At 40.2% G+C, this 144,179-nt stretch overlaps 1 long non-coding RNA gene across 1 annotated transcript; it reads left to right on the top strand.

Moving 5' to 3' along the window:
- The first annotated feature begins 24,791 nt into the window (after positions 1–24,791).
- LOC110296840 (uncharacterized) lies at positions 24,792–142,432 on the top strand. The gene is made up of 5 exons (XR_002378218.1): positions 24,792–24,837; positions 27,725–28,013; positions 79,382–79,574; positions 131,936–132,109; positions 141,530–142,432. It is a non-coding gene; the product is annotated as an uncharacterized LOC110296840 (long non-coding RNA).
- Positions 142,433–144,179: the final 1,747 nt, after the last annotated feature.

Below are 144,179 nucleotides of genomic sequence, written 5' to 3'. Positions count from 1 at the left end.
AAGGCATGTGTGACCACCACCTGGTCTCATATGTTAATCTTGATTCCCATTGTCCCAACTCTGCTGCTTTGCTACAAAAAAAAAAAAAATCTGTAAACACAAGGAGTGTTAGGGATTGCTAATGTAGGACAAAAGACTATTTTACAATAAAATTCTTTTCTTAAGTAGAGTACAATTACAAAGTAAACAGTATGGAAAACACATAAACCACTAACAGAGTCATTTATCACCATTATCCAGAACTATGTATTGTACATAATTACACTGCTGTACTTCATAAGACTGTGAGTGCAGTACAGTTGTTTACACTAGCATCACCATGAACACGAGAATTATGTGTTTTGCCAGGATGTTACAAGGCTATAGAGACATAGGCAATAGGAAATTCCAGTTCCATTGTAGTTGTAAGAGACCACCACTGTGTACTTGGTCCATCATTACACAAAATGTCATTGTAAGACTGCAGAAGAGAACCTTGAAAGGCAAATCCATCTAACAAGCTAAATATTTTAAATAAAGATGCATGAAATTAATGTGTTATAGAACAGAACCCCATGATCCCAGGAATGTCCTGTTCTGTGTAGTATTCAGTGGTTCTTTCCCTAGGACCGGGTTGCATAAACTTTTGTTTTCCTACTACTACCTGGGTTGCCCAACTCTTTTCCTTGTATTAGAAGAGTAAATATGTTCTTAAAATTTGTATCCAGTTAACTTGTCTAAGGCCAGTGAGAAGGGAAGACAGATATGGGGACAAGCGACTCAGTGGTAGCTCGGGCTTTATCTAGGAACAGACTCAAAGAGGAGGCATCCCTAGTCCAAGAACCAGAGAGCCTGCGATCCACTTGCAGGTGGGCCTTCTTACTGGGCATGGAAGGAGAAGGCAAATGGGAACTGACAAGTGTCTTGTTTGAGCCTCAGTTGGCTGTTGTTAGGGTTTGCTGGTGGGTGAAGAATGTTAGGCAATGGACAATGTCTCCCACCTCTCCGGGCCAGTGTCACTGCGAGTTAATAAGGCAGGGCGTGGTGGTGCACGCCTTTAATCTCAGCACTTGGGAGGCAGAGGCAGGCGGATTTCTGAGTTTGAGGCCAGCCTGGTCTACAAAGTGAGCTCCAGGACAGCCAGGGCTATACAGAGAAACCCTCGAAAAACTAAAAAAAAAAAAAAAAAAAAAAAAAAAAAAAAAAAAAAAAGGCAGGGTTATACATAGCTAAGCAGTCCTGGGGAAGGTGCAGTCCAGGCCATCATCAATCCACCAATGTCTGAGCTCCAAAGTTTCCTGCAAAGTAGTCTTTTTGGGCGACTCGTGCCTCCTCTCCCAGCCAGCCCTAGGCTTCAGGCTTTTTCTATCCAGCACGAGATTGTTAGGGAAATTCCAATTTTAGGAGATGTAATGACTCAGTAGTCTGATAGCTAAAGGGAGGAACACTAAATGACTCTTTAAAAAGTCCAGATTCCTAGCCTACAGGAAGATATACTGTCCATAACATGGTAGACTCAAGAGCAGATGGCTCCTGAGAAGGTTCCAGACCCCAATTAGCCTTCTCCCTTCAGTATATTTTAGTATCCCTACCCAGAAGATCACATGGGAGGGATAGTGTTTGGAATTTCAGGGGAGAGTCTGGTGGCATCCCACATACTTTTTTTTTTGTAAGATTTATTTATTATTATATCTAAGAACACTGTAGCTGTCTTCAGATGTGCCAGAAGAGGGCACCAGATCTCATTATGGATGGTTGTGAACCACCATGTGGTTGCTGGGATTTGAACTCAGGACCTGTGGAAGAGCAGTCAGTGCTCTTAACCTCTGAGCCATCTCTCCAGCCCCCTCCCCCACATACTTCTAAGAGGGAATGGTTCACATCCTCATTACCATCACCTTAGACCTAGCTATCAGGTGATTTTTCTGTTTATGTTAGAACCAGCCCTTCTGTAGCTCCCCCTAGCCTGGAGAAGAGAACCATACTTTAGATGGTTAGATTTCTGTAAGTCATGCTAGAAACACAGATAGACATGTTTGTGTGTTTCCACAATGTCAGGATTTATTACATAACAATAAGCTCACAAGCTATGTTGGCTTTGTTGGTTGCAGTTTGCCAGTATTCATTCAGACTACCCTTGACAGGGGGCTGTTGCTCAACACAAGGGTGTTTTTTTTTTTTTTTTTATTTTTATTTCTGTTTGTTTGCTTTTGTTTTGTTTTATTCTGATATTTTGATTACTTACTCTCAAATCATACAGGACATATCGCACAGTAATTATATATGCATATTTGTATATACGTCGGTTATAGAGTGGTTATAGAAGGGCTGTAGCAGTTTGAGGAGGCCCGATGAAGAGGCAGAGCAACAGTGCCTTTGACCACGTGGCTCAGCCTGAGTAAAGGCTGTCTGCACGAGCTGGATGGTGACGACCAGAGTTCCATGCGGGAACCAATGTGAAGGCAGAGAGAGAGAACAAGTGACTCCAAAAAGTTGTCCTCTGGCCGTCACACAATCACTAAGACATGTAACACCCTCCCATCCACATGTTCATGTGCACAAACACAAAACAACAACAATAGTAATAACAATAGTGATAAAGTATTTTCTTGAAGATTTGTGAGTCAGCTAAGTATATGCAGTAAGACTTTGTTTCAAAAATCAAAAACAAAGGTAAAAAAACAACAAAAAGCCAAGGGATAAAAACATTTCATCTGACAGTGTAATGCCTACTAGTTAGTGTTAGGAAACAGGAAGGGCATTTGGTTATGATTTTATCCATACCTTCACTGACTTATTCATGTACCAAAATTACTCTTCTAATGCCCAGTGTAATAGCTTGCATTCAAAGAATACATGTTGGCTTGAATTATTCATGTGTGTATTCTTTCATTGATTCATCAATATTTATGGGGCAGCCTGTTCAGGTTCCATACCATGTTAAGTCCTCTTGGCAATGGTGATCAGTGTGGATCCAGCCTACATCCACTTGGTCCTTAAAAGAGCTGATATATTTTAGAGTTTTGCCTCTGATTGGTAGCAGTCCCAATTGTTAAACCATCTAGTGAATGAGCCATTTAATGAGTCTCAATCCTGGCTTTACTTTAGAATCACCTCAGCTGCTACTTAAAAATACTGCTTCTGGGCCCAAACTCCAAGCCAATTAAATGGAAACCTGCAGAGGTGAAACTCAGGCAAAGGTACCTTTAAAAACCCTCTGAGATCCATGAGACAAAATCCTAGACTGAGAATTACTAAACAACTCCTTACACTCCAGGCATGTCATGATTTGGGTGGAACTGTTTTCTGTTGACATCCATCCCTTGAAGTCTAATCCTACGGTGTCACTGAATGTTATTTGAGTCAGAAATGAAGTCCTTGTGGACACAATTAAGAATTATGTAGAATGGGGAACAAAATACCCATGGAAGAAGTTACAGAGACAAAGTTTGGAGCTGAGACAGAAGGAAGGACCATACAGACACTGCCCCACCCGGGGATCCATCCCATTTACAACCAGAAAACCAAGACACTATTGCATATGCCAGAAAGATTTTGCTGACAGGACCCTGATATAGCTGTCTCTTGTGAGGCTATGCCAGTGCCTGGCAAATATAGAAGTGGATGCTCACATTCATCTATTGGATGGAACACAGGGCCCCCAATGGAGAAGCTAGAGAAAGAACTTAAGGAGCTAAAGGGGTTGGCAACCCTATAGGAGGATCAACAATATGATCTAACCAGTACCCCACAGAACTGTGTCTCCAGTTGCATCGTTGGCCATCAATGGGAGGAGAGGCCCTTGGTCATGCGAAGATCATATGCCCCAGTATAGGGGAATGCCAGGGCCAGGAAGTGGGAGTGGGTGGGTTGGGGAGCAGGGTGGGGGGGAGGGTATAGGGGACTTTCGGGAGAGCATTTGAAATGTAAATGAAGAAAATATCTAACTTAAAAAAAAAGAAAAGAAAAAACCAGAGGGAGGTGAATAATGGAAGCTGGGAACACACACACACACACACACACACACACACACACACACACACACACACAAAGAATTAGGCCATTAGAGGGCTAGTTCAACAGTTGAGTCAGCAAAGTGCCTGCCTTGCTATTCCCCCAGGTCCCATGTTTAAATTAAACAACAACAACAACAACAAACAAACAAACAGCCCCAGCCAGGTGTGGTAGCCTGTGCTTCTGATCCCAGAGTTGGGGAGCTAGAGATAGAGAGACCTTTGGGGCTCACTGACCAGGCAGTATAGCTTACTTGGTAAGAGAGGGAGGGAGGAAGGGAGATCAAGAGAGAGATCAAGAGAGAGAGAGAGAGAGATCAAGAGAGAGAGAGAGAGAAAATGCTTGAGGAACAGCAGCTAAAGTTATCCTTTTGCCTCCACATGCATATATTTCCCCTACTCCTCACAAATTAGATCATTACAATGCACCCCCATGGGGTTCTTACTATGTAGACCAAGTATCAGTAAAGGACTATTGAGAAAATCTCCTGATCCAGAGAACAGACTCTGTGCCCTAGGTAGGGACCTAACATTCTACTTGGGCAGGGTCAATAACTTGGCCCAGAGATCATGTCTAGAAGGCAGGCTGACCTTGAGCCATGCTAGAGAGACAGGCAGATGACCTGTCTAATGAGGTTCTGCCCTTCTCTGAATCCCTACCCCAGCAGAGTAGCTTACAGGGCCCCGGATGGCCTGTTTAGTGAATCTGTCTGCTTTTCTAAACTATGCAGAAAGTTTAACTTTCTCTTTTCTTCTTTCTACCTCTTTTCTAAGCACGTTTTCCCTAACACTTTGGGTCATCCCAAATTTTGGGTTTCCTGTGCTCTAAAGTTCCCCTCCCTATGTGTCTGACCTCATGCCCCTGTAAAAGGATGGCTTTCCCGGCTTCTCCTTGTCTTCCTCCCAGACAGCTTCTCAGAATCACAAATGGCCTGTTTTGGGAGATTTTCTCTTTAAACTCAAATACAATTGCCCTTGTATTCAGTCCATCTTTTCCCTCTATGATTCCCACTAAGAACTCCAGGAGAGGACCCTGATTTCCCTTGCATCATCAACTGGCCTTCAACTTGGGCCAATTCTCCTGCCTGAGCGCCATTCAATCTTATACAATGTATATAAAGGAACCCTCCACATAGACTTGAGTTTCAGTATGAAGGCAGACACCAGGGTGAAGCTTCCCCAGGCCACGAGCAGCAAATAAGCAGGTGAACCACTGTGGTGGCAGTGGTGGTGGTGGTAGTGGAGGTGGTGGTGGTGGTGGTGGTGGTGGTGGTAGTGATGGTAGTGGTCCTTGGACCCTTAGAGGGCACATACTCTATCTATACCTTCTCCTCAGGATTGCTGTCTCCAGAAGAGTGAGACAATTCTCATATTTTTAAAATGTCCAGTAGGTAGCACAACTTCGTAGTCATTGCCCTAGTACACAATGCCATCAGCATCTTGGAGAGTTCATTAAACATTTTTGGATGCCTTCTCCTTTTCCCTCATGAAGACAGGCCAGCCCCAGCTGGAAACCCCAGTGGAAAGCACGGCACCCATAGGGTTGCTATCTTTAGTGAGAGTCAGAGCATTGACGTGGGAATGATCAACCCACCTGAAGGTAGGCCTTACAGTCTGGCTCTCTGAGAATAATCAATGCGCTGTAAGTCTGTAATTTCACTCACTGGGCCAAGCTGGGGCCCGCAGCAGCTGCTTCAAGCAGATCGATAAAAGTGCTGGAAGACACTTGTCTCTGTGGCTCTTTCAATTCTGTTTCCACATTTGATTTGTGCCAACAACACTCAACTGCGCCTCTTTAAGGCACTGTTTTAATAAATTCAATTTACAATTACTTTCAATAGGAGAAGTTTAAGAGTTTAGTTTTAATGCCCCAGGAGCTGTAAAATCAACCGGGGGTTCAGCTGCCCAGCCCAAGGAAATCATTATGCAAAGGCTTCTACAGTGAGGCTAAGCTTGGTTTCTTTTGGCCAGGGACTTCTACCATGGGCTGACTTCCCCTACAGTATCTGCTTTCTAATTTCCCAAACAACACAAATTCAAGCTCTATCCCCCAATTACCAGGGATTGCTGGGTAAACTGGAGCAGCTTTGAAGGCAGTAATCCCGTCAGTGACCCTGCTCATCAGATGTGGGTCCAGGCGGCAGACTCCTTCCACGGCTTGCTCTGATCCATCCTTCACATCCACTAATTTTTATTTTTAAAGTTTAACTTCAACTTTTTTGTTATTTATTGGTGGGGTGGGGGATTTTCTCTGTTACACTAAGGCATGTGCATCACACGCTTGGATCCTATTTCCTTTTTTTCCCCAGTAATATCACTCCTGATCACTCCTGGTGGTCTTTCTTCTCAAATACCCTCTCTGACTTCAAACTCTTTTTTTTTTTTTTTTCCTTTTTTTGAGATGAGGCCTCTTTTAGCCCAGGCTGGTCTTGAACTTGAGATTCTCCTGCCACCATAACTCCTGTGATGGACTGTAAGAAAGCACTACCATATATGGTTCATCCACTAGTGTAGAACAAACTTAGGTCTTCATGCACTCGAGGCAAGCATTGAGCTATGTCCCTAGATGCCCCTGAATTGAAAGCACTTTTTAAATTCTTGTTTAAACTAGATAGCACCAGAACTGGAAGTGGCTGAGTCCTAGAACAGGAAGAGACATTTCTCAAAAGAACAAGCAGAGGGACACCTGAAGGAATGACACCTAAAGTTGTTTCTGGACACACACACACACACACACCCCACACACCATATACACACACTAACACTATATCAATTTGGCCTCATGATGAAAATTGTGACAGTGGGTGACAGGCTAAAGGGACAGAATTACTTTGTGTTAGTACTATACAGATCTGATTCAGGACCTCAAACAATAGAGCCCCCCCTCCCCCCAAACAATCCAACAGACTTTTGGGTGTGTCATATTTGGGGAATACCGATTTCATATCTTATACAGTCGTATCACCTATGTGTATTTCTTCTGCCTCCTAACATTCTCTGCATACTACAGACACTCAGTAAATGGTACATGGTTTATGTCCTGACATATAGGTACTTTCTTTGCTGCACTTGGGGGAAACTGTTTTCAGACACATCACTGGGCATGCAGGGATTCTCCAAAGACTTTCTGTACACCATTTCAAGGAAATGGAAGTAGATTCTGGAATAAATAATATTGATTTTAATTCAGACATTTAAATCTGTTTTGTTTATTGCCTTTGCAATTGAAGAATTGATCTGAACAAGGCAGTCATAGCAAGAATAGATTGCTTTTATTGAATTCACAGTGACCTGATTAAAAAACATAGTTGTTATGAGAAAAATAATCTTACTTCCTATTTTATTACAGATTTCCCCCCCACACAAATTTATTGTTTTAATATAGTAAATAAGGGAGACGATGAATTTTGTTTATTGTTCTGTGAACTGGTTTGAGGGCAGCTGGAAAACACTTTCTTAGAATATTTCTTTTTTATTCAAATGATCACAAAGGCTCGGTGTGAGGTGTGTGTTTGTGTGTGTGTGTGTTTGCTACAGGCCACTGTCTAGTGTTTTTCTCAGTCACTTTTCTGTAAGATAGGGTCACTCACTCAGTGTATAACTGAGATTTTAGTCAGACTGGGTGGTAGTGAGGTCTAGGCGTCCTTTGTCTCCATCTTCCCTGAGCACTAAGGTTACAGACATGAACTACCATGGCTGGCTTTTTATGTGGATGCTGGGGACTTGAACTCAGGTCCTCCTGCTTGGGTGGCAAACTCTTTATTGAGTAAGCCATCTCCCTAGTTTCTGCAAAGCTTATTCTGGGTAAGAGTGTGTTTCTCTTCCTCTGGTACTTTTCTGTTGACTTAGCAACGGCCTGATGGTCAGGTAAGTCATGCTGATCTTGATTCAGATTTTTATTTCCTGAAAATATGTCAAAGAGAGAACCACAGTGCTAGTCATTTCTTTTGTTAAAATGTAACAGAACGACAAAATTTGATTTAGAAAATTTTCTAGAACGCAGAGGGAATAAAGAAGAAAAATTACTTGCTGTTCTAAACTTTTATCTCAAATGTTAAGATGTAACATCCACTGTTTAATTAGATTTTGAATTTTCCTATTTGAAGTCAGGAGATGAATAGAGTCATATCAGTTTTCTGGCAATCCCTTTGCTCTCCGAACTGCTATTGTTTGATCTGAAATCAAATGCAGGTTGTGTGTGGATAGCATACAGCTTTTTTTTGACATTGCTGTTTGAAATCCCAGGGACAGATTGCATAGCAAGAGGACTGCCCCCAAGTGAGAACTTAATTTACACTCTGTTTCTTTGTTACCTGATTCTTTCTTTTAACAATCCTTTAAAAAATATTTTATTTTAAATTATGTAGATGTGTGTCTGTATGGAGATATGTGCATGTAAGTGCAGGGGCCAGAAGAGGGCACTGTATTCCCTAGAGCTGCAGTTACAGGTGACTATGAGCTGCTCAGTTTGTGTGCTGGTAATCTACCGCTGGTTCTTTGTAGTAGCTAGCACTAGACCGTCTTAACCGTTGAGCTGTCTCTCCAGCCCCTTCTCTTATTAATTCTAAGTAGCAATGCCTCATTTTGAATGGTTCCTTGTGTTTTATTACACAAACACACCTTAGCAAGTAATTATCCAGTCACTTTTCTCTAGTGGCTATTGCTAGATAGTGCAATTGTCTTCAGTGTTTTACTTTCATAAAATACTACAGAGAAAATGGCATTTTTTTACGTCAGGAAATTTGATCAATTGCTTTATAAAGGCTAATTTGCAGGCACCAACTTCACAGAAGGAAAGTGTATACCAGTTCGTATTTTCAACCAGATGGATAAGCTACCCTGTGCCTGCCAGTACCCAGTCAAGAGTGATGAGCCCTGAGGCCACGGCATCCCCCTGTCTCATCCTCCTGAGCCCTGGAGTCATAGGCATACATTCCTCAGCCCTTTGCAGCTATCAGAACGCTTGTAGACAGACACATACACACTCACGACTGTATTCTAAGACACTGGAAACTTTAACTGTAAGTAGGGATGACCTCTCTGGAACTGGAGTAAGGAAAGGGTTAGCAGCAGGGAGGATGCTCTTGTATATTTCACTTACTGTTTAATTTTTAATCTTTTTCCTTAAGATTTGCTACTTTGAATTTTAAAAAGAATGAATTAAACATCATAAATTAGTATAGGCATTTCGGAAAACAGTATGGAGTTTGCTTTGTGAAAAGAAAAATGATGTACTAGCTGGCTGGCTGGCTTATGCCTATCATCCCATAACTCCTGAGGTAGAGGTGAGGTCGCTGTGTGGTCATGTCAGCCTGGGGTGTAGAGTGAGGTCAGGCCCAGCCAGGGATACATCCAAAGACTGTCTCAAAACAATAACAACAACAATAAATAAAAGACACTGGCCTCTCTACTGCTAGGAGAGACATCTGCAGTCCTGCGTTGATTACAGGTCTGTTCACAATAACCTAGATATGAGATCAACCCCAAAGCTTTCGTCAGTAGGTGATGGATAAAAAAATGTGGTGTGTGCACGTGATGGTTTTCAGAAAACTTCTATCTCAGGGAGGAGAAAATAAAGGAGAACTTTCATGCTTACACCTCCTGATATGGAAAGAAACAAGACTGGGACTTGGTCCTATTCTTATCTGTCAAGGTCCTTAGCTGGAAGCTGTAACTACTGATGGTTGGTAGGTAGGGTTCCCATAGAGGAGGGAGCTATACACCAGTAGATAGTTAATTTCTATGCCACAGGCTATCCAGTGATTAACAAAGTAACAAGTGATTATTTTTTTCCTGTGAAAATCAAGATTAATGTGTCTTAAACACTTCACTTTGTTATATGCCAGCATCAGATTTTCACTGGATCGTACACGACCATGCTTGACCACACTGAGATTCAACATTACGCAGAGTATGAACACTTATGAAAAATGGCATGATTTATTTTGAGAAACCAATCCCAAATATTTGAAAACATGAGCTGAATTAATTCATCAAGAATACCAATACGCTGATAAAGCAGGGGCAATTTCACTTCAATTATAATCTTTAAGCTATAGCCACAGAAAAGTGACTTATTAAAGCAGCCATATGTGTGATTAATGGGTTGGCAGTGGTACTAATTACTCATCAGAATTCAAGGTCTAAAATGCCTTAAGACGTGAGAATAGAATAGAGTGATTTTTATTAAAAGGGTTGGCTGGGTCCCAAGGTCTAGAATGGGTTTATATTCAGAGCCATAGGATGTGATTTTTAACTAAAAAGACGGGGAATTTGTGTTAAGAATGTTGAACATGGTTCTAACAGGGAGATCCTTATTCAATCAAGGGTTGTCACTTTGAGATTAAATGGCCATGTTCCCACTTGCCTTATACATATTTTAAAATTTAAATTTATTTATTTAGGGATATCCAGTCATCTACAGGTAAAGGTTCCCTCTCCCTTCCCCTGCCCCCCTCTCCCCTTTTCTCCTCTCCCATCCCCTCCCTTCCCCTCGATAGACCACCATATTAACTGCATGGAAACCGTTTTACACTGGTGGTCCATGTGTCTGTTTAAGGACAAAAACCCAAAGTTGAGAATTCACATATCTAATTGAACCCCAGACTAGTGGTATTAATCATCATTAGAAGACAAACAGTGCATGTAAGGATAGCTTTCTTATGTATTAGAGATATTTTCTCCATCATTACCACTGAACACTATAACTTGGCTTGAGGATAGAGATATGGTTAGGGGAAAACATGGCACAGGGAGAGGGTAGGAGGGTTGTTGGTAAAGTGGAGTTCAGAAACCAATCATCATCTGTCTGAAAATAGCATGGTTATCTTTAATGTGGGATACCCCAACCAAAGTGTCAACTAAAAGTTCCACATAAGTAACGCAAACACCAATAGTTCTATCTTCTTTCTTCCCTCTCTCCCTTCTTTCCCTCTCCCTCACTCCATCTCTGTCTCTGTCTGTCTGTCTCTATTACACACACACACACACACACACACACACACACACACATACACACATGCCAGGGAGCTTGTTGTATGAGGTCATAATGAATAGGAGTAGGGGGCAGCGATCTTCAAGCCAGGAGGAAAAGCTTTGTCAGAAGCCCACCCTGTTTGCACCTTGATCTTGAACTTCTGGTGTCTAGAATTCTGAGAAAATAAATGGTCTCTGTTTTAGTTCTTTTGGTAATAAAAACATCCCCCAAAGACTAATATTCTTAATGTGAAAGCTTGGGGTTTACCCTGTGTAGGGTACACTTGATTGTTGAATTCACAGGCTTACGTCATTTGCCAAATGATTGGCTCTTCTTTGTTTGTTTTTTTCAAGTCAGGGTTTCGCTGTATAGAGTTGGCTATCCTGTAACTCACTGTGTCGATCAGGCTGGGTTCAAACTCACAGAGATCCGCCTGTCTCTGCCTTCCCAATGCTGGGATTAAAGGGGTATACCAGTGCTATGCAGCCACCTCTACCACCACCTCCATCACCTCCACCACCTCCACCACCACCTCCATCACCTCCACCACCTCCACCTCAACCATCACCTCTACTACCACCACCTCCAGGCTATGACTACCTTTTCAGCCATTATTTTTGAGGCTGGCTTTGTTTCTCTTCTCCTTCTGAGGTTCCCATGACATGAATGTCAGTGCCTGTGCTCTAGTCTCATGGGTTCCTGAAGCTTCATTTATTTACTTTCTTTTAAATCTGGGCTTCTTTCTGTCCAGATCAAGAACTTGCTATTTTCGCACCTCCCAGGTTTTTTGTTTGTTTGTTTGTTTGTTTTTGCTTATTTAGTTTCAGTTGTTTCCCCATTCCGATTTTGAGCCCCAACACTCAGGCTTCCTCTTGTGGTTACTGTATTTTTAATTTTTAAAATTGTATTTTACTATTCTATTCCTTTCCCCCCCTTTTAATTAGGTATTTACTTCATTTACATTTCCAATGCTATCCCAAAAGTCCCCCACACGCTCCCTCACCCACTCCCCCACCCACTCACTCCCACTTCTTGGCCCTGGCGTTCTCCTGTACTGAGGCATATAAAGTTTGCACGACCAATGGGCCTCTCTTTCCACTGATGGCCGACTAGGCCATCTTCTGATACATATGCAGCTAGAGACACGAGCTCCTGGGGGTACTGGTTAGTTCATATTGTTGTTCCTTTTAAAAATACTTCAATCTGTCTGCCTGTCTGTCTGTCTGTGCAGGTGTCACGGTGTTTAAGTGAGGTCAGATCCACTGTGTGGACTGGGATGGAATTCCCGTGGTCATGTTTGGTGGCAAGAGCCTTTCCTTTCTGAGCCATTTTCCTGGCCCCACTGTTATACTTGTTTGGAAAGCGATTCTTGGTTGAAGTGATATTTTTCTTTTACTTTAAAAATATTCTTAGTTAACAGGCATGATGGCACACATATTTACGCCCAGTACTCAGTCAGTAGGGAGAATATTCTTAATTGAAAATTGAAGCATTTTGTCATGGCTTCTTATAAACTTTTTTGTAGGATACTTCTGACACCCATGCCAAACTCCGTCAAATACAGTGCTGACATTTAAAAATTTCTTAGAATATTCAAATTGCAATATCCTCAGATCTTAGTGTGAAGATTTGTGATAGAAAGCCAAACCTTTGAGTTCAGAGAAGACTCTCAACTTTGCTTAACCTTTATTTTAGTCATCATCCCTCCATACCACTGAGCAAGGTAGGAGTTCCCACTTTCCCTTAGTCTTTTATGGGGCAGGGCAGGGGACTGGCTGACTGGCCTGTTACTGTTCAAAGCCCCAGGCACTCCTGTGCCTTCTGACACCATCAGTGTCTGCTTTGTTAAAGCTTTGTGACTGACCATGAGCTAAGCACATTGCTGCAGACCAGGGAGGGCTGCCACCACCGCTTCCACCATCACCACCAACAACAGCATCCCCCCCACTACTACCACCACCCACCACTACCACCACCACCATCACTACAACCACCACCATTAACGCCCCCACCATCTCCCCCACTACTACCACCACCACCATCACCCACCACCACTACCACCATTTATGCCCCCACCACTATCACCACCATCACCATAACACCCCCTCCACTATTCCCCACCAGCCCCCCACTACCACCACCACCACCACCATTACCATCACTACCATGACCACCCCTTTGTCTGCTTTGTGGTTGTAGCAGAATACATCTTCTCTACAAGTCTTGTGTTGTGCTAGGCTCTTCATTTGTTGCCATTTGGCAAGAGCAAAATTTGGAGGAGACTTTTATCGATACCTAGTAGTATTTTGCTGGCCTCCTTAGTAAAAAGTCTACACAGCAGAGGTAAATGCCAACAAGTCCAAATCAAACATCCCCCTGTGGCGTCTGGGATCTCAAGGCCCCTAAGTTGTAATGTTGTTGTCCTCCTGTTCAGTCTCCTTAGGTTTGTTCTGAGTCTAGTGCCTATATGGGTGTCCAACCTTGGCTCAGGATAGCTATGAATGTGGCCCAAAACAAATTTGTAAACTTACCTAAAACATCATGAGATTGTGCGTGTGTGTGTGTGTGTGTGTGTGTGTGTTTCAGTGTACTGCTGCAATGTCAAAGGTCAACCTGACTGAGTCTGTGATTGTACTTTGCAGGCCAACTTGGAGTAAAGCAAACAAAGAAACAAACAAAAGCCCTCAATTTCATTTTCCTGAAAATGGAAGCACCTATAATTGTAATGATTTTTAATTTATTTCCACGTAGATTCTGGCTTTTATCTGTTAGACACAAAACCCACACAGCTTTTCATTTCATATACATCACCCAAGTGAAGAGAGCCCCAGAGACCTGGGTTAAGCTGCCTGTGGCAGTGGATTGGCATTCTCAGTCTCCTCAAGGGACTTGCTGACAAACAAGCCAGGGCTGCCTTTATACTGCTGCATTTAAACCTTTGCCTTTTGCATAGTTTTATATGTTAAGCACCTTGTTAACATACTGCTAGAAACTCATTTCTTTGGGAATTAAAATCTTTCTATGGACATTAACTCGAGAAAAAGCAGAAACGAGCACTATAAAATCTGTAGACTTTATAACCAAGCACCAACTAATTACTCCAGTGGCTGGAAATGCTTGCTCTTCCTAACCAGTGTTATGCTCTTCTTCAGAGGGAACAAAACCTTCTGCTAAGAAATGTTCCTTGTCTTGCCTCATTAGAGAAAATTAAATGTTTCTTTATCCGAGTTTTTCTAGAGGAATCACAACAATTATTAAGCAAAAAAATTTACTCATGAAATTGAATATCATAGCTTAAGTCAATGAATAGTTTTTGAGATGTATAGGTACCTGATGTACAGGTACCCGATGGATAGGTACCTGATGTATAGGTACCCGATGGATAGGTACCTGATGTATAGGTACCCGATGGATAGGTACCTATCTGGGGCTGATCATACCAGCAGGGAATCCCACAGGGGATCATTTGACTCAATAATTCCTTTGTTCCTTCCCCTCCCTCCCTCCCTCCCTCCCTCCCTCCCTCCCTCCCTCCCTCCCTCCCTCCCTCCCTCCCTCCTCTCCCCATTTTCTTTTCAGGCAGTGTCTCATACAGCCTAGCTGACCCTCTGTATCCACCTCCCCTTTCTGAGATTACAGGAACATACCACCACACTCAGCTCAATGTCTCTCTCTAACCCCTAATCTTTTTCAGTGTGGAACCGTCCAGGCCATGCTCAGTTTTCTTACTCCTTACAGTTCTTGTCCTAGGAGATCCTATTCCATTAACCACACCTTTATTTTAGTCCTGGCCTAGCCTATCATTCCTTTCCCTTTCAAGCTTGTTTCAGAAGTCTGACATGACTGCTTCTTATACAAACATGAGTGCAAAGACATACAGCCAATAATGAGATTGTGGTAAGATATTTGTATTAACAATGGAAAAACAGACAGGATCACTGGTCTTCCAACAGAGAATGTCTTTTTCCCTAATGCCATAGCATTGTTATTTATTTATTTATTTTAACTTAGAATGTTAGAAGTATGAGTGGTATGCCTGAGTGCATGCCTGCGCAGCACTTGTGTGCCTGTTGCCTGAGGACGAGAAGAGGGTGTCAGACCCCCTGGAACAGAGTTACAGGTGGTTGTGCGCTCCCATGTAGGACTTGAACCTGGGTCCTCTGGGAAAGTAGCCAGTGCTTCTACAGAGCTTACCACTGAGCCGTGATGGAGCACTGGGTTTTAAGAAAGGTTTTGTCAGTATGTCAGCATATTAATGTATGCCAATTACCTTTAAACAGTTTTAAAATGTATCTATAATCTCATTTGTTTAGAATTATTTTTTTATTAGGTATTTTCCTCATTTACATTTCCAATGCTATCCAAAAAGTCCCCAATACACTCCTACCCCACTCCCCTACCCACCCACTCCCACTTTTTGGCCCTGGCGTTCCCCTGTACTGGGGCATATAAAGTTTGCAAGTCCAATGGGCCTCTCTTTCCAGTGATGGCTGACTAGGCCATCTTTTGATACATATGCAGCTAGAGTCAAGAGCTCTGGGGTACTGGTTAGTTCATAATGTTGTTCCACCTATAGGGTTACAGATCCCTTTAGCTCCTTGGGTACTTTCTCTAGCTCCTCCATTAGGGGCCCTGTGATCCATCCAATAGCTGACTGTAAGCATCCACTTCTGAGTTTGCTAGGCCCTGGCATTGTCTCACAAGAGACAGCTATATCTGGGTCCTTTCAGCAAAATCTTGCTAGTGAATGCAGTGGTGTCAGCGTTTGGAAGCTGATTATGGGATGGATCCCTGGATATGGCAGTCTTTAGATGGTCCATCCTTTCGTTACAGCTCCAAACTTTATCTCTGTAACTCTTTCCATGGGTGTTTTGTTCCCAATTCTAAGAAGGGGCACAGTGTCCACACTTTGGTCTTCGTTCTTCCTGAGTTTCATGCGTTTAACAAATTGTATCTTATATCTTGGGTATCCTAAGTGTCTGGGCTAATATCCACTTATCAGTGAGTACATATTGTGTGAGTTCCTTTGTGATTGTGTTATCTCACTCAGGATGATGCCCTCCAGGTCCAAACATTTGCCTAGGAATTTCATAAATTCATTCTTTTTAATAGCTGAGTAGTACTCCATTGTGTAATTGTACCACATTTTCTGTATCCATTCCTCTGTTGAGGGGCATCTGGGTTCTTTCCAGCTTCTGGCTATTATAAATAAGGCTGCTATGAACATAGTGGGGCATGTGTCCTTACCGGTTGGAATATCTTCTGGATATATGCCCAGGAGAAGTATTGCTGGATCCTCTGGTAGTATTATGTCCAATTTTCTGAGAAACCGCCAAACTGATTTTCAGAGTGGTTGTACAAGCTTGCAATCCCACGAACAATGAAGGAATGTTCCTCTTTCTCCACATCCTGGCCAGCATCTGCTGTCACCTGAATTTTTGATCTTAGCCATTCTGACTGGTGTGAGGTGGAATCTCAGGGTTGTTTTGATTTGCATTTCCCTGATGATTAAGGATGTTGAACATTTTTTCAGGTGCTTCTCTGCCATTCGGTATTCCTCAGGTGAGAATTCTTTGTTCAGTTCTGAGCCCCATTTTTAATGGGGTTATTTGATTTTCTGGAGTCCACCTTCTTGAGTTCTTTATATATATTGGATATTAGTCCCCTATCTGATTTAGGATAGGTAAAGATCCTTTCCCAATCTGTTGGTGGTCTTTTTGTCTTATTGACAGTGTCTTTTGCCTTGCCAAAGCTTTGCAACTTTATGAGGTCCCATTTATCGATTCTCTTATCTTACAGCACAAGCCATTGCTGTTTCTATTCAGGAATTTTTCCTCTGTACCCATATCTTCGAGGCTTTTCCCTACTTTCTCCTCTATAAGTTTCAGTGTCTCTGGTTTTATGTGGAGTTCCTTAATCCACTTATATTTGACCTTAGTACAAGGAGATAGGAATGGATCAATTCGCATTCTTCTACATGATAACCACCAGTTGTGCCAGCACTATTTGTTGAAAATGCTGTCTTTTTTCCACTGGATGGTTTTTGCTCCCTTGTCAAAGATCAAGTGACCATAGGTGTGTGGGTTCGTCTCAGGGACTTCAATTCTGTTCCATTGGTCTACTTGTCTGTCGTTATACCAGTACCATGCAGTTTTTATCACAATTGCTCTGTAGTAGAGCTTTAGGTCAGGCATGGTGATTCCACCAGAGGTACTTTTATCCTTGAGAAGAGTTTTTGCTATCCTAGGTTTTTTGTTATTCCAGATGAATTTGCAGATTGCACTTTCTAATTCGTTGAAGAATGGAGTTGGAATTTTGATGGAAGTTGCATTGAAACTGTAGATTGCTTTTGGCAAGATAGCCATTTTTACAATGTTGATCCTGCCAATTCAAGAGCATGGGAGATCTTTCCATCTTCTGAGATCTTCTTTAATTTCTTTGCTCAGAGACTTGAAGTTTTTATCATACAGATCTTTCACTTTCTTATTTAGAGTCATGCCAAATATTTTATATTATTTGTGACTATTGAGAAGGGTGTTGTTTCCCTAATTTCTTTCTCAGCCTGTTTATTCTTTGTGTAGAGAAAGGCCATTGATTTGTTTGAGTTAATTTTATATCCAGCTACTTCACCAAAGCTGTTTATCAGGTTTAGGAGTTCTCTGCTGGAATTCTAAGGGTCACTTATATATACTCTCATATCATCTGCAAAAAGTGATATTTTGACTTCATCTTTTCCAATTTGTATCCCCTTGATCTCCTTTTGTTGTCGAATTGCTCTGGCTAGGACTTCAAGTACAATGTTGAATAGGTAGGGAGAGAATGGACAGCTTTGTCTAGTCCCTGATTTTAGTGGGATTTCTTCCAGCTTCTCACCATTTACTTTGATGTTGGCTACTGGTTTGCTGTAGATTGCTTTTACCATGTTTAGGTAGGGTCCTTGAATTCCTGATCTTTCCAAGACTTTTATCATGAATGGGTGTTGGATTTTGTCAAATGCTTTCTCAGCCTCTAACGAGATGATCATGTGGTTTTTGTCTTTGAGTTCGTTTATATAATGGATTACATTGATGGATTTCCGTATATTGAACCATCCTTGCATCTCTGGGATGAAATCCACTTGGTCAGGATGGATGATTCTTTTGATGTGTTCTTGGATTCGGTTAGTGAGAACTTTATTGAGGATTTTTGCATCAATATTCATAAGGGAATTTGGTCTGAAGTTCTCTATCTTTGTTGGGTCTTTTTGTGGTTTAGGTATCAGAGTAATTGTGGCTTCATAGAATGAGTTGGGTAGAGTACCTTCTGCTTCTATTTTGTGGAATAGTTTGTGAAGAACGTGGATTGGATCTTCTTTGAAGGTCTGATAGAACTCTGAAATAAACCCATCTGGTCCTGGGCTTTTTTTTTTGGTTGGGAGACTATTAATGACTGCTTCTATTTCCTTAGGGGATATGGGACTGTTTAGATCATTAACCTGATCTTGATTTAACTTTGGTACCTGGTATCTGTCTAGAAACTTGTCCATTTCATCCAGGTTCTCCAGTTTTTTTGAGTATAGCCTTTTGTAGAAGGATCTGATGGTGTTTTGGATTTCTTCAGGATCTGTTGTTATGTCTCCCTTTTCATTTCTAATTTTGTTAATTAGAATGCTTTCCCTGTGCCCTCTAGTGAGTCTGGCTAAGGGTTTGTCTATCTTGTTGATTTTCTCAAAGAACCAGCTCCTCAATTGGTTGATTCTTTGAATAATTCTTCTTGTTTCCACTTGGTTGATTTCACCCCTGAGTTTGATTATTTCCTGCCTTCTACTCCTCGTGGGTGAATTTGCTTCCTTTTGTTCTAGAGGTTTTAGGTGTGTTGTCAAGCTGCTAGTGTGTGCTCTCTCTAGTTTCTTTTTGAAGGCACTCAGAGCTATGAGTTTTCCTCTTAGAAATGCTTTCAGTGTGTCCCATAAGTTTGGGTATGTTGTGGCTTCATTTTCATTAAACTCCAAAAAGTCCTTAATTTCTTTTTTTATTCCTTCCTTGACCAAGGTATCTTTGAGAAGAGTGTTGTTTAGTTTCCACGTCTGTGTTGGCTTTCTATTATTTATTTTGTTATTGAAGATCAGCCTTAGTCCATGGTGATCTGATAGAATGCATGGGACAATTTCAATATTTTTGTATATGTTGAGGCTTGTTTTGTGACCAATTATGTGGTCAGTTTTGGAGAAGGTACCGTGAGGTGCTGATAAGAATGTATATTCTTTTGTTTTAGGATAAAATGTTCTGTAGATATCTGCCAGATCCATTTGATTCATAATTTCTGTTAGTTTCACTCTGTCACTGTTTAGTTTTTGTTTCCATGATCTGTCCATTCGTGAAAGTGTTGTGTTGAAGTCTCCCACTATCATTGTGTGAGGTGCAATGTGTGCTTTGAGCTTTACTAAAGTATCTTTAATGAATGTGGATGCCCTTTTATTTGGAGCATAGATATTCAGAAATGATAGTTCTTCTTGGAGGATTTTACCTTTGATGAGTATGAAGTGCCCTTCCTTGTCTTTTTTGATGACTTTGGGTTGGAAGTCGATTTTATTAGATATTAGGATGGCTACTCCAGCTTGTTTCTTCCTACCATTTGCTTGGAAAATTGTTTTCCAGCCTTTCATTCTGAGGTAGTGTCTATCTTTTTCTCTGAGATGAATTTCCTGTAAGCAGCAAAATATTGGGTCCTGTTTATGTAGCCAGTCTGTTAGTCTATGTCTTTTTATTGAGGAGTTGAGATCATTGATATTAAGAGATATTAAGGAAAAGTAATTGTTGCTTCCTTTTATTTTTGTTGTTAGATTTGGCATTGTGTTCTTGTGGCTCTCTTCTTTTAGGTTTGTTGAGGGATTACCTTCTTGTTTTTAATAGGACGTGGTTTCCTTCCTTGTATTGGTTTTTTTCTGTTATTATCCTTTGAAGGGATGGATTCATGGAAAGATAATGTGTTAATTTGGCTTTGTCGTGGAATACTTTGGTTTCTCCATCTATGGTATTTGAGAGTTTGGCTGGGCATAGTAGTCTGGGTTGGAATTTGTGTTCTCTTGGTTTCTGTATAACATCTGTCCAGGCCCTTCTGGCTTTCATATTCTCTAGTGAAAAATCTGGTGTAATTCTGATAGGCTTGCCTTTATATGTTACTTGACCTTTATCCCTTACTGCTTTTAGTATTCTATCTTTATTTAGTGCATTTGTTGTTCTGATTATTATGTGTTGGGAAGAATTTCTTTTCTGGTCCAGTCTATTTGGAGTTCTGTAGGCTTCTTGTAATTTCATGGGCATCTCTTTCTTTAGGTTTTGGAAGTTTTCTTCTATAATTTTGTTGAAGATATGTGCCGGTCCTTTGAGTTGAAAATCTTCATTCTCATCTACTCCTATTATCCGTAGATTTTGTCTTCTCATTGTGTCCTGTATTTCTTGGATGTTTTGAGTTAGGATCTTTTTGGATTTTGTATTTTCTTTGATTGTTGTGCCGATGTTCTCTCTGGAGTCTTCTGCACCTGAGATTCTCTCTTCCATCTCTTGTATTCTGTTGCTGATGCTTGCATCTATGGTTCCAAATTTCTTTCCTAGGGTTTCTATCTCCAGCGTTGCCTCAATTTGGGTTTTCTTTTTTGTGTCTACTTCCCTTTTTAGGTCTTGGATGGTTTTATTCAATTCCATCACCTGTTTGGTCTGGTTTTCCTGCAATTCTTTAAGGGATTTTTGTGCTTCCTCTTTAATCTCTTCTACCTATTTAGCAGTGTTCTTCTGCAATTCTTTATGGGATTTTTGTGCTTCCTCTTTAATGTCTTCTATCTGTTTAGCAGTGTTCTCCTGTATTTCTTTAAGTGTGTTATTAAAGTCCTTCTTGATGTCCTCTACTGTCATCATGAGATATGCTTTTAGATCCGGGTCTAGCTTTTCGGGTGTGTTGGGGTGCCCTGGACTGGGCAAAGTGGGAGTGCTGGGTTCTAATGATGGTGAGTGGTCTTGGTTTCTGTTAGTAAGATTCTTATGTTTACCTTTCGCCATCAGGTAATCTCTAGAGTTAGTTGTTATAGTTGTCTCTGTTTAGAGATTGTTCTTCTGGTGATTCTGTTACCCTCTATCAGCAGACCTGGGAGACAGGATCTCTCCTCTGAGTTTCAGTGGTCAGAGCACTCTCTACAGGCAAGCTCTCCTCTTACAGGGAAGGTGCACAGATATCTGGTGTTTGGACCTCCTCCTGGCCGAAGATGAAGGCCCAAAACAGGACCTTTCCCAGAAGCTGTGTTGCTTTGGCGGGTCACAGAAGCTGTCAGCTTGTGTGCTGCACACTCTCACCTGTGCAGACTATGTTCAGTGGAGTCCCGGAACCAAGATGGCTACTGCCATTCTAGAGGCAAAAGCCTCCCAGGCCGGGTGGACACCTTTCCTCTAGCCTGGAGGGTGGCTGGATGTCTGGGGTCCAAAAAGGGTGCTGCCTCAGTAGCTCTGTGGCTTCCGCCTGTCCCAGAAGCTGTCAGCTTTTGTGGTGCACACTCTCACTTGTGCAGACTAAGTTCAGAGGAGTCCCAGAACCAAGATGGCTCCTGCCGATCCTGAGGCAAAGGGCTCTCGGGCCGGGTGGATACCTGTCCTCTAGCCTGGAGGGTGGCCGGATGTCTAGGGCCCGAAAGGGGAGCTGCCTCAAAGGCTCTGTGGCTCCTGCCTGTCCCACAAGCTGTCAGGTTCTTTGGTGCACATTCTCACCTGTGTAGACTAAGTTCCTAAGTTCGATGGAGTCCCGGAACCAAGATGGCTCCCACAGATCCTGAGGCCAAGGGCTCCAGGGCCGGGCGGAGACCTGTCCTATAATCTCCTTTTAAATTTCTTTTTCAATTTCCTTTTATATTTTTATAATGTCTTTGGGGTAGGGGTGGGAAGACAAATTGAAGAAATAGACTGAAATCAAGAAAAGAGGAATTGAAGTTTGTTTGAAATGGAATACAATTAAATGAACAAACAAACAGCAAAGAAAACCCAATCTAACAGGTGAAAACACACAGTAGTGTTCTTAAATCCAAATCTTCAGAGAATTCTGGAATTCCATTCACCTGGTATAGCATCCAAAGAGCAGCTTGGTGAATCCTGGGTACTGTAATAAAATTAGCTAACGCTATACAGCATGAATTGATATTTGTTGTTGTAAAGTAAGTGGACTCTTCAGTTTGATAGTGAGAGAGAGTTAATTACAAAGCCCCAAACCACAAAGGAAAACAAGACTTGGGCACTTTGTGATTGAAATCAGGACTCTGTCTTGCTGGCCCTTGACTTTTTTGTAAGCAGCACTTGCATCTCCTAAGAATAGAAACTCTCGGGGATGAGCAGCCTTTCCCGGTAATCCTAGGCCTGGGTATTGCCTCTGCTCCAGACTGTCAAGCAGAGTCCTCAGCTCTGGGCCAATCAGCTCAGGACCAAGTTCCCACTTGATGTCTGACTTCTGATGTGGATTTCATTTAAATCGAGACTGCTGCAGGTCTTTTTTTTTTTTTTTTTCCCTCAAAGGACATTACAGAGGAACCGTTAAAGCCTTCAGAATGGTGTGGTCATTACTAACAAGAATGCAGAATGAAGTCAGAAAGAATCAGTCCAGTGGATGCTGGTGCTTCCCTGGCTTACTGTGGCTTCCACTTTTTATAACTATGTTCCCTATGGAAAAATGGGTTTCCTGTTCCTTGCAGCTGACTTACAAGTGACCTGTGGAAATGCAGTCCATGCGCCGCACATACTTACTTCTAATACTTAGCAGACACCTTGTTGGATTTTAATTATGTAGAATCACTCTGCCTTGTTTGGTCAAGTAACCCGATGTTTTCTTAGAGCAAGTCACACAGCAGGTATGACCAGGGGCTGAGTCAACCGTGGTAAGTATAGATGATCTAGAGATGGTCAGGTCTCATTCAAGTCTCTTCTGTGCAGAGGTGGGGAGGTCCAGAAACCTGCTCTGAGAGTAGCTTAACTATGAAGTGCCGTGATGTAAAGTGGAAGATTCTGAAAGGTAAGCAGCATTCACCCAATGGATTCGGATGAGCCTTTTATCTACTTAACTGGTTTTGCTTTGGGGGAGGGCAAGGTTTCAGTTTCAGTTAGCCTAGGATAACCCTGAGCTCATTGTAGCTGAAACTGATCTTCCTGCCTCCACAGCCAGAGTTCTGGGGTTACAAGCATGAACCACCATGCCTTGTTCAGGAAATTCTCCTTAGAAAAGACAACTCTCACAGGAGAGTATCCCATGGCGGTCAACGTAGCAGGGTCCGTATCTACCACCTTTGTTGTCTGTACTTTTGTGATGTGCAGAATTTATGTCAATGTTACTAAAAACATTTCAATCTTTTGAAGATCACTAGTTCATTAATTTAGAATATAACTGCACAGGATTCCAAAAGGTGAAATCAGCTAGCCCATAGGCTCTGCTAGGGTGTGTGTATCCTGTGAAACTTACATTGAAATAGAATTCCCATTTCGGGTCAAATGAGGGGGGACTGTGAAGGAATGCTGGTGATGACTCCATTTAGAGATTGATGACCGCTGGACTCAGGGGCAGTAACAGTAGAGGCTTTGTTATATGAGTGAGTACCATGGCTTGCTCACTCTGCCTCCCAAGGTGCTCCATGGAATGTTCTGATCGATTGAGCTGGGAAGCCCTGGACACACCAGGCAGATGTGGCACTGCTGTGCTCTTGGACCTCCAGAATCATGCCCTAAAACAGTAACCATAAAAACAAAACAAAACAAAAAACAAAACAAAAAACCTGTCTGTGTTAATTAATCACAGAAAGAGAACATGGTATATGAGAAGCCCTAAAATCCAAGCTTAAGGATGCTCTTTCACCTCGTTTAGTTACAAAGGTATTTATATATGGCAGTAGCTTGAGGTCTCATTACAGCTGCTGAGTCTGCCTTCAGAGGCTGAAAAGAGAGTTAGTATTTTGTTCTGGCAAAATACACGAGGTAAACTACTCAAAAATAAAATACCCCTTTATTTATTTGTTTGTTTGTTTATTTTTGTGGGCATGTATCAAGTATCTCCCTCTCCCCATCTCCCTTTCCTCCCTCTCCTCTCCTTCTTCTCCCTTTCCCTCTCCCCTCCCTCACCCGTCTTTTTGTGTGCAGGCCAGAGGGTAATGTGAGGTGTCTCTCTTAGTCATTCTTCACCTATCTTTCGAGACAGTTTCTCCCCCTGAACTTGGTACTTACTAATTATGGTGGGTGGCTAGAATGTAAATTTTGAGAAATTGTCTCTCTTCTCTCCCCAACACTATCTATAGTCACATATGAAAATAACCCCTTTGGGCTTTTTATGTGGATACTGGGGATCTGAACTAAAATCCCTATATTTCTGCAGCAGGGGCTTTACTGATTGGGCCATTTCCCCAGCTAATGAAGTGTTGATTTTGACATGTGTCTATCCATGACCACTTGATTTGTGGTGAGGCACAAAGGTAAGGTGACTCCCAATTGTCTTCCAAGTCATCCTTAGCCATTGTATATTTAAGACGCCTCTCCTCTATGGTGTCCTGATAGGCCTAAATAATGAGAGCTAGGAGAAAATGTCCCCTTGCCATGATATCACTGTTAAAACCTAGGAGTTACTACTGAGTATTTGTTGAATGGTTGGACAAGGAATGTGAGCCCATCACTGAACACATGCTTAGGGACCAGAGACTTTTGTTCTTTTCGAAAATGATGTGAGAAGTCAGTTTAAAAAAAATCCCTCAACAAATGATTATCGAATAACTATGTAACAGATTTAGAGAACTCAGTGACATCACAATGGGTTGAGTCTTCTCTGAGTCATAACTGGGGGAAGGGAGGGTTTTTCAGGCTCCTGACTTTACGGCATCAGGTTAGTAGCCTACAGACGAGGGCCAGGTTGTGGCTCACAGGGTTTGTTGCTAGGGTGGGATTATTGATCAGTTCATAGGCAATGTTCCTTTTGTCTATCTCGCACTGTTGTCCAGCTGATTCCTGAAAGGACAGAGAGAGACAAGGACTGGCTGAGTCGCCTGAAGAGGGGGTCAGTCTGAACACATGAAGATAGGGGTGGGGGCATCCCTAAGTGGAATGCTCCTATTAGGAGGTCTGAGAATAGATGGGAATAGAGAGGGGAGAAGGAACCACAGACAGCTGGAAAACTGAGTAGTTCTTGGAGATAGGAATGAAGCTTGCGTGGAGAGAAGCCAGATTTCCTCTGGGATGTAGTGAATTTGAGGCGCTGCAATGGACATCTGGAAATTAGAGTAATGGCTTATAAAGGAAGCATGCCCATGGCATACAGATTTCTTATCCTAAAAATTTCAAACATTTTTGATATCTATATTTTTCTAACAAAGTTTAAGACACATCAGTCCTGTCTGTTTTCTTTTATTTCTTGTTCTTCCTCTTCCTCCTTTTCTTCTTCCTTCCACAAGCAGGAGAAGTCCTACTTGTGAACCAATGGATTTAATTAACATCATATATTTAATTAATATATGAAGGGTTATTTTTCAAGCACTCACAACTTAGTGGTGGCTACACCACTGAGGACAATCCCCTGACCCTCTAGAACATCCATCACACATTATTTCAGTGCCCCCCCCCCACTTACCCACACATGTCTCCTTATCTACAAAATACTGATCCCACTTCACCGCTCAAGGTAAGGATACACGTGACATTTCAGATTCTGGAGCTGTGACATCACCGGTGACCTCATTGCTATGTAATTTGCCTTTCACAGAGCCTGAAATTGTCTCTCTGTTTGTGAACATAAGGCTTTTCGAGGGATTTTCAATCATTTCAGGTTCTTTTTGTTTCTCACCAAGGACACAAGCTTTGTTCTTCTGCACTGGGCCCAAACCGTAACGGTATTCATTCCCATTTGGATATGATAGATACCCTCTCAGGAATTAAACTCGTTTCTGCGCTGTGTACTTGAGATCTGGAGAGGCAAACTCCCATCTATCTCTTCCAATTCACACTTCGTGCCTCGAAGCAGGCGGCAGATAACCTCCTTGTGAACTCTGCCTCTGGATGTTTATCCACAGCCTCTAAGTAATACAGATTTATTCTGTTAATACGCAGACCATTTTTTGCAGATAATATCGAGAGCAAACATTTTATTACTGATTTCTTGTAAATTACACATGGCTATGTTTTTTTAATGGATATTTCTTTTCAACCTCAGACCCACAACACGCATAGTTAGATTTTTATGATGTTCTTGAACATTGGCTTTTAATTATATACTGGTTAACAAAACAAATAAGACTGTCACTTCCACCAAGGGAGAGTTAAAGATGGAGGGTGTCTTTTGACATCTCGCCAACATTCACGTCCCAGTACCACTTGGATGTTAACATCACCCAAGCCAGACATAAAAATGGAAAAATCTCACATTACTTTAAGAAGACCCTGGAGCAGTTTTTAATTATGTTCATCACAGAGGATGTAAGACTTCCAGGAACAGTTGTTGAAGGGCACCTTAACAAGAAGAGTCGGGGGGTAAAAAGAGGGCCTACAAGACCATATGTTAAATCTCATTAGAAGAGAGACTAGTGAGAATCGAGGCTGAAAACAGTAGGCAATTAAGTGGACTTCCTAACTACCAGGAGATCAGAGCAGTCATTTAAGAATCCATGAAGTAACCCCTCTCTTTTTGATACATTCCCAATTTGAACATGGCCTTAGAAATGATTGTGTACCTGACACTGGTGGCCTGAGGGTCCTGTAGTTCCAAGGTTGGCATGCAGACATGGCGACCCTTCAAACACTGCTCCCATTCTAAGATTGAGTGATCTCCTCCTTGGGGAGAAGAAAAGTGAAGAGAAACTTCCATCCAGTCTGTATATTTTTAGATTCTCTTTCTAAGCATGAAGAGGGTTAAAGGCTTTTGAATCTTTCTTGGCCATTCAGGCAAGAAAATAGGTCAAGAGCTCCCTAAGACCAAGGAAGGTGAGTGGTTTATTTTTGTAGGGAGTTAGTTAACCCTTTCAAGAGTATCCTAACACTGGTTTTGTGAGAATCTGTCAGGGACGAAGACAATTCAAAGTTCTGGGGATTTAATGCATATTAGTAGTTCAATAGATCTTGCAAGAAGATGTGACTGAGAGAATTTATCAGTATTACTTTGAAAGTGGAGTTGGCATCAGGTCAGCTTTGTCGTTTATTTGAAACTACCTATGTAGAAGGCATGAACGGGAAAACACTTCAGACATTGAATTGAATGTTTGCTCTTTCCTGGTAAAGCAGCTGCACCACATCACATCTGGATGGCAGTGTAGATCTGGCACCGTTCCAGCATGCCTGTGTCTCCCCAACCACTCGCTGATGTTCCCAGATGTTAGTCCTTTCTGCAGCTCATCTTATAAAGACATCTAGAATTGTTTTGTTTGCCTGGTTTCTATCATTATGTAAAAAGGTGGCTATCTAGTTACTTCCTGTATCTTGTACAAACAATACTAAACATATTCCCCAAACATCCTTATAAAGCAGGAATGAATAGAAAGTGGTGCTAATTTTTTTTTTTAAGAATCATGATCAGAGAAAAGTCCTGTCATAAAATACTGTCCTTGTAGTATATCCTTTCTAGTGCAATCTGTGCCCAATAAGAAAATAAAGGAAATCATATGGAAATGAGCCAAGTGCAAGTTGCATTTCAGAGAACTGTGTGTTGTTAAACAAAACAGAAAATATGCAATAAACTTTAGGTATAAAAAAGACTTCGTCGGCTATAAAATTTTATTTTACTGCAGGCCTCCTATGTCTTAACATATTCAAGATCAGCAAAGTATTAAAATATTCAAGATGACAGAACATGAAGCCTAATCCCAGAAATGTAGCAGGGTGGATGTGTGACAGGGGCAGATGCAGAGAGACTCCCCATCACCTGCACGGAGTCCATCTTCACCTCCAGAGACACTTAATTAAAAAGGACGCAGAAGGGAGCAAACATCCTTAATGGCCCTTTCCATGTATCCCCACATGAAGATACCAGTGAAAACCGAGTGACAGCTTCGTGTGTCCTTGTCCCCTCGTTACATGGTGAGTCAACCTCAGATTCTCTAACATGCAGCGGGAATGAAGTATTTTTGTAAATCTATGGGAGTTCAGAAAAAAATAGACATGGTTTAAAATTTTCTCGAGTGTGCAAACAGGAAAGGGCCTTTATTCTACAGTAGAAAACATCTTCTGCATTGTCTAAGTAAAGCCTGTGTTACAGAAATACATCTCTGTGAAAAGCCATGGTTACTGGAGCGACTGTCCCTACTGTCACGCTCAGGGCTGGCCATCAACAACCTGTGTTCTAGAAGTTAGTAAAGGGAGTTAGCACAACCCTAAAATGGAGACGACAATGACTCTCATTTTATTTTTTTAAATATATAAATATATATTTTAGTTGTTGACAGCTTCATACATGTATATAAGGCATTCGATCATATCCACCACCATTAGCCTCTGTCATTTTCCTCCCTTCCCTCCGGAACCTGGCTATTTCCCAACAACTTCCCTGTCTACTTTTTTTTTCTTTTATGATTTCTGGAGTTTGATTGGAATTGCTTATGTGTGCATGGATGTGTGTAAGTAACTTACTGGAGCAAGGACCACTTACCAGTGATTTTTTCACTGGCGGAAGATGATTCCCTCTCTTAAGCAGCCATTAACTACCATCAACTCCTCATCTAGGAGTAGAACCTCATATACCTGTCACCCCATGCTGGAATGTTCGCTGGTTTCCTGGGTGCATGCAACCACAGCTGCTGTGAGTTCCTAAGTGCGAAGGCATGGTATGGCCTGGTTATTTGGTTTGGTTTGGTTTGGTTTGGTTTGGTTTTGTGAGAAAGGGTCTCACTTTGTAGCTCAGGCTGGCCTTGAGCTTGTGGTCTTCCTGAGTGCTGGGACTACAGGTGCATACTACTATGCCTGGCTTAGAGTGGCATGATTCACTGAGCCACCAACAAAGGGGAGTTGAAAAATTCTTTGGATATGTTGCCAGACTTAAATGCATGATTAGAATATAAAAAAGAAAACCAATCAGATCAATTGTGTTTGGATGTAATCATTTGATTTGAAACTTACTTTTGTATGTACACTTGACTATTGTGGTTCTTGTAGCTTTAGTTGTATGTTTTGTGCATATGAATGTGTATTTATCTGTGTGTACACATATGCATGTGCATGGACATGTGTATATGGAGGTGGTCTCATTGTATTTGGAGTTTATAGTCAGGTGACTTAGCTTACTATAGAGTCTCAGTCAATGAATCTTAAAGGGAGATATTTATTCACTTTTGTCTAGTAGTTGCTCATTAGAGACATTCAGTTAAGGATGAGTGAAAATAAGTCTTACTATTCATTCATAACAACTATTAATATTTTGGTGTTATCCAACAATATAATTTACATATGTATACGTTCATATGCATTAAGCAGATAGACATCTATGTGTATGTTAATTAACTTAACATTAGCTTAACCATTAATAAGCTGAATATTCAGTTGTATACCATTCTCCCATTTTGAGTTTAATGATGGTGAATATACTATCAATTGATCAGCTGACTGTAGAGTACACAATGACTATTGATTTAAAACTTCAGTTTAGTTACTGAGGGCTGCCCTGTCTGAACTGTCATTGAAACCATTCTATGTGATCCATGTAAAATGGTCTATGCTTGTCGGACATCATCACAATCAGCTCCGAAGCAAAGGGATCGCCACAACATCTGCCTAATAAGGGTTTTGTGACGATTCTAATGCTTCATGGCCAATACAAATTAAGTTCTCAGTAAATGCTATTGATCATTTGAAAATAAATGTTTGCAACTTTGTACTATCCGAGGAAGGAACAGCAAACTTCCTTGCATGAAGTTCCAACCTTTCAACGCCCAGTCCTGCCCAGCAGTCTCCCCAGCTGTTGCCCTGTGTGTCCTGTGTCCAGTCCTTCAGAGCTACTCACCACCCCTAGATTCATGCATGCTCTGTTATACCGAATCTTTGATCATGCTTCTCTGTCAGCTCTGGGACTCCATCACTAACTTCTCTACCTAGAAATACACAGAGTTTTCCAGAACTAAGGCAAGATGTCATCTCTTCTATTTGGCTGTGTCTGACAGGTAGTTGCATTTACGCATCCCCTCCCTATATTATCACAGATTTGTCATACTATCTTCTCTGTGTACATCCATTTATCTCTCTTTCTCTCCCCTGTTCATCTCTCTTCCTCCCCAAACCCTCCTTTCACTGACTGTAATAGATAAGAATTAAGAACGAAAGCTGTGGAATCAGATTTTTCTTAATTCACAATAAGGTTTCCAGATGACAGCACCAAGAAGTTCTCAGTGAAACCGTAATATCTTTGCCTCTGACCTAAGTAGAACACTAACTAGTTACAGAGAGACTGTGAAGGGTGAATTCATGAAGCGCTTGCTACCTGCCTGCTCAGTAGAAAGCCCTAAATAAATGTTACCTCCCAATCCGTATTTGCTTAGCACTTGCTTTGTTGGTTGGGCCTCTTTGCTTGGTACCCTGTATCATCATGGGTTGTGCATGGCCCGATGCTCTTCATACAGATCGGGCTTGTTGAGGAGAGAGACTTAAAAGGATTTTCTCCATACCATACATGAAATACAGAGGAAAGATGGTTGGTTAAATTATTTCTGTCAATATCTGGTATGCATGGCACACAGTCTCTGCTGGGCAGTACTTCTAGCCTAAGAGTGTGCACACCTGCTGGTGTGAGAAGTGTGGCCAGTAAAACAAGACTCTGCCCTTCTGCATTAGAGCCACCTGCCTCCCCTCCCAGCTCACCTTTTATGTTGTCTCCCTGGGTATCATATGGTCAAAAGAAATCTCTGCATGACTTCCGCAATGGCCCTCAGCCTTCTTTTCTACCCTGAAGCTGAAGAGTGGATGCCAGCTACATATTCCTTCAGGAGAGGATCTAGTGGCTACTTAATTTTCTATGCAGGCATGCAATGCTTTGTATTTTGTTAAAACTCACATTGCATTCTTCTCAGTAAGCAAGTAGTCCAATCTGAATAACACAATACATTTTCTTTTGTTGCCAAACACTGCCAGAGGCAAAGGTATCACTCAGGGAACCGCCCCCAAACACACACACACACACACATGAAAAATAAAGAGATCTGTGCAATCATTATTGGATGAAAATAGCACTTAGGAATGTATTTGTATTGTGAAAAATTGCCAAATAAGAGTTGCTGACTGTTTGTAGTCCTGTAATGGAAGGGAGATAAATTGGTGCCCACAAGTCTGACATTTCAAAAGCCAGAGAACATGCTGCATTTTCCCCTGCTATGCCATTTTTGTAATTCTCCCTCCATTTTCTTTGAGCAAAGAGCAATTCTTCTGGGCTGAAGCAGTTCAATTAGAGCATTGTAAGTGTTAACAGAATGGCTTTGTTGTCAGTGCCCCTAAGCAACTGGTATCATTCTGGAAGGGAGCACGGTCTTGCCTTTACCACCCTGGTGTGGACCTCGTGTTAATTAATTTGGAAAAGGATTGGACCATCTATCTGTATATTTCCAGCATAGTCACCCAGGCAGGAGGATTAAAAGCATGCTATCTCACCTTCCAGAGGTTTTTCTCATTTGGTTGGCAGCTCAGTACCCTTGTCCTTTTCCTTTGAGCATATATTTGCTTATATTGTTCCTGGACTGGTTTAGAAAACATCACATATTCTTTGGGAACCAATTGATGTCAGTGACCTAATGTTCTTACCTTTCCCTTCCTCCTTCTGCCTGGCCAGCTAGACCAAATTGGCCTCAATCTGTTCCAGCCTCACCTATGCTGGAAAATGTAGTCACAGGCTACCCTATTCAGCAACCTCTTGTTTCTAAGGAATAGATCATGGTGGAAATGACACTACACAGCATTTCTGACTAGATCTCAAGACAAATTTTGTGGAAAGGAACCTGGTTCTGCACACCTTTAAGCCCAGCACCAGGGAAGCAGAGGCAGATGGATCTCTGAGTTTGAAGCTAATCTGGTCTACATAGTAAGACCTGGGCCAGTCAGCGCTACATAGTAAGACCTTAAAACACTTAAGTTTATTGGAAAGGGCTGCACAAATAGCACAGTGCTTTTGCATTTCTAGACCATACCCACAAGGGCTCTGTCACAGCGACTCAATTAAGCAGCTATAGCCTGTAGCTGTCAAAGTTAAGACATAATCTGGCTTGGCTTTGCTATAGTGATACCCTACCTAGAGAAGTTTGGGAAGTCAGCTTTGACCTGTAGATCATGGGTTTTCAACCAATAGTCTAGTGCTTTAGAAATCATCTGATTTCTACTTGACTAGTGCACTTTCTGGGAGTCACTGTGGCTAGCCACCCTAGGCCACTAATATGAAACAAAGGGAGAAGAGTGTAAGAAGCCCCAGAGAGCATTCTAAACTTTTCCTCCCAGGTTCCTTAAGGTGTGCACAGGTTGTGCCACCATCTGAATGCAATGATTACTGTAATCACTATAATGGAATGGCTCTTGGTATGGTCACATAACCTAACTCTGGCCCATCATTGTATCTTATTTTATATTTTTACATTTATTCTTTGAAAATTTTATGCACATAGGTAATGCATTTTTATCATATCTGCCCTCTACTCTCCCAATTTAACTACTTCTGGATCCTTCCTCACCATGTCCCCCTCCCAATTTCATATCTTCTTTTGTAGATTTTTCTTTTTAAAACTTTTAAAACTTTATAATAGAATTTCATTATTTCCCCTTCCTTTCATCAAACCTTTCTATATATCCCTCTTTGTTCTTTTTAAAATTCATGGTCTATTTCATTAATTGTTGTTAGATGCATATTAGTATATAATCCATTTTCTGAATTACAATCTGCTCTTTTTGTATGTTTCTTGCATGTATGATTTCAGGGCTGAGCAGTTGTTACTGGATAATCAGTTGGTATGCTCTGGGTAAGACTATTGCTCTCACTCTCAGCATCCCTTAGTTGCTTACAGTTCTTTGTGCTCTCTCAGCATCCCTTAGTTGCTTATAGTTCTTTGTGTAGTGTTGAAGCCTCTTGGGCTTTCCCCCATTTCCTTTGGCATGTCTATTGTTGTCCTTGTTCAGCTCATGTTTAGGTGATCACGTTCAAACTTTCTGAATGCAGCCTCTGGCATTCCTAGGAGACAAAATCTCACAGCAAACTCTGTTGATCCTCCTGTTCTTACAGTCTTCTTCACTCTCTTCTACAATGTCTTCTGAGTCTTAGGTGTAGGAATTATCTTGTAAGTATTTCAGTTGGGACTAGGCTCCACAACTTTGTATTTTGATGAGAGAGAGAGAGAGAGAGAGAGAGAGAGAGAGAGAGAGAGAGAGAGAGAGAGAGAGAGAGAGAGAGAGAAGAGAAGAGAAGAGAAGAGAAGAGAAGAGAAGAGATATTGGTTACCACCAAGATATGTGTTATGTGTGTCACTACTGCACCTTTGGGGTTTACATGCCATCCTGGTCATTGTTGTGGTTCATAGTCATTATAGCTTGGTAGGAAGGACTGTTGATTGGTTCTTTCTTTGGAAACTTGCATGGCAACTTCTTTTTTTTTTTAGATTTATTTATGTATCTATTTAATGTATGTGAATACATCATTGCTCTCTTCAGACACACCAGCAGAGGGCATCAGATCCCATTACAGATCCCATGTGGTTGCTGGGATTTGAACTCAGGACCTCTAGAAGAGCAGGCAGTGCTCTTAACTGCTGAGCCATCTCTCCAGACCCCGCATGGCAACTTCTAATGCCACTAGAGAAGGCTTTCATTTCAGTTCTAACTCTGTGAAGCTGGGCCCTATGTCTGAACTTCATGGTGTCTTCAGCAATAGGAAATTAACTTCTATCTACCTTTGGGGAGAAAACAAGGGTAATCGCAACAGCTTATAATGTTTTGTGAGTAATTTGGATAACTCCCATTTTTCTTTTTAGCCCACTGATTCGAAAATTAGTGCAATCCAAATGGGCATGGTATGAGGCCATCTATTGGAGTACAGTTAACTTACCTGGGGCTACAACCCTAAAGAATACTGATTCTCCCTTTACTAGTATCCATCAGTTGCCAGTAGTTCCTCATCTAAGGGTGAGGCCTTATGTCTATCAGTTCTGAACTACTGACAGGCTTGGTCTTGTCCTAATCTTGTACAGGCAGACACAGATGTAATCTATTCACCAGTGCAACAGACTGTCAATATGCCTTAATCTCTTACTAGTATACTTTCTCTCATGAGTAGCATATGGACCAGGTTAGTTCAAAGGATCCCAATTCCTTGGTTCTTACAGGAAGAAAGAGTGAAAAAAAAATCTGTTTTTCTGTTGCCTAGTCTCTAAATGAACTTCGTCTAATTCTTGGACTACCATAAATATTGACACCAAATGACTAAAGCTTGTTCAAGGACAACAAAGAAGGAAGGGAAGATTGGGAGAGTGAGATGGAGCCAGGACCACAGGTGGTTTCACTAGGTTCCCACTGTGGGGCTGCTCCAGGATTGAATGGTGTGCCCTGCAGTTATAAGAGCCTCTTGTGTGGCCTTTTATATATTCAGAGATTGTAAGTGCTTAAGTTGATGGATTCTAACAAATCAAACATAGTTTCATAGCCATTAATAAGACCAGGAAACTAGTATTTACTCTCTGAGACCCCTTTTTCTCACCTCTATCTCATTGTTTCCTACAGGTAAATACTCCCGTTGATTTTGACAGTATTTGAGATCTTAATTATTTCTGAAAAGACTCACATTTTTTTTTTTTTTTTAGATTTTTCTGTCTTACTCTTTTTTTTTTTTAAAGATTTATTTATTTTTATTATATGTAAGTACACTGTAGCTGTCCTCAGACACTCCAGAAGAGGGCGCCAGATCTCGTTACGGATGGTTGTGAGCCACCATGTGGTTGCTGGGATTAGAACTCTGGACCTTCGGAAGAGCAGTCGGGTGCTCTTACCCACTGAGCCATCTCACCAGCCCCGGGACTCACATTTTTAAAGCATGATATTGATGGATCCTTTAGGAGGCAAATTATTGGAATGAATTTAGATTCTAGGTGGCTTGTACTTGAAGGAGCTATTGAGACACTGGACACTGTTTTTTTGCTTCCTGGCTGCCATGGGTGAATAGTCCCTTTCTATCAGCTGCTCCCACTACAATGTACTGTGCTGCCAAAGGCACAAAGCACAGAGTCAAGCCACCATGGGCTTGAAGCTTCTGAAATTGTGGATCAAAATAAACCTTTTTTCTTACTGAACTGATTATGCCAGACTTCATTTTTTGGCTGTGCAAAGATGACTGCCACAATCACATATTAAGTTCTTTTTGTCCTTTTGTGCATTGTCAAACACCCCTACTATATGTTGTTTTTGGTATTTGAGTCGTTCACATTTCATCCTGCATCTACAAATTTACCTTATTGTCATATGGAGTTAGGTTCTTTATTGTTTCTTTCAGATAATGCTCAGTTGAAAGAATATTAACATAATTTATCCCATTTTCATTTGTTTTTGCCTGCCATAATTAGAGATGCTATAAATGCTTCTGAGTATGACTTTTGATGCGCTTAATGTACACAGTTATATTTGGTATATGCTTGAGAATCAAATTCCTGTACCACAAGGAACATATATCAGTTGAGTTGGATTGGATACTCCCAAAGAGTTACTGTGATAGGATGCTCCTTCAACACTGTTTGACAATCCCAGGAGTGACATGACTATGCTCGGTAGTAGACCATTTGCTTAGCATGTTTAAGATGGTAGGTCAAAATTTAAGACTGAAAAGAATTCTATTTTACCTTCTTATCTAAAAAGTTCTAGATATTTTCCGTTTTTTCATCATAATTATTCAGAGAGAAGAGATATGACATTGCATTGTGGTTTGAATTTACATCTCCCAACTGTCTCATACAGTTAAACTTTTAATCATGTTGATTGACCATTTCAATACTCTGTTTAGTGAAGCATCCAAGTCTTTTGTTTATTTCCCTACTGGGCCAGCTCTCCTTTTTTCTCTCATATATTTTAAAGAGTTCTTTATACATTTTAGATGTGTGTCAATTTGAGGGCGTAATATATCGGCTTGCCAGTACACTTTTAACATGAACTTGAGCTTAGGGCTATAGTACCTAAAATTTGTAACTTATAGTACCTTAAATATATTGCTTAGCTCAAATACTCAGTTTGGATACCAAGTGTCTTAGTTAGAGTTTCTGTTGTTTTGGAGAGACAAACATGATCACAGCAACTCTTATAAAGGAAAGCATTTAATTGGGGCTGGTTTACAGTTTCAGAGGTTTGTCCATTATCATCATACGGTAGGAAGCATGGCAGCATCCAGTCAGACATGGTGCTGGAGAAGGAGCTGACAGTTATACATCTTGATCCTCAGGCAGCAGAAGGAGACTGTGTACCACACTGTGTCTAGATTGAATATATAAGACCTCACATCACAGCTCTACAGTGATACAATTCCTCCACCAAGGACATGCCTACTCCGATAAGGCTAGACCTCTGAATAGTGCTACTTCTTATAGCCAAACATGTGAACACATGAGTTATGGTGTCCATACCTACTTAAACTTTCACAACAAGGCCTTTGCCTCCTTGCTCTCCCACTCTGAGGAATTCCTAGACAGTATCTTGATAGAATTACAGGTAAGAGTTTGTCTAATTCTCCAAAGTATTGTTATTCAGTTACAAGGTTGACAGGTAAGGATATGGCTGGCCAATATCCTCTTTTCTGTTAATCAAGGGACTTAGAGAACAGGAATATTTAAATTTTGAAAGGCTATTAAATTTTCCTTGTATTTTGCTTTCTCTTGTTTCCAATTATTTGTCTTTTAAAGCAGATTAGACATAAGGCTTTGCTCCCTGTACTACTGTGTCCACCAGGTTCTCTGATGTAGCTTGGATCTTAATAGTCTTGTAAAAACCCATGCCGAGGAACTCATGCATCACTGAGGTCATAACTGTAGAAAAACAAGCTGTAGGATGGCTAGACTTTCAGATTCTCCAGGGCATTGTTTACTCTCCCCTAAAACTTCAACTCTATCCCCACTCTATTCTACTTTCAGCAAGCTGTAAACCACAATTCCTTAAAACTCTGGGTGAAGTGTCTTGTTCACTTTTCTGAAGTCTATCCTCCCTTGTAGGCAAAAACATGTCAATATGAACTTTTGAGCCTCTCTGTGTCCACTCAGCTTTGACATTATTCACCCTTGAAGTCTACACTGGTAGAGTATTTCATTGATCTTTCTTTTTTTTTTTTCAAAAAGGGATCTATTAAACTGGGCAGGAATATTAATTGGTAAGCCAGTTAAAAGGGCAACTCTAAAGTAAACATGTAAGGGTAGGTAAGACCACACCCACCTCAGGATTATTAATGCATTTGACCCTTCTGATAACATATACACCGAATGACTACAAGATCAGATAATTACAGAAAATTTAATAAAAACAATTAAATTCGTTCTTAGTTTTGCAGTGTGTACTACTAATCACTCTTAACTGTCTTTCCCCTGCCTTCTCTGCCTGTCCCCTCCCCCCTCCTCTCCACATCTCCCTCTCTCACAGTTATGTCCATTCATTTGATTTTTCTGACCCAGTGAGAAGAATCAGTGTTCTCTATGTGCCCATGGATTTAAAGCTATCTATTGGAGCCTAGTGATCTCATTGGTGTGTATATAACTGAAATGGATTTTTCCCTCTTCCAGTATCTATCAATAGTAAAGAGTTCACAGGTAAAGGGTTATATCCCTTGAGCACTTCCCCCTTCCTTGACTGATTTGTGCTTAAGGCAGGTATAATGGGGTCCCAGAGCTGGTAAGTACAGTTTTTGTGAGTTAATTATAGCAGTAGTTGTATCGAGTCTATAGAGCAGCATTTTGATGTGGACATTTGTGTAGTTATGCCCTCCCCCCAGACTCATATGTTTGAATGCTTGGCCATAGAAACTGGCTTCCCTCAATTTTCTCTCTCTTAAACACTTCCTATCCCCTTTCTGCAATGTTTCCTTGTGCCTTACAGAGGGTATAAGCATCTTGTTTAGGGCTAGGCCCAAAATCATTGTGGAGTATCTGCATCTTGGGAAGCCGGTAGTCTGTCTGCCATTAGTACTCACCACTGCCATTCATTGTAAGGAAAGGCTTCTTGGGAGTTGCTATGTCCCTCTATAGAGATAAGTGTAGGCATTTGAAAGGCAGTGGGCTGCTATGTTACCCATTAGTCATAAGTTCTCTATGTAGCTCTATTTTTTCCCCTAGACCTCAACTGTTAGCTGGGCTTAGTATCAGACATAAGTTCCATTCACTTATGGAGGGAGCTTCAAAACAGATGGAATCCCAGAAGAACCAAACTGTCTTTGCACAGGTGGATATATCTCACTCTCCATACAGTTTCTTTATATTATCTTTATCTTGGTTAATACTCCGACAATCCCATACCCCCATTTCCCCAATCTCCCCACCTCTGTCCCTATTTAAGCTCTTTCACCTACAATATTCCCCTCTTTACTTTCATTTTATCTATGTGCTCTACTTTCCCTTAAGATACTCCTTCTCCTGTCTCTGCCCACACTTCTTGGCTTCCATGGGTACTCTGTGTTAAACTAAGCTAAGGAATTGATGCTGGAATCTACATGTGAGAGAGAACATGCGGCACGTAATCTCTCTGGATAGGAGTTACCTTACTTAGTGAAAATTTTCTGATTCTATCTGATTATTTTGACTTCCATTTACTAGAAAATTTAATATTTTCATTTTTTAGTAAACTTGAGTAACTAGTTCCTTGTGTATAAGTACTGCATCTCCATTATCCATCAATCCACAGACTTCCTGACTGCTTCCAGTTCCTATCTTGTAAACATGGCAACAATCAGCATGGTTGATCAGGTATTCTTATTATAGGTATAGAGTCCATTGGGTATAGTCCCAGGAGTGGTGTATCTGGGTCACATGGTATATTTATTTCTGGCTTTCTTGAGAAACTTCCAGACTGATTTCCAGAATGGCTGCACTAGTTTATATCTTTTTTTTTTATATTTTTATTACATATTTTCCTCAATTACATTTCCAATACTATCCCAAAAGTCCCCCATAGCACCCCCCACTTCCCTACCCACCCATTCCCATTCTTTTGGCCCTGGCATTCCCCTATATTGGGGCATATAAAGTTTGCAAGTCCAATGGGCCTCTCTTTCCATTGATGGCCGACTAGGCCATCTTTCCATACATATGCAGCTAGAGACAAGAGCTCCAGGGTTCTGGTTAGTACATCATGTTGTTCCAACAATAGGGTTGCAGATCCCTTTAGCTCCTTGGGTACTTTCTCTAGCTTCTCCATTGGGAGCCCTGTGATACATCCAATAGCTGACTGTGAACATCCACTCCTGTGTTTGCTAGGCCCCGGCATCGTCTCACAAGAGACAGCTATCTTTGGGTCCTTTCAGCAAAATCTTGCTAGTGTATGCAATGGTGTCAGCGTTTAGAAGCTGATTATGGGACGGATCCCTGGATACAGCAGTCTCTAAATGGTCCATCCTTTCATCACAGCTACGAACTTTGTCTCTGTAACTCCTTCCCTGGGTGTTTTGTTCCCAATTCTAAGAAGGTGCACAGTGTCCACACTTTGGTCTTCATTCTTCTTGAGTTTCATGCCTTTAGCAAATTGTATCTTATATCTTGGGTATCCTAAGTTTTGGGCTAATATCCACTTATCAATGAATACATATTGTGTGAGTTCTTTTGTGATTGTGTTACTTCACTCAAGATGATGCCCTCCAGGTCCATCCATTTGGCTAGGAATTTCATAAATTCATTCTTTTTAATAGCTGAGTAGTACTCCATTGTGTAAATGTACCATAATTTCTGTATCCATTCCTCTGTTGAGGGACATCTGGGTTCTTTCCAGCTTCTGGCTATTATAAATATGGCTGCTATGTGCTCTTGTGGAGCATGTGTCCTTTTTACCGGTTGGGACATCTTCTGGATATATGCCCAGGAGAGGTATTGCTGGATCCTCTGGTAGTACTATGTCCAATTTTCTGAGGAACCGCCAGACTGATTTCCAGAGTGGCTGTACAAGCTTGCAATCCCACCAACAATGGAGGAGTGTTCCTCTTTCTCCACATCCTCGCCAGCATCTGCTGTCACCTGAATTTTTGATCTTAGCCATTCTGACTGGTGTGAGGTGGAATCTCAGGGTTGTTTTGATTTGCATTTCCCTGATGATTAAGGATGTTGAACATTTTTTCAGGTGTTTCTCTGCCATTCGGTATTCCTCAGGTGAGAATTCTTTGTTCAGTTCTGAGCCCCATTTTTTAATGGGGTTATTTGACTTTCTGGAGTCCACCTTCTTGAGTTCTTTATATATATTGGATATTAGTCCCTTATCTGATTTAGGATAGGTGAAGATCCTTTCCCAATCTGTTGGTGGTTTTTTTTGTCTTATTGATGGTGTCTTTAGCCTTGCAGAAGCTTTGTAGTTTCATGAGGTCCCACTTGTCAATTCTCGATCTTACAGCACAAGCCATTACTGTTCTATTCAGGAATTTTTCCACTGTGCCCATATCTTCAAGGCTTTTCCCCACTTTCTCCTCTATAAGTTTCAGTGTCTCTGGTTTTATGTGAAGTTCCTTGATCCACTTAGACTTGACCTTAGTACAAGGAGATAGGAATGGATCGATTCGCATTCTTCTACATGTTAACAACCAGTTGTGCCAGCACCATTTGTTGAAAATGCTGTCTTTTTTCCACTGGATGGTTTTAGCTCCCTTGTCGAAGATCAAGTGACCATAGGTGTGTGGGTTCATTTCTGGGTCTTCAATTCTATTCCATTGGTCTACTTATCTGTCACTATACCAGTACCATGCAGTTTTTATCACAATTGCTCTGTAGTAGAGCTTTAGGTCCGGCATGGTGATTCCACCAGAGGTTCTTTTATCCTTGAGAAGAGTTTTTGCTATCCTAGGTTTTTTGTTATTCCAGAGGAATTTGCAGATTGCACTTTCTAATTCGTTGAAGAATTGATTTGGAATTTTGATGGGGATTGCATTGAATCTGTAGATTGTTTTTGGCAAGATAGCCATTTTTACAATGTTGATCCTGCCAATCCATGAGCATGGGAGATCTTTCCATCTTCTGAGATCTTATATAATTTCTTTCTTCAGAGACTTGAAGTTTTTATTATACAGATCTTTCACTTCCTTAGTTAGAGTCACGCCAAGATATTTTATATTATTTGTGACTATTGAGAAGGGTGTTGTTTCCCTAATTTCTTTCTCAGCCTGTTTATTCTTTGTGTAGAGAAAGGCCATTGATTTGTTTGAGTTAATTTTATATCCAGCTACTTCACCGAAGCTGTTTATCAGGCTTAGGAGTTCTCTGGTGGAATTTTTAGGGTCACTTATATATACTATCATATCATCTGCAAAAAGTGATATTTTGACTTCATCTTTTCCAATTTGTATCCCTTTGATCTCCTTTGGTTGTCGAATTGCTCTGGCTAGGACTTCAAGTACAATGTTGAATAGGTATGGAGAAAGTGGACAGCCTTGTCTAGTCCCTGATTTTAGAGGGATTGCTTCAAGCTTCTCACCATTTACTTTGATGTTGGCTACTGGTTTGCTGTAGATTGCTTTTATCATGTTTAGGTATGGGCCTTGAATTCCTGATCTTTCCAAGACTTTTATCATGAATGGGTGTTGGATCTTGTCGAATGCTTTTTCCGCATCTAAGGAGATGACCATGTGGTTTTTGTCTTTGAGTTTGTTTATATACTGGATTACGTTGATGGATTTCCGTATATTGAACCATCCCTGCATCCCTGGGATGAAACCTACTTGGTCAGGATGGATGATTGTTTTGATGTGTTCTTGGATTCGGTTAGCAAGAACTTTATTGAGGATTTTTGCATCAATATTCATAAGGGATATTGGTCTGAAGTTTTCTATCTTTGTTGGGTCTTTTTGTGGTTTAGGTATCAGAGTAATTGTGGCTTTATAGAATGAGTTGGGTAGAGTACCTTCTGTTTCTATTTTGTGGAATAGTTTGTGAAGAACTGGGATTAGATCTTCTTTGAAGGTCTGATAGAACTCTGCACTAAACCCATCTGGTCCTGGGCTTTTTTTAGTTGGGAGACTATTAATGACTGCTTCTATTTCTTTGGGGGATATAGGGCTGTTTAGATCATTAACCTGATCTTGATTCAACTTTGGTACCTGGTATCTGTCTAGGAACTTCTCCATTTCATCCAGGTTCTCCAGTTTTGTTGAGTATAGCCTTTGGTAGAAGGATCTGATGGTGTTTTGGATGTCTTCAGGATCTGTTGTTATGTCTCCTTTTTCATTTCTGATTTTGTTAATTAGGATGCTTTCCCTGTGCCCTCTAGTGAGTCTGGCTAAGGGTTTATCTATCTTGTTGATTTTCTCAAAGAACCAGCTCCTTGATTGGTTGATTCTTTGAATAGTTTTTCTTGTTTCCACTTGGTTGATTTCACCCCTGAGTTTGATTATTTCCTGCCGTCTACTCCTCTTGGGTGAGTTTGCTTCCTTTTGTTCTAGTGCTTTTAGGTGTGTTGTCAAGCTGCTAATGTGTGCTCTCTCTAGTTTCCTTTTGGAGGCACTCATAGCTATGAGTTTTCCTCTTAGAAATGCTTTCATTGCGTCCCATAAGTTTGGGTATGTTGTGGCTTCATTTTCATTGAACTCTAAAAACTCCTTAATTTCTTTCTTTATTCCTTCCTTGACCAAGGTATCATTGAGAAGAGTGTTGTTCAGTTTCCACGTGAAGGTTGGCTTTCTATTATTTATTTTGTTATTGAAGATCAGCCTTAGTCCATGGTGATCTGATAGGATGCATGGGACAATTTCAATATTTTTGTATCTGTTGAGGCCTGCTTTGTGACCAATTATGTGGTCAATTTTGGAGAAGGTACCATGAGGTGCTGAGAAGAAGGTATATCCTTTTGTTTTAGGATAGAATGTTCTGTAGATATCTGCCAGATCCATTTGATTCATAATTTCTGTTAGTTTCACTGTGTCCCTGTTTAGTTTCTTTTTCCATGATCTGTCCATTGGTGAAAGTGGTGTGTTGAAGTCTCCCACTATTATTGTATGAGGTGCAATGTGTGCTTTGAGCTTTACTAAAGTTTCTTTAATGAATGTGGCTGCCTTTGTATTTGGAGCATAGATATTCAGGATTGATAGTTCCTCTTGGAGGATTTTACCTTTGATGAGTATGAAGTGTCCCTCCCTGTCTTTTTTAATGACTTTGGGTTGGAAGTCAATCTTATCAGATATTAGAATGGCTACTCCAGCTTGTTTCTTCATGCCATTTGCTTGGAAAATTGTTTTCCATCCTTTCATTCTGAGGTAGTGTCTATCCTTTTCTCTGAGATGAGTTTCCTGTAAGCAGCAAAATGTTGGGTCTTGTTTGTGTAGCCAGTTTGTTAGTCTATGTCTTTTTATCGGGGAGTTGAGTCCATTGATATTAAGAGATATTAAGGAAAAGTAATTGTTGTTTCCTGTTATTTTTGTTGTTAAAGTTGGCATTTTGTTCTTGTGGCTGTCTTCTTTTAGGTTTGTTGAGGGATTACCTTCTTGTTGTTTCTAGGGCGTGGTTCCTGTCCTTGTATTGGTTTTTTTCTGTTATTATCCTTTGAAGGGCTGGATTCGTGGAGAGATAATGTGTGAATTTGGTTTTGTCGTGGAATACTTTGGTTTCTCCATCTATGTTAATTGAGAGTTTGGCTGGGTATAGTAGCCTGGGCTGGAATTTGTGTTCTTTTAGTGTCTGTATAACATCCGTCCAGGATCTTCTGGCTTTCATAGTCTCTGGTGAAAAATCTGGTGTAATTCTGATAGGCTTGCCTTTATATGTTACTTGGCCTTTTTCTCTTACTGCTTTTAGTATTCTATCTTTATTTAGAGCATTTGTTGCTCTGATTATTATGTGTCGGGAGGTATTTCTTTTCTGGTCCAGTCTATTTGGAGTTCTGTAGGCTTCTTGTATGTTCATGAGCATCTCTTTCTTTAGATTTGGGAAGTTTTCTTCTATAATTTTGTTGAAGATATTTGCTGGTCCTTTGAGTTGAAAATCTTCATTCTCATCCACTCCTATTATCCGTAGGTTTGGTCTTCTCATTGTGTCCTGTATTTCTTGGATGTTTTGAGTTAGGATCTTTTTGCATGTTACATTTTCCTTGATTGTTGTGCCGATGTTCTCTATGGAATCTTCTGCACCTGAGATTCTCTCTTCCATCTCTTGTATTCTGTTGCTGATGCTCGTATCTATGGTTCCAGATTTCTTTCCTAGGGTTTCTATCTCCAGTGTTGCCTCATTTTGGGTTTTCTTTATTGTGTCTACTTCCCTTTTTAGGTCTAGTATGGTTTTGTTCATTTCCATCATCTGTTTGGATGTGTTTTCCTGTTTTTCTGTAAGGACTTCTACCTGTTTGATTATGTTATCGTGTTTTTCTTTAAGGATTTGTAACTCTTTAGCAGTGTTCTCCTGCAATTCTTTAAGGGATTTTTGTGCTTTCTCTTTATTGTCTTCTGCCTGTTTAGCAGTGTTCTCCTGCATTTCTTTAAGTGTGTTATTAAAGTCCTTCTTGAAGTTCTCTATCATCATCAGGAGATATGCTTTTAAATCCGTGTCTAGCTTTTCCGGTGTGTTGGGGTGCCCTGGACTGGGCGAAGTGGGGGTGCTGGGTTCTGATGATGGTGAGTGGTCTTGGTTTCTGTTAGTAAGATTATTACGTTTACCTTTCGCCATCTGGTAATCTCTGGGGTTAGTTGTTATCGTTGTCACTGTTTAAAGATTGGAGCAGAAGCTGTGTTCCACTCACCAGCAGTCTCTAAATCCTGCGACGGGGGTCGTGGGTAGCTGACGGTACCCCGGTGCTGGTCCAGCCGGAAGAGGCCTGTGGTCCTACACAGGCCGTTTTTCTGCTTCCCTAACTAATGCAGTCTCTGGTCCCGCGTGCAATTTGATTGGAGCAGAAGCTGTGTTCCACTCTCCAGAAGTCTTAAGATCCTGTGGTGGGTGTTGTGGGTAGCTGGTGAGTGTCAGCCAACCCTGCGCCCCAGCTGCCCCGGTGCTTTTCTGACCGGAAGAGGGTTGTGGCCCTATGTAGGCCGTATTTCTCTCTCCCCAACCAGAGCAGTCTCAGGTCCCGCGTGATTGGACTGGAACAGAAGCTGTGTTCCACTCACCAGCAGTCCCAAAATCCTGCGGCGGGGGTCGTGGGTAGCTGGCGGGTGTCAGGCAACCCTGCGCTCCCGCTACCCCGGCGCTGATCCGGCCGGATGAGGCCTGTGGCCCTACTCAGGTCGGTTTCTGCTTCCCTAACTAATGCAGTCTCAGGTCCCGCGCAATTGGATTGGAGCTGAAGCTGTGTTCCACTCACCAGCAGTCCCAAAATCCTGCGGCGGGGGTCGTGGGTAGCTGGCGGGTGTCAGGCAACCCTGCGCTCCTGCTACCCCGGCGCTGATCCAGCAGGATGAGGCCTGTGTTCCTACTCAGGCCGGTTTCTGCTTCCCTAACTAATGCAGTCTCAGGTCCTGTGCAATTGGATTGGAGCAGAAGCTGTGCTCCACTCTCCAGAAGTCTTAAGATCCTGTGGAGGGTGTTGTGGGTAGCTGGCGAGTGTCAGCAGACCCTGAGCCCCAGCTGCCCTGGTGCTTTTCTGACCGGAAGAGGGTTGTGGACTAGTTTATATCTTTACCAACCATAAGGATTTCCTTTTCCCTATACCTATGCCAGCATTTTTTGTTATTTGTTATGGTGGTCATTCTGACTGGAATGAAATAGACTCATAAGTAGTTTTCTTTTTAAACATTTATTTTACTATTTGTGGTGTGTGTGTGTGTGTGTGTCTGTGTGTGTCTGTGTGTGTGTGTGTTCAGGTCACACAAAAGATGGTTCTAGGTCTCCTGGAACTGGAGATACAGATGGTGATGAGCTGCCATGTGGGTGCTGGGAATTGAATCAGGATCCCCTCAAGAGCAACCAGTGTGCTTAACTGCTGAGACATCTTTCCAGCCCCATCTTTAAGTAGTTTTAATCTACATTTTATAGTGACTAATTGTGGTAAACACCTTTTAAAGTGTTTCCTAGCCATTTATATTTCTTCCTTTAAGAGTTTTCTGATCAGTTCTGTAGCCTGTTTTAAAATTGGTTTCCTTGTTTTGTTTTGTTTTTGTGTGTGTTTAATTTCTTGAATTCTTTATATATTCTTGTCACCAATCCTGTGCTGGATATACAACTGCAAAGGGTTTTCTTCCATTTTGTAGGCTGACTCCTGATGTTTCCTTTGCTGTGCAGAAGGTCTTCAGATTCATGAGAGCCTATCTGTTGATTGTTGGTGTTACTTTCCATGATATAGAAAGTCATTTGATATATCTATATGTTGATATGAATTCATTATCTTCTAGAAGTGTTAGAGAATCTAATGCTGTGGCTCTTGATCCCTTGGAGTTGAGCTTAGTGGAAGGTGGGGGAATAGGAGTATACTCTCATTCTTCTGCATGTCATTACCCAGGTTTTCCAGCATAATCTGCTAGACACTGTTCTTTCTTCAATGTAAACTTGGTCATCTTTGTAGCTATTTATCTGGTTCCTCTATCCTCTTCCATTGATCTGAGTTTCTGCCTTTGTGCCAATGCCATGCTGTTTTTACTACTATGGCTCTGCATTCAAATTTGAAGTCAGTTTTGGTGACAATTCCTGCCATTTTTTTAAAAATCAGGATTGCTTTGGCTGTTCTTAGTCTTTTTGCTTCCATGTAAATTCTAAGATCATTTTTGTCTGTATCTGTAAAGAATAACTCGAGTTTTTATTGGAATAGCATCGATGTTGAAAATTTCTTTTGGGAGGATGACCATTTATACAGTATTAATACTTCCAATCCACTTTCAGTCTTCCAGTGTTTTTAATTTCTTTCTTCAGTGTCTTAAATTTTTAATTGTTATGGGTCTTCCTTTTTTTGGGTTAAGTTTACTTCTAAGTGTGTATGTGTCTATTATCATTAGAATGGCTCCCTTTCCTTGGTTCTTTTTAGTATGTTTGCCATTGTTTTATAAGAAGGCTACTTATTTGTGTGTATTGATTTTGTATTATGCCACTCTTATGAAAGTGTTTATCAGCTCTAAAGGTTTTTGTTGGAATCTGTAGTCTCATGTATATAGAATCCTATTATTTCTTATAGGGATACTTTAACTTCTTTTCCTATTTGTATTTTATTTCTTTGTCTTGCCTTATTGCTCAATGTAAGACCTTATGCACGATATTGAATAGGAATGAAGACAAAAGACACCATTGTCTTGTTCCTGGTTGTAGTGGGAATGCTTTGAGTGTTTCTCCATTTAGCATGATGTTAAGTATAGTTTTTTTTCACATAGTCCCCTTTTCATGTAAATTAATAGTTTACATACCTCCTTACGATTGTGAAATCAGCTATCTGAAAATGCACTAAAATTACTTGTATTTGTCCGTAACTATTTAAAATGCTGATGAATGAAAGAATACGTATGAACACACCAGTATCTAAACACACATATAATAGGACTTTTCCAACTTTTAAAAATGCCTTTTTACACAGCAGCCAATTTATGCCAAGTGTGTTAATGATATGTAAACAGACACATCCCTCCACTGATTACACATAAACTATATGCAAATGCCTTTTTTGACATCATTAATTTTAGAGGCAAAGTGACTCCATAGAAATAAAATAGCTCAGAAAACTAGATAAAAACCAAATAAGGGTGGAAAAATAAATATTAATTGCATTGATCTATTGCAGGTATCTCTTATTGCTTTTGTTCTTGAGCCAGGTCTCTCTCTCTAGCTCACACTTACCTGGAACCCATGATCCTCCTGTCTTCCATGCACTGATCCATTGTCACATTTAGCTTCTTGTCTTTTATAAGTATTCAAGTATACTGTGTGGCGCTGAGTTAAAACATATCCAATGTTCAAATTAGCTTCCAAATAGAGGCCTACTATAGATTGGTTCATTATCACTATAAAAGTATAAAAGACCAGGACAGACAGGGAGAAGATGAGCAGAGGGCGCCTGGCATGCTGGTGATGCATCTACTTCAGGTAGACGAGATCTTTTTGGGCTGGCCTGAACTTGCCAGTACTTCCTACTTTACTGTGTTCTGTTTTCGTCCATGTTTGCTCACTCCACTGTCTTGTAATAAGAGCAAAGTAAGAGGTCCAACTAACTTAATAATGCTTACCTGTGCTCCAAACTGTCTTATTAAATATATTTTATTTTCTGAAAGCACAATTTCTGCCTACAACTATTTTTGAAATAAACAAGTGGGACTAACGATCATCACCATCCTTGGACTTGTGTGGGCAGTACCAGGTAGAAGGCCTTCTCCAATAGGGCCCAGCAGCAGCTGCAGTCCTGACAGTACACAGCTCAACGTCAGTCACTGCCAGATCCCATCTGGACCTCGGCTGCTTTGATTTTGAAGACATTTCATTACTATTCATTCTCATTACTAGCTACATATATTTATGCTATTTATTTCTTCTTGTTTTAATTTTGGGATGCCATATGAATTTGAAATTCATTTGTATCTTTTGTGTTTCCCAATATAGCAGAATATAGTTTCTCAAAGTATGTTCTTTGTGATTTTCTGAATTTCATTAGTATCTGTTGGTTTTAATGTCTCATTTTCATCAGAATTTTATTAATTTGGGCTTTGTATCTTTCTTTTGATTAATTGGGCTAGGGGCATGTCAGTCTCATTTATGTTTTCAAAAGCCAATTCTTTGTTTCATTGATTACTTACACTTTTTTCTAGTTCACTAATTTCTCCTTCAATCTTAGTCATTTTCACCCATCTGCTGATTTGGAGTTTGAGTTATTATTATTGGTATCATTATTATCATTATCATTATTATTATTAGCCTTTAAGGTGGTTCTTTAAGCTAGTTGAGATTGTCAACTTTTTTGATGTATTCATTTAGGGCTATAAGTTCTCTTCTTAGAACTGCCTTCATTGTGTTCCATAGATTTTGGTAAATTGTGTATTCATTTTTATTTAGTTCTAGAAAATTTTGTAAACTTATTTCTTAATCTTGCCAGTGGCAATTTCTCATTCATATTGTGTTAGTGTATCGTTTAAATTCCATGGGTTTGTATGGTATCTCTTGCTGTTGATATCTTGCTTTATTCCATTCTGGTCATATGGAATACAGTATGTTATCTTCACATCGCTATATTTGTTGAGACTTGTTGTGTGTCCTAATATAAAGTGGAAGTTTCTGGATATGTCATGTGATGCAGTCTCACATGGTATTTTGCTGAAACAGACTCACATGATGTTTTTGCTGAGACAAGACCCATGGAGAGACACGTGATATTTGGAGAGTACAGATAGGACTCAAAGGACAATGACAGTGCTCTTGCATAGCTAGCTGTGCTATGCTTCTTTGGTCTCATGTCTTTGTCTTCACCTTAACTAATTTTTACTTCATTGGGAGAGGAACAGCAGAGAATACCTCCTAGAGTCCTGGCTAATCATGGTCACTCATGCTGACTTGTCCTGATTTGTCAGAGACCTGGAGGTTTCTGCTGGATTGAGCCACCACTGCTGATTCATGTTTGGTGTCCTGACACTGCTGAACTGGACTGCTGGTATCCTGACAAAAGGCGATTAGAATCACCTCAAGGAACCAGTTCTAAACAGGTCCACATCCACTTGTCCTATCTATATATTTTTTCTCCCCTGCCTTTGAACAATGAGCTAGAAGGATGGGGGGGGCATAGTTTTTGTGAATTTTTATTAAGAGTAGGTTTTAAAATCTAAACATACACTAATATGTGGCCACTTTTGGAGATGGTTCCATGAGCTGCAGGGAAGAATGTTTTCCTCAGATTCTGTAGAAGTCTATTAGGTCCAGTTGATTTATAGTGTCACTTAACTCCAATGCTCCTGCTTACTTTCTATCCAGAGGACTTATCTGTTACTGCAATGGAGTGTGGGAATCTCCCACTATTACTATGTTGGGTTCAAGCTGTGGTTTTACATATGGTAGCACATATTTTATGAAATTGAGTTGTCCCTGTGTTTGGTTTGTATATGTTTACAACTGTAGTATCTTCTTGACTGGTTACACCCTTAATGAGTATGAAGTGACCCTCCATATTTCTTGAGTAGATTTTGTTTGAAGTATATTTTGTCTGATATTTGAACACCTTTCCATCCTGTTTTTCTTAGTCTATTTGCTTAAATGCTTTCTTCACCTCTTCATCATGATATGCTGTCTGTCTTTGTTTGTCAGGTGTGTCTTTTTACTAATCCAATCTGCTAATCTGTGTCTTTTTATGAGGAAGATTGAGATAATTGCTATTTAGAGTTATTATGGAAATAGTATTAATTCTTGGTATTTTGTCACTTTGTGATGTTTCTGTATACCTTTCTCTTCAAATAATTTTAAAAATTACTTTACTTCTATTTTATGTGTACAAATGCTTTGCCTGCATGTGTGTATGTGTACCACATGCAGGCCAGGTACCTACAGAGGCCAGAAGATGGATTTGAATCTCTTGGAACTAGACATATGGATGGTTGTGAGCCACCATGTGGATGCTTGGAATTTCACCTGGGTCCTCTGCAAGAACAAGTGACTTAAACTGCTGAGCCATTTCTCTAGCCCTGTATCTTGTAGATTTTTTTTTGACAATCAGTCCTGGTATTTCCACCTTCCCCCTATGTCATATTGAATGTGTCTTATCTCTCTCTTTAGTTTGAAATATTCCTTCTAGAATCTTTTGTAGTGACTTAGTGGTCATATATTCTTTTAATATCTTTTATCAAAAAGAGCTTTTTCTTTTTTCAGTTTTAATAGACAGCTCTTCAGGGTCTCTCAGTCTGACCTGGTAGTTATCTTTTAGAACAGACTTTTTTTGTTTTTAAGTTACTCTCCTTAGTGGATGTAATTATGGTTACATTATAGTCACAGTGATGGGGCTGGTAGTGTCCATATTGTCCTAATTTATAATATTATTTGAGTTTTATTAGACATACACTGGAATCTAGGGCTAGGATATTGGCTGTCTTTAGGCAAGTTTTGAACCCACTCTGGACCAAAGGCGAGGTGATAGGCTTGGTAACTTATGATTGTTTTGAAGGCATAGGGTGAAGGCTATAGTCCATGACAGAGGTAGGATGTAATGTATTCAGGTCTGATCCAGACCCATGTCAGTCATGTAGAGTGGTTGTATTGCATGGATCCAGACACAGAGGGATGATAAGGAGCAATTCAGCTTAGAACTGAAGGCAGGTTGGACAGAGGTCTGGGTAACTTTCTGAGCCATAAAACCAAGTGGAGAGACACTGCCATGAAACCTGAGGCAGGATGGTGCCAGCAGACTCTTAGTAGGACATGGAAACTGTGGGGGGGGGGGGTGGGGGGGAGGAGCAGAGGAGGAATATAGTATGCTGATCCAGAAGCAGAGAATAGCATTTAGGGTCTTGGAGCAAGCTTACTGGGGCCAAAGGAGGGATATGTGAAACCACAGGTGGAGAGACATGACTGAGTTCTCTCAGAATATTTCACTCTGAACTTTTCTCAATTGCAATAAATTTTGTGTTGATAATGAAAGCATCAACTGGTACATATATTTTGAATTTGTTTTTCATAAAAGTTAGTCAATAAAAGAAGAGAGACTACTTTTTTGTTAGCATATATTATTTAAATGCCCGCTTCTTTATGACATTTATGCACATAAATAATGTACTTAGATCCTCCCACCCACATATTCATGCCCCTGTCTCTTCTCAGGTTTGTCCCCTTCCCTTTCTAAAATAGTTCTGTTTCTACTTTCTTGTCTTGTTTTTGTTTTTTAGTAAAGTCTATATTCAGTGCATACCAGAAAACATATTTGTCTTCCTGAGCCTGTATTATTTCACTTAATTTAATAATCTCAATTAAATTTTATTTTCCCCCAAAATGACATAATTTTTTATTATTTCTATGACTGAATAAAATTTGCTTATATACACCACATTTTCTTTATCAGTCCATCTGTTAATCAATACCTAGGCTGATCCTATAACTTGACTGTTGTGTATGGCATCATGTTACATAAATATGTGCATGAAGATATTTTTAGAAAAGTTACTCAAACCCTTAGGAATCAGAACCTAGTTTAATTCTTCCCAACGTGCTGCCATTAAGCCTTAATATTAACTGGAAAATTCAGGCCTAGGTTCAATCTGCAGGATTGCAACAGAAGGGGTAGGGTGCAGAAGAACAATTGGAGGACGTTTTTCCAAAGTAGATAACTTATATCTAGAGGAAGTGAGGCTCAAAGGACCCAGAGCAGGCAACTCACTGCTCTTTATCCATGCACCAAAGCAAACAGACCAATAAACAGTCTCATCAGGCTCTTAAAATGCTTTGGAAGACTGGCACATGCTGTGGAAATCAACGCTCTCATATGGTTATTTTGATGCTGTCTGTGTTTTGTCAGGCATAAAGTGCTTTACCTCCACCTTGATATGAAGGATACAAGATGATCAGATTGCAAACTTGTCAACATTGACCTCTGATCATGTCCAAAGAACTGTCGACTGACTCCTTTCTCTTAAGGACAGTAGCTGACAACATTGCATCAGTACTTTGATAAGAAGGTTTCCAAGATGTGCAGCACTTTTCTGTTGTCCTTTACCATCTCAGACACCCAAGTGTCTACTTTTGTAACAGTGAAGTAACTAAATAGGCTGAGTTATGTCTGAGTTAATTAGAGTTTCCTGTGCATGTGTGCTTGCATGTATATGAAAATAACGAGGAAACATTAGGTTTTGTTCCTTGGCATGGCCAATCTCCCTCTCTGTCTCTCTGTCTCTGTCTGTCTGTCTGTCTGTCTGTCTGTCTGTCTCTCCCTTCTTTTCTCTCTCAGACAGAATTTCTCACTAAGTTGTAACTCACCAAGTGGCTTATGGTGGTTCACAAACGAGCAGCAGAGCTCCTTTTAACTTTGCCTGTTCAGTGCTGAGATATAAACAAGTACCATGGCTCCCAGCCCTTTAATGTGGGTTCTGGGGGATAACACTCAGGCAAATGTTTACAAGGCAAGAACTTTACAAATATCCATCTCTACAGTTCCAGACATTTCTTAAGAGGATGGATCAGAAAGGATCACCCACTTTCAAGTACTCCTGCTGCTGAGGGTTTTTGCTACCTACTGTAATGTAATACTAAGTGTGGGATCTCGAGACTTGGAGTCTGCACCCCCAAGTTATTTCTTATTGGTAACTAAAGATGCCAACAGCCAAGAGCTAGGCAGAAGAAATATATATGGAGTTTAGGTTTCCCGGGTTTGGTGTCAGAGAGGAACCACAAGGGGGAGAAGAAAGTTCAGGGGCAGAAGAGTGTGCAGGAGGAAAAGGAAGAAGCCACTATGGGTTAGCAGTAAAGAAAACATGCTACTGTGGGCTGACCATTGGAGTTAAGTCCTGCCCAGATGAAACATAGTAGTGATAACTTGGAGTTATCGATAGGAAAATAGATTCTGACAGTATGGAGGGTAGGCAGCTGCCCAGCTCTTGTGTTGTTTAAGGCTTATTGTAAATATAAAGGTGTGTGTGCCTTTCATCCAGGAACTTAAATGGTCTAAGGCAGGGTAGAAACCTGGGTGGAGATTAAATAATTACCATAACACTTTACAGGCAAATTAGAATGATAACTGGAACTCAATTTTCTAAAATAGTTAGTCAATTGGGTTCACTGCAATAGAGTTTTGAAGCAATTGTCACATTCAACATTGGATATTAGTTTTTTAAAACTTGGAATTATTCAAAGTTTTAGGTAAGGAGTAGATGCAGGATAGAATGGTCATTAATTTTTATGAAAAATTAGGAAGCTGAAAACAGCAATGAAATATCAGAGGATGTGATTACTTTGATTGGTATATATTGTATTATATTAATTAAATTATTATGTGAATATGTGTGTGTGTATGTATGTGTATATGTACGTATATGGAAGTCAGAGGACAGCTTTATAGACTCTTTATAGACTCAGCTTTATTCATCCACTATGACTGAATTCATATCATCAAGCTTGGTAAGTGTCTTTATCCTCTGAGCCGTCTGGTCGACCCATAGTGTTGATGTATTTGCATAAACTTCAGAACAAGCCAGTTAAACACACAGACTGTGACTGAGGGTTAAACGAAGCAAATTGTATTATGTATTAAGTGGCCTTAGGTGATTTGACTAAATTATTTTTAACAAAGAGAGTTATTTCTTGAATCAGTTTCTCACTTCTCTGTTTACTTTGATAGCAATGAAAACATGTCAAAACAGAAACAAAATCCTTAGAAAATTAAGATAGACTTCAGAAAACAAAGTTATTATTTGCTGTATTTTTAGGGTTTGTGTCTCCTTAAAGAAGTGTTTACCTCCCATTCAGTCTATATGCTGTGCTAGGACTCCCTCCCAAACACATAGCAATTGTATGTGATAGGCATATTTATCCTCATTTTTCAATTATTTTATCAAAAATTTACACCTGGTAATTACCAGAGAAAACACCATCAATATCCTATGAACAAACACAACAACAGAAAGATCTCTAAAGAACCCACTACTTTGAACTTGTCTCTAATGCTAGTTTCCAATTTATTGGATCAAGGTATAAGACTTATTGAGGAAATAGAGAATTTTGGGAGGTTAGATGAACTTAGATCACCTTACAATGCAAAAATGTACAGAAGTTCTCACTAATCCCACATTCACATAAAGAAAAATATTCCCACAGTGATAAGGCTGTATCAAAAGACCATGGGTATTAAATGAAAACTCCTAATTGTCAATATTTAATAGCCTCTCTCCCAAAGTATGACACTGGACTTGGCCTACAGTAGAATATAAATGCCCACAAAGCTACACTGGCCAATACTTTATTAAATAAATAAACTGGTGAAAATAGAGAAAAATCCTGTGTAGAAAAATTTCAAGTATTTTGTGTGGTCATTCTATCCTCAAGGTGATGAGCATAATATGTGTGTGTGTGTGTGTGTGTGTGTGCGCATACATATGTACTTTTGAGGCTTTCTATATATGTAGGCCAGAAGAGGTGTCCAAAATGCCTTTTCTGTCTACCCCCACCCGTCCCTTTGTTGCTGGGGTCTCTGAGGCAGCCATTTCTCCTGGGACAGGCTGGGATTCTGCAATCCCCAGTTATCCTCCCACCTCTGTCCCTGGGAGCTGGGGTTAGAGAGCTTCAGATGCTTGGCTTGCTGTGTGCATGCTGGAATATGAACCCCAGTCCTCAGGATTGTGGGCAAGTGCTCAACTCCTGAGCCATCTTTCAAAATTTATGACTACAATAATTATCTGCTCCTTAGGTGTGAGATAGGCACAAGGACTTCTTTCCTTCTTTAAAGAGGACATTGAAGGGGCTAGAGTGATGAAAGGGAAGAAGTGATACAATTATATTTAAATTAAAAATGTATAAAAGCTCCAGAAGTCCATTCTAATAATAAAAATTATCTCAAACAAAACACAAAAAGAAGCATAACATGAAGTATCTGGGACCTGGGCAGTATGCCTCAAAACAAGTATTGCCACTAAAATTTTGGCTAAGAAGTGTTCCAGTTAAGAGGAACCCAAAGAGATATGGCAGCCACTTATAATGTAGTGTTTGGGATTTGATCTTAGTAAAAACTAAGTAATTAAGAATAAAGTATAGGATTTAGTTAACAATAAACCACTTCTTGTTCATAATAGATGCTGTGGTGGTTTAAATAGGTTTGGCCCCCATGGACTCATGTGTTGTAATGCTTAGCCCACTGGGAGTAGGACTATTAGGATGTGTGGCCTTCTTGGAAGTTGTGTGTCACTGTGCAGGTGGGCTTTGAAGCTCCTAAGCTCAAGTTCTGCCCAGTGTGAAGAGAATGTCTTCTCCTGGATATCTTTAAATCAAGTTGTGGAACTCTTAGCTTCTCCACCAGCTTGTCTGCCTGCACTCTGCCATGCTTCCCACCATGATGATTATAGACTGAACCTCTAAAAATTTAAGCCAGTCCCCATTAAATGTTTGCCTTAGTAAGAACTTCCTTGGTCACAGTGTATATCTTCACAGCAATGAAACCCTAACTAAAACAGAAGTATTGCTCTAATGTAAAGTATATTGGTGTATGGAGACTTTGTTACTGACTTTAACTTTTCTAAAAATCTGAATCTTACAAAATAAGTTCATTTAAAAATATAGGTTGAAAGCAAAACTTTCAAATTTTTTTGGGGGGGTTGGAAAATCAGGATAAGATTCATTTGCTCACAGTTATTTCTTCTGTTCATTAGTTGATGCATATATTTATTAGTTCTGGGTTTTTTGTTTGAGGCAAGGGCTTGCTATATAACATTGACTGGGTTTGAACTTCGTATGTGTATCAAGCCAGCTTTGAACTTTTGGCAGTCTTCCTGCCTTTTCTTCCTGAGTGGTAACATTTCAGACCTACACCATCATGCCTGTTTACTTTACTCTGATCTTATACCCAGGTCTTGTGCATGGTGGATGAGCATTCTACCCACTGAACTATACCCTAGTTATTTATTGGTGTCTTCAATTATTCAACAAATGTTTTTAAATATATACTTTGAGGCACCATAGCACCAGGTTACAGGTCTGTACAGCTCAGGAATGTGTATCTCCTCCATTCAGTGGTTGACATTCCCTTGAGAAGTTGTACATCATAGGTGGTTGTAGTTTAATTCCCTGAGACAGAGCAGTAAACTTATGTCATTTGGTAGAATTCAGAGAGGAATGCTGAAGCTGACATAGCTATTACAAAATTACTGTGGACAAAGCATTTCCTATACTTGGATTCTTATTATGGGCTATAGTGTATAAATAAATCTTCTAAAACTGAAGAGGGAAGACAATGTGTGAAAGTTTTTTCTCTCCTTCTATCATGTACTTCCCAAGGATCAAATGCTGGTCATCACAGTTGATGGTAAGTGCCTTTGATTACTGAGCCATCTCGTTCGCCTGCTTTATATCTTTTTGACCATGTGATCTTCCATTGCTTTGTGGTGCCAAAATAGGTAACTTTTTTGTGGTGGGTCACACCTTCCCATTTCCTCCTTTTATTAAGCCATTAGCGCACTTTCAGAAGCCAGCTTCTTTTGACAGAGGTTGATCTTATTTATAAGTCCTATGCCACAGAATAAATGATTTAATTATTCTCAAGGTCACTTTGACTTCTACCAAGATTACATTCTGCTTATTCAACTGTAAGATGTGTTAACTGCAAGATATATTCAGCACTGCACAAAGCAGTTCCTGAAGCACAAAGATATCCATTCCTTTGGAACAGCAGCTATACTGTTGGTGAAAGCTGGCTAGAACTCCACCATCAACTGGATGATCTAGTGGCATTCTCCATGCCTGCAGAAATAACCCACAGCATAAATCTGTGTTTTCTGAAAATACCACATTATGTTCTTGGGGACATTGGCATGGAAATGATCTCTAGTGTAAAATCTGTCTTAGATATATGGAACTCTCCAGAAGGAATATTGGATTATTGTGCTCTGTAGCTTTGCAAACCATCTTTCTTGGATGGCAGCAGAAAGCTTCAATCTACTTGCATGAATTATAAATGACACCAAGTCCTCTTGTTAAAGTAGCTACAGGATGCTTTTCTAAGAAAGCCCTTCAGCCTGTATGCATTATTATGCAACTGTCACACCAAAGGTTTGCCTTTAGAAGTACTTTGGTACCCTAGACAGTTTTTAGTAAATTGAACATAGAACTCAAAGACTCGTTTTTCCTTTCTTTCTTTTTTAAACTTTTTAAATTCTCAGGATGGTGCTGAAATAAATTTAACCTGAGAAATGAAGTCATGGCTTTTAAGAATTATCCCCAAAGAAGAATTGATTATAAAGAAAGACTGCCTGTGATGGGGAGTGAGTGGAAACAACATTGATTCTGGAACAATCTCTTAGAAGTCAGACTCTAAGGTGCCTTAACATTGTTACTGTCCATATATAAATGGGGAAAAATCTGAATCAGAGGCACTAAACAATCATTGTCCTTTGTAAAGACACAGTTAGCTTAGTTCATGTTCTTTAGCATATCCTTAAAATCTTTCTACATACTGCAGACATTTCCAGGCTTTTGCCATTGTAACCGTTTTTCTTTGGTGAATGACTAAATAAATTATTAAATAAACATGTAGGTTAGGTTTTAGAAACATGTAATTTCAGAGCCCATGAAATAAAACCAGAATCTTTGAGGACTCAGGAATGAATATTCAACAGAAGAAAATGTGATTTTTTTTTAAAGACAGAGACTCTCTAACCTTGGCTGTCCTGGAGGTCCCCCTGCAGATCAGGCTTGCCTCCCACTCACAGAGATCTGCCTGCCTCTGCATCCCGAGTGATGGGAACAAAGAGGAGAGCTGCAATGACCCACTTAAATTTTTTTTTCTTTTTATGAGACAATGCAACTCCTGCTGACCTGGAACTTCTTATGTAGACCAGGGTAGCCTCAAGTTCACAGAGATCTACCTGCCTCTGTTGCCTGAGTTCTGGGACTAATGGTGTGCACCACCACGCCTGGCCTAATTTTTGTATTGGTGATTGGTAAAATAAAACATATATTGCTAATCTAAACTCATTTTTGCTCCAACAAAGGCATATTTTATTTCCACATGTATGTATATATAATAAGTAGGTAGAGTCTAGGATATACAAGGAAGGGACCAAATACATATGCATTGTACTGGATAATGTAGATTTACAATGTTTTTTAAAACAACAAATATTGAAAATCATTGTATTATGGTGACACCATGCCATCTTATTCTGTTATAGAGCACATTCTGGGACCTTGGAAAGCACATAGAGTTGCAAAATATGTCCATAAGTCTACAGAGAGAATGTATTCTCTGGGGTTAGCTATTTGTGCGACTGAGGGGAGCTAGTTGCTTCTTGAACTTCAGAAATCTTACTTGTGAAAGAGATTTTTATAGACGTGCTGTGGATGACTGAACTTTAGAATGACAAAGTTAGAGGGACCAAGCCTTCCAGGATCACTAAGCCTTCCTTAAAATTAAGGACGTTTTGAGTAATATAGGAAATTCATCTAAGCAATTTTAAAGAAGAATAAAAGGTGCTCGAGCTTTGTAGCGGTGATACATGCCTTTAATCCCAGCATTCCAGAGGCAGAGGTAGGAGGATCTCTGAGTTCAAGGACAGTCTGGTTTACCTAGCAAGTTCCAGGACAGCTAGAGTCACACAGAGAAACCCTGTCTCAGGGGAAAAAAAGAATGGGGCTTGAACAACATGCACTGTGGGTAGCCCATCTGGAGATAACTTTGGCTGACTTCTTGCTAGTGATTAATCATGAATGAGTCTGTTTATAGTTAAGACATGAGTTATATCCTGCCAAGTTCCTCTGCTTATACATACATACTTGAGAGACTGTCCAAGCCTGAAAGAAATGGCCTTAGTCAAACATAGCTACTTTGTACCATAAACTCTCCAAGTAAGCATTTGTGGTGAATGTTTAACTTCCTAAACTTAATCATGCTTTCTGTTGCTTAAAAGACACTGAGAAAATACACTTGCTGCTGGCATGGTATTAACCAGCAGCCCTCCCATATCTGTCTCTTGCATCTTCTTTCTGCATATCCTATAATCATTCTCACTCCCCCAGTCATCGTTTTCCTGTTGACTGAGTGTCAGGCTCTGGAAGAATAATGCCTAATGTGCAGCTCAACTATGGAGGACAAAGTGAAAGATACTGCAGAAAAAGTGAGTGATCAGAAAAAGAAGAGGAAAGTCAGAAAAAGAGAGCTCAGTGTGGTAAGTACTTCTCTGGAGTAAAAGACACAGGAAAATGTAGGGAAAGGAGCTTAGAAAAAAGCAAAAGACATAGGATAAAAAGGGGGAAATGGGAACTGCTGATTTTTTTTTTTAATGTTGAAAGTAGGACAACAGCAGTTACATAGTTTTTTAGATTTTGTAGAGAAGGCTTGTCCTTGGCTTTCTGAGGAAGGTACAATAAATTTAGCAACCTGGAAGAAAGTTGGAGAAAGACTTCAAAACTATTATGATGTGCATGGACTAGGTAGAGTGCCTGTAGATATTTTGCCTTTAGACCCTGATTAGAGCTAGGAGAGAGAAGTGGGTTTTGGAGAATCAGTCCTCCCCTCTGTCCAGGGATGTTTTGAGTTATGATCCGATCCAGCAGGTGAAGGTCTAAGATAAAATGATTATGTAAGATGTTTGAGATGGCTAAACACAAGTGACTAAGGTTAGAGGATGGATGATGATGATTTAGAAATAAAAAAAAAATTACTTCAGATGAAAGACTTTTAAAAGCTGGGCGTGGTGGCGCACGCCTTTAATCCCAGCACTCGGGAGGCAGAGGCAGGCGGATTTCTGAGTTCGAGGCCAACCTGGTCTACAAAGTGAGTGCCAGGACAGCCAGGGCTACACGGAGAAACCCTGTCTCGAAAAAACCAAAAAAAAAAAAAAAAAAAAAAAGAGACTTTTAAAGGGGTAAATGCAAGTAAAGGTATTTAAAGTTGGTAAATGCAAGTTATAAATGTTGGAGGGTCTAAGAAGATGTTTTAAGATATGGAAATGCAAGTCACAGAGATATAAGAATTGACTTAAGGTGTTAAAATGGGAAATGTCTCATATTCTTCTCTACATGCTATTGTTATTTCAAAGTTCAGAATTTTAACATTGATCAGTGGAGTTCTGATAAGCTAATAGGACAATATCAGTTTACAATTCAGTCACAAGCTCAGGATTTTAATTTTCCTTTGGTTGTCTTCTGAATATGAACTTAAAGATGCTTCTCATTATGCTAAAAGCATCTCTGTTCAATCTGCATATGTATAGTTGTAAACCTGTAGTTTTAACTAGGTTTCAAAAGCATGAGTCTACTCCTCTTGTCTAGCAGACACATGCTAACTGCTTTTTCTAAAATACGGATTTCAATACAATGGTAAATACGAATGCACATCCTTTTGTAAACTAAAGTTCACATAAGTTTCAGGAAATCAAGAGTCCTAAGACTTAGACCTGCCTGTCAGAGATCAAATGGATTCCAGATAAGTACATCTGCCTGTTCTGATCTAATCCAGCAGGTGGCCCCAAATATAAATTATATAAACTAACAGATAATGTAGGTTAGAATTTTTATAAATATATACACATATATATTATTCATGTGTCATCAGAAGATGACCTATCCTTAATAACTACATATATCTTCATATATGCATGTGTATATAAATTATCCACAATAAATATGAATTATACACATTAAATATGAATTAAACATTAAATATGATTTTATGTTTATATGTACATATACAGAAAATATTGATAATATGCATTAAATATTTTATATGTTAAATGGAAATTATATACATTAAATATAATTCATATATGTTAGAATATGAATTAAATATGAGTTAAATCTATAAAATATAAGTTATAATGTATGTTAAATACATAATTTCACATGTCCTCAAGTACAGGAATTATGGAATGAGCCCATGGAGCTCTAAAAAAATCAGTTTTAAAAAGTGAAAAACGGGGAATTGTAAGCCTGATAAACAGCTTCGGTGAAGTAGCTGGATATAAAATTAACTCAAACAAAATCAATGGCCTTTCTCTACAAAAGAATAAACAGGCTGAGAAAGAAATTAGGGAAACAACACCCTTCTCAATAGTCACAAATAATATAAAATATCTTGGCGTGACTCTAACTAAGGAAGTGAAAGATCTGTATAATAAAAATTTCAAGTCTCTGAAGAAAGAAATTATAGAAGATCTCAGAAGATGGAAAGATCTCCCATGCTCATGGATTGGCAGGATCAACATTGTAAAAATGGTTATCTTGCCAAAAGCAATCTAAAGATTCAATGCAATCCCCATCAAAATTCCAAATCAATTCTTCAACGAATTAGAAAGTGCAATCTGCAAATTCCTCTGGAATAACAAAAAACCTAGGATAGCAAAAACTCTTCTCAAGGATAAAAGAACCTCTGGTGGAATCACCATGCCGGACCTAAAGCTCTACTACAGAGCAATTGTGATAAAAACTGCATGGTACTGGTATAGTGACAGACAAATAGACCAATGGAATAGAATTGAAGACCCAGAAATGAACCCACACACCTATGGTCACTTGATCTTCGACAAGGGAGCTAAAAACATCCAGTGGAAGAAAGACAGCATTTTCAACAAATGGTGCTGGCACAACTGGTTGTTAACATGTAGAAGAATGCGAATCGATCCATTCCTATCTCCTTGTACTAAGGTCAAGTCTAAGTGGATCAAGGAACTTCACATAAAACCAGAGACACTGAAACTTATAGAGGAGAAAGTGGGGAAAAGCCTTGAAGATATGGGCACAGGGGAAAAATTCCTGAATAGAACAGTAATGGCTTGTGCTGTAAGATCGAGAATTGACAAGTGGGACCTCATGAAACTACAAAGCTTCTGCAAGGCTAAAGACACCATCAATAAGACAAAAAAAAACCACCAACAGATTGGGAAAGGATCTTCACCTATCCTAAATCAGATAAGGGACTAATATCCAATATATATAAAGAACTCAAGAAGGTGGACTCCAGAAAGTCAAATAACCCCATTAAAAAATGGGACTCAGAACTGAACAAAGAATTCTCACCTGAGGAATACCGAATGGCAGAGAAACACCTGAAAAAATGTTCAACATCCTTAATCATCAGGGAAATGCAAATCAAAACAACCCTGAGATTCCACCTCATACCAGTCAGAATGGCTAAGATCAAAAATTCAGGTGACAGCAGATGCTGGCGAGGATGTGGAGAAAGAGGAACACTCCTCCATTGTTGGTGGGATTGCAAGCTTGTACAGCCACTCTGGAAATCAGTCTGGCGGTTCCTCAGAAAATTGGACATAGTACTACCAGAGGATCCAGCAATACCTCTCCTGGGCATATATCCAGAAGATGTCCCAACCGGTAAAAAGGACACATGCTCCACAAGAGCACATAGCAGCCATATTTATAATAGCCAGAAGCTGGAAAGAACCCAGATGTCCCTCAACAGAGGAATGGATACAGAAATTATGGTACATTTACACAATGGAGTACTACTCAGCTATTAAAAAGAATGAATTTATAAAATTCCTAGCCAAATGGATGGACCTGGAGGGCATCATCTTGAGTGAAGTAACACAATCACAAAAGAACTCACACAATATGTATTCATTGATAAGTGGATATTAGCCCAAAACTTAGGATACCCAAGATATAAGATACAATTTGCTAAAGGCATGAAACTCAAGAAGAATGAAGACCAAAGTGTGGACACTGTGCACCTTCTTAGAATTGGGAACAAAACACCCAGGGAAGGAGTTACAGAGACAAAGTTCGTAGCTGTGATGAAAGGATGGACCATTTAGAGACTGCTGTATCCAGGGATCCGTCCCATAATCAGCTTCTAAACGCTGACACCATTGCATACACTAGCAAGATTTTGCTGAAAGGACCCAAAGATAGCTGTCTCTTGTGAGACGATGCCGGGGCCTAGCAAACACAGGAGTGGATGTTCACAGTCAGCTATTGGATGTATCACAGGGCTCCCAATGGAGAAGCTAGAGAAAGTACCCAAGGAGCTAAAGGGATCTGCAACCCTATTGTTGGAACAACATGATGTACTAACCAGAACCCTGGAGCTCTTGTCTCTAGCTGCATATGTATGGAAAGATGGCCTAGTCGGCCATCAATGGAAAGAGAGGCCCATTGGACTTGCAAACTTTATATGCCCCAATATAGGGGAATGCCAGGGCCAAAAGAATGGGAATGGGTGGGTAGGGAAGTGGGGGGCGCTATCGGGGACTTTTGGGATAGCATTGGAAATGTAATTGAGGAAAATATGTAATAAAAATATTAAAAATAAAAAAAAAACCGGGGAATTGTATACTCCTTCACTACAAAATTTTATTCAAAATTTTTTGACATTGGATACCAAGGGTATCTGCTGCTGAGTATCTATGGCCCCCTACAATTAGGCATACTTATGCCCAGGTAAAAATGGAAGTATCTTCTTACTGGCATATGGCATGCTCCCAATTAATGGGGTGGGATAGTTTGTATATGCTTGGCCCAGGGAGTTGTACTATTTGTAGTAGTGGTCTTGTTGGAGGAGGTGTGTCACCGTGGATGTGGACTTTAAGACCCATGTCCTATATGCCTGGAAGCTAGTCTTCTCCTAGAACCTTCCATGAAGATGTAGAACTCTCAGCTCCTTCTTCACCATGCCTACCTGGATGTTGACATGCTCCTGTCTTGATGATAATGGGCTGAACCTCTGAACCTATAAAACCAGTTAAATGCCATTCTTATAAGAGTTGCCTTGGTCATGGTTTCTGTTCATAGCAGTAAAACTTTAAGGAAGACATGGGGGAAGAGGACATATTTGTGTTTTTTTCTCGGGATGCTAAAGGAGTATAATAGCTGCCAGAGTAATTGGTGAGACATGCTGATGCTGGAACAAAGAATGATGCTGACTGTGATCTTGTTGAGTATCCTGACGATGGCAATGGAGAAGCTGTACTGAGCATCTGTTCCTGACCCACTTTTACTACATCCTTCTGTATAGTCAGACCAGAAATACTTGTGACCTCTAATAATACTCAGCTGTTAGGGTTTCCTTGGTCTGAGAGTAAAAAGTATTCCAAATTGGCGAATCACACTTCTATGGGTCAGGGCTTACCTATTCGTTGTACTAGAAATAGTGCCAATGCTGGATGTGTTCTTGTGGCCCCTTAGACTTGGAAGAAGACTATCTCTAAGACTGTAGTGCAAAGCATTAAGATGGGAAGGCCCATAGCTCAGACTGGACAAGTTGCCCTGCCTCAGGTTTTTAGACCTTGTAGGCCAGAGAACATGGAGACTGTAGAACCTGCCTTCAAAAAAAAAAAAAAAAAAAAAAAAACCAAAACAATCAAATGGCAAAATTGTTATAATGCCTCTCCTCTTTCCTTTAATGTACCAGTTATTCTGACTCAATCATGGACTGTTCTGGAAATTAATCCAGTATTAGAGAAAAGGAAACAACAGTGGCCATTTGAAAGGTTGCTTCTGGATATTTTCAGAGACATATTTGGAAATTGGCAGTTACCTTGTATAATGTTATGTTTGTCGAGAATAAAAATTGGAACAGGTTCTAGGGTTAAGGTAAATGTAGCATCCTGTGTTACCCCACCTCATCTTTTACTAATAAGGGATGTTACCTTTGGTAGTGAGTCTGATAATGAGTTCAATGTTTCTTGTTTTAATTATCTTTGCCCACTTGTGTTTTCATGCTATATAATGGTCAATCTGTAATGGTAGTACATCGACCATATTTTATTATGATTCCTGTAAATTTATCTGCACCCTGATATTTTGAAAAAAGCTTACAAATATTGGAAGAATTAGATGATGCTCTGGCAAAGATAAAATGTGTCATTGGGCTGATCATTGCTGACATTGCTACTCTCTTAACACTTATAGCCAGTGCTACTTCTGCATTAGCTTTAGCATAAGAGTTACAAACAACTAGTTTTGCTAATCATCTTGCAGAAACTGTAACCCATGCCCTGACTACAGGAGAATTTGGATAGACTGCTGGAACAAAGAATGGCATTATATGCTATAGTGCAGATCATGGGACATGAGATACTAGGAATGAAAATCAAAAGCCATTTAGAATGTCATGCTCAATTATCTATATATTTGTATAACTCCAAAAATATATAATGAGAGACATAATTGGGCCAGAGTAAAAAGACACCCTCAAAGTATATGGCATAATATTACTACTGCTTTAGATTTTTTAACTTTGAATAAGGAAATTGTAAGTTTAAGAAATGCAAAGCCTTTGTCTTTTGACACTGCTAGCATTGAAAATGATATTCTGAAAAAGTTACAGGTTGTATTTCTTTTCATGACCCTTGTTTAGATCTCTCTTATTGGGGGCTTGGCTTTATGATCCTTTTTATGGCATGTCTATTACTTGTTCTTTTGCGAGGAATCATCAGAGCTTTTACAGAGGTCAAAGCAGAATTACATAAATTCAAGCTCCAACATCTTCCCTAGCAGAAGTTGATAGTCAATGATGGGTAAGATGGTTTTGAAAGCCTTCTCAACCTAAGACAGACCATGAATACAAGATTAATCATGTGCCAATGATGGGCAAGAGCTGTGTTTTCAAATGGCAACCTAAGACAGGCACAACTTTCTGCTCTGTGACTGATAGATTTAAAAAAAAAAAAGACAGAGGTGGATCAACCTTAGACATGGCATGAATGCTAGAATGCATGTATCAATGATGGGTAAGGTCAACACTTTTTGAGGGGATGCCTAAGACCAGCATAGTCTTTCTGTGTCAATAGCTGAGATACCTTTGGCTTTAAATAAATGTTTTAAATAATAGGAAAAACTATTACAGAGGTTAAATAGAAGTCTTTCCCCCCAAACTTCCTGTCTGTTCAATATTCTGTAAAACTTAATAGATAAAAAAGATAAACTTGATAAAAATTAATAGATTAAAAACTTAATAGATTAAAAACTTAATAGATAAACTTATAGGTAAAAAGGCAGATATGTGGGGAGCACATCTGGAGTTAACATTGGTTGTGATTAATCATGAATGAGTCTGCTGTCATCTGTCTTTGTTTTTAGTTAAGACATGTGTTATATCCTGCCAAGTTTCCCTGCTTACACATATGCTCTTTAGAGACTCTCCAAGCCTGAAGGAAATGACCTTAGTCAAACATAGATACTATGTACCATAAACTCTCCAAGTAAGCGTTTGTAGTCAATGTTTAACTTTCTGGAATTGGTCTTGCTTTCTGTTACTTGCCTTTAAAAGACACAGGCTTGTACTCACAAGAAAAACATCAGACGAATGCAGTTGATGACAGTTTTATGAGTTAATTGACTGTATGCTTCTGAACTGGCAATTCAGTCAGACAAACTCCTTTGGCTAGGAGGAGCTTAGGAATACAGGTCAAGTTAATGTGACATGGTGTCCTAGAGCAGATAAAAAAAGATACTAAGTATCAGTTGTGGAGATCTGTAGGAAGTATGGGATTTAGTTTGGACTGAGATGTCAACTTGGTTTATTAATTAAGACTTATCATTCTAATATAGTGTTTTAAATAATAGGAATTTTTTGTTTGTTTGTTTTTTGTTTTTTTGAGACAGGGTTTCTCTGTATAGCCCTGGCTGTCCTGGAACTCACTTTGTAGACCAGGCTGGCCTCAAACTCAGAAATCCACCTGCCTCTGCCTCCCGAGTGCTGGGATTAAAGGCATGTGCCACAGGAAAAACTTTTACAGAGATTAAATAGAGGTTTTTTTTTTTCCCCAAACTTCCTGTTTGTTCAATATTCTGTAAAACTTAATTTTGGACAAAATATTTTGACATGATATAAGAAAAAGTAAGTTTGCTTCACTAAAGCTGATCTAGGTTACATACATTTATTTTTGAGGAACTGGAGAATTTACTCAAAACCATAAAGTTTTAATAGATTAGTGATCATAAAATAACTGTTAAAAGAAAGTGAAAAATACACTTGCAAATACAAATCTCTTTAAAAATAGAACCTATCAGCAGAAATGGACTTTCAGACAATCTGACACAGAAAATATGAATTTAAGGTCTGTACAGCTTTGAAGTCTAATTTATATTTTGTGGCCTTATTAAATAATTTTAGGGAACCCTTCAAATATAAACATCCATAGTCAGTCCACACCACAGTGTAATTTTATTTATAAATATTTCATGTGCAAATGTATAGTTTTTAAGTATCAGAATTGGTACAAATAAGAATTTTCTGAATGGAAATGATTGACATGTCCAGAATTTTTCTAGAGAATCCTGCTAATTCTTCCTATATGAATGAGTATGGGCATGAACGATTTGTGTGATATTTTAGAGATATAATTTATTCAAAGTTTAAGTACATCTTCTGACCTTCTGTACCTGTAGGTTATCATAATCAGTGACAATTTAACATATATTGAATTTTACACTATCATAAGATATCTTGTATTAATTCTGTTATGAAAGGATTTGTTATCTGGTGAGAGAGTAACATTTAAATTCTGACCTGCTAATTCACTAAAAAATGAATTATGCAAATTATTTAATTCCCAAATATTTTCTTACCTTTAAAGTATGCTATTAGAAAGAGTAGGTACTGTTTTCTCCTTAGTATACACTAAGACATTCCGCACACTGCCCCTAGTGTCAAGCTTGTTTTATTTTATCATTAGCTGTTGATGTGCTCATTACCTTGTAGTATCTAAGACATGTGAGGGATTAGGAACACGGGGGGAGATGATTAATGACACTCTCCATTTATACAGAGCCCTTAGGGCTTGTTAATGCTTGATGCATGTGGAAGCCCTCTTGAGATCTCTAACACTCTCCACAAATGTCAGACAGTAATATTTTCTTAGGCTTTTCTGTAGCTCAGTTCTACCAGATAATGGTTCTGGGAGGGCTTCAGGGAAAATATTTAACGTGATTTTCTGGATAAGGGGACTGAGATCCAGTGAGCATTGTGGATTGCACTCCATGTGCTGTCTTAGGGACAGATAAGCCCTCTGAGCATCTGTTGGTTGTACAGTAGGAGTGACTGCCATTTGCATCTAGGATAGACTCTGAGGCTGCTAATGCACTTCATGCACTTAGTTTCATGTCGGACTATCTAAAAGTGCTCTAACAGTTTTGACTATTACATTATTGTCTGTTTTTTTGTTTGTTTGTTTTTCTGTCATCTCATTTACCCTCCTCAGGGCAGCTATCATGTTGATACAAAGAAAAACAAATATTGTCACTTAATTTCCATCATTCAGTTCTGAATTTGAACAGAGAATCATGGCTTCCAGGGCTCGATTTTGCTTGCATCCGTTTTTATTAAAAACATCATATCAAAATCCTGGCTAAGTTCCAGTAGCCTATGGATAAAGGTGTATTTAACATAAATCGTTCACTCACAGAGATCCTAGAACAGGCAAGTGACTGGACAGTCATGTGGAGAGGATGCTAGAAGGACGTGAGAGCATCAGTGACACTCTCAGATCCCTTTCCAGTTGTCACAATGGTGAAACTGTACAAGGACAGTTGGCCTATAAACAAATAAATGTTCAACAAGCAGTTGGAGCTAATGCTGCTGCTGCTTGCATTTGTGCATTGGGACTCTCCATTTGCAATTACAACAGCAAATGAGCTATAGAGTACCTTTTATTAAGCACTACATGTGTTTCTATAATACCCCTGGTCTCCTGTGTTGCAGTAAACAGGAAATGATGTCCGCTGAAAATGGAGTTGTCATTTCGGGTCATTTGTAGGCTTTCTTAGCTGAGGTGGAGGGATTGGAGCAGAGTTAGAATTTTTAGCAAGAAGGAGTAAAGCTTGCTTCAGTTCGTCTGCTTTGTATGTAGGAGAGTTGCAATGCCATTTTTAAGAAATGAAAGCTGTCAGCATCCAGCTTCACCTTGGGAGACCTCAACCTTGCAGAGCTCCTTTCTTGTACAAGGTTGTACTTCCTCTCATGCCTGCCTAGGCAATAGCCCTGCTGGCTCAGCACGACTCTGCATTTCCTTTGTTCTGGTTCCCCAAGGAAGACATGTTTATTCTTGTATAGTTCTAATTTCTCGAAGGCTGCCACCTTGAGCTGTTCCTCAAGTTGCCCCCAAAGCTACAAGTTGCTGATTTTATTTTATTTTATTTTATTTTATTTTATTTTATTTTATTTTATTTTATTTTATTGCAAATTGAATCTGGGAAAGTGAATGGGTTCCACTCAGCTGGCAGTGTGTCTGTTGGCATGCCCAAAGTTCTGGGTTCAATCCCCAGTACTGCCAGTGGTGCAAACTTGCTACCTCGGTTTAGGGAAAGTAAGGGTAAGAAGATCAGAAGTTCAAGGCAATCCTCGTCATCATAGATGATTCTAGGCTAGCCTGGGCTAATGGTTCTGTCAAACCAAAAATTTGAATTGGATATGAAGCTGAATAGGTTTGGGGTATCTTTCTCAAATGTTTTTCTATGGATATTGTTTTCAATATATTGCTTTGTAGAAGAAGCAATTTACTTTTAAGAGCACACATACATACATACTCATAAATATAAATGAATGTACATACATTCATGTAATATTATGCACACATGTATAAATATTCATATACGTGAGTACATTTATATAATGTGATATTGCAGGCTGTGGGAAGAGAGGCACTGGGCCCAATCCTTTGGATGGGATGCTGTTGGGGGTTGGTCTGGGGCTGATATGTATTCAAATACTAAATGCTGGTCTTCAAGATCTGGTTGTCGTCCAGATGAGCATATTCTCACTTATACCAAATGATGTTGTATAAACTTATATTGTCTGACTGGTTAAGTAAAAGTGACTGACAGCCAATTACTGGGGAGAGTAGAGATAGGTGGGGCTTAGGTAGGGACCATGAGGCAGGGAGAGGTGGGGGGAGAGGAGAGAAAGAGGGGGACGAGGGAGAGAGGGGGGAGAGGGAGAGAGGGGGAGAGGGAGAGAAGGGGAGAGAAAGGGGAGAGAGAGGGAGAGGGGGTGAGGGGGGCAGAGAGAGAGAGACAGAGAGAGAGAGAGAGAAGGGGAGAGAGAGAGAGAGAGAGAGAGAGAGAGAGAGAGAGAGAGAGAGAGAGAGAAGGAGAGAGAGAGAGAAGGAGAGAGAGAGAGAGAGAGAAGGAGAGAGAGAGAGAGAGAGAAGGAGAGAGAGAAGGAGAGAGAGAGAGAGAGAAGGAGAGAGAGAGAAGGAGAGAGAGAAGGAGAGAGAGAGAGAGAGAGAGAGAGAGAGAGAGAGAGAGAGAGAGAGAGAGAGAGAGAGAGAGAGAGAGAGAGTCCAATGGAGTAAATCTGGCCCAGATACAGGATGACAGTTGACAAGTAACTTGTGTAGCACAGCTGGGAAATAGCCAGTCGAGTATAGAAAAATAGTTTAGGGGTAATTGCCCAGTAATTGTGCTAGGGCTGATTAAATAAATCAATAGGACTGTCTCAATTATTGGGGGACTGGCCAGGCTATAATAAAAACTACTAGAGTTACTTAAATGTCCAACAGTAGGCTGTCTCTTGCCCTTATGAGAGTAGAGAGTCCATGGGGCCAAGGGCAGGTATCTACCTGTGACTTGTGACCTGTTTCTCAAACATGTTCTCATTGCTTAGAATTAGAATTTCCTGCTTTGGTGGACTTGGTTCCATTCGTAGAGTCTGTGTGGGAGTTCCCTTCTGCATCTCTTCTTCCATACAGAGAACATGTTTCCAGTAGGGAAAGCCTGAGACATGGAGGAAATCAAAGGAGAGCTGCTCATAGGGAATGCTGCTGGAATTTGGATGTGCCATGCCTTCACAGTGTGAACTAGAACTCTGTTGGAGAAAGAACCTTTGCCAACCATGGTTGGCAACTAAGGAAGACTCCCTGGGTACCAATTTTTGATTCATAACTCGGAGCACTCTGAGAATTCTCAAAGTTAGTCTGATTTTTGTCAATGTGGAAAAGAGAATTTTATTTAACATTGGTGTAAAAGTACCTTCTATTTGCCTGAGATAATTGTTGTCTCCGAGGACTCAGTCTTCTAATGTAGACCTGGAAGTGTCTAGCCTCTGTACAGTCTTATCCAGGTTTAGAACGTTTTCAGCCTCTGAGACTTACTGCTGAATAAGCTCATTCCTTCCTCGGTTTTTGTCTTTTTTTTTTTTTTTTTCCTGATCTCTGGCTCGTTGATTCAAGTCAGCTGTTCTGGCTCAAACTCCTCTCTGATTCATTCTTTTCTGGGATTCTCCTCAATTATTTTGCTTGGCATCATATTAATGCTGGCCATACATTCTAATCTGGCTCATTTTTGTTTTCTAGCTCATTCTGTCTTCACCTGTGATTTGCTTGTTCTCTCTTCAATGTATCTCTGTAAAACTGTACCAGTAAAACTGCCTCCGTTTTATTTTTCTCTTTCTCTCAAGTAGCGTCCCTTCCTCTCTCTTCTCGTGAGAGTTGGGTAGATACTATTCCGTCAAATCTTTTTCTGATTTGTCACTTTGTCTGCCACTCAATTAGAGATCACTTCCAAACATGGGTGGTTCCTTCTTCAAACAAACTTTACCTTCATTGTTTGGGATTAAAGATGTGTACTAAGGGCGTGTTTGTGTTCCAGCCAGAGAGATTATAAGTGTGAGCTAAGGGCTGAGCCACACCACAACTTGAAACAGGGCTTGGTTGTTTTTTTTTTTTTCCCCAGTAACTAACACAATCTTAGGATTCACAGTGTGATCAAATATCCTGCAACATATTGGTGTGCTGTGTGAAATTTAGATATTTAGATATATTCTGTGCATTCTATTTGTTTTCTTGCTCCAAAACCTGCTACAGCCAGGGCTAGGTCTTATTAACCACAAAACTCAACCAATACAAATGTCAGTCTTATTTTTACTGCTTTCATAAAAAATTGTCATTGGAATTTTGGTAGGAATTATGTATATTGATTGTGTGAATAGATTTTGGTAGTGTGGATATTTTAATAATGTCTCCTGATACACACCTGGCTCTTTGTAATTATTTATGTCTTCTTTGATTTCTTTTATTACTGCTTTGTGATTCTGAGACAATGTATGAGTCTTTCGGTTCTTTAATAAATTTTATTCCTAAGGGTTTTTTCCAATTCTGAGACAGAATTATGGTTATTATATACTAATTGTATAAAATAATAGGTTTCATTGTGACATTTTTTCTTTTTACTGGCAGTAGATCAAAGGAATTTATTTTAAAACAACTTTATATATATAACCTTATATATTAAATATAGAGGTAAATTTGCATACTAATGAGAGGGATATATTTCTTTATTTTTACATTAAGAATTGTCTTTGCCTAGTATTAAGTGTTGCAGGACATCAAGTGTCCTCAAAACTTTCCAGAGTTGATCAGAATTATGGTTTTAGAATCATCAGTTCTGAGAATGCTACTTTATGTACAAGATGTCAAAAACATGCTAAAGCCATTCTTAAAAATTGTTGGAAAAATTACCCTAGTGCTAAACTAAAATTCATTTAACAATATTTGATGAACCTCAAGTCAGGAACTCAAACATGGTTTTTTATTTTATTTATTTTATTTTTTAACTGAAAATTAATACAACATATTCTGAATACCATTTTTTAACCTCTTCCACATATCACAGAAGCAACTTTTAAGATGAAGCATTCTAACATAATACAGTCCAAAGACCCTTACATATTGAGGAATGACAGTGTTAAAATATTGTCTTTCTTTCCATGCTTTCATAATAACAAAAACCTTGTATGTAGACTATAGGAAAACAGTTGTTGCTTATAGAATACATTAGTCTCTAGTCTCGCTTTTGATCCATTTTAGGCAGCAGTTATCAGTGGGAAAGAGGGTCCATAAATGGTGGGATACACATGAGCAGGAAAGTGAGAGGTCAAATCTTCAATCTCAAACACCAACAGAAAGAGAGAGAGAGAGAGAGAGAGAGAGAGAGAGAGAGAGAGAGAGAGAGAAATTAAGGTATAAACTCTCAAAGCCTACCCCCAGTGACATATTTCCTCCAGCACAGTTGCTCTTTCCATAGCTTCCTACAAAAGCACCACCAACTGATGACCAAATGTGTTCAAATATCTGAGCCTATGGGAGGCAGGGAGACATTTCTTATTTAAACCTCCTTCCTGGTTATTGTGAGTAGACATGGATGTTCAAGTATTTCTGTGGCATGTTAATCCAAGAGTCCTTTAGATTTATGCCAAAGAGACATCGGTGTCATACGATAGTTGTATTCTCAGTTTTTTTTTTAAATAAAGAACCCCCATACTTATCTCCACAGTGACTGTGACTATACAGTGAATACAAGTGTTTTCCTAGACAGAATTTGTTGTCATTTTTTTCCTTGATAAAGTAAATTTCTGACTGAGTGAGATGGACTCTAAAAGTCATCTTTTGAATGTCTCTGATGACTGAGGATGTTGACCATGATGTGTCCTTTCAGGAATTTATTGGTTACTTGTGTTTCTATTAGTTTATTAGTTTTTTTAAAGATCTATTTTGTTTATTAGCTCACTTGCTGATTGAATGATATTTTTATGTTTAATTTTGCAGTTCTTTTTGTGTTCTTGATATTAATACATATCTGCTGTCTAGTTGGCAAGGCAATTTTTTTCACTTATTTACTAGACTATTTTTCTCCCATGCTGGTAATTTCACGCTATTGTCCAAAAGCTTCTTGCTTTCATGTACATTATATTTCATGCAATTTCTTGTATGTCATATCACCTGTCAATAGCTGTAATTATTCCCTATCCTATTAGAATCCTGTTCAGAAATCCTTGCTTATATCTATGTCTTAGAGTATTTTATCTATGTTTTTAATGGCAGCTTTAGGTTTCAGGTCTTACACTGGAAGTGTTGATCCAGTTTTCACTTGGTCTTGGCAAATAAGGCCAAGAATTCATCTTTGCTGCATTTGGAATCTATTATTTGAACAGAGTTAAAGACGCAGATCTAGTCTCATTCTTATGTATGGAAATCCAGTTTTCCCAGCATTATTGGTTAAAGAGATGTCTTTTGTCCAAGATGTTTGACCAATTTTTATCAAAAAATTGGTAGCTCTCACTATATGCATTCATTTCTGGTTCTTATATCTTCTTCCTTTACCCTACACATGTTTTTGATAGTATTATGATTTTTTTTGTCACCATGGCTCTATAGTATATTTTGAAATTGAGTACTTGAATAACACCACCATTATTTTTTCTACTAAGGTTCTCTTTGCTATTCTGGCCATATCATGCTTCCATATAAGCTTTGGAAATAACTCTTTCTAGTTTTGTTAATAATGTTATTGATATATGGGGTTGAACTGAATATATAAATTGCTTTTGAAAATAAGACATTTTAACAATCTTAATTCTGTCTATCCATGGGCGTGTAGACATTTTTATTTTCTATTGTCCTCTTCAATGTATTTCTTAATTGCCTTAAAGTTTTTACTTTACAGATCTTTTGCTTCCTCTGCTAGGTTTATTTCTAGGTATTTTATTTTAATTTTTTAGTGTTGAAGATATTGTGAATGGAATCTCTACTGTCTAACTTCTTTCTTGGTGAATTTATTACTGACATGTAGAAAAGCTCTGGTTTTTGTGTGCTGCTTTGCTGAAAGCATCTGTTAAGCGTTCATTGGTGGAGTCTTCAAGTCTTATAGGATTATATCACAGGGATGCTCTTATTTCTTTCTTTCCTACTTGCATATCTTTTTAAAATTTCTCTTATAACTTTAGTTGAAATTTCAATTAGTATGTTGAATAAGAGTGAAGAAAGTTAGCACCCATGCCTCATGACAGATGTTAGAGAAAACTCTGAGATCTTTATAATTTACTATGTTGCAGGCTATGGGTTTGTCATATCTTGCTTTTATTATGTGTCAGTATGTTTCTTTTATTACTAGTTCCTTCAGAAAGTTGAACTTCGTCAAAGTAATTTTCTGTGTGGATTGAGGTGGTCATGTGACTTCTGTCTTTAGGTTTATTTCAGTCTATTTGTAATGTTCTGCATATGTTGAATCAAACTTTCATTGCTCAAATGAAAACAATTTAAAGTTTTAATTAATGAGTTCTTGAGTTTGTTTTCCAAATGTTTTCATCTATGTTCATCAGGAAAACTAATCTATAGTTACCTTTGTTGTATCCTTATCTAGGTTCTCTATTAGAAGACTGCAACTAGTAGTACTTTAATACTCTCTAGAGTAATAGAGAATAATGCTCTCTATGAGAGTAATGTTAGTTTCGTAGAATACGTTTAACAGTGTTGCTTCCTCTCTATGGGATGCAGCAGTTTGAGGACCATTGGATCTAGCACTTCTTTAAAGAGATGGTAGAAGTTTGCAATGAATTCATCTGGTCCTGGACATTTCCTTGTTGGGCGGTTCTTAAATTATGGCTTTAATGTCATGGATTGCTATGGTTTTATATCCTACAAGAAATTATCTTGATTCTTTTTTATTTGGAATGCCTTGATTTGTGGCCTAGACTATGAACTACTTTAAAGATGTTTGGTTCCATGGATTTTTTTTTGAAAAGAATGTGTGTTATGTGCTGGGCGTGGTGGCGCATGCCTTTAATCCCAGCACTCGGGAGGCAGAGGCAGGTGGATTTTTGAGTTCGAGGCCAGCCTGGTCTACAAAGTGAGTTCCAGGACAGCCAGGACTATACAGAGAAACCCTGTCTCGAAAAACCAAAAAAAAAAAAAAAAAAGAATGTGTGTTCTATTTCTGTTGGATTTGATATTCTACAGATAAACTTATCAGACCTGATAAATCCATTTCACTTAGTGTATAGTATAACTCAGAGGCTTTTTTTTTTTTTTTGGTAGCCTACTTTATTAGATATCAAAATAGCTATGCCAACTGGGTCTTAATTTTTGTTTACTTTTGGCATATTGTTCATCCTTCGAATCCCAATCTGTAGGGGTCTTTACCTGTAAGGTATTTTCTTGGAGATAGCATAATCTGTTCAACCCTACATTATTTATTAGTCAATTAAGTTTATTTACACATACATTAACTATGGGGAAAGATTTACTAATTCATTTAATTATGATTGGTTTGCTTTATTCTTTTCATTCCCTTCCTTTGGTTTCAATGGTTTGCTTGTCTGCTATGTTGGACATGTTGGATCCCTTTCTAGCTCAACTTTTATCTTTTCTGGGTTCACTTGGATGAGATTTACTTCCTTTTCTACACATGCTATTTCTTTAAATATTTTCTGTCTTGCTGACTTGGTAGTCACAAACTGTCTCAGTTTGTGCTGGTCTTGAAATGTTTTTATTCATTAACTGTAAAAGCCAGCTTCTCTGCATAGAGTATTCATGGCTGGTGGTTATTTGCTTTCAGGAATCTTTGATTTAAGGGTTGTTGATTAGAGATGCGATGTAATTCTGATGGTTCTGCCCTTATACATCAGTTAGTACTTTTCTTTTATTGCCTTTAACTTTGATTTGTATCCCTGACACCCTGATTATACTGTAGCAGGGAGAAGTTCTTATTTAGTCATGTCTGCTTGGGGTTCTAAAACCTCTTCTGTTTAAATGTCCCTGGAGTGTGGGGACTTTCTGTTATCCCTTCAGTGAATAGACTTTCTATGCCTTTAATGCTTACCTGAACTTCTGTCTTTTAAATTCTTACCTCCAGTTTCTTGATCTTTATCAAATTCTTGAGCATCATGGTCATGCTTATGCTTTTTCTTATTGATATCTGAATAAAGTTATCTTATCAGCTTTATCCACCATCCCAGTTATCTTTTTCTGCCCAGTTGAATCTATTGATTATGCTTTTCACAGGTTTTTTTGGACTCATTTGGTTTCTTGTTTCTAATATTTCACCTTTTTTTCAGAATGAGTTTCCTTGCTTATTTTTCTTCCATGTTGTTGATGAGTTTTTATTGCCATTGATTTTCTCATTCATCCTTTGTGTTGCTGACTCTCCAGGTTCTGGATTAAATTCATCCCTTCTCAGGTCACTGGTCATACTTGTGTTCAGGAGTTGATGAGTCTTGATTCTTTTTCTAAGAGTCACATTGCTTTGCTTTTTCGTGTTTCTTACATTATTGTGTTGCAGTTTGTACATCTCTTGTTGGGAATATAAAAGGATGAATCTGTTAGGCAAAGCAGTGTAGAAACTCCTAGTATGCTAAAAACAGAAATGAATTTAACTCAGCAATCTCACTGGTGCACAGGTCTCTAAAGTAAATGGGATCAGTGTGTGGAAGAAACGCCAGAACTCTTGTGTTTCTTACAGTAGTAAGAAGTAGACCAGCCCAGAAGCAATCTGATGTTCCATTGACAGAGGGAGGACTGCAGTGTTGAGGATACACATAATGGGATCTCATTTAGCTTACAAATCAATTCTTCTGAAAGCAGAAAGGGGACTGTGAGCAGGAGGACAAGAATCCCGAGGAAGACAGAGAGAAAAGAGTAATGAAACCATGTGACATGAACATAGAAGGGGGGTTGTTCCAGGGAGGAAAAGGATTAGCACGTGGTGGGGAGGAGGACTAAGTAAGAATAAAATATGACAGCAACATATGGAAGTGTTATAATGAAAGCCATCATGTGATGCTAACTTAAAAATGAAATCTGGAAGGAAATACTCATTAAAGAGTCCATCATGTCTCGGCTTCTTGGTGGAAATAAAGCACAGTATTTAATCTTATCAGTTTTCAAGCAATTCACATTGTAAAATTGTCTTATAAAGTGGTAAAGCCTGGCTACATAGGTCCAAAGAAAGGGAAGGAAATCTTATTATATACACTTGTGACACCATGGCTGACCCCCAGGGACACTATTCTAATTGACACAAATTAGGATCAGAAGGGGTCATGCTATATGATTCAACTAAAATGAAGCATGCATAAGAGTCAAACCCACAGAAGCAAGGAGTAGAATGGCAGTTAGTTAGAAGCAGGGTTAGAGGAATTAGGGAATTGCTAGTTGTGAGGTGTGAACCTAGCCTGATCTTCTGTTGCAGTGTACTTACAATTAACAATCCTGTATTGTATCCTCATTATTTTGCCAGCAGTGTAAATCTTTCTCTCCACAAGCAAACAAGCAGACAGCAGGTTAAGAAAGAAGTTGCCTAGTGGAGTCATGGTTTTCTGCAGGGCAGGGATGAGCCTCCATTTGAGTAGTATAAACAGTGCTTTCAAAGGGAACAGTAATGTGAATTGGAATGGTAATATCTAATGGCTTTTAAGCATCATTGTGGATATTATAATCATCATTGTTATAACGCTGCTGCTGCTGGTCTTACTCTTGGAAATGCATTGTACAATCTTAAAAGAAGCCTTTCTGTGTTACAGGGGGAAAGATGAAGTCCGTGGTTTTAGGTTTCTTCCCCACAGAACCGAGTGTATTTTATTATCTTGCTCAGAATGCAGCATGATTCCTCCTGCCTTGCACTTCTTTCCTAAGAGTAGAGTCTCCTTTATGTATTTCACCCCCGCCCATGGTTTGTCTCACTGTTGTCAGTGTTCTCTTCAAACACAGTGCTATACAAACCAAATCTGCAATATACAAAGTTATCTCCAAGGACTCTCCATAAAACAACATTCAAGAGCTTTAAACTTAGAGTGACATTTCAGGGTAGAACAGTCAGATAAAAACATAAGTTTCTGATTTGCTTTAAAATGAGTAATTCAAATCTGCATTTCTAAAGTCTAGGGGAAAATGGTTGCTTCAGTCAAGACAGCTAGCAAGATTTAGTATAAAATTTCTCTTGTTCTTTTGAGCTTAAAAATATTGCCTCTGCCTCATGATGGGTTTTCTCACTTTTGTTTAGGACTTACATCTTTTTGGTGACAAGATTCCACCTTGGAAGATGTTAATGGAGAAATGTGGAAGTGGAGAAATATGAGCGGCAGAAGCTGTTTTAATTGCATCTGAAAGAGAAGACATGGCCACCATAAGATTAGAACATACTCTCAAAATGTCAAAAAGAGAAAAACGGAAGAGTGTGAAGCAGCTGAGGATGGGTGAGCTTAGTTCCATAAAGTTCTAACTAGAGAATTACAAAGAGCCCAATTCCAGCTTTAGCTGTTGAGCTTCTGATCTCGTGGAGACATCTTCTTAAGAGCCATTTGAACAAACCAGTTCAGCAGTGGGTGATGTGTAGGCAATTATAATCTGGCAAAGGAATTATGAATTGTTCAAGCAAACGGGCAGGGTATAGGAAGTCTGTGGCTTAGACTTGAGGAAAGAGAATCTGTATCAAGACTCTAACCAGTGTTTCCTGTTGCATGACACTGCATTATCTGTTTGCTTCATTTTTTATTCATGTAGGACTTTTTTCCCAACAAATAGAGTGTATTGTGTGTGCTAGGCAATATTTTCAGTGCTGGTAAACATATCTATAATGGAAGACTAAAATATAAGATGAACAAGAGGTATGTAGGCAAGGGATGTTGAATTCCTTGGGAGATAAATGGGGCCAGGGAGAAGTACAACGAACCTGTGGAAAGGGAGCCTTCAACCACACACCTGAGCTGTGCAGAAATCAGGAGTGTGGGGTTATATAGAAAACTGTTGAAGATACATGCAATAAAGGGTACAAAGGCCCTAAGGCAGAAACTCAAAAGCAGAACTAAAGCAACCAATGATGCTCAAGCTGGGGAATAAAGAGGAGTAAAGAAGTATAGAAGGCTAAAGTGGGAGTCGTATCTTGTGGAACCTAGAAAGTGTGAGGGAGGGTTTTGCCTACTTATTCGTGTGTGAAGCTATGGGTGGGTTCCAAAAGGAGTCTTAGGTAGATGGTTTGAACTGCCCTCCAATCTAAGTAGTGATTGTTTTATTAATTTATTCTTAAGTTTTCTTTATTTATTTTTTTTGTGTGTGTCTGTGTGTGTGTGTGTGTGTGTGTGTGTGTGTACGCATGCCCTTGCCACAGTGCACATATGGATGTCAGAGGACCACTTACTAGAATGCTTCCACACTGGGTTTCCAGGGAATAGAGTCAGGTTACCAGGTTTGTGTGGCAATTGCTTTTACTGATTGAGGCATAATGCCAGTTCCAAGATCGGATAAGATTTTCAAGCATCGTCCACCTGCTGTGCTGAAATGGACTGTAGAGGAGCAGAGGGACTTAGAAACCATTTACAAGACTACTAGAACAACCCAGGTGAGAGCCTGTGGTGGTCGTGTAGAAGATGAAAACAATTCTGGATTCTGGAATTTATTGATGGATGGAGCACAGATGTAAGGGATAGAGAAAAGGAAGATTCTGGAGGTTTTGCACTCTGGGATATAATTTTAGACAGCTTTGAGGGCAACACAATAGACATGTGCCTTCCCATACTTGAGAGGATGCACTTCTTAGTCTGGGGTTTCTTGGCATAAACATTAGCTTATCTGTTCTCTTTCAAAACTAACCTTCAGCCCTTTTCTTATTGATTTTACTCCGTTTTTAAGATGAACACCATTTCCTGAACGATATTGCAGATCAAGATGCAATTATGAAGGATGATACTGAAAAAAGAAATCCCATGTACAAAATAACTAGGATACATCTCATGTTGAGTGTTGATTCATCCTCATGAGTCCTGTGACTCAGGAAATGTAATCAGAGTTTCCGAGTTTCGTGTGTATATGGTGGGATTGTTGTGTATTAGAAATACATCATTGTTTCATCACCCTGCCTAGTCATTAACTCCTGATGTCTACTAACATGCTCTCCACTTTGCTCATTTCGAATGTGTTACAGAGATGGAATCAGCTCTGTGTACCCCCTAGGGACTGGCCTTGTCAGTATAATCCCCGAAGTGTCAATAGTTCCCTTTCCTTATAAGACACATTCAGTGGCATTTGTAAGATCTTCCTCCTGTGGAAGAACACCTGTGCTGATTTTAGTTTTCAGCTTTTGCAAATAAAGTTGCTGTGAAAGTTTGTGCATAAGGATTTCGGGGAACATAAATTTTCATTTCTCTGGGAGATTTCTCCAGGAGTGTAATTGCTGGGTTGCATGTTTAGTTTTCTGAAGAAATGCCAAACTCTTTCCCAGAGCCCTGGTACCACTAGATAGTCCCAGCCTCCTTTTTTTAATAACATACTTTATCTTCTGTTCATGGAATTCTAATTGGTCTAAATGAACTGTGATGTGGGAAGGATTTTAGAAACCTTGCTGAGACACACAAAAATAAAGTATGTTCTGTACTAATTTGCAAGAGAGAAAAATCTGTTTAACAAAACCTCCCTATATAATAAGGTCATAAAAGAGGGCTGCATAATAACTGAATAGAGTTATTTTGGATTTTGAGAGAAGCCTTTGTTAGAATTACACATGAACCAGTGCTACTTAAAATCAAAGCTATGGGGATTAAGGAAGAAATATAAAGAATCAGAGATCTAATTCACTGTGAGCTGAGCAGCCTACTTTATGCACACATTCTCAAGTCCTTAAGCAGCTGCCTGCCATATGACCCTGCCTGAGCTGGTCCAAGCTCCCCTTGAGGTCACTGTTGCCCACACCTGCTTTGATGTCTTAGGACTTCCTGTGTAGACAGGAGGCAGCAAGGTGCCAGGGCTGAGAAGGATGCTGAGAGGAAAGACATCGCTTCTTCACTGTGTTCTGTGTCAAAGGACACTTTAAAAGCAAAGATTAATCTGGTTCTCATCCTGGAACCAGTAAACATATGAGACTAATTGTTGCATTTATCGCCATAGCTGCCACTTTTGAGTATCTGCTCTCTTCTAGGAGCTGTTAGAAAATTTACATATGTGTAGCTTTTAAATGAAGTCTTTGAGAGGAAAAAATAATTTCTAATTTGTAAATGAGAGACTGTTGGTCACTAGAGGTTAGCCACTAACTTAATAGACTAGCCTGTGAAAATGACTCTATACTACTGTTACTCCCAGAGACCCTTAATTTGTATCTTTGCCTATTCCTTTTGCTTTGTTTTGGCTTTGGTTTTTGGAGGCAGGAGCTTGCACTGTAGCCCAACTGGCCCAGTACTTCTCTGTCTTGCAAGTGTGAGTGTGCTTGTCTTGACATATTGACTTTTTAAAATAATTTTTATTATTTTTGATAATTTTATGAGTATTTTATTTCCATTATTTCCACCTATATTCCTCCTCTAACTCTTCCCATGCATGAGTGCATATATATATATATGGAGAGAGAGAGAGAGAGAGAGAGAGAGAGAGAGAGAGAGAGAGAGAGAGAGAGAGGAGAGAGAGAGAGAGAGAGAGCATAAACACACACACACACACACATAATAGGCTTATAAAATGGTTTATTTCCCTATGGCTTTTAATACATCCTTAATGCTTTTAACACTACCCTCTCTATTTATCCCCTTGCCCCTGTTACAATCCCCTCCTTCCTGTTCTTTCCATTTTCACCCTCACTGCACACAGAACTCCACTCGGGAGCTTTTTCTCCCCTTTACCCTACCATAGTCTCCTTTTTTACTTTCATGGCTTTTGTGGTTATTCCAGATTATGTACTCTAATCTGAAGCCTGGGAGCTATTATCCACAGATAAGAGAACACGAGGTGCTTGTCTTCTGCGGTTTGGGTTATTCCATTGAGGTTAATATTTTCTTGTCCACTCTTAATGATACCTTCACTATAATTCATTGTAGACCATTGAGGAGTGGAAGATAGCAGTGGGATCATGCTTTAAGGAAGTACAATAACAATAACCAGATTTTTATCATGTTATTATTGTTATCCTGGCAGGAATGAAAATATTCTCAAGAGGCACTTGTGTGGTTCCCTTTGTATAATAGACTCTGGGGACAGTAGACCCCAGGGAATTGGAGTTTCATGCTGAAAAAATGAATGATTGAATTCTGGTACCAGCCAGAGGAGGAGTGTGGCTCCAGGAAAAGTTTGTACCCAGTTTTGAGAGTTTGTAAGACCACTTGCACAAGGGCAGTAGAAACATGATGGGAAAGGCTACAAATTCACCCAGGACTATATAGTTATGCAGACTTCTTGCCATCTATTTAGCCCTAAACCTCATGTCAAGACCCCAGGAGATGGACACGGCCTGCATGTAACAGGGAGGGGGCTGTCTCTGGAACTCTGTGACTACACTTAATGGATCTTTTTATGCTTTAGTTATTACTCATATGTTTGTCTATTGTGTACAGGTGTCCAAGCTTGGATTGTTATGGCTAAGTCTACTCCCCCTAAAATTTGCTAGCATCATCAGTTTCTTTCATGTGCCATGATTACTACTGGCAATTTTACATAGGAGGTCATGATTCCAAACAATAACCTAACAGAATATGGAATTATTATGGCTGTGAAAATAGCCATACAGATAGTTGAAGTGCCGTGATTGTCTGAGGGCACACCCCTGGAATACAAGCAATGATCTCTTTGGATCCACTCTGTGGTGGTGTCTTTTTTCCTGTTTGCCTCTTCATGTGTCTATGACAGTGTGAACATACATGGATGTTCACACTTCAAATATTAGAGATATTGAAGACATGGGTTTTTGCTTTTGAAACATAGCTGAGATGATTACATGGAACTTACAATCACATTTTTTTTTTTAGCAAAAGTATAGCAAAATGAGTGATGTAAAAGTGTCCTTTGATAAACTTTCCTTTATTTACAATGCATTTCAAAAATTATAAAATAAATGTTTCCTGAGGATGTTAGGATGACTGCTTTGCTATCTCTGTAACAATCGCATCAAAATGGTTTTAAATTTTAAAAGAGTCTTGTTAAGATGGCCATTTTTTAAATTTTTAATATTTTTTATTACATATTTTCCTCAATTACATTTCCAATGCTATCCCAAAAGTCCCCCATACCGCCCCCCACTTCCCTACCCACCCATTCCCATTCTTTTGGCCCTGGCATTCCCCTATATTGGGGCATATAAAGTTTGCAAGTCCAATGGGCCTCTCTTTCCATTGATGGCCGACTAGGCCATCTTTCGATACATATGCAGCTAGAGACAAGAGCTCCGGGGTACTGGTTAGTTCATCATGTTGTTCCAACTATAGGGTTGCAGATCCCTTTAGCTCCTTGGGTACTTTCTCTAGCTTCTCCATTGGGAGCCCTGTGATACATCCAATAGCTGACTGTGAGCATCCACTCCTGTGTTTGCTAGGCCCCTGCATCGTCTCATAAGAGACAGCTAAATTTGGGTCCTTTCAGCAAAATCTTGCTAGTGTATGCAATGGTGTCCGAGTTTAGAAGCTAATTATGGGATGGATCCCTGGATACGGCAGTCTCTAGATGGTCCATCCTTTCATCACAGCTCCAAACTTTGTCTCTGTAACTCCTTCCCTGGGTGTTTTGTTCCCACTTCTAAGAAGGGGCACAGTGTCCACATTTTGGTCTTCATTCTTCTTGAGTTTCATGCGTTTAGCAAATTGTATCTTATATCTTGGGTATCCTAAGTTTTGGGCTAATATCCACTTATCAGTGAATACATATTGTGTGAGTTCCTTTGTGATTGTGTTACCTCACTCAAGATGATGCCCTCCAGGTCCATCCATTTGGCTAGGAATTTCATAAATTCATTCTTTTTAATAGCTGAGTAGTACTCCATTGTGTAAATGTACCATAATTTCTGTATCCATTCCTCTGTTGAGGGACATCTGGGTTCTTTCCAGCTTCTGGCTATTATAAATAAGGCTGCTATGAACATAGTGGAGCATGTGTCCTTCTTACCGGTTGGGACATCTTCTGGATATATGCCCAGGAGAGGTATTGCTGGATCCTCCGGTAGTACTATGTCCAATTTCCTGAGGAACTGCCAGACTGATTTCCAGAGTGGTTGTACAAGCTTGCAATCCCACCAACAATGGAGGAGTGCAATCTGCAAATTCATCTGGAATAACAAAAAAACTAGGATAGCAAAAACTCTTCTCAAGGATAAAAGAACCTCTGGTGGAATCACCATGCCGGACCTAAAGCTTTACTACAGAGCAATTGTGATAAAAACTGCATGGTACTGGTATAGTGACAGACAAATAGACCAATGGAATAGAATTGAAGACCCAGAAATGAACCCACACACCTACTGTCACTTGATCTTCGACAAGGGAGCTAAAAACATCCAGTGGAAGAAAGACAGCATTTTCAACAAATGGTGCTGGCACAACTGGTTGTTAACATGTAGAAGAATGCGAATCGATCCATTCCTATCTCCTTGTACTAAGGTCAAGTCTAAGTGGATCAAGGAACTTCACATAAAACCAGAGACACTGAAACTTATAGAGGAGAAAGTGGGGAAAAGCCTTGAAGATATGGGCACAGGGGAAAAATTCTTGAATAGAACAGCAATGGCTTGTGCTGTAAGATCGAGAATTGACAAGTGGGACCTCATGAAACTGCAAAGCTTCTGCAAGGCAAAATACACCATCAATAAGACAAAAAAAAAAAAAAAAAAACCACCAACAGATTGGGAAAGGATCTTTACCTATCCTAAATCAGATAAGGGACTAATATTCAATATATATAAAGAACTCAAGAAGGTGGACTCCAGAAAGTCAAATAACCCCATTAAAAATGGGGCTCAGAATTGAACAAAGAATTCTCACCTGAGGAATACCGAATGGCAGAGAAGCACCTGAAAAAAATGTTCAACATCCTTAATCATCAGGGAAATGCAACTCAAAACAACCCTGAGATTCCACCTCACACCAGTCAGAATGGCTAAGATCAAAAATTCAGGTGACAGCAGATGCTGGCGAGGATGTGGAGAAAGAGGCCATTTTTACTATATTAATACTGCCAATCCATGAGCATGAGAGTTCTTTCCATCTTCTGAGATCTTCTTCAATTTCTTTTTTTCAGAGACTTGAAGTTCTTGTCATACAGATCTTTCACTTGCTTGGCTAGAGTCACACCTAGGTATGTAATATTATTTGTGACTATTGTGAAGAGTGTCATTTTCCTAATTTCCTTTTCAGCCTTTGAGTAGAGGAAGTCTGGCTATGGTGGTATGAAACTTTAGTCCCAGCACTCAGGAGGCAGAGGCAGGTGAATCTTTGAGTTCAAAGTCAGCCTGGTCTACAAAGTGAGTACCAGGACAGCCAGAGCTACACAGAGAATCCCTGTCAAAAAACAAAACAAAACAAAACAAAACAAAACAAAACAAAACAAAACAACCCAACCAAACAGACAAAAAACCAGCAAAACCTTAGGAAGATGTTCCTACTAGCTAATTCAGAGGAAGAGTCCTGATGTGGCTCCTGGGCACTGGTGTGGTGTGTTCATGTTGTTAAGGACTCTCCTGTACTACCCATTCCCATTTTACTTGAAGTGTCTTTGTGACTGGCTATTAGAACTCACTTGTCTATGGCTAGTGCTACCTAATTCCCTCATCTAACAAGTAGGAGCCTCCCACCCCCAACTCTCTCCCCATCTCTCCTATTACTGCCACGATTGACCCTTAATATTTATCTTGGTTGATGGAAATTTGAGTCAAAGAACCTTTCCCTTCCTTGTGCCCTTCACCTTCTGGCTATCACTTCTCAATGGCTTCCTTATCTCCTGTAGCAGCTCTTGTATCTGGTTAAAAAGATGGCTGTGGAGTTTGCTAATGAACCTTCTTATTTAGTTCAGTTTAGTAGTGTTTACTGAGTTAATCTTTAAGCCAGTGACTCTGATAGGCACCTATGGCAGAGAGATGGATTGCATCTGGCATTCTAGTGGAGAACACAGTAGAAAACAAAAGGGCTGAGATAAACCTTTGCAAGGAGTAAGAAAATCCATTCCAGCAGATTTTTAGAGGAGCCGAACAAAGATGGCTTCCCCTAAGAAATGACAGATGGAAAGGTATTTAAACAAAACATTTATTTTATTTTATGTGTATTAGTGCTTTGCCAGCATGTACATGTGTGCATCACATTGTCTAGGACCTCAGAAGATCATCACGTGTGTCTAGGACCTCAAGAGGTCAAAAAAGGCATCAGATTTACTGGGACTGGAGTTACCAGCAGGTATGAGCCATCACCTGCATGTTAGGAACTGAACCTGGGTCCTCCGTGAGCCACAAATTTTCTTAACTGAATAGTCATCTCTCTCCTCTGTGAGTTGTTTATTTTTTGAGAAAATTTCTCCCAACAATTATTTGCTTCATTATAAGAATATATTGATGAGAATTGCAGAATTGGTATCATATGCATTGACCAAAGCAATCTTCCAGTTCCTTCCCCTCAACTCTTCCAATGTCCCCACCACTTTTCCCTCCTACCTTCATAGACTCTTTTTACTTTTATTCACATTTGTGCATGTTGGCATTGAATCTTTAGATATGTGTGTTTTATTTGGAATGCCCATACATGTAAGTAAATTACTAAAGGGCCATGGTGGTGGTGGGGTTTAAGGGAGGGAAAATAAAATACAGTGATATATGGAGTTAAATGGAGAAAATGGAACAGGAAGAGTTAGATTGAGATGGAAGTGGGGAAAGAGTAGAGGAAGGAATATGGGGAGGTGCAAATAACACTAAACTTTTGGAAAAGTCATATAGAAACATACTACTGTATAAATTATATATATATATATATATATATATATATATATATATATATGTGTGTGTGTGCAACACATACATACAGATATTAAAATGGTTACCCTATAACAGGAACAATGACCCCACTAGATGTTAGAGGCTATCAAATAAAAACCTCAGCACTAAAATGGTTTAATTCTTTTGGAGTTGTTGGTCAATGGGGTCTCATAGATCCCCAAACATTAAAAGATATTATCATTGCTCTTCATTATCCTCTAGAACTCTATGATAAGCCTTTATGGCTAAAGACTCCACATACTTTAATCATATAACATGGTGAAATAAGATTGTATGGGTCTAGAAGAGTCATTCCTACAGGATAGCTTTCATAGTGACAGAGGTTGCTATGCATCTGCAGAGATCAGTAATTATCAATCTTACCCAACTGTGAACTCTGCAAGTTATAATAATGACTGGCCAGGCAAAACATGGCCCTGGTACAATTGTGGTATGAACAGCATGTGTTGGGATTTACACATGAGCCTAGTGGTAGTTTGAGAACATAGTCCACATAGGTTATTATGTTTGACTACTTGGTCTCCATTTGGTGAAACTATTTAGGAAGGATTAGAGGTGTGGCCTTGTGGGGGAGATATGTCTTTGGGGGTGGGCACTGGCCTTTCAAAATGTTCATGTACTCAGTCTCTACTTCTTGTTTGTAGGTTGGGATGTGAACTCCCAGCTTCTGCTCCAATGCTAACATGTTTGTTGCTTGCTGTCACACTGCCTAGTGTGGTTAACTATAGTCCTCTGAAACTCTTGGTTAACCCATAACCTAGAAACCTAATTAAACACATTTTTAAAATATAAGTTTTCTTGGTCATGGTATTTTGCATAAAAATTGAAAAGAAACTAATACAAGCCCCTAAGACATCAGTTGCATTTTACTTTTAAAGATTTCCCTTTTTCTTTTTCACACACACACACACACACACACACACACACACACACACACACACACACGTACATACACGAATACAGTGCCCCTGGAGACCAGAAGAGGATGCTGTGTCCTTGGAGGTCTGAAGTTACAGATGGTTGTGAGCCCTAATGTGGGTGTGGGGACTGAACTTGAGTCTTCTGGAAGAGCAGCCATGCTCTTAACCTCTGAGTCATCTTTCCATACCCAGCATCTGTCTTTTAATGTACATAAAACAGTTATGTTAGCAAGAGAGTGATTACATATGGTGGTCAATAAATATATTTTGACTCTCATTACCTATCTTTATGGTAGAAAAATGACTTGACTTAGTGAGATATCTATGGGCTGTCAGTGAACTCTTGACAATGCTCTATGGAGATGCCTGTTCAAAGAAATCATTCAGCAAATTAATGTTAAATAATTGAATCAATTTCAGTTCACATAGCAAGAAAAATAAAATGGGAGAGAATTAAGATGAATTTCTGGGCTGAATTTATGAAGCATAAAGGAAACATGGGATAGTCAAGGCTACTTCACTGGTTTGTACCATTTTTTTTAGAGGAGACTTGTGTAATTCAAGTGGCACTTCCCTTCCTGTGACTTAGGCTTGTCATCTCAGATTCATGACAATGTAAGTTTACAGCCTTGTAGTTTGACAGACATTTTCTCTCCTCTATGTCTGCTGTTCCCCTGGAGTTCTTTGCTTTCTCAGATACCACCTCAGAAATGCTGTGAGTGGCTTGTGGCAGATAAGCAACACCAGTAGCTCAGACAAGACTGATGTGCACGAGCCAGTGCTTCTGCATGTGGTGGACCTCCTTATGGCCATTTTCCTGGCATACTCCAGGAACCTATTCTATTGTGATGAATGGAACTGCATAGTCCAGTGCTGGGCTGAATAGATCACTTTCATGCTAATGCAAATACCCTCCCTTACTCAATTCTCATCACACACAGACATTTTTAGTAGACAAAACATACTGTGAACAGATATATGTAACCTGGTCATATTTAATGTTTTCTCAATCCTCTTAGCAGTTTCTTTTACTGACTGCTGTTTTAAGGAAGAGAAGTAGTATAAGATTGCAGATAATTACTGTTATATCCTAGTTATTCAAAAGACTGTCTGGTGCCCATGTTTGTACCACTACTAACACAGCTCAGCCTCCTGTACACAGATGATGTTTGACATTGTCCTGTTTTCCTGGCTGACTGAGTAGGTATCCCAGCAGCTGGTCACTTAGGGAGCTGTAGCAGCCCTACCAAGCAAGCGTCGGGGATTTAGTTTATAACTTGAACAAAATCTCTGCTTGTCAGGGAGAGTGCCAGAAAAAAAATGATCCTTGGCCACTTCCCCCTCCCTCTTGCAATTCTTTATTCTGGTCTTAAAACTGCTTGGTTGTAACTAATAAATGCTACTGGGTGAATAAATGTTCACCCAATATACCGTTTTTGACATAAATAATCTAATGTCCAAACAATGCAGAAACTGCCTTAAATAAAACATGTGAGTGCCAGGTCTTTCTGGTAATAATTTGGAAAATATCAATAATGGTGTCAGTTTAACAACAGAGCATGCTATCTGCCCTTTTCATCTTGCCAGTGATAGGAGAAAATGGAAAAAAGCACCCATTTTAACAGAAAAAGTGACCCACCAATCCTGTCTTGAGTTATCTCAGGTACCCTCCCTTCAAGTTCAGAAATAAGCAAATGTATATTGGTAGGGTGCTCTGGAGCCTTCTAAGAGGCTGGGTAGCCTGGTGGGTTGAAACATTTATTGTCTTTAAAATTTCTATGTGAATTTGAACCTCAACAAGAAGGCTTTGACAGCACAAGGGTCCTCTTCTGACCCTCTCTGAGCTCCTGCAGAATGAAGACACTACCTACTTTACAAACAGATCTTTGGAAATTAGAACAATGAAGGGGCGTCAATGCATTAACTGACTTACATTTCACGGTTCTAAGAAGGAAAGAGAGTCATTCTTTCTTCCAAACACAATCTTCTATTCTTTGTTTCTTAAAGCTACTTCACTGGAGCCCATGGGCATAGATAATGTAATGGTTAATCTTCATACATTTCAACTTGAGTATATGTATGTATGTATGTATGTATGTATGTATGGTCACTTAGAGGGTTGGGGTGTCAATCTTTTGGTGTATCTGTGAAAAGTGTGTTCAGAGATGACTGACTAAGGAGGAAGACACACTGTCTATATTAGGCAGTGCAACCCAAGTATTGGGAGCTGAGATGAAATATAATAGGAGAAGAAGGAGATGGTATTCCCTTCCCTCTGCTTTCTGACCTGCTATAAAGAAACTTGCTGCTTTGCCACACCTTTCCCTCTGAAGCCATAAGCTACAGTGAATAATTCCTGCACTTGAATTGTTAGGTCAGGTATTTCGGTAACAGAGATACAGAAGTAACTAGTATAGTAACGATTAGTGACTGAATATCACCATCATAATGACTTTAGCTAGAGTTTCCCTAACAAAGAGGAGCTATAAGAATAGCATGGGTGCAGCCTATCAAAGTGGTATCTAGTAGTATGAATGAAGAAATGGGGGCATGTATTAGGGTTCTCTAGAGCAAGTGACCTGATATACTGAACATATCATGAGAGGAAATTTGTAAGATTGGCTTATTCAACAGAGGTTTTTAGTCCAACAATGACTCCATACTACAGAGGCTGAGAATTCCTGAGTGGGAGATGTCTCAGCAGTAACCTGAGCACCTGGAAGGTTCCTGGAACCTACTGGTCTCCAGTCCACACTGGAAGTCTGAAGAATCTGTGTCCTGACATCACCAGCAGCAGTGGGCATGCACACTCTAGTAAGTAGGGAGGGTGACAAGCAGTACTGGTTTCTCCTTAGAGCTGTTTACACATGGACCACCATCCTGAAAGCTGAGCACAGTCTTACCTCCCTTAATTAATCCTTCCTGGAAATGTCTTCACAAATCCACCTCAAGGTGGGTTGCTTTAGTGGATTTCAGATGCAATCAATTTGATAAGAAGATTGATCATCATAGGAAGAGATAAGAAAAGAAGAAGAAAGAAACGAAAAAGAAAGAAGGAAAAATGCCATGAGCAGGCAATAATGTTTGTCATGAAGTGACCTGAGAATTCACCTGTTAGGATTGTCCTCAGAAGACAGATATGGTACCATGTTGGTTTCCCAAATAGATTGCCCTTAAATGATCCTTGGCCAATGTTTCAAGTTACTCTGAGCATCTCTTAGCTTACAGCTGCCTCCTGACTCTCGGGTAAGCCCACCTTCCTATGTTAGTCACCAGTAACTTGTGAGTCAATGACAGATAATAACATCTACTCCCCTGCTTCAGAAAAGGGCAAGACATTGGCCAGTTTATTCTCTAGAATGATTTTCTTTCCAAGTTTCAGGCCAAAGCTCGATTTTCTTGTGGCCATATTCTAGCTTGATTCTTTAAACGATTTTTAATTAAAAAGTGTATTGTGTGCACACACATGTTTCTGCACACTTACATATGAGCTTGCTGTTTGTGCGTTAGAGTAGGCATACCCAGAACTCACTATTGTTAGGTGAAGGTTGAACGATATCCTCCACTGTTGACCTTATTTGAGGTAGGGCCTCCTATGGTTTGATGCTATGTACACCAGGCTGGCTGGTTGTGAGCTTCTGTAGAGCTTTCTCTCTATGCTTCCTATCTCACTACAGCAGCTTTGAGGTTGTACACATGTGCTACCACACCATCTTTTACATAAGTTCTGGACGTGTGTCCTCAGGTCCTTGGTCTTGTAAGGCAAACACTTTTACCCATTGAGCTATCTCTCTAGTTTGTCTTTATTCTGTTTTGCTTTCTCCACCTCTGAAAGATTCTGAAGCTTCTCTATGGCTAAGTCTTATATTGCTGAATCCTGGTCCCCATCTGTTTTTAGGGAACTTGACGGAACTGACATAAGGGCAGTTATTAACAATGCACTTCTACCATTGCTGGGGGGCTTGGAGGCAGCCCAGCTGCTGCTTCTATGGCCCACACCACAGTGACTACTGATAGCTTTTGCTGCTGTGCTTGTGGGTAATGAGCAGGAAGGGTTGAAATAGGCAAGGAAGCTTCTTGGTGCATGGGAAATTTGCTGTGCTGGGTGTGACAGCTGCTGTCCCCGAGGCTCTGTCCTCTTCCCGTCATTGAAGTTGGCTCCAGAGAGTCTCCCATCTTTAGAAAACTTCAGAAAGGAAGTGACTATTTCAATTTTTGTCTCACATGTGACCCCCAAGTTAAGAAATTGATGTAATGCTCTTTGGGGAATTTTGTCATGGAGTTCTGTGCTAGGGTTAAATAAAGGTGGGACAGGGAAAATGGATTTATTATAGATCTGCATGCAGGTCTATTATCTACACTATAGAATCTATGTCTCCAGTGTTATAACTACCATCTAGTCTGTCCTTAGAAATACTCTTATCTTGCGGGATGGGGAGTGGGCCAAGAATCATCCCAGTTCAACCTCTCTCAGCTCTTGTCTTCTATTCTTATGGGAAGGATTGGTTTACGGGTCTGTGAGGCAAAAGACAAGCTGAATGAGTCACATGTGTTGGGGAGCAAGGGCTAACCTACAGCCTCTCAGGATTTTGAGCCTTTAGTTGGCATTTAGAAGTCACATAAAAATGTCATATATATAACAGCTCATTAAATGAGCAGGATGTAATGGCATATACCCTTATTCCTAGCAACTCAGAAGGTAGAGGCAGGTTGCTTTCTATGAGTTTGAGGCAAGCCTGGTCTACAAAGTGACATCCTGTCTCAATAGAAGTTTAAAAAATAAGCAAGCAAAACAAAAATGGAAACAAACTCAAAGATGCACTAAATTTTAGATGTGGTTTTTAATGGTAAAATTGGGTTTAGGAGTTACTTCAGTTAACTATCTCAGCAGATTTAATGAAATGGCAGCAGGCTAAGAATCAGGTATGGGCTCTCAGTGTCTGAACTACTTCACCTCTCTAGACTTCATGTCCTCAGACAATGGGGCACTCCACGTTTCTTTCCATGTCCCATGGGTGCTGTTACATTTGAAGTGAAGGGAGGCATGAAGCATATACTTGAGTGCGTGGGTAAGATGAGAGGTAGGTAACCGAGACAGAAGCAGCTCATTTCTAAGAGAACCTCCCCAAAAGCCAGTTTGCTCTTTTCTCTGAGAGCTCACGTGATCCCACAAGCTGCTGTGGCTGGGGCCTGACTCATTTTTGGCAAACAGATGCTGTGCTAAATGATGATGAAGTGATAAACATATGTAAATATTTCATATGGAAGCAAAGTCAATATGGACAAGCGCTAAAGACTCAGTTCCAAGAGTGGAAAAGCTGGGCTGTGTGTAGTCACAGCCGAAAGGGTGGTTGGAGCAGATCAGGAGCTGAAAGCAAGACTTGAGTTGTTATGTAAAGTAGATGCTCTCAAACCCATGTGCATCCAGGCAACCCTAAAGGGACTCAGTGGATGTTAAATAAAACACACACACACACACACACACACACACACACACACACACACACACACACACACACAAAACCAGAGGGACTATGTGATGTTAGGAGGGAAAAATATGGGGAAGGGATAATAAGAAAGGAACTTGAGAGGGGAGAATGTGATTGTAGTGGATGGGTTCTAAACACATTGTATACATGTATTAATATTATAATATTTAATGAAGGGTTTGATTTTTAAATTTTATTTTATCCACACACAAAAGTTTTGACTGCATGTGTGTGCCTGGTGCTTATGGAGAGGTCCAAAGAGGGGATTAGATCTCCCAAAACAGATGTACTGATAGTTGTGAGATACCTTATAGGTGCTGAGAACCAAATATGGTTGCTCTGAAAGAGCAACAAGTGCTCTTAACTGCTAAGCCATCTCTCCAGACCCTCAAAATATTTTTTTTATTTAATTACACACATATATAAATGTGCGAGGCTTGTGCACGCCCATGGAGGCCACAAGAGGGCATAAGAGTCCCTGGAGCTGGCCATTACAGGAGGTTGTGAGCCATGAAGAGGGTGCTGGGGACCATATTTGGGTCCTCTAAAGAGTACTACACGCTCTTTACCCTTTAGTCATCTCTCCAGCCCCCAGTGTTGGTATTTAAAAGCTTACAGAGCTTTAAACAGGCATGGGCCATGTTTTTCTGCCTTCGTGATACAGTATGCTGTCAGCTGGGTGAGGAATAAAACCTACGCCTGTGTTTAAGGTTCTAGCTTCTATTCTTCCTGACTTTGGACTCACTGGTGCCTCCTCTCTCCAGGTTCATTGGTAGTGAACCTTTAGTGTGGTTATATGCATGTGACTCACAGATGTTATAGTCTGAGGCTGAGTGGTGAAACTGTTTTGGAAAGCACAGCAATGCTGTCAAGGGATAAGGTCACATTAGATAAGCGTTGGAGAAAGGGTAGAACATTTTGGAAGAATATTAGGAAATAGCCTGGAGAAAAGGAAGCCAGAGGCATCTCTCGTCCTGTGATCGTTGATCTTTTTTGATCTATATGCAGGCAGTACAAAGGCTTCAGGGTAACTGAGGACTGAGCAAGGGAGTGAAGAAGGGAAAGAAAAACTAGAAATAAGAGGATGAAGAGAGGTTCACTGAAGGAGTCCATGAGGACTAGATGTCTCTGCCTTCATGATGCAGTTGCTACATTGGATTAGATGACCTTGAGGGCTGCCTAGGAAAAATTATGAAGTCACTTTGTATAGTATGGGTATTCACTTATCTGAGGTCAAGGTATTGGGTGCATCTCATGGGTTGGCCCTTCCACATAGTTCATTGTTGGTGCATGAGAACAGTCGTTCAAATAAAAACCAGTGATGAATCAAAGCGCAATGGATGCCAATTGCTGACTTGTTAACCCACTACTCTACCAGCACATGACTTTCTTCTATAAGTAAGACCTTTATCTGTCTGTCTAACTTTCCTGTGTACGAAACAATAAATTCATTTATATTTACTATGTTTTATCTTAGAATATCATAGTACTTGCTTTGATACTGAAATTGCCCCACAGTTTTGGTGGGTGGGGCTACCTTTAAGCTTCTGTATCCTTGAGAGTGTTCTGGCAATTCTTTGATCTCTTTATAGAATTAGGAGATATTCTAGGAGCCAGTACTCCAAGTGCCCTGGTTCAGTTCTTGGGCATAGCATTGCACAGAAGGCTGTAGGCATGAAGTGTTTTCACTGTCTCTGTAGCTCCTTGACTTAGAAACTAGATATGTATTTACACACAAACATATTTTCACTTGTGTACACATATGTTCAAGAATGTGTACACATATGTGCAGAAACATACATATATCTGAAATGCATTAATTTGTACCGATACTGCCTATTCCCATTTTATTCCTTCAAAACACTCTCTTGTCTTTCTCCATTTCATATTTATGTGCATATTTTTCCTCACAGAAAACCCCAACCTCACATTTATTCACTTTTCCTTCTTCTCTCTCCCACTTCTTTCTTCTCTCTTTCTCTCAACTGAGTATGGCTTATGATCTTTTTCCCTTGGTCATTTGAATGCTGGGATTCCAGCTTTTGCCATTATGCTTGGCTCATTTTCTTGATCCTATAATACATCAAAAATGGTTTTGTGGTTTTTGTTTTTTTCTACATAGAAAGCAAGTTTATTAAAAATAATTCACAATTTGTTGATAAAATGTGTACTCTTGTCTTCCTTACTGTTTTATTGCTGTAATGAAATACCATGAGCAGGGCAATTTATCAAAGGAAACATTTAACTGTGTACTTGCTTACAGTTTCAGAGGGTCAGTCCATGCTCATCACTGTGGGGAGAGGGGCTACAGCAGGCAGGCATGGAGCAGCAGTTGAGAGCTCACGTCTGATTCACAAGTTGAAGGGAGGGAGGGAGGGAAAGAGGGGAGGGGAGAGAGAGAGAGAGAGAGAGAGAGAGAGAGAGAGAGAGAGAGAGAGAGAGAGACTGACTGACTGTCTGGGTCTGGTATGAGATTTTTGAAATTACAAAGCTATACCCAGTGACACACCCTCCAACACGGCTGTCCCTAATCCATTCTAAAAGAGTTTTTTACCAACTAAGGACTGAATGTTCAAACTTATGAGCCAATGAGCCATTCTCATTCCCAGTACCTCAACCTTCCTTATTCCACTCTGTTCCAAATTAAGCATGCATCCTCAGTCTATCCCCATCCCTCATCCAATCTCCTTTCCCATTTTCTTGTTTTGTTTGTTCATTTTAAATTGATCTCTTTCTCCTCTCCCTCTTTCTGTGTTCATCACAAGTTGGTGATGCCCTTTATTTCAAATACAACTGAATGCATGCAGCCCATTCATTTCTGCTTTCATTCCATTCTATTTCCATATTTATCTTTTAAAATGTAATAGATTAAGGGTTTCAGAAAGTCAAAACTATATACAGAAACAAATACATAGTGGCCACTTGCCACTTCCTTCTGTATTAACCCAACTTCTTCTGTAGCCAAATACAATTACACACACACACACGCACACGTAAACACAGTAGCACGTGGCTGTCTACAGTGGACCTAGGAAGGAAGGAAGTTGAAGAGCAGTGAATCATGGCTTAGGATAGGGCCCACTCCCTCTTGATGATGACCTCACCAACCACACTGTGAAGCATTCAATGTCTCCCCTCAACCCATTGCCATTAAGGCACAGTAGTGTTTCCCTATGTATGTGCTGCAGAACAGTCTCATGAGACATTGGAAGAAAAATGATTCGCAGCCAAACAGCCTGGGCAGTATTAGAGCCTTGATTTGCTTCCTCAACGGCTCTCTGCCACAGAATTCTTTAAAGGAATATACAAGCTAAGCATCCGTCAGAGCTAGTCTTCTTGGGGAAACGTTCTGGGAAATATGAGACCATTCATAAATACCAGAGACATTCTTGGGACCTCTTGTTTGTGCTGGGTTCTATTTCCAGGGCTATTGGATGGATGGATGGCAAACTAAACAAATGTAGCCCCTGCCCACAAAGACACATATGGCTTTAGGTTGGAAGGGTGATGAGGAGGACAAAGACACTGTGTTGTCCATATTTGTATCAACTCAGCAAAGATGAGTAAAGCATGAAAACTCTCTGTTATCCTTTGGGAGGACATCTAAAAGGAAGCCCCAAAGAAAAGAGAATCCAGGAATCAATGCTTGAGTCAACCTGGGTGCAACACACAGGTCAAGAGGGAACCAAGTAATAATAGGCTTCAGATTTATATGTGTAGATCTGAGCACAAGTCAAAAATTAAGGGGCACAAAATTTAAAAATAAGGGGAAAAATTCTTTAGTTTTTAATCACATTCCCATGTTGATAAAATATTTATGAGCTCTCTTTCAATTAATTAGAATAAACTATGTAACACTACAGGAAACAAATTGAAAATTTAATAAAGTAAGTTCACTTCCAATTTCTTATGAAGAAAGAAGCTAATTATATTTAGTTCTGTAATTATAACTTTAATTAAAATATAATGCAAAATATTCCATAAAGTGAAGTGAAAACAGTACTGAGAAATAAAATGCAGACTTTAAAACAATTTGCTCTTTAGATAAAAATTTATAATTTGAAAGGAAGCCTTTAGTGTACCGTTTTCCAAAAATTTCACCCTTTAAGGACAAACTAAACAGCCTTTTCATAAGACTAAATGATGTTTATTTACCACTGTAAGCCTATTTTTTTTCTGTTGTGCACCAACGTCTCCTTTTAGTTGCTGTAGCCATCTTCCCTTTATTAGTGTGTTTAGAGAGACAAGCCTATTTCCCTGTGCACACTACTATTTATGACACATCCCATTGGCTGTGAACAAGGCTCAAGCTTTAAGCGATAGGAAAATTGAAAGCTTTGGTGTTGTTTAAAATGTGTTAATGTTCTCAGTCCCCTCCATCTGGTTGAATGGATATGCTTTGACTATTCCAGGTTCCCTGGGTTAACATGAAGATGCTGTGATGGTCTCTGGATCACCTGGGGTGGTGATATTCTCTTGGAAGACATTCAGAGGTTCTAAAATGAAGTTAGAAAGAAGGTTGAATGACTCAGTGAGCTTTGAAAAAAGATTTATTTATTTTTATCTTATGTAAATGGGTTATTTTGCCTATGTAGGAACTAAACTGAAGCCATTTTTGAATAAAACTTCCATTTTGAATAGAGGTCCAAGAAAGTTTAAGTTTCCATGGTCTCCCCGGGTAACTGACATCTTGCTTGGCAGACAGAAACATGTAGGTGGGCAACTGACATCCTGTTTGAGACACCAACAAATAAAAATGGGATAAATGTACCAAAAGACATGTTCCTAAAGATGTGCCTTATTCCTAAGTCCTGATTGGTGGGAAAATGTAACTGTAACTTGGCACAGATGTTTATGTTTTTTAAGCTTAAAAGCTCTGTAACTTTCTGTCTCAGGGTCACAGTTCAGCTCCTGAGTCTGTTCTGAGACTTTGATCAATCAGTAATAGTTTGATTACAATACATTTTTGTCCTCTGCATTGACCTGGTGTTGTCCTCTGCATTGACCTGGTGTTTGAGATGTGTTGGATCTAAGCACACATAATGTCTGTGCACCATGTCCATGCACTGGAGGCCAGAAGAGGGCATTAGTTCTTGGCATTGGAGTTACTGTAAGCAGTGATGGGGATGCTGGGAATCCAAACACTGGTCCTCTGGAAGAGTAGCCAGTGCTCTTAACTATTGAGCCATTTCTCCAGCCCTGACCTGGGGGTATTTTAATGATTATTTTCTCTCAAACATTTCTCAGAGGAATAAAATTGACTAATTGTTTGCCTAGATTCTAGGATTCCAGTCTACAAGAACATGGGCCATTTGGCATGATGGAAGTCAGACCTATTTCTGAAGGCTACTAAGCTGCTCTATACTGCTTTTTAATGTGAATGATACTGCGCTTTAAGCCAAACCACACAGGTTTCTGAAGGGAAATGCCAAGCTTAAAGAAGCCATGCTTTTCTTCTCTACATCTCATTGCACTCTAGCTTCAAGGAAAGTCATTTTCATTTCATTTGATTCAATTCAAAATGACTAAAACTATTTATTGAGTGCACAGTGTGTAGAAGACATTCTAAATATAATCTAAAAATCAAACATCTTCCTGGTTAATTTGTTAAAAATGAAATTTGTTTTCTATCCTTTCCCAACCTTCATGTTTAGATCCTGTATGTGTGGTGTAGAATCCATGTCATTTTCACCCAGTGTGTTTGAGAAACAATGTACTGGATATTTATTGGCTTTTAGAGCTGCTGTGACTAGAGGTCTGAGGCTATGGCTCAGTGGGTCAAGTGCTTGGTGCACAAACATGAAGACATGAATTACATTCCTCAATATCCACACACAAAAAGCCACAAATATGCACTTGAATGCGTGCGCGCGCGCACACACACATACACACAGACACACACACAGACACACACACAGACACACAAACACACACACACACATACACACACACACACAGATGTGATTGGCTACAGGGAAGCACTCAGCATCACCTCCTGCTTCAGAGATGCTTTTTCTTTATGGCTCAAGAACGTGCACGTACATTCTTAGAACATTTAACCACCACACATCTTTTCCGTGTGGTCCTGAGGATACAACCAGAGCTTGGCCTCACACTACCTGCTGTAGAATGCTAAGCCAAACCCACAGCCATCTTGCAAAAAGGTTGGTGGCTTTGTGGAGGCACAGTACATGTTTCACCTTGATTTCTCTTGCTCTGACTAGCTTACTGTCTACACAAGCTGTGCACCCTCATATGTCTGCATTGTTCATTATCATCAACAGAAATATTTAGCAAGCTGTATTTTAATTAGTCAAGTTATGCCAGAAATATTTTTTTAAAAGCTCACCACCTCTTCTATTGACTGTCAAACCTACAACTTCTATGTGGTAAATGTGAACAGGTTGATACAGACATGTCTAGATCTTTTACTATAGGTAGATGTTTAGTGGTTTTAGAAACCAAATAGTGTCTCATTAAACAAAATATGTGCATTGCCTTTTTAGACCTAGGTGAGCCTGGAATCTCGTTAGGGTGTCAGGTGAAGACAAATCCTGTTATGCTCACTGTTCTAGGCCAAAGGACTGTCTTGTTTTTTTAGGGAACATGTGTCAGCACTTGGAGGCAGTTTTGATATTACTAGAAGCGTATGCTTCTAGCTTTCACTGGGTATGGGTACCAGGGACACTATTAAGGATCCCACAATGGGCAGGATAGCCATTGCTTTTCTCTCCCAGCTCAATGTGTGAATAGTGACACAAGAAGACACCTTCAAATGGAGAGTTACCACTTTCCTTGAACAAAGAGGACCTATTCTCACTCTTCCCAGACATTCTGGAAAGAAAGAATGTCAAGCCACACACCTTTCATGGCATTGTGCTGTTCAGTTCATAGTTCCCTTTCTGACTTAAGCACACACTCTCATCCCTAGCAGTGGAGCACTGGCAAACCGTAGCTGTTGGAAAGGAAGTATCAATTTTCTCTAAGAGTGTATAGTAAGTTGACTATGTTTTGGTGGAAGGCTACACATCCAAGAAAGTTGGTCTTGAAGGATTTATTTTAAATTAAAAAAACAGACACAGAAGTAGGTGAATAGAAAGGAAATGGAGGAAAAATACTTTGTATGAAATGATCAAAGGACAACAATAAAGAAACTATAGTCATCATTCAAGTGAGACAGGTTGGACCACAGTGGAGGTAGTATTGGTGATGCTGAGACAGGTCGGACCACAGTGGAGGTAGTATTGGTGATGCTGAGACAGGTCGGACCACAGTGGAGGTAGTATTGGTGATGCTGAGACAGGTCGGACCACAGTGGAGGTAGTATTGGTGATGCTGAGACAGGTCGGACCACAGTGGAGGTAGTATTGGTGATGCTGAGACAGGTTGGACCACAGTGGAGGTAGTATTGGTGATGCTGAGACAGGTTGGACCACAGTGGAGGTAGTATTGGTGATGCTGAATAGTTGCTTGTATTGTAACTACCTTCATAGAGGTAAACTCAACAGGATGGATTACATGTTTTGGAGTAAAAAGAAGGACGGGTCATGTGTGATTTTTATGCCCTCCTGGGGAGGGCAAAGAGACTCAGAATCTGTAGCTGTTGTTTGCTGAGATGGCGAAGAAGGCTGTAGAGTGAGAATTGGTTGCTTTACTATCTAAGCTTTATTGATCTCAGCTTTTTCTTAGGCAGCCACATGGAAAAGGGAAACTTTTCAGTTAGGGAAAAAGTGAAGGGCAGTGGTATAAGTTAACTGGACAGTGTGTATCGCAATGAAAGTCAATGAAGTTGCTGAGATATAATAGCTATAGAGCAGATGTGGGATCCCGGATCTGAGCTCTGAGTAGGTACTATCTATAGGTAATGCAGATAAAGGGCAGCTACTATGTGTAAAGTAAGAAGGGTGACACCCAGAATAAGGGAAGTGCTAGAACAGAGCACTCTATCAAACTCTGTGAAGATGAAGTTTGAAGGCCTATGGTTTAGCCAGGGGACGTCACTTTGGTATGGAGAACTGCGATATAGAAGGATACAATTAAACTTGACTGAATTAAGATGAAGAGATGTCCTCAGAAAAGCCTCTCTTGGAATTTTTCCATGAAGAGGAACAAAGAAATGGACCATTAAAGGTAAGTGTGGGGAAGTCTGTGTTCAAAAGAGGACTGGTGAGAGGCAGTGTATCAGATGTATCAAGATGTATCAGACCCACTTGGAGTTCTTGTTCTAATGACTTTACTGGATCCCAATTTCAACAGTGCTGAAAATTTTAACTTGTGCTGAAGACAAAGCTTATGAAAACCAGACAGCTAGGCCTACCTGTAGTCTCTAATTTGGTCAACCAGGGTGGGACTCAGAGTACCCGTTTCTGTAGCCGTCTCAGGGGATGCTGGTGCTATTGAGTTGTCACGGCTTCTGGCATGGATTCTTCTCACTCATCCTTTTATCTGGTGGGTTCCCAGGCTCCTAACCCTTCCCTCTACTCTTAATCTGTGAACTGCTTTATTTCTATTTCATTATTTAAATCACCATTGATTCAGATTTTATGGGAGAGGAGATGTAATTTTCTTGTTTACTACTGTTCCCCCTTGTGTATAACACATTGCTTGTCAGAGAGTTAAAATAAACCAAAACAATTTGGTCAGATAATGAATTGATAAACGAATAAATGAATGGCTTAATGAATGAAACAATTCAGCAATGAGCTTTGTGCTAAATAAGCTTAGGGATGCCTCATCTAAGCCTCATCTTTCTTTGGGACCATTTATAATGAGAAAAAAAGCTGCCATGTTTTGCCAAGGCAAGATAGTAAGGAGTCATGTTTTAACCTCTGAGGTACCCTGAAGGATCTTATCTGCTTATTTATGTTTCAACATTCATGGTCAGCCACCCAGAGATCCTTAATGTGGCTGTTATGTTCTGTTCCAAGATGATCAGAGAACTTTCAAAGAAAATTGCTGCCCAGAAAGCCACAGAATGTTTTGTCATTAATTATTTATAGGTAAGTCCCCAGCTGTCACCAGTTTAAAAACTTTCCTAGTTGAAGAAGCCAAAGAACATTCCCAATTGTCCTTCCATCCTCTAATTAGCCTGTAAGCCATCCTATTTGCAACAGGCTTCATCTAGTACCTGAGTGTGTTACAGGAAGAATATATCATGGCCATTCAGTTGGAAGAATTTACCTATTCAAGTGACACACATACCACACACACACACACACACACCAGGTTGCTGAAACAGGATTTCTTTTCTAAGATCATAAATGTTCAGGATTGGGCAATTGGCTATCATGTGGTTCAGAAAATATAAATAAAAGGTATTAGTCTGTCATTAGCAACCCAGCCATGAAAAAGAAAAAATAGATATGTAAGAAGATTTTACTTTTTTTTTTTCTTTGTCGTTTCAGACTAAATGACAATCTTAAATGACACTAGTCAGATGGGTAGATTTTATCAGTAAGTTGAAAGTAAGTGTGAAGAAATGCCAAAACCCAAAGGAGTTTCCAACTCACATTTATCAGGCTCGCCACATCATTTCTGCCAAAAATAAAAGCATTTTTTTTTGTTTTATGTTGCCATATCTTTAGAGTCATATTTTTTGTATCAGAATAAAAGTGATCCTGCAACATTCATTACATTGTTTTTGGACATTAAAATAGCCTTAAAAGGTTGAATATTGGCATTTCTTACTTTAGTGCTAATTTGGAAGCTTGTGCATTTCTAAAGCTTTCCTCTATTGTTTTTTTTGCAAACTTGCAGTGTTCAATAGTCATTCAATTTTCAAAAGCATTTTCTTAAATGAATTTTGTGTATTTGGTCATGTTCTCAGAACTGAATGTTTCTATTTTAATGATCATGGCACTAACCGACCAATGTACTAGTGTATTTATTTTCTTATCGTTGTCAGTAGGTGTTTTGTTGCATTGCAGCGAACAACCTTCCCTACACAATAGAATAGTTTTTTCTTTCCTTTTTCTTTTTCTTTCTTTCTTTTTTTTTTTTTGTTTTTTGAGACAGGGTTTCTCTGTGTAGCCCTGGCTGTCCTGGAACTCACTCTGTACACCAGGCTGGCTTTGAACTCAGAAATCTGCCTGCCTGTGCCTCTCAAGTGCTGGGATAAAAGGCGTGCGCCACCACTGCCTTTCTTTCTTTCTTTCTTTCTTTCTTTCTTTCTTTCTTTCTTTCTTTCTTTCTTTCTTTCTTTCTTTCTTTCTTTCTTTCTTTCTTTCTTTCTTTTTGTTTTTGTTTGTTTTTGTCAAGACAGGGTTTCTCTGTATAGCCCTGGCTATCCTGGAACTCACTTTGTAGACCTGAGTTGGAGGCCAGCCAGGTCTACAGAGTGAGTTTCGGGACAGCCAAGGATACACAGAGAAACCCTGTCTCGAAAAACCAAAAAAAAAAAAAAAAAAAAAAAAATTAGTTAGCCAGGCGTGGTGGCGCACGCCTTTAATCCCAGCACTTGGGAGGCAGAGGCAGGCAGATTTCTGAGTTCGAGGCCAGCCTGGTCTACAAGGTTATTTCTTAACTTTTGTAAGTTCTTAGAAGAGCCCCAACTTTCATCAACCTGTTTTTCCCCTCCGCACAAATCTCTAAAGCAGCAATCCAGTGAAAGAAAACTCAGTCTTCAAGATAAAAGAAAATCCAAGACTCTACTATATGGCTGAGGTAGATTGCCAACCTTATCTGCACATTGATTTTCACATGGGTGCATTCAGAAGCGAAGGACCAGCCTGCAGGGTCAGTTCATCCAGTTTCCTTATCAGATGAGTTACAAAGTGAATCCAAAGCATTAGCTTATTCATCCAGCTAGAATTCTGGAATGTTCTCAAGAAATGTACATGGATTCATACTTCTCTCCCTCCATTGAAAGCCAGAACAGCTGTTGAATCTCCTTTTTTTTCTTTTAAGATTTTTGTATTATCACTTTTTAAGAAAATTGATTCTTTTTTTTTTCAGTTTCTTTCGTTATTGTTGTTGTTGGATATTTTATTTATTTACATTTCAAATGTTTTCCCCTTTCCCAGTTTCCCCTCCACAAGCCCCATATCCCATCTTCCCACCCCCTGCTTCTATAAGAGTTTTCCCCCACTGACATACCCACTCCTGCCTCCCCACCCTGGCATTCCCCTACACTGGGCATTGAGCCTTCACAGGACCAAGGGTCTCTCCTCACATTGATGTCCAACAAGGTCATCTTCTGCTACATATGTGGCTGGAGTCATGGATCCCTCCATGTGTACTTTTTGGTTGGTGGTTTAGTCCCTGGGATCTCTGGGCGGCGGGGGTGGGGGGTGTTGATATTGTTGTTCTTCCTATGGGTTGCAAACCTCTTCAGCTCCTTCAGTCTTTTTCTAACTCCTTCATTGGGGATCCCGTGCTCAGTCCAATGGTTGGCTGCAAGCATCTGCCTCTGTATTTGTAAGACTCTAGCAAAGCCTCTCAGGAGACACCTCTATCAGGTTCCTGTCAGCAAGTACTTCTTGGCATCTACAATAGTGTCTTGGTTGGATACAATTCACAGACCACATGAAGCTCAAGAAGAAGGAAGGCCAAAGTGTGGATGCTTCAGTCCTTCTAGAAGGGAGAACAAAATACTCAAGGGAGCAAATATGCAGACAAGGTGTGGAGCAGAGACTGAATGAAAGGCCATCCAGAGGCTGTTGAATCTTCTGAAAGAACAATCTTTGCAATTAGAGCAGGTGCCATTTTCTCAAAAACTTTCATTAGAATGCAGATGGCTCTACTACAGATGTAAGAAGTTTCCATTCTGCCATTTTGCATCGTTTACATGTTAGAATATGAAATGAAGGTGATATTGGGATTTCAAAGTTTGAGAGGACCTAGGATTTAGATACCTCTATCCACAAGTCAGCTCATCATTCAGGCTAGGGCAATGTTAGCCAGAACATCTCTCACTTTTATCTATTGAGGAAATACAAGCTGTTGTAGAGATAGCCATGAAGAAATGCATTTTATTTTGGTTTGTAGGGGTACATTTTCATATGTACAAAAATACTGCTAGAACACTCATTAAGATTATTATTAGAGAATTTCATACATTTATACAATGTAATATAATCATAACTAACTCCAATTTCTCCCTTCAACTCTCCTTGGATCCCTACATACAGCTCCCTCCCAGCTTCATGCCTTCTTTAAAAAAAATAACCCACTAAATAATTACAATTAATACTGCCAATATGTACATGAATAGGGGCCATCCACTTGAGCAATGAACAACCTACCATCAGATATCAACTGAAAATAGCTCCTCTGTGTGAGGAGTGGGGACTCAGCATTTATCCTTTCACCCAAGCTGGGATTCTGCATGGCTTGTTCTTGTGTATATTGTGTGCTGGTAACCACATCTGTTGGGAGTCCGTAAATACAATAGTCAGAAATCAGCATTTCCTGGCACTCCTCTGGATCTTCAGGCTCTTAGATGCTTTCTGCCACCTCTTCTATGGTGTTCTTTGAGCAGAGGCTGGACAGAGATGTCACCTATAGCTGATTCCTTATAGTCACTTATTCTCAGCATTTTTTCCAATTTAGAACTTTCCATATTTTATATCATGAGTAAAAAATTTTCATGTAAAGCACAAAAAAAGGAGTTAATTTAAAATAAAGTTAAAGAATAGGGTATGGAAAATATGTATATGAAAAAAGAAGGCTTAGGTATGGCAAGCACATCTGTGGTGGAGTTATTTTCTTTTCTCTACAACACGATGGAACCTTGCCTAACTTTAAAGTATTTGCAGAAAATGGAGAGTGAAGAGAGAGGAGAGAGAAAAGGGAATTCCATACATAAGTTCAAGAATTTTCATCATGCCTCTCCTCTACTACTGAGTTCAGTTAGCACTGGCTATGTATGTGGGTGAAGGACTGGCCACTTGGGCATGAACAGTCATGCTTTGTTCCTGAAGAAAACCGACTGTTCTTCATTTATGACAGACAGAGTTGACTTCTGGTTTCTCTGCTGACATTTAAGGAGCTTAGATGGTAACAACTCAAGGCCTGGATAGACTGAAAATCAACTCTTCTTAGGTCAGCCAGAAAACTTAAGTCAGGGCCTCTGCTGTACTCTGCTGCAGAAGCTGACGGGTGGGCACAGAGCATCATGATGGGCTGGGACAGAAACACACAAATAGAAAGCGCTGCAGAACCAGAACTGGAGTGGGAAACCTAATAGTAGTTGACAAGTGGCTAGAGGCATTTGCCTTGGGTCAAGTTCCAGAAAGCTCCATTTTTAGGTAAAGCTTATGCCTTTGCAATTTATCTTCAGAAGCAGGTCCTCATAGTAAAAGCCATAAAACAAAACAAAACAAAGAAATAAAATCCCCCAAACTCAAAATCCAAAACTCCATCTGTGTTTCCAACAAGGGCAGAAAAAGGAATCACACTGACACACAGAGTACGGTTTTCAGAGAGTGTTGTACCAAAGCTTAAACTATTGAGATTTTTATCTCCCTATCCAGGGAAAGAGAGTACCAAGCACTAGCTCTTAGCCTTCCAGGTGGGGGAAGGTAATACCCACTTCTAGCCCTTAGCTGTGCAGCCCTATCTAAAGACAGCAGCAACACAAGGAATGAGAAGGAATCACTGGGGGAATTTTGTTATGATGAGGCATCCGTGGTATCTGTGAACCAGTACTATGTCACTTGAATGTAAACTTGATTGGTTGTAAATGGATACTGGAAAATTCGATGACAACCAGTTTTTAAAAAGATAATTAATGTACCAAGAACAGAGAGGAAAAGGAATCATAAATGTACATTTAAAGCCACAAGGGGCTAAAACCAGAGTGGAGAACAAAAATAGGAGTAAAGAACACAAGTAATTGGGGATTGCAGTTAAGTGATTGGATGAATCTCAGAAGAGACCTTGAACTTCGGAAGGTTAACATTGTCGAGATTGCTATAGGGACATTGGAAGTTGGAGTAAATGTATTTTGCATTATTCTATGTTTAGGTATGGCCCCCATAAAAACATGTTTGGATAAGCCTATAGGAGCCAAGGAGTGGAATGTAATGATTTGTATATGCTTGGCTCAGTGAGTGGCAGTATTAGGAGGTGTGGCCTTTTTGGAGTAGGTGTGTCACTGTGGGCATGGGCTTAAGACCCTAACCCTAGGTGCCCATAAGTCAGTCTTCTACTAGCTGCCTTCAGATGAAGATGTAGAACTCTCAGCTCTGCCTGCATCATGGCTGCCTAAATGCTGCCATGCTCCCACCTTGATGATGATGGACTGAACCTCTGAACCTGTAAGCCAGCCCCAATTAATTGTTATCCAGTATAAGAAAAAAAAAGAATAGTAGTAAACATTTAAAAAGGAAGTAATATGTATGAGCTATGTATCATGTACTCTCTATCATGTATTTATCCAACATATATGAATATATCTATCACCTATGTATTCATCTACCCATTCATCTATCTAGACACCACATATCAATCTAGCCATCATCTATCTCCCTGTCTGTCTGTCTGTCTGTCTGTCTGTCTGTCTGTCTATTTTCTACCAATCTATTAAGGCAGCTATTTCACCAGTCACATTAAATATTAACAGCATTTCCCATGAACATTTCCGCAAGATAGATGCCATTCTGTGCCATAAAATACATGTAAATTCAACACATTGAAAAGAATAGAAATCACAGTGTAATGTCGAGTGTAACAATGGATTTAAGCGAGAAGTCGATGGCAGAATAAGAGCAGTCAGAGCCTTACTGACTTGGAGAATGAACAACCCACTTGCTAATGCACGCTCAAAGTAAAACATCTAAGAGAGGCTTAAAATATTTTGAACTAAATAAAAATACAACCATTAAAGTAAGGTGTGTGAAAGAAGATACTGGGAATTCTATACCACTTTCTGCACATAATAGCAAAGCAGAGCTTCTAAAATCTAGGCTTTCACCTTAGGAAACTGAAGAAGAGAGAGTTAATTCAATTCAGAATAAATAAACACAAAGAGACAATAAAAAAAAATCTGAGGTGGCAAAATGGCTCAGTGGGCAAAGGTGCTTGCTGTCAAGCCCGTGGAGCAGAGTTTCATTCTTGGGACCAACGTGGAGTCTACAAGGAGAAAATGGATTCCTTCAAGTTGTCTCTGACCTCCACACACATGCTGTTGCACAGACGTGTGTTTACATATCCACCCCCACCCAGATGCATACAAAATAAATGCTCATAAAGTAAAAGTTAATGAAAAAAATGAAAGAAAAATCAGGCAAAAGTTTATAGAAACGTCAGTTAAAGAAAAGGGTGAATCAGATCAGCAAATCATTAACTAGCTAAGAGATAAATAAGGTACAAATTAATAATATCATAGATAGTTCTATATCATTATAGAACTTACACACAAATAACAAGTACAATGATCCAACTTTATATTCTCAAATTTAATAATACTATTGAAATGGACCAATTCCTTGAAAGTCACAATGTAGTAGAAGCCATACAAGAAGTAGAAAATGGGAGGCTAATATATTTGATAGAATTCCAATCTATGACTCACAATCTCTCCCTCATACATGATGGAGTGGTGATAGTCCAATCTGATGGAGGTCTAGGTGCGCCTGTGACCACAATTACAGGGGTTAATGAGTGCAGTGGGCATGTCATGTCCAGAAGATCATTTTTTCCACACTTTTCCTCATCCTTGGCTCTTCATTCTATAAGTCCTGCCTTGCAACAGTTCCCAAGCTTTGAATAAATGTAAAAATTCTTTAAAAGCATTAAAGAGCCATTTGACAATATGGATGTAAAGAACACGATTGAATATTGATATTAACAAGTTGATAATAAAATTCATGTAGAAAGGCCAAATGCCCAGAATATTTGACTAAAGATAAGGAGCAGAACAAAGTTGGTAGATTGATACTATTATTTTCAAGATTTATTATAACACTACATTAATCAAGATAGGATAGTATTGTTAAAAACATATACAGAGGGGCTGGAGAGATGGCTCAGCAGTTAAGAGCACTGACTGTTCTTCCAGAGGTCCTGAGTTCAATTCCCAACAACCACATGGTGGCTCACAACCATCTGTAATGGGATCTGACACCCTCTTCTGGTGTGTCTAAAAACAGCTACAGTATACCCATATACATAAAATAATAAAATCTTTTAAAAAGAGAATATACAAATCAATTGAGAATATAGAGAACTTACATATAAATTCACATGTATATATATTGTCAACTGATCCTTGATGAAGGATCAAAGGTAATATCATAGACCAAAAAGTGTTTCTAACATACTGTTGGTACACAGGCAACAGAACAATGATTCTCTAATGAAGCCACACACCTTCCACAAGATTAACTCTCAAAGCATTGGAGACCTAAAGGTTCAATGAAAAACTACTAAACTCCTGCAAGGTAGCCCAGGAGAGAATTCAAGTGACCTTGAGTGTGGTGATGAAATGTTAGAGGCAGCCCCACCCCACACCCATGAAAGCACTGATAACAGGAGCCTCCTTAAAGTAAGAGATTTCCATGCGAAGGCACTGCCAAGGAAATGAAAAGGCCAAATCCAGGCCCAGGAAATACTTTCTAAAAATAAACTTGATGAAGGACTGCAACGTGCAATTGCAATTGTTCTTAACATTTAACAATATGAAGACAATCCACCTTAAGATGGGCAAAAGCCTCACATGCGAAGGTAGTCAACATCCCAAGCCATTTGGGAACTGTGGATAGAAACACTATTCACAAGCATCACACATCTATCAGAATGTTCTGAGTCTAAAATACTGACAACATCAAATGCTAGAGAGGAGGCTGAGCCACAGGAAATTTCATCTGCTGCTGATGCAACAGGTCACTTTGCAAGGTGATATGGTACTGACTTACAAAACTAATACTCAAGCCATGTAGCCCAGGCACTGTGCTCCCTGGTATTTACTCAAATGAAAACTAACGTCCATACAATAACTTCACACAAATGTTTTAGTAGCTTTATTTATGTTATTACAACGGAAAAGCAACCGATATGCCTCTTACTGGAGAAGTGAGTAAAATAGTTCTCACAAGAAATGAGCTACCAAATTAGGTAAAGTCATGGAGAAAGCCAAAGTGTGTGTTACTAAGTAAGAGGAGCCAGTGTGAAAAGGCTATATACTATGTGATTCCAAGTAAATGACTTCCGGGAAAAAATAAAAGTATGGATTGTTCGAAGCACAGTAGCTACTAGAGATTAGGTGAAAAGGAAGAAAGAGCTACTCTAGTGATGGATAGCTGTCTTCATGCACATTTGCAAACCCACAGAATGTGTAGCTCACAGTGGTGCCTAATTTAAACCATAGCGTTGGAGTTATAATGACGTATGAGCATAGGTGTGGTAGGTGTATTGAATGTACTGCTCCGAAGCAGGTATGAGTAGAACCAGACCATGGGTGTATATCAAGATAAGAGATAGATGGAATTCTTTATAATTTTGGTTTGGTTTTATTGTTATTTGAACCTGCTCTAAAAATAAATTTTATTGTTGAAGTACTTGAAGTCCTGGAAACTGAGCCCAATTCTTCAATAAGTTCTACTAGGCCAGTGCTCTACCACTTTACACGTTTTATTTGAAACAAAGTCTTTTTCAGTTGCTCAGGCTGGTTTTGAACTTATAGCTATCCTACCTCAGCTTTCTGCACAGCTGGATTAGAAAAAACACCTTCCTTCCATGTTTTTTGTTGCATTCCTGACCCTTGCCAGGTCTGGACTTTGCTCTTTGCATCTTTATTACATGACACAGCAGGTGCTATTTCAGATCTCTGAAGGTCTCAGGCTTTGTTACAATGGTGGATTTTGTTAGGTTCAGTTTTCATTGGCTTAATGAAATCGCTGTGCAATGGGAAAGCTCCCTTGTCATCAGTGGGTTATCAAGGCACAGAATAACGATAGAGGCTTGCTCTGGTTTTCCCCACCTTATATACTAGTTCTCAAAAGAATGTGACTACTTCTCTGGCTGCAGGGGCTGACAGTGTCACAGATGTCACAAGCAAATTAATGCTGGCAAAAATGGTGTTATTGAGCTGACATGGGCATCAATTGCAGATGTGATATACAAACATATTCTTGGCTCATACTGTTCAATCTTACTGCAAGCGAGTAGACATGCACTTCTAAATTGTTATTAGCTGTCAAATACTCATGTTTCCCCAGCGTCTGCCATACAGTGTCTATGAGTTGAGCATGCCTGATGAAGACTTGGCTAGTTATAACGTGGGGTCTGTGTGGGTGGCCCCTTCAACACGGTAGAAAGATATATATGGTAGATGGGAACTCTAGCCTGATCTGAAAGAGAAACTGCTATCTGAATTTCCAAATGATTTTTCTGAGTTTAAAGATTATCAAATAACATGGAACTTTAAAACACCACAGCCCAACTCCAGCAGAACTCAGCTGCAGTTACATGTGTTTTATGTCTTGCCAGTGCATCATTTCTGCAATAGGCAAGTTGGTGCTATTGTTTCTGTGGCTGTTTTTGTTTGATTGTTTGTTTGTTTTGTTTTTGTTTGTTTGTTTTCTTGTATTTTCTTTTGGAGGTTGATGGCCTCATCTCATTGTGCCTCAGTTTCTTCTTCAGTTCCAGATAGTGACTAACATCTTAGGAAGCTCCCATCTGGCTCTGTGTGTCACTTTACTAGAGGACGCTGGGGCTCAGAGAAGTTAAGAACCTTGCATGGGGTTGGCTAACTCTTGGGTAGTTCAATCCTTGAGTCAAGTCTGCTTGTGTGGCCTCACCATTCAGAGTGCTGTCTCCTTTTATTAGTAAAGCAGCCTGTGCCATTGAGTATCTCTCTACTTGAGAACTCTCCCCTGTTCTAGGCCGTTGGTGTACTCCAGTGAGTGAAAGCAGAGTTGGGAGAAGTGAACACACAGTGATCTAGCCCCAGTGCTGTGCAGGACCCTGCTGTATACACATACATTGTTATTTTGATTTGGATACATAGTCTCCCTATGTGTGGCTATTATTTTCTTTCTGAGAAGCTGAAAACAAACAAACCAACCAAGGCACTTGAGCCATTCTGGAGCACACAGGAACTGCCCAGGTCTCCTAGACCTTCAGAGCCTATGTTCTTTTACACTTCCTCCTGCCTCCCTCCTCCAAGCTTGCAATGACACCCAATGTCACTGTCTTCATTTCCACAGCACCACAACCTCTGCCAGATGGCTGAGACCTCCAAGCTGCTTTCCTAGAGGACAGCCAAGGATCGCAAGCAGCATGGTGTCTTCCAGGTTCCTCCCTAACTACTGCTCTACCCTCCCCCTCCTTCAATTGCCTTTCTGAAACTCATTTACCAGCCCAGGCAAAAGCACCATCTCTGTCGGGGGCCTGGCAGGAAGTAGACCAAAACTCAAACGGGATTAGTGAGCCGAGCTGAGTTATATTTGGGAAGCATTACATAGGCATGGCAGCTACAAGAGAAACCAGCAAATGGGCTGACGTACCCCGTGGCTAGCAGCAGCAGGGAGCAGCCATTGGTGCCCAAGAGCAGCTGTGGCCTTGGAAGAATACAGCACTGCCGCTGCCTTCTCAGAGCTTGGCAGGGAAGGAGCTAGGGAATAAACTAGCGACATCTCCTCCATCTATCAAGAACAAACACATCTAAGAGACAGGAAAACAGTGTTGAGTGGCGCAGGTGGGACAAACTAGGGACCAATGATCCCGCTCATTTCCTGTGTGCTATTGCTGCCTTTCCAGGTGTGAGCATTCTGAAGAGCCGCTCTGCCAGCAGAGATCAGGCGGTCCTGCCCATCCTGTTGTTGTTTCTACTTCCCTGCTAGAGTTATAGCCAGCTTGCATCTAAATACACCTTCAGCTTGGTACCAGCAGGCCTGAGCCTTTCCATCATCTGGCTCAGACAACCGGCATTTTCAAGTGCAGGCTTGAGGATGCTGAGGAGAAAAGCTGTTTTCTTTCCCAAGCGCATCTGCACATTGAACATCTGTACAGCCCTGCTTCTCCCAGGGACCTGGACCCAGTAGTGTCTTTACTTTTAGGCTTCCAGGAGAATCCTGTTTTTTTTTTTTTCTTCTTGGATCCTTTGGGGGTATTCTTTTCCCCAACCTCTCTGCTTCCAGACCCACAGTACCAGCAGATTAAGTTATTTTAATGTTATGAATATGCATATACAAAAGCCTAAGCTATTTTCTGAGAGAAAGTGCAAACGAGTCTGCAGGAAATGTGCGGCTATTTCTGCTGATGGATAGAAGTATGGCTGAATCACACCCAGAGCTACTGAGCGCATTCCGTGAGTAGTGAGTGCCTTGCCTTTCTGGATCAGAACGGTTTTTCAATGTGCTGGTGATGCTTAGACAAATGGTATTCGTTTCCCCAACAAGGAAACGTCGGGTTTGTCTTCTCTGAATGCTTATTACTAAGTCCAGGGATTTATGCATGCTAGCACACACTGACGACTTAAATTATGTCTCTAGATCTCAAAGGTAAGATTTGTCCTCTCTCTGAGAGAGAGAGAGAGAGAGAGAGAGAGAGAGAGAGACAGAGAGAGAGTCCTGTATGCTGTCCAGCTATACTGTGGCCTCACGCGGAATGACAATGAACACCCTAAGTCATTGTTGGGCCTCCTTGGATACCACTTCAGCTAGAAGACCGGAAGATACCTCATTACTGATGAGTGCAGCAACAGCCAGACTCCCTGATTGGCATTCTGTGAATTCTTTCTTAGAGGCACGGGGACTCCCTTTTGGCCATCAAAGGGATGATTGCCTGGGTTCTCCTTTTGACTTTTGACTATGCCTGGCTTGGGGCTACTAGTTTTACTCATGGTGTTTTGACAGAGGTTAAGTAAGGATGTTGTCTGTAAGCTTTCTGGCTCTCCCAGTCATCTCTTTTCTATTTCTGTGGCTAGAGTGTCCAGGCTTTGAGAGTGGTATTTTACTGGTAGTTTTGGCTTGCCAGTCTATTCTCTATACTGGTAGTAGGTTCCAGGTTGGAAGGTAAAATCTCCCCCATAGGCTCCCGTGTTTAGACACATGTTTACCAGATGGTGGCACTGTTCTGCGAGGTTGTTGAAGTGTTGGAAGCTGGAGGCCTAGTTGGAAGGAGTAGGGTTCTGAGGAAGGTGGAGCTCTGAGAATTATAACTCACTTGCTTCAGTTTCTCCATTGTCTGTGTGTGCCTTTGTTGTAACTAGCCACTCAAACCCCAGCCGCCACCACCATGAGCCATTGCCATCACCACGCCTTCCCCGTCATGATGGCTGTATCCTTTGAGGGGATGACCACAGTAAATCCTCACTGCCTACTTGGCTTTTCATCAGATTTTAGGCCATGACGCTGAGGAAAGGAAACTGGCCAATACTCCTGGCAAGGCACGTGTTTCCAGTGTGCTTCTTGTTTCAGGCTGTTTGGGATATCTCATCTTTCTCTCGCAATTTATATTTCATGATCTTCTTGACAAATGTCAAAGAAGGACCTGAGAGGAGTGAATGTTTAGATAGATAGAGCCTTCTAATTCTTCTTCCTTAAAATTCCTTTTAAAAAATTTAATTTATTATTATTACCTTCGTATGTCTATATGATGTATGCATGTTGGTTCACATGCCACAGTGCATGTGTGGAAGTCAGAGAACAATTTTGTGGAGTCTGCATTCTCCTTCTGTCTTTATATGGGGGAGGGGTCAAGCTTAGGTAGTCAGGTTGCATCACCGTGGAGGAAGCCTCGTTACCCACCAAGGCATCTGATTGGATCACCTGAGTTTTTCTCTCTAATAATGAAATTAGAAATATATGGTCTACATGTCTGAGGAGGTGATATCCTGACAATATTTGATCTTCTAATCTAGAACCACGGGCACATTTATATGACTCTAATTTAATCATTTAATGACATTTCATAGAGTATCACAAATATGTTTTTTAAAAATTATTCAAATTGATTGGTATTCCATACATGCATAGAAAGTGCTTTGATCAAACCATTGTACATTTCATTTGTTTATTAGACGACTAGTTGTGTTGAAATTTTGGTTGTTTTTCTAATTCATAGGTGCTTTTTTTTCCTTGCAACAATAAATCTAGACATGTAATTTAGTGTTTTACTTCTAAGAGCTGAAGTTTCATTTCTAGTTTGTTTGCTTGATATGTAATTGGTTTATTTTTTATCCCTGGGTATATATGTAGAATCTCTTATTAAACTTGTCACTTTGAAACAATTTTCTCCTGTTTTCACTCCTGATGAGGTGAGAAAAGTGACAGCTAGTATTGTCTGCGCTCTGAAAACACCCTACAAGTCCAGATGTGCTCAGAAGATGCCTTGCCAGTCAGATGTGCTCAAGCTGTTTGCCACCTAGGCTCCTGTTTCCTCTGAACTTCAGGACTCAGCGATCTTTATTTTACATTCTCCCTCCCTCCTTCCCTCACCCCCGTCTCTCTCTCTCTCTCTCTCTCTCTCTCTCTCTCTCTCTCTCTCTCTCTCTCTCTCTCTCTCTCTCTCCCTGTCTCTCTCTGTATGTGTGTTATTGGGCATTGATATTAGGGCTTTACACAAACTTGGAAGGTGTTCTGCCATGGAGTTACAACCTGTCTTGGTCAGGGTTTCTATTCCTACACAAACGTCATGACCAAGAAGCAAGTTGGGGGACCAGCACCTGGGTAGCTAGGGCGCAGGGTCGGCTGACACCTGCCAGCTACCCACGACCCCCGCCACAGGATCTTAAGACTTCTGGTGAGTGGAACACAGCTTCTGCTCCAATCCAATTGCGCGTGGGACCTGAGACTGCATTAGTTAGGGAAGCAGAAAACCGGCCTGAGTAGGGCCACAGGCCTCTTCCGGCCGGACCAGCACCAGGGTAGCTAGAGCACAGGGTCGGCTGACACCCGCCAGCTACCCACGACCCCCCCCCACAGGATTTTGAGACTGCTGGTGAGTGGAACACAGCTTCTGATCCAATCTTTAAACAGTGACAACGACAAAAACTAACCCCAGAGATTACTAGATGGCGAAAGGTAAACGTAATAATCTTACTAACAGAAACCAAGACCACTCACCATCATCAGAACCCAGCACTCCCACTTCGCCCAGTCCAGGGTACCCCAACACACCGGAAAAGCTAGACACGGATCTAAAAGCATATCTCCTGATGATGGTAGAGGACTTCAAGAAGGACTTTAATAACACACTTAAAGAAATACAAAGGAACACTGGTAAACAGGTAGAAGACAGTAAAGAGGAAGCACAAAAATCCCTTAAAGAATTGCAGGAGAACACTGCTAAAGAGTTACAAATCCTTAAAGAAAAATAGGATAACATAATCAAACAGGTAGAAGTCCTTACAGAAAAACAGGAAAACACATCCAAACAGATGATGGAAATGAACAAAACCATACTAGACCTAAAAAGGGAAGTAGACACAATAAAGAAAACCCAAAATGAGGCAACACTGGAGATAGAAACCCTAGGAAAAAAATCTGGAACCATAGATATGAGCATCAGCAACAGAATACAAGAGATGGAAGAGAGAATCTCAGGTGCAGAAGATTCCATAGAGAACATCGGCACAACAATCAAGGAAAATGTAAAATGCAAAAAGATCCTAACTCAAAACATCCAAGAAATACAGGACACAATGAGAAGACCAAACCTACGGATAATAGGAGTGGATGAGAATGAAGATTTTCAACTCAAAGGACCAGCAAACATCTTCAACAAAATTATAGAAGAAAACTTCCCAAATCTAAAGAAAGAGATGGCCATGAACATACAAGAAGCCTACAGAACTCCAAATAGACTGGATTTTCAACTCAAAGGACCAGCAAACATCTTCAACAAAATTATAGAAGAAAACTTCCCAAATCTAAAGAAAGAGATGCCCATGAACATACAAGAAGCCTACAGAACTCCAAATAGACTGGACCAGAAAAGAAATACTTCCCGACACATAATAATCAGAACAACAAATGCTCTAAATAAAGATAGAATACTAAAAGCAGTAAGAGAAAAAGGCCAAGTAACATATAAAGGCAAGCCTATCAGAATTACACCAGATTTCTCACCAGAGACTATGAAATCCAGAAGATCCTGGACGGATGTTATACAGACACTAAAAGAACACAAACTTCAGCCCAGGCTACTATACCCAGCCAAACTCTCAATTAACATAGATGGAGAAACCAAAGTATTCCACAACAAAACCAAATTCACACATTATCTCTCCACGAATCCAGCCCTTCAAAGGATAATAACAGAAAAAAACCAATACAAGGACAGGAACCTCGCCCTAGAAACAACAAGAAGGTAATCCCTCAACAAACCTAAAAGAAGACAGCCACAAGAACAGAATGCCAACTTTAACAACAAAAATAACAGGAAACAACAATTACTTTTCCTTAATATCTCTTAATATCAATGGACTCAACTCCCCGATAAAAAGACATAGACTAACACACTGGCTACACAAACAAGACCCAACATTTTGCTGCTTACAGTAAACTCATCTCAGAGAAAAAGATAGACACTACCTCAGAATGAAAGGCTGGAAAACAATTTTCCAAGCAAATGGTATGAAGAAACAAGCTGGAGTAGCCATTCTAATATTTGATAAGATTGATTTCCAACCCAAAGTCATTAAAAAAGACAGGGAGGGACACTTCATACTCATCAAAGGTAAAATCCTCCAAGAGGAACTATCAATCCTGAATATCTATGCTCCAAATACAAAGGCAGTCACATTCATTAAAGAAACTTTGGTAAATCTCAAAGCACACATTGCACCTCATACAATAATAGTGGGAGACTTCAACACACCACTTTCACCAATGGACAGATCATGGAAACAGAAACTAAACAGGGACACAGTGAAACTAACAGAAATTATGAATCAAATGGATCTGGCAGATATCTACAGAACATTCTATCCTAAAACAAAAGGATATACCTTCTTCTCAGCACCTCATGGTACCTTCTCCAAAATTGACCACATAATTGGTCACAAAACAGGCCTCAACAGATATAAAAATATTGAAATTGTCCCATGCATCCTATCAGATCACCATGGACTAAGGCTGATCTTCAATAACAAAATAAATAATAGAAAGCCAACCTTCACGTGGAAACTGAACAACACTCTTCTCAATGATACCTTGGTCAAGGAAGGAATAAAGAAAGAAATTAAGGAGTTTTTAGAGTTCAATGAAAATGAAGCCACAACATACCCAAAATTATGGGACGCAATGAAAGCATTTCTAAGAGGAAAACTCATAGCTCTCAGTGCCTCCAAAAGGAAACTAGAGAGAGCACACATTAGCAGCTTGACAACATACCTAAAAGCACTAGAACAAAAGGAAGCAAATTCACCCAAGAGGAGTAGACGGCAGGAAATAATCAAACTCAGGGGCGAAATCAACCAAGTGGAAACAAGAAGAACTATTCAAAGTATCAACCAATCAAGGAGCTGGTTCTTTGAGAAAATCAACAAGATAGATAAACCCTTAGCCAGACTCACTAGAGGGCACAGGGAAAGCATCCTAATTAACAAAATCAGAAATGAAAAAGGAGACATAACAACAGATCCTGAAGACATCCAAAACACCATCAGATCCTTCTACCAAAGGCTATACTCAACAAAACTGGAGAACCTGGATGAAATGGAGAAGTTCATAGACAGATACCAGGTACCAAAGTTGAATCAAGATCAGGTTAATGATCTAAACAGCCCTATATCCCCCAAAGTAATAGAAGCAGTCATTAATAGTCTCCCAACCAAAAAAGCCCAGGACCAGATGGGTTTAGTGCAGAGTTCTATCAGACCCTCAATGAAGATCTAATCCCAGTTCTTCACAAACTATTCCACAAAATAGAAACAGAAGGTACTCTACCCAACTCATTCTATGAAGCCACAATTACTCTGATACCTAAACCACAAAAAGACCCAACAAAGGTAGAAAAGTTCAGACCAATATCCCTTATGAATATTGATGCAAAAGTCCTCAATAAAGTTCTTGCTAACCGAATCCAAGAACACATCAAAACAATCATCCATCCTGACCAAGTAGGTTTCATCCCAGGGATGCAGGGATGGTTCAATATACGGAAATCCATCAACGTAATCCAGTATATAAACAAACTCAAAGACAAAAACCACATGGTCATCTCCTTAGATGCGGAAAAAGCATTTGACAAGATCCAACACCCATTCATGATAAAAGTCTTGGAAAGATCAGGAATTCAAGGCCCATACCTAAACATGATAAAAGCAATCTACAGCAAACCAGTAGCCAACATCAAAGTAAATGGTGAGAAGCTTGAAGCAATCCCTCTAAAATCAGGGACTAGACAAGGCTGTCCACTTTCTCCATACCTATTTAACATTGTACTTGAAGTCCTAGCCAGAGCAATTCGACAACAAAAGGAGATCAAAGGGATACAAATTGGAAAAGATGAAGTCAAAATATCACTTTTTGCAGATGATATGATAGTATATATAAGTGACCCTAAAAATTCCACCAGAGAACTCCTAAGCCTGATAAACAGCTTCGGTGAAGTAGCTGGATATAAAATTAACTCAAACAAATCAATGGCCTTTCTCTACACAAAGAATAAACAGGCTGAGAAAGAAATTAGGGAAACAACACCCTTCTCAATAGTCACAAATAATATAAAATATCTTGGCGTGACTCTAACTAAGGAAGTGAAAGATCTGTATAATAAAAACTTCAAGTCTCTGAAGAAAGAAATTATAGAAGATCTCAGAAGATGGAAAGATCTCCCATGCTCATGGATTGGCAGGATCAACATTGTAAAAATGGCTATCTTGCCAAAAGCAATCTACAGATTCAATGCAATCCCCATCAAAATTCCAACTCAATTCTTCAACGAATTAGAAAGTGCAATCTGCAAATTCATCTGGAATAACAAAAAACCTAGGATAGCAAAAACTCTTCTCAAGGATAAAAGAACCTCTGGTGGAATCACCATGCCCGACCTAAAGCTTTACTACAGAGCAATTGTGATAAAAACTGCATGGTACTGGTATAGTGACAGACAAATAGACCAATGGAATAGAATTGAAGACCCAGAAATGAACCCACACACGTACGGTCACTTGATCTTCGACAAGGGAGCTAAAACCATCCAGTGGAAGAAAGACAGCATTTTCAACAAATGGTGCTGCCACAACTGGTTGTTAACATGTAGAAGAATGCGAATCGATCCATTCCTATCTCCTTGTACTAAGGTCAAGTCTAAGTGGATCAAGGAACTTCACATAAAACCAGAGACACTGAAACTTATAGAGGAGAAAGTGGGGAAAAGCCTTGAAGATATGGGCACAGGGGAAAAATTCTTGAATAAAACAGTAATGGCTTGTGCTGTAAGATCGAGAATTGACAAGTGGGACCTCATGAACCTGCAAAGCTTCTGCAAGGCTAAAGACACCATCAATAAGACAAAAAAAACACCAACAGATTGGGAAAGGATCTTCACCTATCCTAAATCAGATAAGGGACTAATATCCAATATATATAAAGAACTCAAGAAGGTGGACTCCAGAAAGTCAAATAACCCCATTAAAAAATGGGGCTCAGAACTGAACAAAGAATTCTCACCTGAGGAATACCGAATGGCAGAGAAGCACCTGAAAAAATGTTCAACATCCTTAATCATCAGGGAAATGCAAATCAAAACAACCCTGAGATTCCACCTCACACCAGTCAGAATGGCTAAGATCAAAAATTCAGGTGACAGCAGATGCTGGCGAGGATGTGGAGAAAGAGGAACACTCCTCCATTGTTGGTGGGATTGCAAGCTTGTACAACCACTCTGGAAATCAGTCTGGTGGTTCCTCAGAAAATTGGACATAGTACTACCGGAGGATCCAGCAATACCTCTCCTGGGCATATATCCAGAAGATGTCCCAACCGGTAAGAAGGACACATGCTCCACTATGTTCATAGCAGCCCTATTTATAATAGCCAGAAGCTGGAAAGAACCCAGATGTCCCTCAACAGAGGAATGGATACAGAAATTATGGTACATTTACACAATGGAGTACTACTCAGCTATTAAAAAGAATGAATTTATGAAATTCCTAGCCAAATGGATGGACCTGGAGGGCATCATCTTGAGTGAAATAACACAATCACAAAAGAACTCACACAATATGTATTCACTGATAAGTGGATATTAGCCCAAAACTTAGGATACCCAAGATATAAGATACAATTTGCTAAACGCATGAAACTCAAGAAGAATGAAGACCAAAGTGTGTACACTGTGCCCCTTCTTAGAATTGGGAACAAAACACCCAGGGAAGGAGTTACAGAGACAAAGTTCATAGCTGTGATGAAAGGATGGACCATTTAGAGACTGCCGTATCCAGGGATCTATCCCATAAGCAGCTTCTAAACGCTGACACCATTGCATACACTAGCAAGATTTTGCTTAAAGGACCCAAATTTAGCTGTCTCTTGTGAGACGATGCTGGGGCCTAGCAAACACAGGAGTGGATGTTCACAGTCAGCTATTGGATGTATCACAGGGCTCCCAATGGAGAAGCTAGAGAAAGTACCCAAGGAGCTAAAGGGATCTGCAACCCTATTGTCGGAACAACATGATGTACTAACCAGAACCCCGGAGCTCTTGTCTCTAGCTGCATATGTATGGAAAGATGGCCTAGTCGGCCATCACTGTAAAGAGAGGCCCATTGGACTTGCAAACTTTATATGCCCCAATATAGGGGAATGCCAGGGCCAAAAGAATGGGAATGGGTGTGTAGGGAATTGGGGGGCGCTATGGGGGACTTTTGGGATAGCATTGGAAATGTAACTGAGGATCCGGCTGGATCAGCGCCGGGGTAGCGGGAGCGCAGGGTTGCCTGACACCCGCCAGCTACCCACGACCCCCGCCGCAGGATTTTGGGACTGCTGGTGAGTGGAACACAGCTTCTGCTCCAATCCAATTGCGCGGGACCTGAGACTGCATTAGTTAGGGAAGCAGAAACTGGCCTGAGTAGGGCCACAGGCCTCACCCGGCCGGATCAGCGCCAGGGTAGCGGGAGCGCAGGGTTGCCTGACACCCGCCAGCTACCCACGACCCCCGCCGCAGGATTTTGGGACTGCTGGTGAGTGGAACACAGCTTCTGCTCCAGTCCAATCACGCGGGACCTGAGACTGCTCTGGTTGGGGAGAGAGAAATCCGGCCCACACAGGGCCACAAGCCTCTTCCGGTCAGAAAAGCACCTGAGCAGCTGGGGCGCAGGGTCTGCTGACACTCGCCAACTGCCCACAACACCCGCCACAGGATCTTAAGACTTCTGGTGAGGGGAGCACAGCTTCTGCTCCAATCCAATTGCGCGGGACCTGAGACTGCATTAGTTAGGGAAGCAGAAACCAGCCTGAGTAGGGCCGCAGGCCTCACCCGGCCGGATCAGCGCCAGGGTAGCGGGAGCGCAGGGTTGCCTGACACCCGCCAGCTACCCACGACCCCCGCCGCAGGATTTTGGGACTGCTGGTGAGTGGAACACAGCTTCTGCTCCAATCTTTAAATAGTGACAACGATAACAACTAACCCCAGAGATTACCAGATGGCGAAAGGTAAACGTAATAATCTTACTAACAGAAACCAAGACCACTCACCATCATCAGAACCCAGCACCCCCACTTCACCCAGTCCAGGGCACCCCAACACACCGGAAAAGCTAGACACGGATTTAAAAGCATATCTCCTGATGATGATAGAGGACTTCAAGAAGGACGTTAATAACACACTTAAAGAAATGCAGGAGAACACTGCTAAAAAGGAAGAAGACAATAAAGAGGAAGCACAAAAATCCCTTAAAGAATTGCAGGAGAACACTGCTAAAGAGTTACAAATCCTTAAAGAAAAACAGGATAACATAATCAAACAGGTAGAAGTCCTTACAGAAAAACAGGAAAACACATCCAAACAGATGATGGAAATGAACAAAACCATACTAGACCTAAAAAGGGAAGTAGACACAATAAAGAAAACCCAAAATGAGGCAACACTGGAGATAGAAACCCTAGGAAAGAAATCTGGAACCATAGATGCAAGCATCAGCAACAGAATACAAGAGATGGAAGAGAGAATCTCAGGTGCAGAAGATTCCATAGAGAACATCGGCACAACAATCAAGGAAAATGGAAAATGCAAAAAGATCCTAACTCAAAACATCCAAGAAATACAGGACATAATGAGAAGACCAAACCTACGGATAATAGGAGTGGATGAGAATGAAGATTTTCAACTCAAAGGACCAGCAAACATCTTCAACAAAATTATAGAAGAAAACTTCCCAAATCTAAAGAAAGAGATGCCCATGAACATACAAGAAGCCTACAGAACTCCAAATAGACTGGATCAGAAAAGAAATACCTCCCGACACATAATAATCAGAGCAACAAATGCTCTAAATAAAGATAGAATACTAAAAGCAGTAAGAGAAAAAGGCCAAGTAACATATAAAGGCAAGCCTATCAGAATTACACCAGATTTTTCACCAGAGACTATGAAAGCCAGAAGATCCTGGACAGATGTTATACAGACACTAAAAGAACACAAATTCCAGCCCAGGCTACTATACCCAGCCAAACTCTCAATTAACATAGATGGAGAAACCAAAGTATTCCACGACAAAACCAAATTCACACATTATCTCTCCACGAATCCAGCCCTTCAAAGGATAATAACAGAAAAAAACCAATACAAGGACAGGAACCACGCCCTAGAAACAACAAGAAGGTAATCCCTCAACAAACCTAAAAGAAGACAGCCACAAGAACAAAATGCCAACTTTAACATCAAAAATAACAGGAAACACCAATTTCTTTTCCTTAATATCTCTTAATATCAATGGACTCAACTCCCCGATAAAAAGACATAGACTAACAAACTGGCTACACAAACAAGACCCAACATTTTGCTGCTTACAGGAAACTCATCTCAGAGAAAAGGATAGACACTACCTCAGAATGAAAGGCTGGAAAACAATTCTCCAAGCAAATGGCATGAAGAAACAAGCTGGAGTAGCCATTCTAATATCTGATAAGATTGACTTCCAACCCAAAGTCATTAAAAAAGACAGGGAGGGACACTTCATACTCATCAAAGGTAAAATCCTCCAAGAGGAACTATCAATCCTGAATATCTATGCTCCAAATACAAAGGCAGCCACATTCATTAAAGAAACTTTAGTAAATCTCAAAGCACACATTGCACCTCATACAATAATAGTGGGAGACTTCAACACACCACTTTCACCAATGGACAGATCATGGAAACAGAAACTAAACAGGGACACAGTGAAACTAAGAGAAATTATGAATCAAATGGATCTGGCAGATATCTACAGAACATTCTATCCTAAAACAAAAGGATATACCTTCTTCTCAGCACCTCATGGTACCTTCTCCAAAATTGACCACATAATTGGTCACAAAACAGGCCTCAACAGATATAAAAATATTGAAATTGTCCCATGCATCCTATCAGATCACCATGGACTAAGGCTGATCTTCAATAACAAAATAAATAATAGAAAGCCAACCTTCACGTGGAAACTGAACAACACTCTTCTCAATGATACCTTGGTCAAGGAAGGAATAAAGAAAGAAATTAAGGACTTTTTAGAGTTCAATGAAAATGAAGCCACAACATACCCACACTTATGGGACGCAATGAAAGCATTTTTAAGAGGAAAACTCATAGCTCTGAGTGCCTCCAAAAGGAAACTAGAGAGAGCACACATTAGCAGCTTGACAACACACCTAAAAGCACTAGAACAAAAGGAAGCAAATTCACCCAAGAGGAGTAGACGGCAGGAAATAATCAAACTCAGGGGTGAAATCAACCAAGTAGAAACAAGAAAAACTATTCAAAGAATCAACCAATCAAGGAGCTGGTTCTTTGAGAAAATCAACAAGATAGATAAACCCTTAGCCAGACTCACTAGAGGGCACAGGGAAAGCATCCTAATTAACAAAATCAGAAATGAAAAAGGAGACATAACAACAGATCCTGAAGACATCCAAAACACCATCAGATCCTTCTACCAAAGGCTATACTCAACAAAACTGGAGAACCTGGATGAAATGGACAAGTTCCTAGACAGATACCAGGTACCAAAGTTGAATCAAGATCAGGTTAATGATCTAAACAGCCCTATATCCCCCAAAGAAATAGAAGCAGTCATTAATAGTCTCCCAACTAAAAAAAGCCCAGGACCAGATGGGTTTAGTGCAGAGTTCTATCAGACCTTCAAAGAAGATCTAATCCCAGTTCTTCACAAACTATTCCACAAAATAGAAACAGAAGGTACTCTACCCAACTCATTCTATGAAGCCACAATTACTCTGATACCTAAACCACAAAAAGACCCAACAAAGATAGAAAACTTCAGACCAATATCCCTTATGAATATTGATGCAAAAATCCTCAATAAAGTTCTTGCTAACCGAATCCAAGAACACATCAAAACAATCATCCATCCTGACCAAGTAGGTTTCATCCCAGGGATGCAGGGATGGTTCAATATACGGAAATCCATCAACGTAATCCAGTATATAAACAAACTCAAAGATAAAAACCACATGGTCATCTCCTTAGATGCGGAAAAAGCATTTGACAAGATCCAACACCCATTCATGATAAAAGTCTTGGAAAGATCAGGAATTCAAGGCCCATACCTAAACATGATAAAAGCAATATACAGCAAACCAGTAGCCAACATCAAAGTAAATGGTGAGAAGCTTGAAGCAATCCCTCTAAAATCAGGGACTAGACAAGGCTGTCCACTTTCTCCATACCTATTCAACATTGTACTTGAAGTCCTAGCCAGAGCAATTCGACAACAAAAGGAGATCAAAGGGATACAAATTGGAAAAGAGGAAGTCAAAATATCACTTTTTGCAGATGATATGATAGTATATATAAGTGACCCTAAAAATTCCACCAGAGAACTCCTAAGCCTGATAAACAGCTTCGGTGAAGTAGCTGGATATAAAATTAACTCAAACAAATCAATGGCCTTTCTCTACACAAAGAATAAACAGGCTGAGAAAGAAATTAGGGAAACAACACCCTTCTCAATAGTCACAAATAATATAAAATATCTTGGCGTGACTCTAACTAAGGAAGTGAAAGATCTGTATAATAAAAACTTCAAGTCTCTGAAGAAAGAAATTATAGAAGATCTCAGAAGATGGAAAGATCTCCCATGCTCATGGATTGGCAGGATCAACATTGTAAAAATGGCTATCTTGCCAAAAGCAATCTACAGATTCAATGCAATCCCCATCAAAATTCCAAATCAATTCTTCAACGAATTAGAAAGTGCAATCTGCAAATTCATCTGGAATAACAAAAAACCTAGGATAGCAAAAACTCTTCTCAAGGATAAAAGAACCTCTGGTGGAATCACCATGCCGGACCTAAAGCTCTACTACAGAGCAATTGTGATAAAAACTGCATGGTACTGGTATAGTGACAGACAAATAGACCAATGGAATAGAATTGAAGACCCAGAAATGAACCCACACACCTATGGTCACTTGATCTTCGACAAGGGAGCTAAAAACATCCAGTGGAAGAAAGACAGCATTTTCAACAAATGGTGCTGGCACAACTGGTTGTTAACATGTAGAAGAATGCGAATCGATCCATTCCTATCTCCTTGTACTAAGGTCAAGTCTAAGTGGATCAAGGAACTTCACATAAAACCAGAGACCCTGAAACTTATAGAGGAGAAAGTGGGGAAAAGCCTTGAAGATATGGGCACAGGGGAAAAATTCCTGAATAGAACAGTAATGGCTTGTGCTGTAAGATCGAGAATTGACAAGTGGGACCTCATGAAACTACAAAGCTTCTGCAAGGCTAAAGACACCATCAATAAGACAAAAAAACCACCAACAGATTGGGAAAGGATCTTCACCTATCCTAAATCAGATAAGGGACTAATATCCAATATATATAAAGAACTCAAGAAGGTGGACTCCAGAAAGTCAAATAACCCCATTAAAAAATGGGGCTCAGAACTGAACAAAGAATTCTCACCTGAGGAATACCGAATGGCAGAGAAGCACCTGAAAAAATGTTCAACATCCTTAATCATCAGGGAAATGCAAATCAAAACAACCCTGAGATTCCACCTCACACCAGTCAGAATGGCTAAGATCAAAAATTCAGGTGACAGCAGATGCTGGCGAGGATGTGGAGAAAGAGGAACACTCCTCCATTGTTGGTGGGATTGCAAGCTTGTACAACCACTCTGGAAATCAGTCTGGCGGTTCCTCAGAAAATTGGACATAGTACTACCGGAGGATCCAGCAATACCTCTCCTGGGCATATATCCAGAAGATGTCCCAACCGGTAAGAAGGACACATGCTCCACTATGTTCATAGCAGCCCTATTTATAATAGCCAGAAGCTGGAAAGAACCCAGATGTCCCTCAACAGAGGAATGGATACAGAAATTATGGTACATTTACACAATGGAGTACTACTCAGCTATTAAAAAGAATGAATTTATGAAATTCCTAGCCAAATGGATGGACCTGGAGGGCATCATCTTGAGTGAAGTAACACAATCACAAAAGAACTCACACAATATGTATTCATTGATAAGTGGATATTAGCCCAAAACTTAGGATACCCAAGATATAAGATACAATTTGCTAAACGCATGAAACTCAAGAAGAATGAAGACCAAAGTGTGGACACTGTGCACCTTCTTAGAATTGGGAACAAAACACCCAGGGAAGGAGCTACAGAGACAAAGTTTGTAGCTGTGATGAAAGGATGGTCCATTTAGAGACTGCTGTATCCAGGGATCCGTCCCATAATCAGCTTCTAAACGCTGACACCATTGCATACACTAGCAAGATCTTGCTGAAAGGACCCAAATATAGCTGTCTCTTGTGAGACGATGCCGGGGCCTAGCAAACACAGGAGTGGATGTTCACAGTCAGCTATTGGATGTATCACAGGGCTCCCAATGGAGAAGCTAGAGAAAGTACCCAAGGAGCTAAAGGGATCTGCAACCCTATTGTTGGAACAACATGATGTACTAACCGGAACCCTGGAGCTCTTGTCTCTAGCTGCATATGTATCGAAAGATGGCCTAGTCGGCCATCAATGGAAAGAGAGGCCCATTGGACTTGCAAACTTTATATGCCCCAATATAGGGGAATGCCAGGGCCAAAAGAATGGGAATGGGTGGGTAGGGAAGTGGGGGGCGCTATGGGGGACTTTTGGGATAGTATTGGAAATGTAATTGAGGAAATTATGTAATAAAAATATTTAAAAAAAAAAAAAAAAGGAAATGTAACTGAGGAAAATATGTAATAAAAATATTAAAAATAAAAAAAATAGTATAAAAAAAAAGAAGCAAGTTGGGGCGGAAGGGGTTTATTCGGTTTACACTTCCATACTGCTGTTCATCACCAAAGGAAGTCAGGTCTGGAACTCAAGCAGGTCAAGAAGCAGGAGCTGATGCAGAGGCCATGGAGGGATGCTCTTTACTGACTTGCCTCTCCTGGCTTGCTCAGCCTGCTCTTTTATAGAACCCAAGACTACAAGCCCAGAGATGGTCCCACCCACAAGGGGCCTTTCCCCCTTGATCACTAATTGAGAAAATGCCTTACAGTTGGATTTCATGGAGGCATCTCCTCAACTGAAGTTCCTTTCTCTGTGATAACTCCAGCTGTGTCAAGTTGACACAAAACTAGCCAGTACAATTGACCCCTTGTCAACTTGACATACAAACACATCACTAGTAAGCCTCAACCCTTACATTCTTACTCATCCCCAAGATCTAAATAACTTTAAAAGTCCCACAGTCTTTACATATTCTTACAATCTCTTTAAAATATCCATCTCTTTTAAAATTCAAAGTCTTTTTACAATTAAAAGTCTCTTAACTGTGGGCTCCACTAAAACAGTTTCTTCCTTCAAGAGGGAAAATATCAGGGCACAGTCACAATCAAAAGAAAAAATCAATCTCCAACTGTCTAATGTCTGGGATCCAACTCACGATCTTCTGGGCTCCTTCAAGGGCTTGGGTCACTTCTTCAGCCATGCCCTTTGTAGCACACGCGCCGTCCTCTAGGCTCCAGATGCCTGTACTCCACTGCTGTTGCTGCTCTTGGTGGTCATCTCATGGTACTGGCATCTCCAAAACACTGCCTGACCCCTTCAGTTCTGGGCCTTCAATTGCAACTGAGGCTGCACCTTCACCAATGGCCTTCCATGCTCTCTCACAGCTGCTCTGCATGACCCCTTCATGCCTTCAAAACCAGTACCACCTGGGTGACTCTTACATATTACCAAGTCCCGCAGCAGCAGGAGTACAACCTTGACTATCTCTGGAACACAGCCTCTTTGTGCTTTCAGAAAACACTTCCCAGAAGATGTCACCTCAATGATGCTGGTCTCTTCTTAATCACCGCTAATTTCTTAGCTCCAGCTAACCAGCATCAATAGTCCCAGTAATGCAAAGTTTTTGCTTTAGTAGTTCTGGTATCTTGTTAACCACAGCTGATTCTTCAGCCACAGCTAACCAGAACTACAAAATCTTCATAATCAAAACAGCAATGGCCCTGAAAAGAGTCTTTAATTTTCCCTCTGAAATTTCACAAACCAGACCTCCATCTTCTGCACTGTTTTCAACATTATCAAAAGTTTCACTCCTCCGGTAACTCGGTGGCAGTTATGTTTTATCTTCTGGGTCTGAGTGAGCTGTTTCTACCTCTGCCAAATCTTGCGAAGTCAAGTTGTTTCTAATACAACTTCACCTCTCATGCTCATCAATTAATCAACAAGTAACTATTGAGACTCTACAAGATAGTCATTATTGGGATGACGGTGAACTTGTTCTTCCTCTGAGGATTGCACAGTCATGTTGTCCTCGGTGTGAGGAGCTCTGCCATCACTTCCAGCCACTTCCTTCACAAGACCCACAGAGAAGGTCAGGTCAACCCAGAAACCAAGATAATAGCAAGTTCCCAAGAAGCTCTGCTAAATAGAGTTAAGAAAATTCTGGCATTAGACACTTATTTGGTAATTTAGCATGATCATTAATTAATTGAAAATTCCTTAAAGCCACATTCCAACTTATTAATTAGTAATTGATTATATAATTAGTATTTACCCAGATTATTGAAACTTTCTCTTTAGGGTGGTTGATAAAATTAATGAATAAATTTTCTCATTATTACAATTTGGATAATTTACATAATTTATCCGTGTGTGTGTGTGTGTGTGTGTGTGTGTGTGAAGGTATGTGCACACACATGCATGCACTTGTATACATGTTCATATGCATGTGTATATGAAGGGAGTGCACATTCACATGTGTGTGTGTGTGTGTGTGCGTGTTTGTGTGTGTGTGTGCATGTGAAGGTCAAAGGCCTATGGGTGTTTTACTCAATAACTATTCTCTTTATTTTCTGGGACAGGAACTTTCACTGACCCTGGAACTCAGGGATTTGGCGAGAGCAGCTGACCATCAAGCCTCAGGCATCTTGCTGCCTCTCTTCATCTGCAATAGAAGGGCAGATATATGCTGCTATGCCTTCTTGCTTGGTTTTGTTTTTAGACATTGACTTAACTCAGGTCCTCATGCTTTCACAGTAAGTACTTTACTAAGTGATCCATGTCTCTATCCTGTTTATTTTGATAAAGAAAAAAAAAGTTAGGCATTTGGGATGTAGAGAAAAATCCAATTACCTCATTACTCAGAAGTAAACACTACTCACACTTTTAAAAAGTGTTCTATTGTGAAAATAATTGCAAGTGTCAAAGCTATAATAACAATCCACAGACCTTCCATATGTCTCTCCCCTGTTTACCCCATGAGTTTACATTTTGTATTCTCCATGTATCTGTCTGTTTTAAATTTACATGTATGTGAATTAGACTACATATATGTGCATGCAGATGATGTCTATCTGTATTTACTGACTTTCCTGAATCAATTATTACCATAGCTCTTTACTGTGAAATGCTTTTAGATAAAAAGCAAAAGAAGGGGGCACTCTGTTATCCAACCACTACTCAGAGACTGCACTGTAGAAATTTAGCCTTGACACAATCCTTTTGTTTAAGAATGTGGCCTCTAGTGAAAGTTTGTCAACTGTTTCAATAATGGTCTTTACAAATGCTTCGTTCAAATCCCATGTCAATTTCCAATCTTATATGAAATTCAGTTGTCACATCTCCCTGGCCTCCCTGACATTTCTGTGGACAACAGGCTAGATGGTTTCTAGAATGCCTCTCAATTTGTCTGATATTATTATTATTTTTTTAATGTTGAAAAATCTTTGAAAGGGTCGGATGAACTCCCTGTCAGCCCTGCCTCCTCCTTTTCCTGAGGTCCTCATTTACAGCGACTCTTGTTCCTATCATTCTTCCAAGATTGCTTTTAGTCAGGTACACTAGTGACCTTCATGTCACCAAATTCAATGGTCAGTTCCCAGTCATCACTTCATTGAACCACTCGACACTGCTTTACGGAGGTCATCTCCTGCCTCTTAGAGAGTGGTTCATGTATTTCCTGGGCTTTCTCTTTGGTGGCCTTCTCCCTATGTTCCTGCTTCAGGGCCCCGTAGAGTCTTCGCTCATCTCTTCTCATCTTCTAGACTTAAATTTAATTCTTAGACTTCTTCACTTTCTATGTTTTTTTCAAATCGTCTACTGAAGTAGAAAAATTATTTATTTACCTTCCTATTTACTTACTTATATGTGTTGATGTGTGGCATGTGTATGTGTCCATTGTGTGTGTGCACATATTTGCACCCATGTATACCTAAGGGATACAGAGGAAGATGGCCAGTGTCCTGTTCTCTGTCTGCCTTATTTATTTGAAACAGCATCTCTCACTGTACGTGGAGCTGTGCTGCTTGTTTTTTGTCAACTTGATACAAGATTAGATATCTGGGACAAAGGAATCTCAACTGAGAAATTACCTTTATTAGACTGGCCAATAGGCAAGTTTGTGGAAGGCATTTTCTTGATTAATGATTGATACGCTAGGGCCCACTTCACTGTAGCTGGTGCCAGCCTTGGACAAATGGTCCAGGCCTGTAGAACAAAGCAGGCTGACCTTCACTCCTGACCTCTAGACCATGCGACACACTGCCTATCTCCCCATGTAGAGACACAATAGGCTTCACAGGATTACCATGCTCATTATCAAACTCTTATTTTCCTAAAATCCCCAAGCTTTATCTCATTAAGAGTAGATACCGACCTCTCTTGTAGAGCATTAAACAATGTGACTGATGATGATTCTCTGATTCTGCTGTTCCCTTTGCTTAGTTTAATTTTACATATATAGCTCAAAATAATTCCTGATTCATAGTAGGCATTAAGTAAATAATTCTCTCAAACAAAATTATATCTTTTCTGGTCTTTTTATGACATAAATTATTAAATACTTGAATAATGTTTTCTTTTTGGATTTTGTCAATTGCCATCGCTCAATAATACACACTGAAAATCTTTGCAAGCCAGATTTAAGTCACTTTCAACAGTCTCCGTGTCTTTTCTGTACTATAACGGGGTACTGTAATGATTTATTCAAATTCAACTGATGAACAATTGAATTGTTCTCAGTATTTTGCCTTTTTCAGCAATGCTATAATGAATAGGCTTATAGTGAAGTCTATTGAAATCTAATTCATCAAACAATTATTGAATATCCGTTTTATACAATTTACTGGTCTGGACAATGGGATGGTAAAGCAGGAATAAATGGGATAGGATTTGTTCATTTAAGGAGCTCATCAACGCTCAAGCAGACAGATAATGATAAATAAAGATTCCATGTTGGAGTAAACCCTGAGGGTACAAGGGCTGCTGGAGAAGTAAACTATATGAGAAGAATTAAGGGCTATGGAAGGCCAGGAGAGGCAGGTTAGTATCCCAATGTTCTCATGTGGGGATTCAGCTTTGATACAGGTTTGAAGTGTCAGAGAACAGGGAATGGAGTGAACACTGGAAATATCCCGGACTCACTTAGCTCTTGTTGGACTCAGAGAGTGAGTCCCGATGAGGCCGGAGTGGTAGGTTGGCTTAAGCATGCCGAGTAGGATCAAATAATTGCCAGAAAATCCCTGCGGACATGGATCAACGTAGAACTAGGTCCATCTTGTCTACTTCTCAAGTTGTTTTCTTGACTGAAAGTTTGCCCAGGTTATCCCAGTTTATGACAAATCAGACTCATGGTTTTGAAAAGATGCCAAAAGTCTGTATTTTAAAAATATGCTGCCTTCAGTTTTTTTCCTGTTGGCTAACAGCTTATTTTTCAAGAAATAATTTTATAGCTCGTAAAGCAAATACAATAACAGAGACCCTGTTGATCCATCCCTGGTGGGCTGTTCATGCCCAGAGTCACTGCTCTGTGAGTCCTACCTAAAGAACCTTTGTTTCAGATATCTGAATTTCAATTTTTGGGGGGGGGGTCTTGAGCAGTAGCCAGATTCTTCCTCTTCATATCTTGATTCAACACACACTTCTACATACATAGAATCATATATAACTATAATGAAACATCCAGAAAACAATCAAGTCCTAACATCTGTCTTCTAGAGTGAAAGCTTTAGGGCTGGTCTAGATCCATTCTGGAGTACTATTGGTTCTGATGTACACTACCTTCCGGACTCACAGTGACTGAGAAACTCATTGGCTGCACTGTCCTGACTCCAAGGTGTCTTCTGCCGTTCATGCCTGTGTTTCTCTGTAGTGCCTGCCATTGCCTGCAGTATTTGGGACTTGGCAACCTGGTTAGAACAAAAATACCTTCCAAAAGGAATCTACTTCATCTTAGACTCTTAACCTAAGCAGAATAGAATATGTTCAATGGATGGATGTTGACATTCTGACCTCTAAGATTCTCAGCGGCTCAGATTTGTGTATTTGTGATAAACACAGTGAGTGACTCTGCATCCTATTTAGTCGGAGAAGGGAGCTGGTCGATGTAAATCAGAAAGCCATTTGTAACCAGCCCCTCAATCACTCCCTCAGCAATATATCCTAGAATCTTAGTCTTTCCCTCTTGACTTGACTCCTGCAGGCTCAAATCATCTCTGGCTTCTTCCTCAAACTTTGTCTAGGTTTGAATTTGTGAAACACAAGTCAGAAAGTCCCTACTATTTTAAGCTTTCTGCGATCCAAACCCTATCTGGTTACTAAGAAACACAAATGATTTCAGTTACCTTGGAATTAAATGGAGCCTAGAACATTCAATATTTGCCCGGTCATGTTGCAAATGAGCTACTGTATTCATAATGATGTGTCACCATCATAAATATGACAAAAGGACATTTGGAAAAAGATGATTATCCACACTGATGAGATACAAGCTCTGAAAATTAACATTTCCTATTCTTTGCCTCTCTCTGCTTTGCATTATTTAGGCATTTTTGGTGACTTGACCGAATCCTCCTTGCCCTCAAACCTGCAGCATTCAGAACCTTTACAAGATACCCCACAATGATATCAAAGGAAGGACTGACCCCCTTTGGAGAAGCCAACATTTCCTATCTCATCTCTGGGCTAATAGGAAGGCCTGTATTCAAAGGTCTCTTTGTCTCAGTGGGAGCACCCTAAGACATCTTTGGCTTTAATTTATATTGGTGTCAGGTACTTGCTGGATCAAAGTAAATGGGAGTGGGAGAAAGAAGCCAGTTGAAAAGTAGATTAAAGAGAAGAAATGCAATGTAGTATATTTTACTTCTTTGAGCAGCTAGATTGTGGGACATTACCAGCCAACACTTGGTAAGCTATGGCCATACACAAGACAATTGGTCCCTAGTTCTCCTGCTCACTTAGGTCTCTAGGGTGAACTTGGATTTTGAAATTATATTTATTTAGTGTATGTAGGTGCAGACACATGCTACAGTATACATTTGGAGGTCAAAGATCAACTTGTGAGAACCCATTCTCTCTACCATGTGGATTTTGGGGGTCAAATTCAGGTTATCAGAGTTAGCAATAGGTGCCTTAACTCATTGATCTGTCTTATTACCTGTGGGAGAACTAAAAAAAAAATTTAAAAAGTTTATTATTTGAGACTTTCACACATGTATAGAATGCATTTTTGATTTGATTTATGCCATTATCTTCTTTATCCCATTTCTTCTGAACCCCTTTTTTCTCTTCAGTATCTTCACCACCCCCACCTCCACCCCATACTGAGCTTATTGCATGTTGCTGCATGAGTAGGAGTCTGGGCTTATTTATTGGTGTGTAGGCCACTGGTCAGTGGCTAATCTAGTGAAGAAAAATGACTCCTGTTTCCCCAGCAGTCAGCAATTGCCAATAGCTCTTTAGCTGGCAGCGGGGCCTCATGAGTGCCTCCCCATCCATAGCAGAATATGGGTGGGCTCAGTCAATTTCAGATCTTGTACAGGTAGCCATAGCTCCTGTGAATTCCTGAGTGTAATGGCCTAGTCATGTCCAGAAGGCAGAAATTCACAGCACTCTGTCCTACCCTTGTACATTATTTTTGCCTCTCATTTGGCAGTGCTCCCTGAGCATCAAATGTGTGGTATAGACGTCAAGAAAAATGTAGAAATGATGCAGTACATGGCATCACCCCTAAGGACTCTGATTCTGCTGGTACAGGTAGAACCAGGCACTGCAAGTTTTAGACAGATTCCCCGAAGATCCTAAATGCCCTTTGGGGTTAAGAATCACCATATTCCAGACTATGCACAATTATCAGCTTAGGTACATCATAAGCCAGAAGGGTTACTATTAACATTATTTTCAACTTTCGGTTAAGAAAACAGAGGTAGAGAGAAAGAAGCACCATGCCTATTTCCATAGGGAATCAGAGGGGGTGAATCCAAATTTGAATCCAGGTAGGTGGATTTCAGAATGCAAAGCAAGGAAATGCAAAGATTAGAGGAGAGCAGAACATTTTATGCCCAGCATTTGGGGCAAAAAATAGAGGACAGATGACTCTAGAAAGTAAACTTAGAACAGGAGCCCATGTCATCCAGAGTATGTTACGTATACTGCATGTTATATATGTCTATTTACACCGTTAAAGATGAGTGAGAAGGAAGGAAACAGCATACTTGGCATACCAGCAAGGACAGTTTCAGGATGGACATCCTGCAGATGTGAGCATAAAGTGCTCATATTTGGTCAAGCGCCCTGCCATTCTTGTCATATCTATTAAATGCTGTTTTTCTAAATATGTTTGGAATAAGAAGCGCCATGTTTGAAAATGTCCCCATAGCCTACTGATTTTAAGGTTTGTCACTCAGGACCACCCTGAGTCTCAGGCCCACGGAAAACAGTGATCATTTCCTCAGGTGTAACATTGTTCTTTTCCTGTTGCTGTAACAAAACCATCTTACAGTGAAGGGTTAATTTCAGCTCATGTTTTGAGGGTACAGCCCATCTTGGCCGGGGGTTCAGGCAGCTGGTCATGGTTCACCTGCAGTCAGGAAGCAGAGAGAGAGAGATGGACGCTGGTGCTCAGCTCGCACTTCTTCCTTTCATTCAGTTCAGGAGTCCAGCCCATTAGGTTGTCTCTCCTGCCCCTACCAAGTAATCCAATAAACCATCTTTCTCACAAACACACGCAGAGGTCTGTATCTTAGGTGACTTACAAACTGCCAAGTTGACCATGGATTTTAACCATCACCCCTGGCTTGATTCTTGGCCAGTGGTTGGGGATGATCGCTTTCCTGCAGGGAGGTCAGCAAAGTACCTCTTTGGAAGTGAATAGCTCCCAGGGCTGGAAAAGTAAACATCAAAGCCTCCAGGGAGAGATAGAAGTATGACTTCCCTATGCTCACACTTGGGGTAAGCAGAAGCCAAAGACAAACCAGCAGTGCTCTGCAAAGACCCAATCACCAATCAGTGTTGTTCTCTGCAGATGTGTGAGGTGGCAGCGGTTTGAGGACCTTTTCACAGGCCAGGGCAACGAGGAGGTGCAAGCAGGCTAAATAAACTGTTCAAGGTCACGTAGAAGTGCAAGAGGAGGTGCTGAGGGGTTGGAATTCTGCATGTTTTTCTCTCTGCTGAGCCCACTCTTAGGGCGTGATAAATTGGTCCCCAGACCTTTATCTGGGCTTATGCCCATCACATTCTTCACAGATGCTCCTTACCAATGTCCTCCCTCATAGTGCTTACACACAGGAGGGTCTGGACCACAGGAAGCATTTTTGAAAGATGAGAATTAGGATGCTTAGGTAGGTCCAGTCCTGGTGTTTACAAGTCCTTTAATTAATTTGTTTATTTTTATAATTTTTCTTCTTCAATGGTCATCTTTGAAGTACCTCAATATGCCATGGACTGGGTTGCACTTCCTTCATTTTTTCCTTCTCTGCTCTCAACTTCTTCTTTTTTTTTCTTTGTGGTATAGTGATAGTGGTAGTGGTGGTGGTGGAGGAGGAGTATGTGTGTGTCTCTGTGTGTGTGTGTTATAGGCATACATATTTGTGTGGATGCATATGTCTGTGAACACATAGAGGTCAGAACCTGGAGGTCAGATCCTGGAGCTCACGTTTTTCATCTGGGCTGGCATCAAGCACTCCCCAGTGACGCTCCTGTATTTACTCCTTGGCACCGGACATACAGGTGCATTCGAGACCTCACACGACTTGTTATGTGGGTGCTGGGATCTGACCTTGGTCCTCATGTTTTCACAGTAAGTGCTCTTAACCACTGAGCCACCTCTCCATGTCCTCTGCATTGCCCTATTGATGGCAAACATTAGCAGATCTATTGGCTCTTAGAAAGTGTGTATGCCCTTCTATACAAGAATTTGTGGCATATCACTTCTGAAGTCTCAGCTACTCTCTTTCTCAGGAAGGAAGCATGTGTTAAGTGGATCGAGATGGGAAGAAGAAAGAAAATAGCTCCTTAAATCTTACATTTAAGGATTTGGTGGGACAAGGCCACACAAATATGCTGTGTGCATCCAGAGTCTGTCTCTGGCTCACCTCGAGTGTTTATTGAGTTCCCTGGGATGACGTGTGATTATGCCAGCAGTTTCTCTCCTTTCTACTTTTTGGTACTCTGAACTTACTGTAACAGCACAAGTTTGCAAAGCAGAACCAGTGAGTATGGTGGCTCTCCAGTGAGGATGGTGGCTCTAGTGGCAGCCAAAATGTTGGAAATGTGGTAGCCCCATTTATCAGTGATTGTACTATTTATTTTCTCATCTCAGTTACAGCTTCATAAGCTTCAAGCGGTGTGTTCTTGTGAGTAGCTGGGTGAAGTCTTCCCCAACCCTGTCACTCCATGTTGCCATGTCCCACTTCACAATTTTACAAATAAATGGTTGAACACTGTGCAGCAAGGTATTTTAAGATAGAGGGAGACCATATTCATGTATGTTTTACTACAATGTATTTCTATAATTATTCCATTTCAGTAATAAGAACATATTACTCTGCTAAGTTTATAAAATTTGACATAGGCATGTACTATATGAATTAAACTCTCTCTCTCTCTCATACTGTCCAAAACTTCAGCCATTACTAAGGGGCTTGGGAAGTTTGTTGGTTAGTTTTATATTAATTTGACATAAGCTAGAGTCATTTAGAAAGAGGGACTGACTCTCAATTGAGAGAATGTCTCCGACTGGTATGAAAGCAAGTCTCTTGAGCATTTTCTTCATTAGTGATTGATATGGGAGGGGCTAGTCCACTGTCGGTGGAGCCAACTCTGAGCAGGTAGTTCTGGATGGTCTAAGAAACTATTCAGAACAAGCCGTGAGGAGCAAGCCAGTAAGCAGTGCTCCTCCATGGCCTCTGCATCAGCTCCTGCTTCCAGGTTCCTGCCTTGACTAGTGATGTTGAAGAACTGTCCTAGACTCTTTCTCTCTCCAGTTCCTTTGGGTTATGGTATTTTATCACAGCAAAAGACAGAGAGCTCATCCTCTGAATATGTGGTCCTCAGCTTGTGGCTGTGAAATCTTATTAGGTGGGGCCTAGTTGGTGGAAGCAGGTCACTAGCAGAAGGCTTTTGAAAATGATACCCACCTCTGACACATCTGGCTCTTTCCTCTTCTTGATCTGTTCCATGTGAACATCTGCATTGCATTCTTCTACCCCACAGTGATTCCTACCATTTTGCATGGAGCTATACATTGTCAAATCTTCTCTGCCACAGTAGGTGAAAATATCTCCTGAACTGTGTGCCAAGCTAAGATGTTCCTCCCTTTTGTTGTTTCAGATAAGAGAGTAGAGATAAGAGAACAGCAAACACATACTGCATCCTCCATGAATGTGGGCAGATGTGCCTGTGTAACACCCATCGGACAGGGTGGCAACAATTATCTTTACCGTCTTACTTAATTAAATTCTAACCACAGCTCTTTGAGATTAGGTACATTTTTCAGATGAGGACAATAATGTCAGGAGAAGGTTCATAAGTTGTCAAGTGGTCTCTGTTTACCCCATAGGATGAATTCGAACTGCGTTCTGCATGGCCGCAGTGACTAGGCCTTTAAGCAGTGCTAGACTGAATCCTCCTCCTAGTATTTCTATTTTTATCTAAATGGATTATATAGCTATGCATACTTATATCACATTTAAGTCTTAGCATTTAACTTACCGAGTGATGGTATTGAACGCTGTCACTGTGCACTGACATGGCTCATATGTTAGGCATTGGCTTCCAAGCTCTTGGGAGAAGTGATATCTGAGATTTAATGTATTGCATAGTATTTTTAAATTGTGTCCTTCTTAGTATAAATACTTAAAGATATTGACTGGCCAAAATCTAACTGGAAAAATGTACTATTCTTAAGTCAAGTTGAAAGAAGTTACAAAAAAAGTTTATGTAAGACTATATTTGCCCTTGGTTTAATGTGTTCTTTGCCTAAATGTCTAGATTAGAAAAGTCGATTAGTTAGTAGTTTTAATTCTAACGAAAGTGAAGTTAATGTTACTAGGCATCTGTCCATGCTTTGGGTTTTGTTTAAGCATTCTGTTTAAAAATTTTATAGTTTTCACAAATATAGTGCCTACTGTTTGTTTCCTAACCAGAAAATATTCACTCTTTCCTATCTGATTTCCTTTCAGATATACATCTACATTTCCCCCAGACGGCAACAAATGCACCTGGCGAAGCAAGCCGGCCCTCACTGGGCGATGCCAGCCTGCCCTCACTGGGCGAAGCCAGCCTGCCCTCACTGGGCGAAGCCAGCCTGCCCTCACTGGGCGAAGCCAGCCTGCCCTCACTGGGCGAAGCCAGCCTGCCCTCACATCCAGGATGCATCGGATTTGTTTCCTTTCTCCTCGGCGGTAACTGGTGTAACAATCCAGGATCACAACAGCCAATGATTCCTAGACAAATTGTTGAAGCGCAGCTAGAGAAGACTGGAGGATATATTGGCCAGGGACTTTGGGAAAGATAAAGTTGTGGGAAAGATGGTCATTCTTGACCAAGGTCATTGTCTTAGCAGACTTTTATACTGTTTGTTCAAGGATGGAGCAACAATGGGAAGGAGAAAAAAATAGAATCATAAAGAAACAGGCCAAGCCTCCTCCTCCATATACTCATTCTTGCAAACCAATGTAAGCTAGAGAGTTCCCTGATTAACGCAGGCTGCACTTTCTGTTTCCTGCTTCCTAAGCCATCAGCTTCACACAGACGCTGTTATGTACCAGAACAGGTACAAGAGCAGATACCAACAATCAAACCATGACAACAACGAAAATACCTATGACATTTTCAAGGCGCTGTATTCTTAAAAGAGCCTTTAACACGTTTTAATGGAGTCAGTAGTCTACAGCAGTGTGACACACAGCTACGGTTACAATGGGGTTTTGTTTTGTTTAGAAAGTTGGACCTCAGTCTGAAGGGATCAAACTGTATAGTCAGAATTGCCTGGAGAATCCTACCTTTCCACCCTTGTAAATCAGCTGCTTTCCATTTTCTCTTCCACTACTCATCTGATAAACTATATTTATTAAAGGCTCATGTGTCACACACTGGGTACAAACTAATGACAATGTCCCCAGATCTCATGAAAGTTATTTTCTAGTGATTAGTAAAATCATAAGTTAATCGTGATATTCCATGCAGAGGACATTTTAAAAACAGGATTGAGATTATTGAGAGGAAATATCAGCAGGAGGCTCTGGTGATAAGTGGTCAGGGAAAACTTTTCTGAGAAAATTGATAGTTAAGTTGTATTTTTTATTTTAAAATATCTATTAGTTTCCAGTGTGTGTGTGTGTGTGTGTGTGTGTGTGTGTGTGTGCGCGCGTGTGCACATGCATGTGAATGGGCATGTGTGCGCATGTGTATTATGCAGAAGGATAGAGGAGGGTATCCTACCTGTTTATCCATCATCCTCTGACTCATTCCCTTGAGACAGAGTCTCTTGATGAAGCTTACTGCTTTCTTTTAGCTAAGCTATTTGGCCAGCAAGATCCAGCCACCCCCTTGCTGTGACCTCTTCCTCTGGTGGCAGGATTACAGGCATACAAGATTCTGTTCATGACCAGGTTACAGGTACACATGATTCTGCGCCTGTGTGGGTTTATATAGGTACTGGGGATCCAAACCCAGGTCCTTGTACTTGTTCTATGAGTCATCTGCCCAGCAGGAGTTGAATTTGTAAAAATGAACATCAGCTAATTTGCTGATAGACACCAGGAGACATTTGGATTACTGGCAAGAGATAAAAAGAATGTGGATTAGAAATCAGTTCTCCATTTTTATCCTCACTGAGCATAAGGAGATGCTAAATGGAGTTTCAGTACAAGGTCCAGGAGGGGAGCAAAGAACTCCGTTCTGAAACTCTCAAGTCTGAGAGGCAAGGTACTCAGTTGATAGCTGAGAGACTTTAGTCACACAGGGATGATGGCTTGCCCAATATGCAACACATACCCTGGTGAACACAAACTTGACTTCTGGGTCTGTCTGAAAACAGAGGTACCTGCCTCAGACAATTACCTACTCTTTAAGGAATGTCTGATAGATGGTGCCATCATTAAATTATAAAGACGCATGCTTACAAATGGCAAGTAATGAGTACAGACTTAATAAGCTTACCAATGGTCACAACAGCTTTGAGGATGTCTCTGTTGGTGAATTCCAGAGCCCAGAAGATGCTGTCAATACTCCTACTGGGCTACCTAGTTAATTGAATGATCAGCAACTGTGGCATTCCTTGGCCTATTCCTTGAATGACTAAAGAAGAGACTCATATTCATTGTGTTAGGCCTCAGAATTCTATAGAAGAGCCTTTTCTAGTCGGTCGCGATTACAGACATTGCTTTCCTCTGGCACTTACATGTGGCACTGCAATTTTGCACACTGCAGGTCTATACTTCAAACCTCATTCTATGAAATCTCTTATATGAACCCCGTGAGTTAGGTCACATTGGTATTATTACAGGTATTAGTGTTTTCTGTTGCATCTTACTTGGCTGTGGAGGTTTACAGAGTGTGAGAAAAACAAAAATGAAAACAAAACGAACAAACAAACAACAACAAAATTGTGGTCAAAAATGCTCTCCAGAATTGTCTTTCTCAAATATACTAGTACTCTCCCATGAATGTTGTAGGTTGTTGCTATTTCTTTTTCTCACACATGGTAAGGCAGATGATTTCTTTTTTTTTTTGGGGGGGGGTCATCATAGAAAATATTAGAGACATGTTTAGTGAGGTAAAATGTTGTCTGTTTCCTCATCATCCCCTCCCCCATACTTCCTGGTTACT

The sequence above is a fragment of the Mus caroli genome, unplaced genomic scaffold (assembly GCF_978045245.1).
Source record: "Mus caroli unplaced genomic scaffold, Mus_caroli_1 scaffold_7, whole genome shotgun sequence".
Lineage (NCBI taxonomy): Eukaryota > Metazoa > Chordata > Mammalia > Rodentia > Muridae > Mus > Mus caroli.
This window is presented reverse-complemented; position numbering and strand designations above follow the sequence as displayed.